Source organism: Amblyomma americanum, chromosome 8 (assembly GCF_052857255.1).
Source record: "Amblyomma americanum isolate KBUSLIRL-KWMA chromosome 8, ASM5285725v1, whole genome shotgun sequence".
NCBI classification, from domain to species: Eukaryota; Metazoa; Arthropoda; class Arachnida; order Ixodida; family Ixodidae; genus Amblyomma; species Amblyomma americanum.
Window position 1 is genome coordinate 162,874,783 of NC_135504.1, and position 142,316 is coordinate 163,017,098.

At 51.1% G+C, this 142,316-nt stretch overlaps 1 protein-coding gene across 2 annotated transcripts; it reads right to left on the reverse strand.

Moving 5' to 3' along the window:
• Positions 1-80,900: 80,900 nt before the first annotated feature.
• LOC144102140 (uncharacterized) lies at positions 80,901-83,044 on the reverse strand. Of its 2 annotated transcripts, none has more exons than XM_077635449.1 (3): positions 82,911-83,044; positions 81,820-82,221; positions 80,901-81,000 (listed from the first exon to the last, which is right to left on the reverse strand). In XM_077635449.1, the coding sequence occupies exons 1-2, from the start codon at positions 82,920-82,922 to the stop codon at positions 81,838-81,840; spliced, it is 396 nt and encodes a 131-aa protein (XP_077491575.1). In that variant the 5' UTR covers positions 82,923-83,044; the 3' UTR covers positions 80,901-81,000; positions 81,820-81,837. The 2 variants fall into 2 exon arrangements, with proteins under 2 accessions (XP_077491575.1, XP_077491576.1); XM_077635450.1 differs by having other exon boundaries at positions 80,901-81,017.
• Positions 83,045-142,316: the final 59,272 nt, after the last annotated feature.

Genomic DNA, 142,316 nt, shown 5'->3' on the forward strand with positions numbered 1-142,316 from the left:
TCCAATGTGTTCAGATCTAGCTCGTTTTGGTCTAAAACAGCTTGTTTCGTTGTATTAAGCACGAATACATGCTTTCCGCGCAGTTATGAGAGAAAAAGTGTTGACGCGTATCACATGAACACTTGTAAGACCGATGTGCTCAGATTTACCTAGTTTCGGTCTAAAACAGCTTGTCTCGTTGCATTAAGCACGAATACATGCTTTTCGCGCAGTTATGAGAGAAAAAGTTTTGACGCGTATCACATGGACACTTGTAAAACCGATGTGTTCAGATCTAGCTCGTTTTGGTCTAAAACAGCTTGTTACGTTGCATTAAGCACGAATACATGCTTTTCGTGCAGTTATGAGAGAAAACGTTTTAACGCGTATCACGCGGATACTTGTAAAACCGATGTGTTCAGATTTAACTCGTTTTGGTCTAAAACAGCTTTTTCGATGTATTAAGCACGAATACATGCTTTTCGCGCAGTTATGAGAGAAAACGTTTTGACGCGTATCACACGGACACTTGTAAAACCGATGTGTTCAGATTAATCTCGTTTCGGTCTAAAACGACTTGTTTCGTTGCATTAAGCAGGAATACATGCTTTTCGCGCAGTTATGAAAGAAAACGTTTGACGCCTATCACACGGACACTTGTAAAACCGATGAGTTCAGATTTAGCTCGTTTCGGTCTAACACGGCTTGTTTAGTTGCATTGAGCACGAATACAAGCTTTTCGCGCAGTTTTGAGAAAAAAAGTTTTGACGCGTATCACAAGGACACTTGTAAATCCGATATGTTCAGTTTTAACTCGTTTCGGTCTAAAACGGCTTGCTTAGTTGCATGAGCACGAATACAAGCTTTTCGCGCAGTTTTGAGAGACAAAGTTTTGACGCGTATCACACGGACACTTGTAAATCCGATGTGTTCAGATCTAGCTCGTTTTGGTCTAAAACAGCTTGTTTCTTTGTATTAAGCACGAATACATGCTTTTCGCGCAGTTATGAGAGAAAGCGTTTTGACGCATATCACACGGACACTTGAAGAACCTATGTGTAAAGATTTAGCTCGTTTCGGTTTAAAACAGCTTGTTTCGTTGTTTTAAGCACGAATACATAGTTTTCGCGCAGGTTTCAGAGAAAACGTTTTGACGCGTATCAAGTGGAAACGTAATACCGGTGTTCAGAATTAGCTCGTTTCGGTCTAAAACGGCTTGTTAAGCACGAATACATGCTTTCCGCGCAGTTTTGAGAGAAACAGTTTTGACGCGTAACACATGAACACATGTAAAACCAATGTGTTCAGATTTAGCTCGTTTCGGTCTCAAACGGCTTGTTTCGTTGCATTGAGCACGAATACAATCTTTTCGTGCAGTTTTGAGAGAAAAAGTTTTGACGCGTATCACACGGACACTTGTAAATCCGATGTGTTCAGATAGAGGTCGTTTTGGTCTAAAACAGCTTGTTTCTTTGTATTAAGCACGAATACATGCTTTTCGCGCAGTTATGAGAGAAAACGTTTTGACGCATATCACACGGACACTTTAGAACCTATGTGTAAAGATTTAGCTCGTTTCGGTCTAAAACGGCTTATTTCGTTGTTTTAAACAAGAATAGATGCTTTCCGCGCAATTTTGAGAGAAACAGTTTGGCGCGTAACACATGAACACTTGTAAAACCGATGTGTTCAGATTTAGCTCGTTTCGGTCTCACGGCTTGTTCCGTTGCATTGAGCACGAATACAAGCTTTTCGCGCAGTTTTGAGAGAAAAAATTTTGACGCGTATCACACGGACACTTGTAATACCGATGTGTTCAGATCTAGCTCGTTTTGGTCTAAAACAGCTTGTTTCGTTGTATTAGGCACGAATACATGCTTGTCGCGCAGTTATGAGAGAAAACGTTTTGACGCGTATCACACGGACACTTGTAAAACCGATGTGTTCAGATCTAGCTCATTTTGCTCTAAAACAGCTTGTTTCGTAGTTTTAAGCAAGAATAGATGCTTTCCGCGCAGTTATGAGAGCAAAAGTTTTGACGCGTATCACATGAAAACTTGTAAAACCGATGTGTTCAGATTTAGCTCGTTTCGGTCTCAAACGGCTTGTCTCGTTGCATTAAGCACGAATACATGCTTTTCGCGCAGTTTTGAGAGAAAAAGTTTTGACGCGTATCATACGGACACTTGTAAATCCGATGTTTTCAGATCTAGCTCGTTTTGCTCTAAAACAGCTTATTTCTTTGTTTTAAACAAGAATAGATGCTTTCCGCGCAGTTTTGAGAGAAAAAGTTTTGACGCATAACACATGAACACTTGTAAAACCGATGTGTTCAGATTTAGCTCGTTTCGGTCTAAAACAGCTTGTTTGGTTGTATTAAGCACGAATACATGCTTTTCGCGCAGTTTTGAGAGAAAGTTTTGACGCGTAACACGACACTTGTAAAACCTATGTGTTCAGAGCCAGCTCGTTAAGGTTTAAAACAGCTTGTCTCGTTGTTTTAAGCAAGAATAGATGCTTTCTGCGCAGTTATAAGAGAAAAAGTTTTGACGCGTATCACGTGAACACTTGTAAAACTGATGTGTTCAGATTTAGCTCGTTTCGGTCTAAAACAGCTTGTTTCGTTGTATTAAGCACGAATAGATGCTTTTCGCTCAGTTTTGAGAGAAAAAGTTTTGACGCGTGTCACACGGACACTTGTAAATCAGATGGGTTCAGATCAAGCTCGTTTTGGTCTAAAACAGCTTGTTTCTTTGTATTAAGCACGAATACATGCATTTAGGGCAATTTTGAGCGAACAATTTTTGACGTGTATCACATGGACACTTGTGAAACCAATGTGTTCAGATCTAGCTCGTTTTGGTCTAAAACAGCTCCTTTCGTTGTATTAGGCACGAATACATGCTTTTCGCGCAGTTACGAGAGAAAACGTTTTGACGCGTATCGCACGGACACTTGTAAAACCGATGTGTTCAGATCTAGCTCGTTTTGCTCTAAAACAGCTTGTTCCGTTGTTTTAAGCAAGAATAGATGCTTTTCGCGCAGTTTTGAGAGAAAAAGTTTTGACGCGTATCACACGGACACTTGTAAATCCGATGTGTTCAGATCAAGCTCGTTTTGGTCTAAAACAGCTTGTTTCTTTGTATTAAGCACGAATACATGCTTTTCGCGCAGTTATGAGAGAGAAAGTTTTGACGCGTATCACGACACTTGTAAAACCGATGTGTTCAGATCTAGCTCGTTTTGGTCTAAAACAGCTTGTTTCTTTGTTTTAAGCAAGACTACATGCTTTTCGAGCAGTTTTGAGGGAAAAAGTTTTGACGGGTATCACATGGACACTTGTAAAACCAATGTGTTCAGATCTAGCTCGTTTCGGTCTTAAACAGCTTGTTTCGTTGTATTAAGCACGAATAGATGCTTTTAGCGCAGTTTGAGAGAAAAAGTTTTGAGGGGTAAAACTGATGTATTCAGATCTAGCTCGTTTCGGCCTAAAACAGCTTGTTTCGTTGTTTTAAGCAAGAATAGATGCTTTCCGCGCAGTTATAAGACAAAAAGTTTTGACGCGTATCACGTGAACACTTGTAAAACCGATGTGTTCAGATTTAGCTCGTTTCGGTCTAAAACAGCTTGTTTTGTTGTTTTAAGCACGAATACATGCTTTTCGAGCAGTTTTGAGGGAAAAAGTTTTGACGGGTATCACATGGACACTTGTAAAAGCAATGTGTTCAGATCTAGCTCGTTTTGGTCTAAAACAGCTTGTTACGTTGCATTAAGCACGAATACATGCTTTTCGCGCAGTTATGAGAGAAAACGTTTTGACGCGTATCATACGGACACTTGTAAATCCGATGTTTTCAGATCTAGCTCGTTTTGGTCTAAAACAGCTTATTTCGTTGTTTTAAACAAGAATAGATGCTTTCCGCGCAGTTTTGAGAGAAACAGTTTTGACGCGGAACACATGAACACTTGTAAACCGATGTGTTCAGATTTAGCTCGTTTCGGTCTAAAACAGCTTGTTTCGTTGTATTAAGCACGAATACATGCTTTTCGCGCAGTTATGAAAAAGATTTCACGCGTATCACATGGACACTTGTAAATCCAACGTGTTCAGATCTAGCTCGTTTTGGTCTAAAACAGCTTGTTTCGTTGTATTAAGCACGAATACATGCTTTTCGCGCAGTTATGAGAGAAAACGTTTTGACGGGTATCACACGGACACTTGTAAAACCGATGTCTTCAGATTAAGCTCGTTTCGGTATAAAACGGCTTCTTTTGTTGCATAAAGCAGGAATGCATGCTTTTCGCGAAGTTTTGAGAGAAAAACTTTTGACGCGTATCACACGGACACTTGTGAAACCAATGTGTTCAGATCTAGCTCGTTTTGGTCTAAAACAGCTTCTTTCGTTGTATTAGGCACGAATACATGCTTTTCGCGCAGTTACGAGAGAAAACGTTTTGACGCGTATCACACGGACACTTGTGAAACCGATGTGTTCAGATCTAGCTCGTTTTGCTCTAAAACAGCTTGTTCCGTTGTTTTAAGCAAGAATAGATGCTTTTCGCGCAGTTTTGAGAGAAAAAGTTTTGACGCGTATCACACGGACACTTGTAAATACGATGTGTTCAGATCAAGCTCGTTTTGGTCTAAAACAGCTTGTTTCTTTGTATTAGGCACGAATACATGCTTTTCGCGCAGTTATGAGAGAGAAAGTTTTGACGCGTATCACGAGACTTGTAAAACCGATGTGTTCAGATTTAGCTCGTTTCGGTCTAAAACAGCTTGTTTCGTTGTATTAAGCACGAATAGATGCTTTTCGCGCAGTTTGAGAGAAAAAGTTTTGAGGGGTAAAACCGATGTATTCAGATCTAGCTCGTTTCGGTCTAAAACAGCTTGTTTCGTTGTTTTAAGCAAGAATAGATGCTTTCCGCGCAGTTATAAGACAAAAAGTTTTGACGCGTATCATACGGACACTTGTAAAACCGATGTGTTCAGATCTAGCTCCTTTTGCTCTAAAACAGCTTGTTTCGTTGTTTTAAGCAAGAATAGATGCTTTTCGCGCAGTTTTGAGAGAAAAAGTTTTGACGCGTATCACACGGACACTTGTAAATCCGATGTGTTCAGATCAAGCTCGTTTTGGTCTAAAACAGCTTGTTTCTTTGTATTAAGCACGAATACATGCTTTTCGCGCAGTTTTGAGAGAAAAAGTTTTGACGCATATCACACGGACACGTGTAAATCCGATATGTACAGATTTAACTCGTTTCGGTCTAAAACGGCTTGTTTAGTTGCATGAGCACGAATACAAGCTTTTCGCGGAGTTTTGAGAGACAAAGTTTTGATGCGTATCACACGGACACTTGTAAATCCGATGTGTTCAGATCTAGCTCGTTTTGGTCTAAAACAGCTTGTTTCTTTGTATTAAGCACGAATACATGCTTTTCGCGCAGTTATGAGAGAAAGCGTTTTGACGCATATCACACGGACACTTGAAGAACCTATGTGTAAAGATTTAGCTCGTTTCGGTTTAAAACAGCTTGTTTCGTTGTTTTAAGCACGAATACATGGTTTTCGCGCAGTTTTGAGAGAAAAAGTTTTGACGCGTATCACGTGGAAACGTAATACCGGTGTTCAGAATTAGCTCGTTTCGGTCTAAAACGGCTTGTTTCGTTGCATTAAGCACGAATACATGCTTTTCGCGCATTTATGAGAGAAAAAGTTTTGACGCGTATCACACGGACACTTTAGAACCTATGTGTAAAGATTTAGCTCGTTTAGGTCTAAAACGGCTTGTTTCGTTGTATTAAGCACGAATACATGCTTTTCGCGCAGTTTTGAGAGAAAAAGTTTTGACGCGTATCATACGGACACTTGCAAATCCGATGTTTTCAGATCTAGCTCGTTTTGGTCTAAAACAGCTTATTTCGTTGTTTTAAACAAGAATAGATGCTTTCCGCGCAGTTTTGAGAGAAACAGTTTTGACGCGTAACACATGAACACTTTAGAACCTATGTGTAAAGATTTAGCTCGTTTCGGTCTAAAACAGCTTGTTTCGTTGTATTAAGCACGAATACATGCTTTTCGCGCAGTTATGAAAAAGATTTGACGCGTACCACATGGACACTTGTAAATCCAATGTGTTCAGATCTAGCTCGTTTTGGTCTAAAACAGCTTGTTTCGTTGTATTAAGCACGAATACATGCTTTTCGCGCAGTTATGAGAGAAAACGTTTTGACGGGTATCACACGGACACTTGTAAAACCGATGTCTTCAGATTAAGCTCGTTTCGGTATAAAACGGCTTCTTTCGTTGCATTAAGCAGGAATACATGCTTTTCGCGAAGTTTTGAGAGAAAAAGTTTTGACGCGTATCACACGGACACTTGTAAATCCGATGTGTTCAGATTTAGCTCGTTTTGGTCTAAAACAGCTTGTTTCGTTGTATTAAGCACGAATACATGCTTTCCGCGCAGTTATGAGAGAAAAAGTGTTGACGCGTATCACATGAACACTTGTAAGACCGATGTGTTCAGATTTAGCTCGTTTCGGTTTAAAGCAGCTTGTTTCGTTGTTTTAAGCAAGAATAGATGCTTTCCACGCAGTTATGAGAGATAAAGTGTTGACGCGTATCACATGAACACTTGTAAGACCGATGTGCTCAGATTTAGCTAGTTTCGGTCTAAAACAGCTTGTCTCGTTGCATTAAGCACGAATACATGCTTTTCGCGCAGTTATGAGAGAAAAAGTTTTGACGGGTATCACATGGACACTTGTAAAACCGATGTGTTCAGATCTAGCTCGTTTTGGTCTAAAACAGCTTGTTTCTTTGTTTTAAGCAAGACTACATGCTTTTCGAGCAGTTTTGAGGGAAAAAGTTTTGACGGGTATCACATGGACACTTGTAAAACAAATGTGTTCAGATCTAGCTCGTTTTGGTCTAAAACAGATTGTTACGTTGTTTTAAGGAAGAATAGATGCTTTCCGCGCAGTTATGAGAGCAGAAGTTTTGACGCGTATCACATGAAAACTTGTGAAACCGATGTGTTCAGATTTAGCTCGTTTCGGTCTCAAACGGCTTGTTTCGTTCCATTAAGCAAGAATACATGGTTTTCGCGCAGTTTCGAGAGAAAAAGTTTTGACGCGTATCACATGGACACTTGTAAATCCAATGTTTTCAGATCTAGCTCGTTTTGGTCTAAAACAGCTTGTTTCTTTGTATTAAGCACGAATACATGCTTTTCGCGCAGTTATGAGAGAAAACGTTTTGACGCGTATCACGCGGACTCTTGTAAAACCGATGTGTTCAGATTTAGCTCGTTTCGGTCTCAAACGGCTTGTTTCGTTGCATTAAGCAAGAATACATGCTTTTCGCGCAGTTTTGAGAGAAAAAGTTTTGACGCGTATCACACGGACACTTGTAAATCCGATGTGTTCAGATCAAGCTCGTTTTGGTCTAAAACAGCTTGTTTCTTTGTATTAAAGCACGAATACATGCTTTTCGCGCAGTTATGAGAGAGAAAGTTTTGACGCGTATCACGACACTTGTAAAACCGATGTGTTCAGATTTAGCTCGTTTCGGTCTAAAACAGCTTGTTTCGTTGTATTAAGCACGAATAGATGCTTTTCGCGCAGTTATGAGAGAAAACGTTTTGAGGGGTAAAACCGATGTATTCAGATCTAGCTCGTTTCGGTCTAAAACAGCTTGTTTCGTTGTTTTAAGCAAGAATAGATGCTTTCCGCGCAGTTATAAGACAAAAAGTTTTGACGCGTATCACGTGAACACTTGTAAAACCGATGTGTTCAGATTTAGCTCGTTTCGGTCTAAAACAGCTTGTTTTGTTGTTTTAAGCACGAATACATGCTTTTCGCGCAGTTATGAGAGAAAACGTTTTGGCGCGTATCACTAGGACACTTGTAAAACCAATGTGTTCAGATTTAGCTCGTTTCGGTCTAAAACTGCTTGTTTAGTTGCATTGAGCACGAATACATGCTTTTCGCGCAGTTTTGAGAGAGAAAGTTTTGACGCGTATCACACGGACACTTGTAAATCCGATGTGTTCAGAATTAGCTCGTTTTGGTCTAAAACAGCTTGTCTCTTTGTATTAAGCACGAATACATGCTTTTCGCGCAGTTATGAGAGAAAACGTTTTGACGCATATCACACGGACACTTGTAGAACCTATGTGTAAAGATTTAGGTCGTTTCGGTCTAAAACAGCATGTTTCGTTGTTTTAAGCAACATCCACGGGAGATGGATACTGTCCCGGCTGTCTGCAGTTTGGCAGTGGCGAGCGACGGACACGCGCATATGCGGATTGCACGCCTCTGCACATTTTACAGGTCCTTTCCTGCTTTTGCCGTCGGGCTCTCACCTTGCATTGGCCTGGGAATGTACTGCCGTCTGCCTGGACTGTAAAACTTGGTTAAAAGAGTCGTTTCTCTTTGACATCTGTACGCATCGGCCGCCGTCAAGTTGTTCCAGCAACAGCGCGCTGCTTCTAACATCGACGGTAGCTGTACACGGTTCCGCTCTCGGCAGTTTGACACTGGCGAGCGGCGGACACGCGCTTATGCGGCTTGCACGGCTCTGCACATTTTACAGGTCCGTTCTTGTTTTTGCTGTCTGGCTGCCACCTTGCAGTGGCCTGGGAATCTACTGCCGTCTGCGTGAACTGTAAAACTTGGTTAAAAGAGTCGTTTCTCTTTGACACCTGTACGCATCGCCCGCCGTCAAATTGTTCAAGCAACAGTGCGCTGCTTCTAACATCGACGGTGGCTGGACACGGCCCCGGCTCTCGGAAGTTTGGCAAACGCGAGCGATGGACACGCGCATATACGGCTTGCACGTCTCTGCACATTTTTCAGGTCCGTTCCTGCTTTAACCGTCTGGCTGTCAGCTTGCACTGGCCTGGGATCCTACTGCCGTCTGCGTGGACTGTAGAACTTTGTTAAGAGTCGTTTCTATTTGATGCTTGTGCGCATCGTCCGCCGTCAAGTTGTTCCAGTGCTTCTAAAATCGACGACAGTTGGACACGAAACCCGCTCTCGGCAGTTTGGCAGTGGCGAGCGACGAACACGCGCATATACGGCTTGCACGTCTCTGCACAGTTTACTGGTCTTTTCCTGCTTTTGCCGTCTGGCTGTCACCTTGCACTGGCCCGGGAATCTACTGCCGTCTGCGTGGACTGTAAAACTGGGTAAAAGAGTCGTTTCACTTTGACACCTGTACGATAACTGGACACGCCACCCGCTCTTGGCAGTTTGGCAGTGGCGAGCGACGGACACGCGCCTATGTGGCTTTCACGCCTCTGCACATTTTACAGGTTCATTCCTGTTTTTGCCGCCTGGCTGCCACCTTGCATTGGCCTGGGAATCTACGGCTGTCTGCGTGAAATGTAAAACATGGTTAAAAGAATCGTTTCTCTTTGACACCTGTACGTGTCGGCCGAAGTCAAGTTGTTCCAGCAACATTGCGCTGCTTCTAACATCGACGACAGCTGGACACGGCCCCCGCTGTCGGCAGTTTGGCAGTGGCGAGCGACGAACACGCGCATATGCGACTTGCACGCGTCTGCAAATCTTACAGGTCCGTTCCTGCTTTTGCCCTCTGGCTGTCACCTTGCATTGGCCTCGGAATCTATTGCCGTCTGCATTAACTTTAAAATTTGGCTAAAAGAGTCGTTTCTCTCTGACACCTGTACGCACCGGCCGCCATCAAGTTGTTCCAGCAACAGTGCGGTGCTTCTAACATCGACGGTTGCTGGGGACGGCCCCCGCTCTCGGCAGTTTGGCAGTGGAGAGCGGCGGACACATGCTTATGCGGCTTGCGCGCCTCTGTATATTTGCAGGTTCATTCCTGCATTTGCCGTCTGGCTGTCACCTTGCATTGGTCCGGGAATCTACTGCCTTCTGCGTGAACTGTTTCAGATTCAGATTTATTTCAACAACACTTGGTTGCCGAGGAGGCGAAAAAAAAGGCAATCAAAAGTTGCCTGACGAAGCGTCCGCCCCCTTTACACTCTACCACTGAGCAGTGGGCAGGTTTAACAAAAGAAAAACATATCATAACACCAAAGAGACATTGCATATAACATTATACACGAAAACATCAAAAAAGAAAAAAAAACTGCACATATTCACTTAAGGTACACAATTAAGAAATGCTGTAAAAAGTATATTCGCGAGTCAACATTGTTGCACAGAATTGCACATAAAATACAAATATCGGTCTGACTGAACATAACAAAAGGCAAGAGCTTAACTAGGCCGGCCAAAGTAAGGTTTTCTTTTCTAATAAAAACATGGATTTTACTTCTTTTTTTTAATATAGGGCAGAAATGTGCAGAAAAAGTAAGCCACTGCTATGTCACAAAAAGAAATGGCTTATCTTTTTGCTAAATGCTTTCGTGGAACGACTGTTGTGAACGGTTTCTATAATACCCGGATACATATTTAGGAGATCAGCGATTTGATATTTTAGCGTTTGTGTACCGTAGTGTAAAACTTGTTTGAAAGAGCCGTTTTTCTTGGACACCTTTACGCATCGGCCGCCGTCAATTTGTTCCAGCAACAGTGCGCTGCTTCTAATATCGACGGTAGCTGGACACCGCCCCCGCTCTCGGCAGTTAGGCAATGGCGAGCGAGGGACACGCGCCTATGCGGCTTTCACGCCTCTGCAAATCTTACAGGTCCGTTTCTGCTTTTGCCGTGGGGCTGTCACCTTGCATTGGCCTGGGAATCTACTGCCGTCTTCGTGGACTGTAAAACTTGATTAAAAGAGTCGTTTCTCTTTGACAGCTTTACGCATCGGCCGCCGTCAAGTTGTTCCAGCAACAGTGCCCTGCTTCAAACATCGACGAAATCTGGACACGGCCCGGCTCTCTTCAGGTTGGCAGTGGCGAGCGACGAACTCGCTCATATGCGGCTTAACCGCCTCTTCACAATTTACAGGAACTCTCCTGCTTTTGACGTTGGGCTGTCACCTTGCATTGGCCTCTGAATGTACTGCCGTCTGCGTGGACTGTAAAACCGGGTAAAATAGTCGTTTCTCTTTGACACCTGTACGCATCGGCCGCCGCCAAGTTGTTCCAGAAACAGTGCGCTGCTTCAAACATCGACGGTAACTGGACACGGCCCCGGCTCTCGGCAGTTTGGCAGTGGTGAGCGCCGGACACGTGCATATGCAGCTTGCACGCCACTGCACATTTTACAGGTTCATTCCTGCTTTTGCCGTCTGGCTGTCACCTTGCATTGGCCTGGGAATCTACTGCCGTCTGCGTGGACTGTAAAACTTGGGTAAAAGAGTCGTTCCCCTTTGACAGCTTTACGTATCGGCCGCCGTCAAGTTGTTCCAGCAACAGTGCGCTGCCTCTAACATCGACGGTAGCTGGACACGGCCCCCGCTCTCGGCAGTTTGGCAGTGGCGAGCGCCGGACACGTGCATATGCGCCTTGCACGCCACTGCACATTTTACTGGTTCATTCCTGCTTTTGCCGTCTGGCTGTCACCTTGCATTGGCCTGGGAATCTACTGCCGTCTGCGTGAGCTGTAAAACTTGTTTAAAAGAGCCGTTTCTTTTGGACACCTGTACGCATCGGCCGCCATTTAAGTTGTTCCAGTAACAGTGCGCTGCTTGCAAAATCGACGACAGTGTGACACGAAACCCGCTCTCGGCTGTTTGGCAGTGGCGGGCGACGAACACGCGCATATACGGCTTGCACGTCTCTGCATATTTTACTGGTCTTTTCCTGCTTTTGCCGTCTGGCTGTCACCTTGCACTGGCCCGGGAACCTACTGCCGTCTGCTTGGATGGTACAACTTGGTTAAAAGAGTCCTTTGTCTTTGACAGCTGTACGCATCGGCCGCCGTCAAGTTGTTCTAGCAAGAGCGAATATGCGGCTTGCACGCCTCTGCTCAATTTAGAGGTCCGCTCCTGGTTTTGCCCTCTGGCTGTCACCTTGCATAAGCCTGGGAATCTACTGCCGTCTGCGTGGACTGCAAAACTGGGTAAAAGAGTCGTTTCTCTTTGACAGCGGTAAGCATCGGCCGCCGTCAAGTTGTTCCAGCAACAGTGCGCTGCTTCTAACATCGAGGACAGCTGTACACGGCCCCCGCTCTCGGCAGATTGGCAGAGGCGAACGACGGAGACGCGTATATGCGGCTTGCATGCCTCTGCAAATCTTACAGGTCCGTTCTTGCTTTTGCCCTCTTGCTGTCGCCCTGCATTGGCCAGGGAATCTACTACCGTCTGCGTTAACTCTAAAACTTGGCTAAAAGAGTCGTTTCTTTTTGACACCTGTACGCATCGGCCGCCATCAAAATGTGCCAGCAACATTGCGCTGCTTCTAACATCGACGACAGCTGTACACGGCCCCCGCTCTCAGCAGTTTGGCAGTGGCGAGCGACTAACACGCGCGTATGCGGCTTGCACGCCTCTGCAAATCTTCCTATTTGTTTCTGCTTTTCCCGTCTGGCTGTTACCTTGCATTGGCCTGGGAATCTACTGCCGTCCGCGTGGACTGTAAAACTTCGTTAAAAGAGTCGTTTCTCTTTGACAGCAGTACGCATCGGCCGCCGTCAAGTTGTTCCAGCAACAGTGCGCTGCTTCTAACATCAGCAAAATCTGGACACGGACCCGGCTAACGGCAAGTTGGCAGTGGCGAGCGACGGACACGCGCATATGCGGCTTCCGCGCCTCTGCATATTTGCAGGTTCATTCCTGCTTTTGCCGTCTGGCTGTCACCTTGCGTTGGCCTTTGAATCTACTGCCGTCTGCGTAGATTGTAAAACTTGGATAAAAGAGTAGTTTCTCTTTGACACCTCTACGCGTCGGCTGCCATCAAGTTGTTCCAGCAACAGTGCGGTGCTTCTTACATCGGCGGTAGCTGGACGCGGCCCCCGCTCTCGGCTGTTTGGCAATGGCGAGCGAGGGACACGCGCCTATGCGGCTTTCACGCCTCTGCAAATCTTACAGGTCCGTTTTTGCTTTTGCCGTGTGGCTGTCACCTTGCATTGGCCTGGGAATCTACTGCCGTCTTCGTGGACTGTAAAACTTGTTTGAAAGAGACGTTTCTCTTGGACACCTGTAAGCATCGGCCGCCGTCAAGTTGTTCCAGCAACAGTGCGCTGCTTCTAACATCGGCGGTAGCTGGACACGGCCCCCGCTCTCGGCAGTTTGGCAGAGGCGAAGACGGAGACGCGCATATGCGGCTTGCATGCCTCTGCAAATATCACAGGTCCGTTTCTGTTTTTGCTGTCTGGCTGTCACCGTGAATTGGCCTGGGATTCAACTGCCGTCAGCGTGGACTGTAAAACTTGGTTAAAAGAGTCGTTTTTCTTTAACGCTTGTGCGCATCGTCCGCCGGCAAGTTGTTCCAGTAACAGTGCGGTGCTTCTAACATCGACGGTAGCTGGACACGGTCCCAGCTCTCGGCAGTTTGGCAGTGGCGAGCGGCGGACACGCGCATATGCCGATTGCTCGCCTCTGCACATTTTACAGGTCCTTTCCTGCTTTTGCCGTCGGGCTGTCACCTTGCATTGGCCTGGGAAAGTACTGCCGTCTGCGTGGACTGTAAAACTTGGTTAGAAGAGTCGTTTCTCTTTGACACCTGTACGCATCAGCCGCCGTCAAGTTCTTCTAGCAACAGCGAATATGCGGCTTGCTCGCCTCTGCACATTTTTGAGGTCCGTTCCTTGTTTTGCCTTCTGGCTGTCACCTTGCAATTGGCTGGGATTATACTGCCGTCTGCGTAGGCTGTAAAACTTGGTTAAAAGAGTCGTTTCTCTTTGACACCTATACGCATCGGCCGCCGTCAAGTTGTTCCAGAAACAGTGCGCTGCTTCTAACATCGACGGTAGCTGGACACGGCCCCGGCTCTCGGCAGTTTGGCAGTGGCGAGCGACGGACACGCCCCTATGCGGCTTTCACGCCTTTGCATATTTTACACGTTCATTCCTGTTTTTGCCGTCTGGCTGCCACCATGCATTGGCCTGGAAATCTACTGCCGTCTGCGTGAAATGTAAAACTTCGTTAAAAGAGTCGTTTCTCTTTGACAGCGGTACGCATCGGCCGCGTCAAGTTGTTCCAGCAACAGTGCGCTGCTTCTAACATCGACGATAGCTGGACACGGCCGCGGGCTCTCGGCAAGCTGGCAGTGGCGAGCGACGGACACGCGCATATGCGGCTTGCGCGCCTCTGCATATTTGCAGGTCCTTTCCTCCTTTTGCCGTCGGGCTGTCACCTTGCATTGGCCTGGGAATCTACTGCCGTCCGCGTGGACTGTAAAACTTCGTTAAAAGAGTCGTTTCTCTTTGACAGCGGTACGCATCGGCCGCCGTCAAGTTGTTCCAGCACCCGTGCGCTGCTTCTAACATCAGCAAAATCTGGACACGGACCCGGCTCTCGGCAAGTTGGCAGTGGCGAGCGACCGACACGCGCATATGCGGCTTCCGCGCCTCTGCATATTTGCAGGTTCATTCCTGCTTTTGCCGTCTGGCTGTCACCTTGCATTGGCCTTTGAATCTACTGCCGTCTGCGTAGATTGTAAAACTTGGATAAAAGAGTAGTTTCTCTTTGACACCTGTAGGCATCGGCCGTCGTCAAGTTGTTCCAGCAACAGTGCGCTGCTTCTAACATCGACGGTAGCTGGACACGGCTCCGCTCTCGGCAGTTTGACAGCGGCGAGCGACGGACACGCGCATATGCGGATTGCACGCCTCTGCACATTTTACAGGTCCTTTCCTGCTTTTGCCGTCGGGCTGTCACCTTGCATTGGCCTGGGAATGTACTGCCGTGTGCGTGGACTGTAAAACTTGGTTAAAAGAGTCGTTTCTCTTTGACACCTGTACGCATCGGCCGCCGTCAAGTTGTTCCAGCAACAGTGCGCTGCTTCTAACATCGACGGTAGCTGGACACGGCTCAGCTCTCGGCAGTTTGACAGTGATGAGTGACGGACAGGCGCATATGCGGCTTGCACGCCTCTGCACATTTTACAGGTCTGGTCTTGTTTTTGCCTCTGGCTGCCACCTTGCAGTGGCCTGTGAATCTACTGCCGTCTGCGTGAACTGTAAAACTTGGTTAAAAGAGTCATTTCTCTTTGACACCTGTACGGATCGGCCGCCGTCAAATTGTTCCAGCAACAGTGCGCTGCTTCGAACATCGACGGTAGCTGGACACTGCCCCGGCTCTCGGCAGTTTGGAAACGCGAGCGATGGACACGCGCATATACGGCTTGCACGTCTCTGCACATTTTACAGGTCCGTTCCTGCTTTGGCCGTCTGGCTGTCAGCTTGCATTGGCCTGGGATCCTACTGCCATCTGCGTGGAGTGTAGAACTTGGTAAAAAGAGTCGTTTCTCTTTGACACCTGTATGCATCAGCCGCCGTCAAGTTGTTCCAGCAACATTGCTCTGCTTCTTACATCGACGACAGCTGGACACGGCCCCCGCTCTCGGCAGTTTGGCAGTGGCGAGCGACGGACACGCGCCTATGTGGCTTTCACGCCTCTGCACTATTTACAGGTTCATTCCTGTTTTTGCTGTCTGGCTGCCACCTTGCTTTGGCCTGGGAATCTACGGCCGTCTGCGTGAAATGTAAAACTTTGTTAAAAGAGTCGTTTCTCTATGAGGCTTGTGCGCATCGTCTGCCGTCAAGTTATTCCAGTAGCAGTGCGCTGCTTCTAAAATCGACGACAGTTGGACACGAAACCCGCTCTCGGCTGTTTGGCAGTGGCGAGCGACGAACACGCGCATATAAGGCTTGCACGTCTCTGCACATTTTACTGGTTCTTTCCTGCTTTTGCCGTCTGGCTGTCACCTTGCACTGGCCCGGGAACCTACTTTCGTCTTCTTGGACGGTGCAACTTGGTTAAAAGAGTCCTTTTTCTTTGAGAGCTGTACGCATCGGCCGCCGTCAAGTTGTTCTAGCAACCGCGAATATGCGCCTTGCACGCCTCTGCACAATTTAGAGGTCCGTTCATGGTTTTGCCGTCTGGCTGTCACCTTGCAATTGGCTGGGAATATACTGCCGTCTGCGCTCTCGGATGATTGGCAGTGGCGAGCGACGAAAACGCGCATATACGGCTTGCACGCCTCATTGCATTTTACGGGTCCGTTCCTCCTTTTTGCCGTCTGGCTGTCACCTTGCATTGGCCCGGGAATGTACTGCCGTCTGCGTGGACTGTAAAACTTGGTTAAAATAGTCGTTTCTCTTTGACACCTGTACTCATCGTCCGCCGTGAAGTTGTTCCAGCAACATTGCGCTGCTTTTAACATCGACGACAGCTGGACACGGCCCCCGCTCTCGGCAGTTTGGCAGTGGCGGGCGACGAACACGCTCATATGCGACTTGCACGCCTCTGCAAATCTTACAGGTCCGTTCCTGCTTTTGCCCTCTGGCTGTCACCTTGCAGTGGCCTGGGAATCTACTGCCGTCTGCGTTAACCTTAAAGCTTGGCTAAAAGAGTCGTTTCTCTTTGACACCTGTGCACATCGGCCGCCGTCAAGTTGTTCCAGCAACAGTGCGGTGCTTCTAACATCGACGTTTGCTGGAGACGGCCCCCGCTCTCGGCAGTTTGGCAGTGGCGAGCGTCGGACACGCGCCTATGCGGCTTTCACGCCTCTGCAAATCTTACAGGCCCGTTTCTGCTTTTGCCGTGTGGCTGTCAACTTGTATCGGCCCGGGAATCTACTGCCGTATGCGTGAACTGTAAAACTTGTTTGAAAGAGTCGTTTCTCTTTGACAGCGGTACGCATCGCCGCCAAAAAGTTGTTCCAGCAACAGTGCGCTGCTTCTAACATCGACGGTTGCTGGAGGCGGCCCCCGCTCTCGGTAGTTTGGCAGTGGCGAGCGACGGACACGCGCATATTCGGCTTGCAGGCCTCTGCAAATCTCACAGGTCCGTTTCTGCTTTTGCCGTCTGGTTGTCACCTTGCATTGGCCTGGGAATCTACTGCCGTCTGCGTGGACTGTAAAACGTGGTCAAAAGAGTCGTTTCACTTTGACAGCGTTACGCATCGGCCGCCGTCAAGTTGTGACAGCAACAGTGCGCTGCTTCTAACATCGACGAAATCTGGACACGGCCCATGCTCTCGGCAGGTTGGCAGTGGCGCGAGTGACGGACACGCGCATATGCGGCTTGCACGCCTGCACATTTTACAGGTCCGTTCCTGCTTTTGCCCTCTGGCTGTCACCTTGCATTGGCCTGGGAATCTACTGCCGTCTGCGTGGACTGTAAAACTTGGTTAAAAGAGTCATTTCTCTTTGACACCTGTACGCATCGGCCGCCGTCATGTTGTTCCAGCAAAAGTGCGCGGCCTCTAGCATCGATGGTAGCGGGACACACCCACCGCTCTCGGCAGTTTGGCAGCGGCGAGCGACGGACTCGCGCATATACGGCTTGCACAGCTCTGCACGTTTTACAGGTCCGTTCCTCCTTTTGCCGTCTGGCTGTCACCTTGCATTGGCCTGGAAATCTACCGCCGTCAGCGTGAAATGTAAAACTTGGTTAAAAGAGTCGTTTCTCTGTGACAGCGGTAGGCATCGGCCGCCGTCAAGTTGTTCCGGTCACAGTGCGCTGCTTCTAACATCGACGGTAGCTGGACACGGCTCCGCTCTCGGCAGTTTGGCAGTGGCGAGCGACGGACACGCGCCTATGTGGCTTTCACGCCTCTGCATATTTTACACTTTCATTCCTGTTTTTGCCGTCTGGCTGCCACGTTGCATTGGCCTGGGAATCTACTGCCGCCTGCGTGAAAGGTAAAACTTTGTTAAAAACGTCGTTTCTCTTTGGCACTTGTGCGCATCGGCTGCCATCAAGTTGTTCCAGAAACAGTGCGGTGCTTCGAACATCCACGGTGTCTGGAGACGGCCCCCGCTCTCGGCAGTTTGGCAGTTGCGAGCTACAGACACGCGCATATGCGGCTTGAGCGCCTCTGCATATTTGCAGGTTCATTCCTGCTTTTGCCGTCTGGCTGTCACCTTGCATTGGCCTGGGAATCAACTGCCGTCTGCGTGAACTGTAAAACTTGTTTATTTATTTATTTTTTATTTAGAAATACTGTCAACCCTCAGTTGAGGGTCATTACAGGGAGGGATGTTACATATACGTTCATACAAAAAAACAGCCAGATAGAAAATAAATATGCACATGCACTACAGCGCCCTAAGGATACAACTCAAGATACGATATACAGACTATGTATCCAAATGTTCACCCATCTTGCCGCACGCGCACAAACAGAAAAAAGAAAAAAGTGAGAAAAGAGAAAAGAAAAAGCACTTTTCAATATCCACGCGGTACAGTTTTAGTGAAGAACGTTGATTGCATTCGTAAACAATGCGCTATCAGAACTGCGACCAATTACTGTAGGCAGCTTGTTCCACAGCTCTATTGACTCTGGAAAGAACGAACAGCGAAAGGCATTGGTTCGGGACAAGTATGGTCGAATAGCTTCACTATGATTTAAGCGGGAGCTCAGTCTGCGTGGAGGTTTTAAACACAAGTCTTTATTAATTTTTAGTTCGCAGTTAGTTCTTTGAAATAACGTTTTTACTCTCTGTCTCTTGCACCGATCTTCCAATAATTCAAGACCGCAAGACTTTAACATCGCAGAAACTGAGTCTGTCCTTCTATATTTCGAGCAAATAAAGCGCGCCGCCCGGCGCTGCACCTTCTCTATTTTGGCCCACATTACCTTTTGATGGGGCTTCCATGCTACTAATGCATATTCTAGGGATGGTCGAATAAGAGATCTGTAAGCCAGCAGTTTAACATCTTTTGTTGCCCTCCCCAGTTTTGCTCTTAAAAAACTCAAATTCTTCTGTGCCGCTGAGCACACTCTTTCTACTTGATTGTGCCATTTTAAATCATGCGAAATAGAAACACCAAGATATTTGAAACAAGAAACATGAACTAGATTGCAGCCTTGAATATCGTACTGAAAAGTAAAGATATGCGTGTATGTGGTCTTATCAAAATTAATTTGCATTTCCCACTTATCACACCAACTCCCAAACGCCTGAAGGCTTCGGTTGAGCTTAATCTGATCCTCTAAACAAGATTTCGGCGCAAAAATCAAGCAGTCATCTGCAAAGAGTTTTATCTTAACAGAACTATCTAAAGCGGTTGCTACATCATTGATGTAAAGCAGAAAAAGTGCTGGCCCTAACACGGACCCCTGTGGCACTCCTGAGTATACATGTAGAAAACCAGACTCGGAACCATCAACGCGAACTGCCTGCTTGCGGTTAGTTAAATAATCTTCAATCCATTTTAGAACGTCGCCATTTATACCAGCTTTGTACAGTTTAAAAAGTAATTTACGATGAGGAACTTTATCAAAGGCTTTGGCAAAATCAACGCATATAACATCTGTTTGTTCACGGTTGCACACCTGTACGCATCGGCCGCCGTCAAGCTGTTCCAGCAACAGTGCGCTGCTTCTAACGTCGACGAAATCGGGACACGGCTCCGGCTCTAGACAGGTTGGGAGTGGCGATCGACGGACACGCGCATATGAGGCTTGCACGCCTCTGCACATTTTACCGGAACTTTCCTGCTTTTGCCGTCGGGCTGTCACCTTGCATTGGCCTGGGAATGTACTGCCGTCTGCGTGGACTGTAAAACTTGGTTAAAAGAGTCGTTTCTCTTTGACGCCTGTACGCATCTGCTGCCATCAAGTTGTTCCAGCAACAGTGCGCTGCTTCTAACATCGACGGTAACTGGACACGGCTCCGCTCTTGGCAGTTTGGCAGTGGCGAGCGACGGACATGCGCATATACGGCTTGCACGCCTCTGTGCATTTAAGGGGTCCGTTCCTCCTTTTGCCGTTTGGCTGTCACCTTGCATTGACCTTTGAATCTACTGCCGTCTGCGTAGACTGTAAAACATGGATAAAAGAGTCGTTTCTCTTTGACACCAGTACTCATCGTCCGCCGTGAAGTTGTTCCAGCAACAGAGCGGTGCTTCTAACATCGACGGTTGCTGGAGACGGCCCCCGCTGTCGGCAGTTTGGCAGTGGAGACCGACGGACACGCGCATATGGGGCTTGCGCGCCCCTGCATATTTGCAGGTTCATTCCTGCTTTTGTCGTCTTGCTGTCACATTGCATTGGCCCGGGAATCTACTGCCGTCTGCGTGAACTGTAAAACTTGTTTGAAAGAGCCGTTTGTCTAGGACACCTGTATGCATCGGCCGCCGTCAAGTTGTTCCATCAACGGTGCGCTGCTTCTAACTTCGACGGTAGCTGGACACGGCCCCGCTCTCGGCAGTTTGGCAAACGCGAGCGATGGACACGCGCATATGCGACTTGCACACCGCCGCAAATCTTACAGGTCCGTTTCTGCTTTTGCCGTCTGGGTGTCACCTTGCATTGGCCTGGGAATTTACTGCCGTCTGCGTGGACTCTAAAAATTGGTTAAAAGAGTCGTTTCTCTTTGACAGCGGTACGCATCGGCCGCCAAGTTGTTCCAGCAACAGTGCGCTGCTTCTAACATCAGCGAAATCTGGACACGGCACCGGCTCTCGGCAAGTTGGCAGTGGCGAGCGACGGACACGCGCATATGCGGCTTGCACGTCTCTGCACATTTTACAGGTCCATTCCTGCTTTTGCCCTCTGTCTGTCACCTTGCATTGGCCTGGGAATCTACTGCGGTCTGCGTGAACTCTAAAACTTGGTTAAAAGAGTCGTTTCTCTTGGATACCTGTATGCATCGGCCGCCGTCAAGTTGTTCCAGCAACAGTGCGCTGCTTCTAACATCGACTGTAGCTGAACACGGCCCCGGCTCTCGGCAGATTGGCAATGGCGAACGAGGGACACGCGCCTATGCAGCTTTCACGCCTCTCCAAATCTTACAGGTCAGTTTCTGCTTTTGCCGTGTGGCTGTCCCCTTGCATTGGCCTGGAATCTACTGCCGTCTTCGTCTACTGTAAAACGTGGTTAAAAGAGTCGTTTCTCTTTGACAGCGGTACGCATCGGCCGCCGTCAAGTTGTTCCAGAAACAGTGCGCTGCTTCTAACATCAACGGTTGCTGGAGACGGCTCCCGCATTCGGCAGTTAGGCAGTGGCGACCGACGGACAGCCGCATAAGCGGCTTGCACGCCTCTGCAAATCTCACAGGTTTGTTTCTGCTTTTAACGTCTGGCTGCCACCTTGCATTGGCCTGGGAATCTGCTGCCGTCTGCGTGGACTGTAAGACTTGGTTAAAAGAGTCGTCTCACTTTGACACCTGTGCGCATCGGCCGCCGTCAAGTTGTTCCAGCAACAGTGCGCTGCTTCTAACATCGACGGTAGCTTTACAAGTCCCCGGCTTTAGGCAGTTTGGCAGTGGCGAGCGACGGACTCACGCATATACGGCTTGCACAGCTCTGCACGTTTTACAGGTCCGTTCCTCCTTTTGCCGTCTGGCTGTCACCTTGCATTGGCTTGGGAATCTACTGCCGTCAGCGTGAACTGTAAAACTTGTTTAAAAGAGCCGTTTCTCTTGGACACCTGTACGCACCGGCCGCCGTCAAGTTGTTCCTGCAACAGTGCGCCGCTTCTAACATCGACGATAGCTGGACACTGCCCACGCTCTCGGCAGTTTGGCAGTGGCGAGCGACGGACGCGCGCATATGCGGCTTGCACGCCTCTGTGCATTTTACCGGTCCGTTCCTCCTTTTGCCGTCTGGCTGTCACCTTGCATTGGCCTTTGAATCTACTGCCGTCCGCGTAGACTGTAAAACTTGGATAAAAGAGTCGTTTCTCTTTGACACCTGTACGCATCGGCCGCCGTCAAGTTGCTCCAGCAAACGTGCGCTGCTTCTAACATCGACGATAGCTGGACACGCGACCCGCTCTCGGCAGTTTGGCAAACGCGAGCGATGGACACGCGCATATACGGCTTGCACGTCTATGCACATTTTACAGGTCCGTTCCTGCTTTAGCCGTCTGGCTGTCAGCTTCCATTTGCCTGGGAACCTACTGCCGTCTGCGTGGACTGTAGAACTTTGTAAAAAAATGGTTTCTCTTTGACGCTTGTGCGCATCGACCGCCGTTAAGTTGTTCCAGTAACAGTGCGCTGCTTCTAAAATCGACGACAGTTGGAGACGAAACCCGCTCTCGGCTGTTTGGCAGTGGCGAGCGACGAACACGCGCGTGTACGGCTTGCACGTCTCTGCGTATTTTACTGGTCATTTCCTGCTTTTGCCGTCTGGCTGTCACCTTGCACTGGCCCGGGAACCTACTGCTGTCTGCTTGGACGGTACAACTTGGTTAAAAGAGTCCTTTTTCTTTGACAGCTGTACACATCGGCAGCTGTCAAGTTAGTCTAGCAACAGCGAATATGCGGCTTGCATGCCTCTGCACAATTTAGAGGTCCGCTCCTGGTTTTGCCGTCTGGCTGTCACCTTGCAATTGGCTGGGAATCTACTGCCGTCTGCGTGGACTGCAAAAATGGGTAAAAGAGCCGTTTCTCCTTGACACCTCTACTCATCCGCCGCCGTCAAGCTGTTCCAGCAACAGTGCGCTGCTTCTAACATCGCCGATAGCTGCACACGCCACCCGCTCTCGGCAGTTTGGCAGTGTCGAGCAACGGACACGTGCATATACGGCTTGCACGTCTTTGCACATTTTACTGGTCCTTTCCTGCTTTTGCCGTCTGTCTGTCACCTCTCATTGTCCCGGGAACCTACTGCCGTCTGCGTGGGCTGTAAAACTTGGTTAAATGAGTCGTTTTTCCCTGACAGCTGTACGAATCGGCCGCCGTCATGTTGTTCCAGCAACGGTGCGCTGCTTTTAACATCGACGACAGCGGGACACGCCTCCCGCTCTCGGCAGGTTGGTAGTGGCGAGCTACGGACACGCACATATACGGCTTGCACGCCTCTGCATACACGTGCACTTATCTTTATCGGGCGACCACGTTTCCCCGCCTAACAAGTGTTATCCCACAGCGCGGGACGCGCCTGCAGCTATCCGAAGTTTTTGGCAAGTCATCGATGCTTCTATTCGCTGTCTGTTGTAGCCGAACCTTATGTTATCTGATTTCATCGCCTGACTCGAATGGTGTAGAACTTTGTGGAAGGCACGGGGGACCCAACGATTAGTCTGGAACATTCGACGACTCCTATATAACAGCCGACGCGCTTGACCCGCGGATCAGATTTTCGACGATCGCCGACCGTGTTCGCCGCTACCGTTGTGCTGTAAGTGTAGCCTCTTTTTGTGGGCACAGGATCGCCCAATAAAAGTTAGTTTTGTCTTCCACAGTATTGCTATTGTGTTCTTCAACGTCACCACCACGTTACATCTGGTGGAGGTGCTTCATTTTTTGTTCATGTACCGGACGCCCCCGACAAGCCTTGATCCAAGCCCGGACCGCAAAGAGAACACCAATGTAGTCCCGGACAATCGAGCAAGCCGCCGTCTTCAACAGCTGCCGCCGGAGCACGGACTTCTACCTAAGAAGACCAAGAAGATTGTGGTCGAGGCAACCTCAATGGCAGCCCCAGCGTCCCCCATCGTGCTGCAGCAGCCCAGGGAACCACCGACGTTCCGCCGTTCCACATTTGAGGACCCGGAAATCTGACTGGAAACGTAAGAGAGGGTCGCTAAGCTTAACAGCTGGGCAAGCGACGACAAGCTGCGACATGTCTATTTCGCATTGGAGGACGCCGCCAGGACGTGGTTCGAGAATCGATAAGCCACCTTGACTACGTGGGACCTGTTCCGAATCAGCTTCCTGCAAACAATTACAAGCCTCCTGCGAAAAGAACGAGCCCAAGCTCTACTGGAGACCAGAGCGCAGCTGCTGAATGAGACGATCGCAATCTTCACTGAGGAAATGAGCCGTCTGTTCTGCCACGCCGACCCGGAAATGTCCGAAGTGAAGAAAGTCCGCCTACTGATGCGTGGTGTAAAGGAGGAACTTTTCGGCGCAATGACACGAAGCCCACCGACGACCGTAGAAGAGTTCCTTCGCGAGGCCACCAGCATTGAGAAGACACTCGAAATCGGAGCCGACAATTCAGCCGCCGCACGAGCTCGACAAACTACGCCGGAGTTCAGTCACTGGCCACCGAAGACCTGCGCGAGACCAACAGGGCAGTCGTACAGAGGAGCTTCAAAGGATCTTCCCTTCATCGCAACCTCAACTGGCCTCAGTCGCCGAAATTGTCAAAGAAGAAGTCCAGCGATCGCTGGGAGTTCCCGAGGTACAACCACAATCATCGCAGCCCCAGCCAGAAGCGATGATCTACGCCGCCGTCGCCAGCCGTCAAGTTCCCCCTCCACGACAGCGCCAGGACCCTGTAACGCCGCAATTCCGTCGACCTCCGCCGCCGCCGCCAACACGCCCACCCGTCGCCCACCGCAGCTACCCGAGGAAGACCAACGTTTGGCGCTTTCTTACCACCGCCCGCTCTGCTACCACAGCGGGGAAGCCGGCCATGTGTACCGCCGATGCCCATACCGCGACCTGGGATTGCGAGGGCTCGCCGTGGACGCACCGCGCCTTCGGGGAGGCGAACGCCCTCGTGACATCGCCGACTACCTCGCCTCTACTCAGTGGAGCCCTCGACGGCCGTCCCAGTCGCCGTCACCAGGCCGCTACCTGTCGCCGCAGCGCCGTCCGTACACTGGCCCAGCACGGGGCCGCTCTGCGAGCCCATATCCGAAAAGCTAAAAGCAGAAACCGATGGAGGTGCGGTTGCTGTTCGTCGAACTGACGAAGATCCTCCGCCGCCGACGAAGACGACGCAGAGATCATCTCGACGACATAATAACGACACGCCGCCGTCCCGACGAAGTCAGGAAGCCAAGACTACACCGACGAAAGAGGACTTGACGACGCGACGTTCCAACTTCAGTTCAACATGACGCAGTCGTGATCCGGTGCCAAGACCTAACTGCAACGCCAGACAAAGAACCACCGCCCTCGACGTGCTTCTCGACGGCCACGCAGTTACCGCCTTAGTGGACACAGGGGCTGATTAGTCCGTAATGAGTGGACACATCGCCGCCCAGTTGAAGTTAAGACCGCATGGGAATGCCCTCAAATTCGGACGGCTGGAGGACACCTCATCACGCCGACTGGAACCTGCATGGCAAGAATAACCATTCATGACCGCACTTACCCTGCCACCTTCGTTATCCACCAACAGTGTTCACGAGACGTCATTCTCGGTATGGACTTCCTGAACCAACGCGGCGCAATCATCGACCTGAAGTCGAAGTCAATAACGCTGTCGGAAGATAAAGCGATTCCGCCGGAGAGCCCTCGTAGTCACCACGCCTTGAGTGTGCTCGAAGATCAAGTGAGCATCCCGCCTCGCTCCAGCATTGTTATTTCGGTCGGCACCGAAATACCCGCTGGCGTAGAAGGTGTCATCGAAGGCGACCAACGTCTACTGCTAGACCGTGTAATCTGCGTCGCAAGAGGGATCGCTCGACTGCATGGAGGCAAAACTGAAGTGTTGCTGACAAACTTCAGCCAGGAGTTCAAGCACATCAACAAGGGCACGACGATCGCGTACATCGAGGAAATTCTGGAAACCAGTAATGCGTTTGTCCTCTCGGATTCCGCCGCATCTACCCCGACGACCTTGGTTCCCGAAACAGACTACGACATTAATCCAAGTCTCCCCGTGATTAAGCAACAGCAGCTCAGAAGTCTGCTCCGACGATACAAAGGCTGCTTTTCGACGTCATCGAGGATTCGACAAACACCAGTCGCCAAGCATCTAATAATCACCGAGGAGTGCGCTCGACCACTCCGCCAGAGCCCTTACCGAATTTCGTCGCGAGAACGTGAAGCTATAATAGAACAAGTCGACGAAATGCTGCGCGACGACATCATCCAGCCGCCGAAAAGCCCGTGGGCATCCCCTGTTCTAATGGTATGCAAAACAGCGCGGACGGACGGGACGATCCGTCAGCGCTGTTTTGCATACCATTTCAACATGAACCAACCATCCCGACTCAGCCCTCTCCTTGAATCCCCTGTTTTCCTGGTGAAGAAAAAGGACGGAACCCTAAGTTTCTGCGTCGATTATCGTCGTCTGAACAAGATCCCGAAGAAGGACGTATACCCCCTCCCACGGATAGACGACGCATTGGATCGGCTCTCCAACGCAAAATACATCTCGTCGATGGACCTCAAGTCTGGCTATTGGCAAATAGAAGTCGACGAAAAAGGTCGCGAAAAGATCGCCTTCATCACCCCAGACGGCCTCTACGAGTTCAAGGTTATGCCATTTGGACTGTGCTCGGCGCCTGCAACGTTCCAGCGCGTGATGGACATGGTTTTAGCAGGACTGAAGCGGCAGACCTGTCTCGTTTACTTGGATGGCGTCGCTGTCTTCGCCGCAAATTTCTACGATCACCTTAGGCGACTTGGCACAGTACTAGAGGCCATCAAGTCATCAGGGCTCACTCTGAAGCCAGAAAAGTGCCGCTTCACTTACGATGAGATCTGTTCCTAGGCCAGATCATCAGCAAGTCTGGAGTCCGCCCTGACCCGCAGAAGGCAGCTGCCATCGCACAGTTCCCGCAGCCCATCGACTTGAAGGCAGTGCGTAGATTTCTTGGCATGTGTGCCTACTACAGGCGGTTTTTCCTGGAGTGCAAAAAATTCTTGTCTTATATGGTGTGGTAGAGTGTGTTTTTTGCCGAAATGTGTAAGCGAGAGATAACAGATTTCCGGGAAATTGTATCATGGCGGCAGTGGATCTCGTCTTCCAGCAATGCCAGGCAATGTGTCGAGTACGCCGAGATTTTCGCACATCTCTTCAAAACGCAAGAGCAGTGGCGTGGTACCTTGCGGTTTGTTGTGAAACAGTATTCTGGATGGGCACTTTGTGACTATTTGGTGACAGCTGTGTTTAGGTAGCGAATGGATTTTTAGGATGTAGGAACACGTGAGCGCCGTTCTTCTGTCTGTAAGTGATGTTTTGTTCGTTTCTACATACAGACTTTTTACTGGCGACGTCCTCTATGCGCCAGTGGAAAGACGCAAGCCTAAATTATGTACTGGATCTAGCCTTTTAAGGTACGATGGCCTCGCTGATCCATACACTATACATCCGTAATCCTTGGTGGAGCGGACTACAGAGCGGTAAATTTCTAAGAAACATGTCCTATCGGCTCCCCAGTGTTTTTTTAGACAGCACTTTGAGTATGTTTAGGGATGGAGAAGCTTTCTTTTTCAACGCACTTATGCGAGGTAGGAAAGTGAGCTTTCTGTCATATGTTATACCAAGAAAGTTATGATCATTTATCACTGGTAACTATTTCGTTCAGGTGTAGGCTGGGATCTGTATGTATGCCTCGTATAAGCGAGAACAGAATTGCCACCGATTTCTGTGGGCAAAACCGGAAACCATTTCTGTCCGCCCATGTTGCCAGTTTATTTATTTTTGTTTGTATTTGTCTTTCACACGTTGATGCATTGGAGGATGTACAAGCTATTTGAAGGTCGTCCACATAGACCGAGTAGATAACGGACCTTGGGACTATTTTCGTAAGAGAGTTCATTTTCACAACGAAGAGAGTTGTGCTTAAAATACACCCCTGAGGTACTCCGTTTTCCTGAATGAAATTTCTCGAAAGGGTTGTACCCAGGCGGACATGAAATGAACGGTTAGATAAGAAGTCTTTTAGGCAGTTCAACATTCTTCCTCAGATGCCTAGCTCGGCAAGGTCTTGAAGAATCCTGAACCGCCAGGCCGTATCGTATGCCCTTTCTAAATCGAAAAATACAGCGAGGCAGTGCTGCTTATGGAGGAAGGCTTCTCGAACAGTATTTTCAAGACGAACTAGGAGATCTGCTGTGCAGCATCCCTTTTTAAAACCACACTGATGGGCATCTAGAAGTTCACAGGATTCAAGAAAAAACGTTATTCTTATATTAAGGACACTTTCAAAGGTGTTTGCGAGGCAACTAGTCAGGGCTATGAGTTATAACTGCTAGGAGAGGCTTGGGGTTTTTCAGGTTTAAGGAAGGATACAATAATAGCTCTTTTCCAGGCTTCGGGTATTTTCCCTGCGATCCATACTTTGTTAAGAATCTTAATAGTGCCTCTACAGAAGGCTTTGAAAGATGGGCAAGCATTTCATGGTGTATTTGCTCGGGTCCTGGAGCAGTTTTATTACCGGCAGACAGTGCAGTGTTGATTTCTTGGAGTGCAATAAAATCATTATATCTTTTATTAGCACCTCCACTTGTTGGGAGCCTTTGTTTTTCGGCTATATTTCTGTATTTAAGAAATGACTGCGTATAGTGTTATGAACCGGAAACTGCAGCGAAGTGCTCCCTCAATATGTCTGCCTGTTCCCCTAAACTCGTTTGTGTACCAGGTGTTGTGAGAAGAGGGAGTATGAAAGGTGAGTAGCGGCCATTTAATTTTCGAACTTGTTCCCACATTCTTTTTATGTGGTTGAGCTGTTACAGAAGCGACATAGGTTTGTCATGATGTTTTCTCGGCCTTGTTGCCGGATACACCTCGCATGTGCTCTCGCCTTTTTGATAAAAAATAAGGTTCTCATGAGTTGGCTATCTGCGAAAGACTCCCCAGGCTTTATTCTGCAGTTTTTTTGCCTCCTTGTATTCTCGGGTTTACCAAATTTTGTGGTTCTGGCGCGCAACTCCTGTGGTTTAAGGAATTGATACATGTGCAGTAGAAAGAATGCATGTTGTGAACATTTCATTTATCTCATCTATGCTGTGGTTTTCTAAAATTATATCCTGTAAAGTGGCTTTTTTTAAACAATGCTCAATCAGGTAAGTGTAGTTTCCAACGCTGGGGTTTTATTAAAATAATTGTTGGTGAGGATGACAGACCTATTATAACAGGTAGGTGATCTCTTCCATATGGATTGTCTAAAACACTGCAGTTGATATCGCTAAAAACAGACGGTGAACTAAGAGACAAATCACAACACTCATTCTTCTCGAGGATGGGGAACAGTATGTTGTTTTACCCGAGTTTAGGGAACAGACATTAGTGGATAGAATAAAGTCCTCGATGGGCTGCCCTCTAGCGTCCGTTTTCTTGCGTCCCCAAAAAACGAGAATGTGCATTAAATTCACCAACTACCATGTATGGCTCCGGTAGCTGCTTTAAAAGACCCTCTAATTCAAGGAGTGTTATTTTAAGCTCTGACTCAATACATACAGAGCACACTGTAATCGTTTTATGTGCAAGCAGATTTGCTGCTACAGCCTCAAGTCATGTTTTTAGTTAAGGCTCACTAGCCGGGACACCGTTTTTCACTATAATTTTCACACCCCCTTACCGCCTGCTCGCCTGTTCTCAGTCGCAGCGGAAACAGTATAATTCTTAAGAAAATTATTGTTTTGAAGCCCTTAATTTGTCTCTTGTAGACATAACGTAACAGGAGCGTGTGCTCCTAGGACATCTTTTATGTAACTGTAGTTATTCATAAGTCCTCTACAGTTCCATTGCATTATGAAAGCCATCTTAATTTTGTTTTCCGACGTAGTTAAAACTAGATCAAGTTACTTATGGCCCCTTCATTCGGGGCGTGACATTTTTTTTGACCGATCCAGAGAGCTCCGCCGACCACCCGACGTGGATGGCACGGGGCTGCCCTGGGTCGTGTCCACCGCCTCTGCAGGGGCGCTGGACGACCGTACAGAGGGCACGTGGACGTTAGAGTTGGACCTCGACCTGTGGGTAAAGGTCTTGGGGGCCACGGACTCGGGGGTCTGTTTTTGCTATGAAGGAGAACCTGCTTGTTTGTGTGCATCGCCTTCTTGCTTCTTTGATCGAAATGTTTTCAGTAGTTTTGAGTGTGATTATCGCTTTTTCTTTCTTCCAGTACGCACACGCCCTGGAGTATTCAGCATGGTCTCCCTCACAGTTTGCACAGCGTGGGGCGCCGTCGCAGTCATCAGAAGAGTGATCTTTTGAAGCACATTTTGCGCAAGTTTTACGACCGCGGCAACTCACTGAACCGTGGCCGAACCATTGGCAGTTAAACCATCGTCGATGATTAGGAATGTAGGGTCTGACATTTATTTTTAGCTAACCCACTTTAACTGAGCCTGTGAGAGTACTATGTGCAAACGTCAAGTCTATGTGCTTTGTTGGGATTTCTTTGCCCTCTTTTCTTATTTTTATCCTGTGGACATCAACGACGTTTTGTTCAGCAAGCCCTTCTTTGATTACTTCTCAGTGAGGGGGAGAAAATCATTCTCTGAAATTACACCACGGACTGTATTGAGAGATCGGTGGGCAGATATGGATACAGGGATGTCACCCATGGACACAATGTTGGAAAATTTTGAGTGTTGGATGCTACCTCGGAGTTCTAGTAAGAGGTCTCCACTGGCCATTTTTGTAACCTAGAAGCCAAAGCCCAAGACACCCGTCAAAGATTTTTCAACAATGAATGGGGAGATCATTCTAGCAGATTTTTCACTTTGCTCGCTATGAATAACCTGACACTTAGGAAAACTTTGTTTCTTTTTTTTCATGAAATTCTTAGTTACCTCGGTCCACCCTCTCTTGTGAGGGCAATCAGTTGCTGTGAGAAGGTTAGCCATATGATAAGTCTGTTTTTCGGCTACGGTTCCAGCCACCCACCATGAAACCCAACTTGGGGCGGGACAGGAACTTGCAAACAAGTCCTACCCACACCAGCTGTAAACCCCAACTATCACCCAATATGACGCAACTCAGGGTGGTTAGCCACACTAGGTTAACCCTCGCCGCAGGAAAAATGAAAGAAACTAGAAGTGAGTAGGAGAAAGGAGAGTTGTGAGAAAGGGGCAGGAAAGTGAAAGATAAAGGGGAGGGTAGGGAAAGTCGACTACCGATTACCCTCGGTCGGGTCAGGCCGGAGGTGCCGTCTACAGGAAGCTGCGGCCAAAGTGGTGTGCTGCCTCCGCCGAGGAGCCTTAAAGGTCCAAATGCTCGGCATCGGCTCAACCACCAGGATCCCCTTTTTCCCGAACACGGCAATGCCACGCACGGCTAGGCGTGAGTGCTCGGGTCCATGGTGATGCACTGTTCACCATCATCCCCCTGCGGGGATGTCCCTGCGGACGCCCGGGAACCCGTGGTGTCGCCACTCACCAACGCCTGCAAGCTGCAGACGCCCGCCTGCGGGGACACCCCCCTGCGTGGATCCTTTTGATCAGCGACTAATACCCCTACCACACGGCAAATTTAATGTCATTCCCATGGAATGACATTCGTTGAAATCGACATTAGTTTGCTGTACCACGAGAAAATATAATAACATTCGATGAAAAGACTTTAGGTATTGTTGCAAAGGGTTGCAAGCCCCAAGGGTAGCGTTGGCCTGGCGGCCTGGGGCAAAGCTGGAAACATCCGAAGGTCCCGGCAAAGGATGAGTCGACTGGCAACAGAACAACTTGTTTATTCTGGCATCGCAAAAGAGCAGCCGGTCAGGACGACCACGTTACTCGAAAGAAGAAATCGAAGTCCCCTTTGGCGTCCGGGGCAGCTCCTTTTTATACCCTCGGAGTCGAGGGCAAGAAGGAACGGCTTGGGATGAGTCGCACGAGACGGCGACGCACAGACATGTACAGACTGACGGGCGCGTCCGCCGGGCCGGCGCCGGTCAGACCTCCTCGCCTCCCAGTTGGGGAGCTCCTCTCCCCGGCTGCCGCGCTTTGACAAGCGTGGGCACCAACATGCGCACACACACACACGCACACACGACGACACGTGGCATTGAAACCTGCCTGGACGCGCTTGGCGGGAGGCGTTACGGCAGCACTGAACGGGCCCAAAATGACCGCCACTTTGAACGAAGCCGCGGCGTCCGTTGCATCCGCGCCGGCTATACCGCGCGTCTTAGGCGAAACGTAACAGACCGCCCCGCCGGGAGAAGGAGATCCCGATGGTCAGGGGACTGCATCCGCTGTCCGGAGGGATGTCGCTCGATGATGCTTGTAATCGAAACCGGTCGTCCCTCGACGTTGCTTGAGCGCAGCGCACAGAGAAGGCCTCGTTCTCAGGTTCAGGTTCACACAGGGCACTGCAAAGTGACTTCGGGAGAGTTGCCATTTTTGTGCTCGTTCCCAGCAAGCGTTAGAACTACGCCGAAACGCAACCGCTCAGTCAGCAAGCACGAGACAACCCTCACTAAGCTCTGCCAGGCTCTTTCCCCTGTTATACTACTGCCTAGTTCCTTACAGTAGTAAAGCAGCACTCAGAACGCGTCCACAAATTGGAAAATTGCACTAGAAAGCACATAATCACTTTGAAACACTAAACAAAAGCAATATGTTAGAAATCCTGCCTCAGGAAGAAAACATCAGTAACAAACAACTTTGAGGCGGATTCCTACGTTAGGGGCTTCGACTTAAGCCATCGGCGTTACCGTTGAGACTCCCCTTTTTGTAACGCACCTCAAAGGAATATTGTTGCAAAGCGAGGCTCCAGCGCAGGAGGCGGCCATTTTTGGGAGAGATGGTCTGCAGCCATTGGAGAGGGCAGTGATCCGTCTCAATGATAAACCTCGAGCCGGCTAGGTAGCATGACAATTTCTGAACGGCCCACACGAGACACGCACACTCTTTCTCGGTGGCGCTGTACGCCTGCTCACGACAGGTCAGCTTACGACTAGCATACAGGACGGGGTGTTCCGCTTCTCCATTTTCCCGTTGGCACAGTACAACGCCCATGCCTCGCTCACTAGCATCGCACTGAACAACGAACCCTTTTGTGTAGTCTGGCGATCGTAGCACAGGCTGGCTTGTTAGGGCGCTCTTTAAAGCGCTAAAAGCTATTTCCTTTGTCTCGCTCCAGACGACTGTTTGGGGCTCTGTTTTTCTTAGAGCATCCGCCAGGGGAGCCGCGATATCGGAGTACCTGGGGATGTACCTCTGATAGTAGCCGGCGACACCTAAGAACGACCGAATATCGGTCTTCGTGCGCGGTTGCGGGAAGTCTCGCACAGCGGCCACCTTTATTTCAGAGGGGCGGCGACGACCCTTTCCAATCACGTGACCGAGGTAGACAACCTCGGCTTGTGCTAATTGGCACTTGGGAGCCTTGACTGTCAAGCCCGCTTCGCGCAGGCGGGTTAGCACTGCCCACAAGTGTGCCATATGCTCAGACCAGGATGCGGAGAATATCGCTACGTCGTCTAAATACGGTAAAGCGAATTCTTCCTGTCCCCGCAACACTTTGTCCATGAGGCTTGAAAAGCAGTATGGCGCGTTCTTCAAACCAAAACTCAAAAATTAGGACGGAATGTTCCCATTGGTAAAATGAACGCCGCATACCTACTAGCCTCTTCTGTAAGTGGAACCTGCCAATAACCCCTGACAAGATCTAGGGTGGAAATAAACTGAGCGCTACTAACTTTCTCAAGGCGCTCCTCGATGTTAGGGATCGGATAAATTTGATCCTTAGTGATGGAATTAAGCCTGCGGTAGTCGACGCAAGGACGAGGTTCCTTGCCCGGTACCTCAACTAAAATCAAAGGGGAGGTATAATCACTCTCACCCGCCTCAATAACACCGAGCTGTAGCATTCTCTTTACCTCAGCCTCCATAATATCGCGCTGGCGGGGTGACACCCGGTACGCCTTGGATCGTACTGGCTCTGGGGAGGTAAGTTCTATATCATGAGTAAGGACAGAAGTCCTACCAGGCCTCTCAGAGAACTGACCTTGAAACTCTTGTAAGAGTTGGTGTAGTTCGGTTTTCTGCTCAGCCGACAGCGGTGCTTTAATGATTAAGTCACTAATGACCTGATCAGTGTCTTCCCTGTTCGTCACTGAGCCTAGTCCCGGAAGCTCGACCGGAAGCTCTTCTAACTTGCCCGTGTCGGGCATTTCCTCTCCAGTACCTGGTGCCTTCAACGCTACAGGCTCAATTTTATTCAGTTCGGACGTGCTCTGAATATTAGCTTGCTGCGCCTCCGACCCTTTTTCATTGTTCGACAACGTCGGCCCCGCAACTACCGCCTTTGCAGCGAGCTCCCGAACTCTCGATCTGGTTAAGGCCTGAACGCTAGCCTCACCAAACAAAAGCCCCTTCTCGCGCAGGAGATGATCGGACCTGTTCGAAAATAGGTACGGGTACTGGGGGGGGGGGGGGCAGCATAGATGACACTACGGCCTCCGTCTCAAGTGCTCCGAAAGGTCCTTCAATAAGCACTTTTGCTACGGGCAGACACACGCTATGAGCTTCCACTGCTTGCTTGATCCATGCGCACTCGCCCGTGAACATATCGGGTTCTACGTAAGAGGGGTGAACTACATCCATTGTAGCTGCGGAATCACGAAGCACTCGGCACTCTTTCCCGTTCACGAGGAAGTCTCGCATGTAAGGCTCGAGAAGCTTCATGTTCTCGTCAGTGCTACATAATGACAAACACACGACTTCTCTTTTTGTTTCTGGACACTGCGCCGAAAAGTGACCCGGCTTCTGGCACGTATAACACACGCGCGCTTGCCTCCTCTCGAACCGCTTTCTGCGTTCGGCTTCGGCTGCCGCCGTCTCCTTACGTTCGGTCGGACTGCTTTCACTCGCATCCGCACTACGTGTGTCCCCCCTTGCTCTCATGGGTGTGAACTTTGGCCTCTCAGACTTGGAGCCAAATTCACCCTTTTGACCGTCCTTAGCTCCGCGAGCCCGACGCGTCACAAACTCCTCGGCTAGCTCGGCGGCTTTAGCCACTGTACTAACGTCTGGCCTATCCAAGACCCAGTACCGCACGTTCTCAGGTAACCGACTATAAAACTGTTCTAGCCCGAAACACTGCAGAATTTTCTCGTGGTCACCAAACGCTTTCTCTTCTTTGAGCCACTCCTGCATGTTTGACATAAGCCTGTAGGCAAACTCTGTATATGACTCACTTCTGCATTTTTCATTTTCCCGAAGCTTCCGACGGAACGCCTCCGCTGACAGCCTGTACTTTTTTAGCAGACTCGATTTCACTTGGTCGAAATCCTCTGCCTCCTCTCTCTTCAAGCGAGCGACTACGTCGGCCGCCTCGGCGGGTAACAAAGTGAGCAAGCGCTGTGGCCACGTTTCCCGAGAGAACCCCTGCTTCTCGCACGTTCGCTCAAAGTTAACCAGGAACAAACCAATGTCCTCTCCAAGCTTAAACGGCCGCATCAGGTCAGTCATTTTGAACGATACCCGTTCTCCTGCACCGTGTGCCTGACTTCCATTACGAGCGCGTTCCATCTCTACCTCGAGACGCTTCATTTCCAAAGCGTGTTGACGGTCGCGCTCGTCTTTTTGCTCTTTACGTTCGCGCTCCTCTTTTTGCTCCCTCTCCTCAATGGTTTCAAGGCATTCCGACAGCTCGTCATCCTCAGCCTCCAACTCAAGAATAGCCCTTAGCAGTTCTGGTTTTCTGAGTTTGTCTGAGACATCCAGACCCAACTCTCTTGCAAGCTCCAGCAATTTCGGTTTGCGCAACGACTTCAAATCCATGGCTGCTCCGAATGCTGCTTTCTCTACTGCCTACTATTGTCTTGCCGCAAACTAACCCGGCAGCAACGACAACACAATTATCAGCTCTGTTTCTGACACTAACAAAAGCCTGGCAAAACTCAGAAGAAGAAAGTCCCGCACTCACCAAACCTCGCAGCCAAGAATTCAGCGCAGTCGTTCCGCTGCAGGCAACCAGTCATCACACAGGGCTCGTTGCACTGCTCCCGGATGGTCGTTGTGCTGCTCAGCATACAGGTGACCGCATATCTTCGCTGCTGGCCTCCGTTGTCGGGATCCCACCGCTGCCACCAGTTGTTGCAAAAGGGTTGCAAGCCCCAAGGGTAGCGTTGGCCTGGCGGCCTGGGGCAAAGCTGGAAACATCCGAAGGTCCCGGCAAAGGATGAGTCGACTGGCAACAGAACAACTTGTTTATTCTGGCATCGCAAAAGAGCAGCCGGTCAGGGCGACCACGTTACTCGAAGGAAGAAATCGAAGTCCCCTTTGGCGTCCGGGGCAGCTCCTTTTTATACCCTCGGAGTCGAGGGCAAGAAGGAACGGCTTGGGATGAGTCGCACGAGACGGCGACGCACAGACATGTACAGACGTGACGGGCGCGTCCGCCGGGCCGGCGCCGGTCAGACCTCCTCGCCTCCCAGTTGGGGAGCTCCTCTTCCCGGCTGCCGCGCTTTGACAAGCGTGGGCACCAACATGCACACACACACACACACGCACACACGACGACACGTGGCATTGAAACCTGCCTGGACGCGCTTGGCGGGAGGCGTTACGGCAGCACTGAACGGGCCCAAAATGACCGCCACTTTGAACGAAGCCGCGGCGTCCGTTGCATCCGCGCCGGCTATACCGCGCGTCTTAGGCGAAACGTAACAGTATGGAATGAATTTGCGGAACTCACTCGCCAGCAATGTCAGAGCTAATGTGTTATCTCGAACCAGAGACTCGGTGAGAGTATCCACTAAAAATTAATTATTAAAGTGTCTGAATCTTAATCTTATTTTTTCGCGTAACATTGTAGTTATTTATTTATTCGTGTTAAATATTATAAATAGCTTTGCAAAAATAAAACTACTACTCACGCTACCAGCTAACCAAGTGGTCGGGCGGCCATGTTTGTTGTTTTGGTAGCTGCAGTCCATGCTTTCAGATGCTGTAGGCGCTGTGACAGTTGTCGCATGTTTGCTGTAGCAGCACGGTGCCCAGCAGCTGTCCGCGAAATTTTGGATATTGTTTTAATTGTGGATGCGCGATGGCCGAAAGCAGCAGAAGTCGAGCTCAATGGACAGAGTCCGAGACTTTTGCTCTCATCAAAGTGTGGCAAGACCACCTCTGCAACCTCCGCCGCACAATGCGCAACGCCAAAGTGTATGCGGCCATGGATGAAGCCCTCCGTGCTGAGGGCATTGACAAGCCGCTGAAGGCCATCAAGATCAAGATAGAAAATGTGGGGAACAAATACAGGTAAGCACTGCGTCTTTTTCTGGATGTTTGGCCGCACACAACCGCGCACAAGCCTCGAGCTTTTTCTCACAATCAGCTCGTTGTCGATGTGGACTGAAATAGCCGCGTCTTTGGCGCAGTATTTTTTGTCATCGTAACCAAAAGTGCCGCCTTTATTGCGCCAGTCCTCCCCGCCGCGGTGGATAAGTTATTAGGGCGCTTGACTGCTGAGCCCGAGGATGCGGTTTTGATCCCGTCCAGAGGCGCTGTCCCGGCCGCGACAGCCGTGTTTCGATGGAGGCGAAACGCATGGAGCCCGCTGTGCGATGTCAGTGCACGTTAGAGAACCCCTGCTGGTCGAAAATAAACCGGAGCCCTTCACTATACGGCGTCCGTTATAGCCCATGTGGCTTTGAGACTTTAAACCTCAAATATCAAATATAGGGTTTCACCGTAAGGCGTCGGCAGGCGAGTGGAACTCGCGTAACCGCAGTCACGCTTGCCTTTTTCGTGCGTTTACTCACGTGGCCGTGTGCCGACTTGGTGTATTTCATATGTCAGAGCGGCTTATGCTCTTACGGCGCGCTGCTCATTTCCTTCAAAATTATACCATTCAACGCTAGTTTGCAAGCGACTTCCTGGTAAAAAAATCGGCACGCGAAGCACAGTAACCGTTTAGGCAGTGCTGTATGTATTGCAAAGCTCTAAAGCTTTTATTCCATGGAGCTGAGCTAGAAAAAAAAGAACAGGGCAGGGCGGGATAATGTGGAAATTCTACTGGGACATACACAAGTTCCTAGCAGCTCTGCCTGCTAATGACATCAGCCTGGCAGAAGAAGCAGGCTGTCTTCAGGAGGCCACTGCTGAAGAAGTAAGAAAAATACCCTTGTATTCACTAGGAATATTGTGAATTTTCACCATGCGTTTATGCTATTGAAATGGTACTGGTGCTACACATGACTTTTTTGTTTTGTTTGTAACGAAATATAGTGCAGCCTATATATCTCTTCCCTGTATGAGCATACTTATGAAGCTGTATCAATCTTTGCCAGTCTTTCATTTGAGGACGCAACGTGTTTAGTTAACATCACTTAATGCAGAAATAAATAATTGCACTTCGTGCTCAGCACATCAATACAGTCTGCTTTCGTTGTAATTGTGCTAGGTAATTGTACATAGTTTGCGTAATGTTATCACAATATTCTACATAGCTTACTAGATGTATGTCTGGCAAGCAAGATTGTCCTCATGCTGTTATGGTTATGCTCCATTTCACATGATGTGCACATTACGAGTGTGGCATGCACACTTAGCATCGTGCTTCTCAGCTCACGCACATTGTTTTATACTATGCATACTGATGTTTGTTACTGGTTTCATTGTTCAAGCTTTTCCATAATATGGTTCTTGGGCAAGAAGATTTGGCGGACGAGCCAGAGTACAGCAGTCCGTCACCACTGCAGCTGTCCAGCTCTGGGAGCCTTGAAATTGACACTGGAAGTTCATGTTCAAGGCCACCTTCGCCAAGTGATCAAGCAAGTCGCTCGCAAAGTTCCCGACGCTCTGCGAACACACGCCCAAGAAGGCCACAAGAGGTACTCCTCAGCCAAATGATTGAGGAGCAACGAAAGTTGCGTCTTGCATATGAGTCTTCAAAAAAGAAAGAATTAGAGCTCAGGGAGCGCGAAATAAAGACACAGGAAGCAGCCAATGTAAGGGAGGACAGGGCGGCCGAAAGGGAAGAGAAACTGATTTCTGTGCTGGCTGAACTGTGAACGAAATAAACGGATGTGAGGAGCACAACGAATCCTCAGGGGATTTTTGAGTGCGGTGTGTCGACAGCGCCCCCGCCGCGGTGGCTCAGTGGTTAGGGCGCTCGACTACTGATCCGGAGTTCCCGGGTTCGAACCCGACCGCGGCGGCTGCGTTTTTATGAGTAAAAACGCTAAGGCGCCCGTGTGCTGTGCGATGTCAGTGCACGTTAAAGATCCCCAGGTGGTCGAAATTATTCCGGAGCCCTCCACTACGGCACCTCTCTCTTCCTTTCTTCTTTCACTTCCTCCTTTACCCTTCCCTTACGGCGCGGTTCAGGTGGCCAACGATATATGAGACAGATTTTGCGCCATTTCCTTTCCCTTCAAAACCAATTATTATTATTAATATTATTGTCGACAGCGGAGCACTGTGCGTGCCATCCCAGCGTTTCGCGTGTGCACGTGCAACACTGGTATGGCACGCACAGCGCTATGCTGTCGGCACACCGCACTCAAAAATCCTCTGAGGATTCGTTGTGCACCTCACAAGAGAACAGTGGTTGCTACATTGCTTGTTTTAATATTGCATAATGGTTTCTTATTACAGAGTAAGAATTTGAGTTTCCTAAACAGTGCAGACAGTATTTTTGCACACACCACACCGCACACACCACTTCTGCCACTAGTGTGACCTTTACTAAACATGCTGGCTCCTCTTCCTGAAATAGGTAGCAAGAGCTGCCCTTACTTCATGTCCGTGGCCACTGGCTGCATCAGTGCTACGCACAGGCTGTTGGTGCAGCGCATCGAACTGATGTGCCTCTTGCACCGACTGCTGTTTCACGGGGTCCTTCAGAGCCTCGCAAGTGTTGTGAAGAGCACATGCGGCTCTCATTTCCCGCTTCGCTGTCGGCAGTTTGCATTCCATGCGCTTCACTGTGTACCTGAAGCGAGCTTTCAAGCGGCCAAATGCGTTCTCCCCAATCCTCCTTGTTCTTGACAAGTTGTAGTTGAACGCCGCTTGATGGGGCCCCGAGGCATCTATCTGCAAATGGCTTCAACAATTTGGCCGACAATGGGAACGCCTGGACACAAAGAACCACAGGTGGCACGTTCGTTCCCTCAATCACTGACACCGGTTACTGGAAGCTGTTGCTCTCGATGCGTTTGCACAGTTTTGACCGGCCATACAAAAGGCGTCGTGGCATCTTCCCGGGCTCCCAATGTTTATGTACATGAAGAGGTATCAGTGATCAACGATGGCCAGGAGTATGATGCTGTGCCTGCATGACAAAAAGAAAAAATGAAACACTGTGTGCAGCGACGAGGGGTATGCTTTATTTTTTCCATTGCTTAAACAGCGGGAATCGCTACAGTTATCATAACCTTCAATGAAACAAGTTGATCTCCTGTTTGAGCATTGTCGACTTTATCCACTGCAAAATCAAAAGTCGAGATGTCACAAGAGCTCTGACAAACGTCAATAGTTTTCTGTTTAGATGAAGTTTGAAATTAACAGAACAGTCATAAGATACTTACCATCCTTAAGAGTTGTAATAGTGAGCAGCGTGTTCTTGTGGCGGCGAAATTGGGATGTGGCATCCATCCAAGGCACCGATTGCCTGTGGGAAGCCACTTACAGCGTAAAACTCGCGGATATGATCATCCATTTTTTGACGGCTGACCATGCGGATCGAGCGCGCCTCCAGCACTTCAATCACTGCAGCAAAGAACTCTTTGCTAATAATGTTCACCGTGGAACACCCCACACCAAACTGATGCGCGATTGTCTGGTCCTCAGCGCTCGACCGTAGCTGGTAAAGGCCACCCTCCACACGTTTCTCCACCGGGATGGCCTCCCAAATGTTCGTGGTCGCACGTTCAAGCGCACACTGCAGCGCGTCGACAACGTAGCAGAATATGGCAGGTGTGACTCGGAGCGACTGGCGACTGGCGCTCGTTGTCCCTGAGAGCGAAATAGCTGTGGACGCGTCGAAAGCGCAGAAAAATACTGCAAGGAAGAGGAGGAACAGTCGAGACAAGAAAAGTCTAGCTGCGCTCGTTGTCCCTGAGAGCGAAAGAGCTGTGGACGCGTCGAAAGCGCGAAAAAATACTGCAAGGAAGAGGAGGAACAGTCGAGACAAGAAGTCTAGCTGCGCTCGTTGTTTCTGAGAGCGAAAGAGCTGTGGACGCGTCGAAAGCGCGGAAAAATTCTGCAAGGAAGAGGAGGAACAGTCGAGACAAGAAGTCTAGCTGCGCTCGTTGTTTCTGAGAGCGAAAGAGCTGTGGACGCGTCGAAAGCGCGGAAAAATTCTGCAAGGAAGAGGAGGAACAGTCGAGACAAGAAGTCTAGCTGCGCTCGTTGTTTCTGAGAGCGAAAGAGCTGTGGACGCGTCGAAAGCGCGGAAAAATTCTGCAAGGCAGAGGAGGAACAGTCGAGACAAGAAGTCTAGCTGCGCTCGTTGTCCCTGAGAGCGAAAGAGCTGTGGACGCGTCGAAAGCGCGGAAAAATTCTGCAAGGAAGAGGAGGAACAGTCGAGACAAGAAATCTAGCTGCGCTCGTTGTTTCTGAGAGCGAAAGAGCTGTGGACGCGTCGAAAGCGCGGAAAAATTCTGCAAGGAAGAGGAGGAACAGTCGAGACAAGAAGTCTAGCTGCGCTCGTTGTTTCTGAGAGCGAAAGAGCTGTGGACGCGTCGAAAGCGCGGAAAAATTCTGCAAGGCAGAGGAGGAACAGTCGAGACAAGAAGTCTAGCTGCGCTCGTTGTCCCTGAGAGCGAAACAGCTGTGGACGCATCGAAAGCGCGGAAAAATACTGCAAGGAAGAGGAGGAACAGTCGAGACAAGAAGTCTAGCTGCGCTCGTTTTTTCTGAGAGCGAAAGAGCTGTGGACGCGTCGAAAGCGCGGAAAAATTCTGCAAGGAAGAGGAGGAACAGTCGAGACAAGAAGTCTAGCTGCGCTCGTTGTTTCTGAGAGCGAAAGAGCTGTGGACGCGTCGAAAGCGCGGAAAAATACTGCAAGGAAGAGGAGGAACAGTCGAGACAAGAAAATTCTAGCTGCGCTCGTTGTCCCTGAGAGCGAAAGAGCTGCGGACGCGTCGAAAGCGCGGAAAAATACTGCAAGGAAGAGGAGGAGCGGTCGAGACAAGAAGTCTAGCTGCGCTCGTTGTTTCTGAGAGCGAAAGAGCTGTGGACGCGTCGAAAGCGCGGAAAAATTCTGCAAGGAAGAGGAGGAACAGTCGAGACAAGAAATCTAGCTGCGCTCGTTGTTTCTGAGAGCGAAAGAGCTGTGGACGCGTCGAAAGCGCGGAAAAATACTACAAGGAAGAGGAGGAACAGTCGAGACAAGAAGTCTAGCTGCGCTCGTTGTCCCTGAGAGCGAAAGAGCTGTGGACGCGTCGAAAGCGCGGAAAAATTCTGCAAGGAAGAGGAGGAACAGTCGAGACAAGAAGTCTAGCTGCGCTCGTTGTTTCTGAGAGCGAAAGAGCTGTGGACGCGTCGAAAGCGCGGAAAAATACTGCAAGGAAGAGGAGGAACAGTCGAGACAAGAAGTCTAGCTGCGCTCGTTGTCCCTGAGAGCGAAAGAGCTGTGGACGCGTCGAAAGCGCGGAAAAATTCTGCAAGGAAGAGGAGGAACAGTCGAGACAAGAAGTCTAGCTGCGCTCGTTGTTCCTGAGAGCGAAAGAGCTGTGGACGCGTCGAAAGCGCGGAAAAATTCTGCAAGGAAGAGGAGGAACAGTCGAGACAAGAAATCTAGCTGCGCTCGTTGTTCCTGAGAGCGAAAGAGCTGTGGACGCGTCGAAAGCGCGGAAAAATACTGCAAGGAAGAGGAGGAACAGTCGAGACAAGAAGTCTAGCTGCGCTCGTTGTCCCTGAGAGCGAAAGAGCTGTGGACGCGTCGAAAGCGCGGAAAAATTTTGCAAGGAAGAGGAGGAACAGTCGAGACAAGAAGTCTAGCTGCGCTCGTTGTTTCTGAGAGCGAAAGAGCTGTGGACGCGTCGAAAGCGCGGAAAAATTCTGCAAGGAAGAGGAGGAACAGTCGAGACAAGAAATCTAGCTGCGCTCGTTGTTTCTGAGAGCGAAAGAGCTGTGGACGCGTCGAAAGCGCGGAAAAATACTGCAAGGAAGAGGAGGAACAGTCGAGACAAGAAGTCTAGCTGCGCTCGTTGTTTCTGAGAGCGAAAGAGCTGTGGACGCGTCGAAAGCGCGGAAAAATACTGCAAGGAAGAGGAGGAACAGTCGAGACAAGAAGTCTAGCTGCGCTCGTTTCTGAGAGCGAAAGAGCTGTGGACGCGTCGAAAGCGCGGAAAAATTCTGCAAGGAAGAGGAGGAACAGTCGAGACAAGAAGTCTAGCTGCGCTCGTTGTTTCTGAGAGCGAAAGAGCTGTGGACGCGTCGAAAGCGCGGAAAAATTCTGCAAGGAAGAGGAGGAACAGTCGAGACAAGAAGTCTAGCTGCGCTCGTTGTTTCTGAGAGCGAAAGAGCTGTGGACGCGTCGAAAGCGCGGAAAAATTCTGCAAGGAAGAGGAGGAACAGTCGAGACAAGAAGTCTAGCTGCGCTCGTTTCTGAGAGCGAAAGAGCTGTGGACGCGTCGAAAGCGCGGAAAAATTCTGCAAGGAAGAGGAGGAACAGTCGAGACAAGAAATCTAGCTGCGCTCGTTGTTTCTGAGAGCGAAAGAGCTGTGGACGCGTCGAAAGCGCGGAAAAATACTGCAAGGAAGAGGAGGAACAGTCGAGACAAGAAGTCTAGCTGCGCTCGTTGTTTCTGAGAGCGAAAGAGCTGTGGACGCGTCGAAAGCGCGGAAAAATAATGCAAGGAAGAGGAGGAACAGTCGAGACAAGAAGTCTAGCTGCGCTCGTTTCTGAGAGCGAAAGAGCTGTGGACGCGTCGAAAGTGCGGAAAAATACTGCAAGGAAGAGGAGGAACAGTCGAGACAAGAAGTCTAGCTGCGCTCGTTGTTTCTGAGAGCGAAAGAGCTGTGGACGCGTCGAAAGCGCGGAAAAATACTGCAAGGAAGAGGAGGAACAGTCGAGACAAGAAGTCTAGCTGCGCTCGTTGTTTCTGAGAGCGAAAGAGCTGTGGACGCGTCGAAAGCGCGGAAAAATACTGCAAGGAAGAGGAGGAACAGTCGAGACAAGAAATCTAGCTGCGTTCGTTGTTTCTGAGAGCGAAAGAGCTGTGGACGCGTCGAAAGCGCGGAAAAATTCTGCAAGGAAGAGGAGGAACAGTCGAGACAAGAAGTCTAGCTGCGCTCGTTGTTTCTGAGAGCGAAAGAGCTGTGGACGCGTCGAAAGCGCGGAAAAATTCTGCAAGGAAGAGGAGGAACAGTCGAGACAAGAAATCTAGCTGCGCTCGTTGTTTCTGAGAGCGAAAGAGCTGTGGACGCGTCGAAAGCGCGGAAAAATACTGCAAGGAAGAGGAGGAACAGTCGAGACAAGAAGTCTAGCTGCGCTCGTTGTTTCTGAGAGCGAAAGAGCTGTGGACGCGTCGAAAGCGCGGAAAAATTCTGCAAGGAAGAGGAGGAACAGTCGAGACAAGAAGTCTAGCTGCGCTCGTTTCTGAGAGCGAAAGAGCTGTGGACGCGTCGAAAGCGCGGAAAAATACTGCAAGGAAGAGGAAGAACAGTCGAGACAAGAAATTTCTAGCTGCGTTCGTTGTCCCTGCGAGCGAAAGAGTTGTCGACGCCACGAAAGCGAGATAAAATAATGCAAGGAAGAGGAGGAACAGTCGAGACAAGAAAAGTCTAGCTGCGCTCGTTGTCCCTGAGAGCGAAAAAGCTGTGGACGCGTCGAAAGCGCGGAAAAATACTGCAAGGAAGAGGAGGAACAGTCGAGACAAGAAAAGTCTAGCTGCGCTCGTTTTCCCTGAGAGCGAAAGAGCTGTGGACGCGTCGAAAGCGCGGAAAAATACTGCAAGGAAGAGCAGGAACAGTCGAGACAAGAAAATTCTAGCTGCGCTCGTTGTCCCTGAGAGCGAAAGAGCTGTGGACGCGTCGAAAGCGCGGAAAAATACTGCAAGGAAGAGGAGGAGCAGTCGAGACAAGATAGGATAGGATAGGAAAACTTTTATTGAATCATAAGTATTTAGGCGATCAGAAGTCTTCTTGCTTGCTTCGCGTGTCGCTGTCTTCACGCTGCGCTGCAGGGAAGGCTTCTTCAGCAAAGGGTGGTCCCTCAGGCCAGGGCTCCACTGAGTTTGGCTGCATCCCGTGCGTGCTCTACCATCCTCTTTTGGACGGCGAGCTCGCAGCTGACGAGCCGGCTCTCCCAGTGCTCCGCACTCGGGGGTTTGTGTTCTCGGAATGCGTTGTTTCGTTCGCATTCCTATGTTATGTGAAATAGTGTGGGTGTGGCCCCGCACCACGGGCATGTGCCCCTATATTCCGTTGGGAACATCTTGTTGTATATAAAGAGGTTGGGGAAGGAACCTGTTTGTAATCTACGCCAATCTGTTGCCTCCTCCTTGGTTAGTGCTTTATGCGGGGGCGGATAATTATATCTCACCCCTCTGTGATGTTGGAGTAGTTCTGAATAGCTCTCCCCGAGGATCATGGCGCTCAGACCACGGCTCTCCTGCTGCTGTCCGACTCGGAAACAAAAAGCTCGAGCTAGACCATCCGCCGCCTCATTGCCCCTTATGCCCTCGTGCGCAGGTATCCAGATTAAATTATGTTGGACTGTTATGCTCTCTGAGAGGATAGTCGAGACAAGAAAATTGTAGCTGCGCTCGTTGTCCCTGAGAGCGAAAGAGCTGCGGACGCGTCGAAAGCGCGGAAAAATACTGCAAGGAAGAGGAGGAACAGTCGAGACAAGAAAATTCTAGCTGCGCTCGTTGTCCCTGAGAGCGAAAGAGCTGTGGACGCGTCGAAAGCGCGGAAAAATACTGCAAGGAAGAGGAGGAGCAGTCGAGACAAGAAAATTCTAGCTGCGCTCGTTGTCCCTGAGAGCGAAAGAGCTGTGGACGCGTCGAAAGCGCGGAAAAATACTGCAAGGAAGAGGAGGAACAGTCGAGACAAGAAAATTCTAGCTGCGCTCGTTGTCCCTGAGAGCGAAAGAGCTGTGGACGCGTCGAAAGCGCGGAAAAATTCTGCAAGGAAGAGGAGGAACAGTCGAGACAAGAAATCTAGCTGCGCTCGTTGTTTCTGAGAGCGAAAGAGCTGTGGACGCGTCGAAAGCGCGGAAAAATTCTGCAAGGAAGAGGAGGAACAGTCGAGACAAGAAGTCTAGCTGCGCTCGTTGTTTCTGAGAGCGAAAGAGCTGTGGACGCGTCGAAAGCGCGGAAAAATACTGCAAGGAAGAGGAGGAACAGTCGAGACAAGAAATCTAGCTGCGCTCGTTGTTTCTGAGAGCGAAAGAGCTGTGGACGCGTCGAAAGCGCGGAAAAATTCTGCAAGGAAGAGGAGGAACAGTCGAGACAAGAAATCTAGCTGCGCTCGTTGTTTCTGAGAGCGAAAGAGCTGTGGACGCGTCGAAAGCGCGGAAAAATTCTGCAAGGAAGAGGAGGAACAGTCGAGACAAGAAGTCTAGCTGCGCTCGTTGTTTCTGAGAGCGAAAGAGCTGTGGACGCGTCGAAAGCGCGGAAAAATTCTGCAAGGAAGAGGAGGAACAGTCGAGACAAGAAATCTAGCTGCGCTCGTTGTTTCTGAGAGCGAAAGAGCTGTGGACGCGTCGAAAGCGCGGAAAAATACTGCAAGGAAGAGGAGGAACAGTCGAGACAAGAAAATTCTAGCTGCGCTCGTTGTCCCTGAGAGCGAAAGAGCTGTGGACGCGTCGAAAGCGCGGAAAAATACTGCAAGGAAGAGGAGGAACAGTCGAGACAAGAAGTCTAGCTGCGCTCGTTGTTTCTGAGAGCGAAAGAGCTGTGGACGCGTCGAAAGCGCGGAAAAATTCTGCAAGGAAGAGGAGGAACAGTCGAGACAAGAAGTCTAGCTGCGCTCGTTTCTGAGAGCGAAAGAGCTGTGGACGCGTCTAAAGCGCGGAAAAATACTGCAAGGAAGAGGAAGAACAGTCGAGACAAGAAATTTCTAGCTGCGTTCGTTGTCCCTGCGAGCGAAAGAGTTGTCGACGCCACGAAAGCGAGATAAAATAATGCAAGGAAGAGGAGGAACAGTCGAGACAAGAAAAGTCTAGCTGCGCTCGTTGTCCCTGAGAGCGAAAAAGCTGTGGACGCGTCGAAAGCGCGGAAAAATACTGCAAGGAAGAGGAGGAACAGTCGAGACAAGAAAAGTCTAGCTGCGCTCGTTTTCCCTGAGAGCGAAAGAGCTGTGGACGCGTCGAAAGCGCGGAAAAATACTGCAAGGAAGAGGAGGAGCAGTCGAGACAAGAAAATTCTAGCTGCGCTCGTTGTCCCTGAGAGCGAAAGAGCTGTGGACGCGTCGAAAGCGCGGAAAAATACTGCAAGGAAGAGGAGGAACAGTCGAGACAAGAAAATTCTAGCTGCGCTCGTTGTCCCTGAGAGCGAAAGAGCTGTGGACGCGTCGAAAGCGCGGAAAAATACTGCAAGGAAGAGGAGGAGCAGTCGAGACAAGAAAATTCTAGCTGCGCTCGTTGTCCCTGAGAGCGAAAGAGCTGTGGACGCGTCGAAAGCGCGGAAAAATACTGCAAGGAAGAGGAGGAACAGTCGAGACAAGAAAATTCTAGCTGCGCTCGTTGTCCCTGAGAGCGAAAGAGCTGTGGACGCGTCGAAAGCGCGGAAAAATACTGCAAGGAAGAGGAGGAGCAGTCGAGACAAGAAAATTCTAGCTGCGCTCGTTGTCCCTGAGAGCGAAAGAGCTGCGGACGCGTCGAAAGCGCGGAAAAATACTGCAAGGAAGAGGAGGAACAGTCGAGACAAGAAAATTCTAGCTGCGCTCGTTGTCCCTGAGAGCGAAAGAGCTGTGGACGCGTCGAAAGCGCGGAAAAATACTGCAAGGAAGAGGAGGAGCAGTCGAGACAAGAAAATTCTAGCTGCGCTCGTTGTCCCTGAGAGCGAAAGAGCTGTGGACGCGTCGAAAGCGCGGAAAAATACTGCAAGAAAGAGGAGGAACAGTCGAGACAAGAAAATTCTAGCTGCGCTCGTTGTCCCTGAGAGCGAAAGAGCTGTGGACGCGTCGAAAGCGCGGAAAAATACTGCAAGGAAGAGGAGGAGCGGTCGAGACAAGAAAATTCTAGCTGCGCTCGTTGTCCCTGAGAGCGAAAGAGCTGTGGACGCGTCGAAAGCGCGGAAAAATACTGCAAGGAAGAGGAAGAACAGTCGAGACAAGAAAATTCTAGCTGCGCTCGTTGTCCCTGAGAGCGAAAGAGCTGTGGACGCGTCGAAAGCGCGGAAAAATACTGCAAGGAAGAGGAGGAACAGTCGAGACAAGAAAATTCTAGCTGCGCTCGTTGTCCCTGAGAGCGAAAGAGCTGTGGACGCGTCGAAAGCGCGGAAAAATACTGCAAGGAAGAGGAGGAGCGGTCGAGACAAGAAAATTCTAGCTGCGCTCGTTGTCCCTGAGAGCGAAAGAGCTGTGGACGCGTCTTAAGCGCGGAAAAATACTGCAAGGAAGAGGAGGAGCAGTCGAGACAAGAAAATTCTAGCTGCGCTCGTTGTCCCTGAGAGCGAAAGAGCTGTGGACGCGTCGAAAGCGCGGAAAAATACTGCAAGGAAGAGGAGGAGCAGTCGAGACAAGAAAATTCTAGCTGCGCTCGTTGTCCCTGAGAGCGAAAGAGCTGTGGACGCGTCGAAAGCGCGGAAAAATACTGCAAGGAAGAGGAGGAGCAGTCGAGACAAGAAAATTCTAGCTGCGCTCGTTGTCCCTGAGAGCGAAAGAGCTGTGGACGCGTCGAAAGCGCGGAAAAATACTGCAAGGAAGAGGAGGAGCAGTCGAGACAAGAAAATTCTAGCTGCGCTCGTTGTCCCTGAGAGCGAAAGAGCTGTGGACGCGTCGAAAGCGCGGAAAAATACTGCAAGGAAGAGGAGGAACAGTCGAGACAAGAAAATTCTAGCTGCGCTCGTTGTCCCTGAGAGCGAAAGAGCTGTGGACGCGTCGAAAGCGCGGAAAAATACTGCAAGGAAGAGGAGGAGCTGTCGAGACAAGAAAATTCTAGCTGCGCTCGTTGTCCCTGAGAGCGAAAGAGCTGTGGACGCGTCGAAAGCGCGGAAAAATACTGCAAGGAAGAGGAGGAGCAGTCGAGACAAGAAAATTCTAGCTGCGCTCGTTGTCCCTGAGAGCGAAAGAGCTGTGGACGCGTCGAAAGCGCGGAAAAATACTGCAAGGAAGAGGAGGAGCAGTCGAGACAAGAAAATTCTAGCTGCGCTCGTTGTCCCTGAGAGCGAAAGAGCTGTGGACGCGTCGAAAGCGCGGAAAAATACTGCAAGGAAGAGGAGGAGCAGTCGAGACAAGAAAATTCTAGCTGCGCTCGTTGTCCCTGAGAGCGAAAGAGCTGTGGACGCGTCGAAAGCGCGGAAAAATACTGCAAGGAAGAGGAGGAGCTGTCGAGACAAGAAAATTCTAGCTGCGCTCGTTGTCCCTGAGAGCGAAAGAGCTGTGGACGCGTCGAAAGCGCGGAAAAATACTGCAAGGAAGAGGAGGAGCAGTCGAGACAAGAAAATTCTAGCTGCGCTCGTTGTCCCTGAGAGCGAAAGAGCTGTGGACGCGTCGAAAGCGCGGAAAAATACTGCAAGGAAGAGGAGGAGCAGTCGAGACAAGAAAATTCTAGCTGCGCTCGTTGTCCCTGAGAGCGAAAGAGCTGTGGACGCGTCGAAAGCGCGGAAAAATACTGCAAGGAAGAGGAGGAACAGTCGAGACAAGAAAATTCTAGCTGCGCTCGTTGTCCCTGAGAGCGAAAGAGCTGTGGACGCGTCGAAAGCGCGGAAAAATACTGCAAGGAAGAGGAGGAGCTGTCGAGACAAGAAAATTCTAGCTGCGCTCGTTTGTCCCTGAGAGCGAAAGAGCTGTGGACGCGTCGAAAGCGCGGAAAAAATACTGCAAGGAAGAGGAGGAGCAGTCGAGACAAGAAAATTCTAGCTGCGCTCGTTGTCCCTGAGAGCGAAAGAGCTGTGGACGCGTCGAAAGCGCGGAAAAATACTGCAAGGAAGAGGAGGAGCAGTCGAGACAAGAAAAATTCTAGCTGCGCTCGTTGTCCCTGAGAGCGAAAGAGCTGTGGACGCGTCGAAAGCGCGGAAAAATACTGCAAGGAAGAGGAGGAGCTGTCGAGACAAGAAAATTCTAGCTGCGCTCGTTGTCCCTGAGAGCGAAAGAGCTGTGGACGCGTCGAAAGCGCGGAAAAATACTGCAAGGAAGAGGAGGAGCAGTCGAGACAAGAAAATTCTAGCTGCGCTCGTTGTCCCTGAGAGCGAAAGAGCTGTGGACGCGTCGAAAGCGCGGAAAAATACTGCAAGGAAGAGGAGGAGCAGTCGAGGACAAGAAAATTCTAGCTGCGCTCGTTGTCCCTGAGAGCGAAAGAGCTGTGGACGCGTCGAAAGCGCGGAAAAAATACTGCAAGGAAGAGGAGGAACAGTCGAGACAAGAAAATTCTAGCTGCGCTCGTTGTCCCTGAGAGCGAAAGAGCTGTGGGACGCGTCGAAAGCGCGGAAAAATACTGCAAGGAAGAGGAGGAGCAGTCGAGACAAGAAAATTCTAGCTGCGCTCGTTGTCCCTGAGAGCGAAAGAGCTGTGGACGCGTCGAAAGCGCGGAAAAATACTGCAAGGAAGAGGAGGAACAGTCGAGACAAGAAAAATTCTAGCTGCGCTCGTTGTCCCTGAGAGCGAAAGAGCTGTGGACGCGTCGAAAGCGCGGAAAAATACTGCAAGGAAGAGGAGGAGCTGTCGAGACAAGAAAATTCTAGCTGCGCTCGTTGTCCCTGAGAGCGAAAGAGCTGTGGACGCGTCGAAAGCGCGGAAAAATACTGCAAGGAAGAGGAGGAGCAGTCGAGACAAGAAAATTCTAGCTGCGCTCGTTGTCCCTGAGAGCGAAAGAGCTGTGGACGCGTCGAAAGCGCGGAAAAAATACTGCAAGGAAGAGGAGGAGCAGTCGAGACAAGAAAATTCTAGCTGCGCTCGTTGTCCCTGAGAGCGAAAGAGCTGTGGACGCGTCGAAAGCGCGGAAAAATACTGCAAGGAAGAGGAGGAGCAGTCGAGACAAGAAAATTCTAGCTGCGCTCGTTGTCCCTGAGAGCGAAAGAGCTGTGGACGCGTCGAAAGCGCGGAAAAATACTGCAAGGAAGAGGAGGAGCTGTCGAGACAAGAAAATTCTAGCTGCGCTCGTTGTCCCTGAGAGCGAAAGAGCTGTGGACGCGTCGAAAGCGCGGAAAAATACTGCAAGGAAGAGGAGGAGCAGTCGAGACAAGAAAATTCTAGCTGCGCTCGTTGTCCCAGAGAGCGAAAGAGCTGTGGACGCGTCGAAAGCGCGGAAAAATACTGCAAGGAAGAGGAGGAGCAGTCGAGACAAGAAAATTCTAGCTGCGCTCGTTGTCCCTGAGAGCGAAAGAGCTGTGGACGCGTCGAAAGCGCGGAAAAATACTGCAAGGAAGAGGAGGAGCAGTCGAGACAAGAAAATTCTAGCTGCGCTCGTTGTCCCTGAGAGCGAAAGAGCTGTGGACGCGTCGAAAGCGCGGAAAAAATACTGCAAGGAAGAGGAGGAGCTGTCGAGACAAGAAAATTCTAGCTGCGCTCGTTGTCCCCTGAGAGCGAAAGAGCTGTGGACGCGTCCGAAAGCGCGGAAAAATACTGCAAGGAAGAGGAGGAGCAGTCGAGACAAGGAAAATTCTAGCTGCGCTCGTTGTCCCTGAGAGCGAAAGAGCTGTGGACGCGTCGAAAGCGCGGAAAAATACTGCAAGGAAGAGGAGGAGCAGTCGAGACAAGAAAATTCTAGCTGCGCTCGTTGTCCCTGAGAGCGAAAGAGCTGTGGACGCGTCGAAAGCGCGGAAAAATACTGCAAGGAAGAGGAGGAACAGTCGAGACAAGAAAAATTCTAGCTGCGCTCGTTGTCCCTGAGAGCGAAAGAGCTGTGGACGCGTCGAAAGCGCGGAAAAATACTGCAAGGAAGAGGAGGAGCTGTCGAGACAAGAAAATTCTAGCTGCGCTCGTTGTCCCTGAGAGCGAAAGAGCTGTGGACGCGTCGAAAGCGCGGAAAAATACTGCAAGGAAGAGGAGGAGCAGTCGAGACAAGAAAATTCTAGCTGCGCTCGTTGTCCCTGAGAGCGAAAGAGCTGTGGACGCGTCGAAAGCGCGGAAAAATACTGCAAGGAAGAGGAGGAGCAGTCGAGACAAGAAAATTCTAGCTGCGCTCGTTGTCCCTGAGAGCGAAAGAGCTGTGGACGCGTCGAAAGCGCGGAAAAATACTGCAAGGAAGAGGAGGAGCAGTCGAGACAAGAAAATTCTAGCTGCGCTCGTTGTCCCTGAGAGCGAAAGAGCTGTGGACGCGTCGAAAGCGCGGAAAAATACTGCAAGGAAGAGGAGGAGCAGTCGAGACAAGAAAATTCTAGCTGCGCTCGTTGTCCCTGAAAGCGAAAGAGCTGTGGACGCGTCGAAAGCGCGGAAAAATACTGCAAGGAAGAGGAGGAGCAGTCGAGACAAGAAAATTCTAGCTGCGCTCGTTGTCCCTGAGAGCGAAAGAGCTGTGGACGCGTCGAAAGCGCGGAAAAATACTGCAAGGAAGAGGAGGAGCAGTCGAGACAAGAAAATTCTAGCTGCGCTCGTTGTCCCTGAGAGCGAAAGAGCTGTGGACGCGTCGAAAGCGCGGAAAAATACTGCAAGGAAGAGGAGGAGCAGTCGAGACAAGAAAATTCTAGCTGCGCTCGTTGTCCCTGAGAGCGAAAGAGCTGTGGACGCGTCGAAAGCGCGGAAAAATACTGCAAGGAAGAGGAGGAACAGTCGAGACAAGATAATTCTATCTGCGCTCGTTGTCCCTGAGAGCGAAAGAGCTGTGGACGCGTCGAAAGCGCGGAAAATACTGCAAGGAAGAGGAGGAGCAGTCGAGACAAGAAAATTCTAGCTGCGCTCGTTGTCCCTGAGAGCGAAAGAGCTGTGGACGCGTCGAAAGCGCGGAAAAATACTGCAAGGAAGAGGAGGAACAGTCGAGACAAGAAAATTCTAGCTGCGCTCGTTGTCCCTGAGAGCGAAAGAGCTGTGGACGCGTCGAAAGCGCGGAAAAATACTGCAAGGAAGAGGAGGAGCAGTCGAGACAAGAAAATTCTAGCTGCGCTCGTTGTCCCTGAGAGCGAAAGAGCTGTGGACGCGTCGAAAGCGCGGAAAAATACTGCAAGGAAGAGGAGGAGCAGTCGAGACAAGAAAATTCTAGCTGCGCTCGTTGTCCCTGAGAGCGAAAGAGCTGTGGACGCGTCGAAAGCGCGGAAAAATACTGCAAGGAAGAGGAGGAGCAGTCGAGACAAGAAAATTCTAGCTGCGCTCGTTGTCCCTGAGAGCGAAAGAGCTGTGGACGCGTCGAAAGCGCGGAAAAATACTGCAAGGAAGAGGAGGAACAGTCGAGACAAGATAATTCTATCTGCGCTCGTTGTCCCTGAGAGCGAAAGAGCTGTGGACGCGTCGAAAGCGCGGAAAATACTGCAAGGAAGAGGAGGAGCAGTCGAGACAAGAAAATTCTAGCTGCGCTCGTTGTCCCTGAGAGCGAAAGAGCTGTGGACGCGTCGAAAGCGCGGAAAAATACTGCAAGGAAGAGGAGGAGCAGTCGAGACAAGAAAATTCTAGCTGCGCTCGTTGTCCCTGAGAGCGAAAGAGCTGTGGACGCGTCGAAAGCGCGGAAAAATACTGCAAGGAAGAGGAGGAGCAGTCGAGACAAGAAAATTCTAGCTGCGCTCGTTGTCCCTGAGAGCGAAAGAGCTGTGGACGCGTCGAAAGCGCGGAAAAATACTGCAAGGAAGAGGAGGAGCTGTCGAGACAAGAAAATTCTAGCTGCGCTCGTTGTCCCTGAGAGCGAAAGAGCTGTGGACGCGTCGAAAGCGCGGAAAAATACTGCAAGGAAGAGGAGGAGCAGTCGAGACAAGAAAATTCTAGCTGCGCTCGTTGTCCCAGAGAGCGAAAGAGCTGTGGACGCGTCGAAAGCGCGGAAAAATACTGCAAGGAAGAGGAGGAGCAGTCGAGACAAGAAAATTCTAGCTGCGCTCGTTGTCCCTGAGAGCGAAAGAGCTGTGGACGCGTCGAAAGCGCGGAAAAATACTGCAAGGAAGAGGAGGAGCAGTCGAGACAAGAAAATTCTAGCTGCGCTCGTTGTCCCTGAGAGCGAAAGAGCTGTGGACGCGTCGAAAGCGCGGAAAAATACTGCAAGGAAGAGGAGGAGCTGTCGAGACAAGAAAATTCTAGCTGCGCTCGTTGTCCCTGAGAGCGAAAGAGCTGTGGACGCGTCGAAAGCGCGGAAAAATACTGCAAGGAAGAGGAGGAGCAGTCGAGACAAGAAAATTCTAGCTGCGCTCGTTGTCCCTGAGAGCGAAAGAGCTGTGGACGCGTCGAAAGCGCGGAAAAATACTGCAAGGAAGAGGAGGAGCAGTCGAGACAAGAAAATTCTAGCTGCGCTCGTTGTCCCTGAGAGCGAAAGAGCTGTGGACGCGTCGAAAGCGCGGAAAAATACTGCAAGGAAGAGGAGGAACAGTCGAGACAAGAAAATTCTAGCTGCGCTCGTTGTCCCTGAGAGCGAAAGAGCTGTGGACGCGTCGAAAGCGCGGAAAAATACTGCAAGGAAGAGGAGGAGCTGTCGAGACAAGAAAATTCTAGCTGCGCTCGTTGTCCCTGAGAGCGAAAGAGCTGTGGACGCGTCGAAAGCGCGGAAAAATACTGCAAGGAAGAGGAGGAGCAGTCGAGACAAGAAAATTCTAGCTGCGCTCGTTGTCCCTGAGAGCGAAAGAGCTGTGGACGCGTCGAAAGCGCGGAAAAATACTGCAAGGAAGAGGAGGAGCAGTCGAGACAAGAAAATTCTAGCTGCGCTCGTTGTCCCTGAGAGCGAAAGAGCTGTGGACGCGTCGAAAGCGCGGAAAAATACTGCAAGGAAGAGGAGGAGCAGTCGAGACAAGAAAATTCTAGCTGCGCTCGTTGTCCCTGAGAGCGAAAGAGCTGTGGACGCGTCGAAAGCGCGGAAAAATACTGCAAGGAAGAGGAGGAGCAGTCGAGACAAGAAAATTCTAGCTGCGCTCGTTGTCCCTGAAAGCGAAAGAGCTGTGGACGCGTCGAAAGCGCGGAAAAATACTGCAAGGAAGAGGAGGAGCAGTCGAGACAAGAAAATTCTAGCTGCGCTCGTTGTCCCTGAGAGCGAAAGAGCTGTGGACGCGTCGAAAGCGCGGAAAAATACTGCAAGGAAGAGGAGGAGCAGTCGAGACAAGAAAATTCTAGCTGCGCTCGTTGTCCCTGAGAGCGAAAGAGCTGTGGACGCGTCGAAAGCGCGGAAAAATACTGCAAGGAAGAGGAGGAGCAGTCGAGACAAGAAAATTCTAGCTGCGCTCGTTGTCCCTGAGAGCGAAAGAGCTGTGGACGCGTCGAAAGCGCGGAAAAATACTGCAAGGAAGAGGAGGAACAGTCGAGACAAGATAATTCTATCTGCGCTCGTTGTCCCTGAGAGCGAAAGAGCTGTGGACGCGTCGAAAGCGCGGAAAATACTGCAAGGAAGAGGAGGAGCAGTCGAGACAAGAAAATTCTAGCTGCGCTCGTTGTCCCTGAGAGCGAAAGAGCTGTGGACGCGTCGAAAGCGCGGAAAAATACTGCAAGGAAGAGGAGGAACAGTCGAGACAAGAAAATTCTAGCTGCGCTCGTTGTCCCTGAGAGCGAAAGAGCTGTGGACGCGTCGAAAGCGCGGAAAAATACTGCAAGGAAGAGGAGGAACAGTCGAGACAAGAAAATTCTAGCTGCGCTCGTTGTCCCTGAGAGCGAAAGAGCTGTGGACGCGTCGAAAGCGCGGAAAAATACTGCAAGGAAGAGGAGGAGCAGTCGAGACAAGAAAAGTTTTTGAGTCGTCGTTGTCGTCCTCGTCATCATCATATTCGTGTTCTTTGATGATGACGAGGAAGACAACGACGACTCAAAAACTTGTTTTCCCCTTTACAAGGAATGCTGTGTATTAGGTAAGAACCGCGACTCGCTAACTAGGGAAATAATAGAAGCCCACCTGATAGCTAGGACTTCAGATCAGTGTATCAGCACTCCCTCTGTAGCCTTGTCGGATAAGGAAACCCGCTACCTTGATTGTGAATGAAAACTTGTGCCTGCTGTAGGGGTGATATTTTGCACTGATGACTCTTGTATGTTGACACGTGCCTGATGAACTGGCGATGTTTTGATATCAGGCAAGTCAAGCATGCTTGTATTTTTCCCGGCCACCAGGCCAGTATTTATACTGGCTGGCAGCCAATAAACGTTTTAGTTGTGAGTCAGCGCTGTGTGTTGTGTCTCCTCTTCTTTGTCCCGTCTGTCGCGCTGTTATGGATCATCGTCAGCACCAACTCGCCACACAACTGGTTTTGTCATTTCCCTTGCTTGACAAGCTAATCGACGTTTTGATCACACATCCATCGCCCTTTCTGAGTATGTGGAATGCCTCAGCGATCTCTCTTCCACATTCTCAGAAAGGGCAATGGATCAGCTGTTCACAATTGGCAGTGAGCGCCTGGAAGTGGTAAAGGAATTCGTCTACTTAGGACAGGTAGTGACAGCTGATCCGGATCATGAGAGGCAAATAACTAGAAGGATAAGTATGGTGTGGAGCGCATATGGCAGGTTCTTTCAGATCATGAAGGCAGGTTACCAATTTCCCTCAAGAGAAAAGTGTACAACAGCTTTATCTTACCGGTACTCACCTACGGGGAAGAAGCGTGGCGGCTAACGAAAAGAATTCAGCTTAGGTTAAGGACAATACGCAGCGAGCCATCGAAAGAAAAATGATAGATGTAACGTTAAGAGACCGGAGGCGGGCAGAGTGGGTGAGGGAACAAGCACGGGTTAATGACATCCTAGTCGAAATCAAGAGGAAGAAATGGGCTTGGCCAGGGCATGTATTGGGAAGGCAAGATAACCGCTGGTCCTTAAGGGTAACGGAGTGGATTCCAAGAGAAGGTAAGCGTAGCAGGGGGCGGCAGAAGGTTAGGTGGGGGGATGAGATTAAGAAGTTTGCAGGCAAATGGTGGATAACATTGGCAAAAGTCAGGGTTAATTGGAGAGACATGAGAGAGGCCTTTGCCCTGCAGTGGGCGTAATAAGACTGATGATGATCATGATGACTGTGCGAGCAACTGTCGGGTACAAAGTAGCGCACTGCGCCAAATTACGCCTCTTATAAATACGTGGCAAGTGCTGTAATGGATACAATTTGGATTCAAATGTTGTAGTTTCTCAGTGTCAAAATATTTCTGTTGTTTCTTGAGCATGTGTGCTGCAATTATGTGGTTTCATGATTATACATACTATGACCAACCGTTGCACTAGTGCAATCAATGGTGTCCCTGTTTCAGTGCACCTGGCAGTAGGAGGGATGCAAAGGCGCGCAAGGACGGTCGCTCCTGGCAGTGAAATTCAACCTGGCTTCTTCAAAACTGTGCAAGTAGTCGAAACTAGATTTTGTGGTATGTATTTTATTATGTAATTATGATATTGTAGCAAGTTAATAATTGCTTGATGTCCATCAATGAACATAGTATACTATGTTTTGCATCTACACCTAATATATTACACAGATTTTGGAGCAGTTTAATGTTTTGGAGTACATTGTAGTGAAGGAATTTTTGAATAATGGTTTGAACAGTTGTGATCTAATCTTGTTGTGTGAAGTATCAATGCAGTTTTTTTGTGCGCAGAAGTAGGCTAGACTTCAGCAAAGGTTTCATATTATATTAGTTTGAGAGGCGCTGCCTGCAATTCATGTGTAGGAAATGTCAGAAAAAAAATGACATGCAGCTGTAGTAATTATTTCAGGCTGGCATGCCACCAAGCTAGCACCATTTATGCATGTAAAGCTAAATGTGATGTGCCGCTGTGTGATACTGTTAATCTTCCTTGTACTTTGCACACTTCCTTTTTCAGCAAGAAGGTGATGTTCACTGATGTAAATAATTCCCAATAGATGACATGAACACATATTAGTTTTTGCATTCTCACAGTAGAGTGAACTTAATATTTGATTAAGCTCAGGTGGCCTGCACGTGACAGCAAATATGGAAGGTAACTGTTTTAATTGCCCAACTTTCATGTTTTCAGTCAGTATTTACAATTCATTATGGTAAGCACCTGAAAAATTGTGATATTCTACTTTCCCGGCAAAATGTAATTCAGGAGAATTACTGCTGCGGCAGTTGATGCATGCATTAGATGAAACAGCAGTATGTATATAAAAACGGGAGGTTTTGTAATTTACTCAAGCAAAAATAGTGCTTTAGAAGGAGATTATTTTATGCTGCTTGTGTAGTTAAAGTAGTCTTTCAGTGAAGGCTGGTCGAATAACCAATGTTTTTTGCACAGGCAGCATGTTGAGGTGTAGTGTAAAAGATGCTATGAACCTGAACTAAACATTCCTTTATTATAATGGTCCGTATAATTTTGTGTGTATGACGTCACCTCATTCCCACATGAGTGGACACTTCTCTTCAGGTGTGTAAGTTGGCATTGCTATTATTTCACGTTTAGCCCGAAATTTTTCCTTGTTTTCCAGGAGCGGTGCCCTAAAATACAAATACAGATGCCTTAATTTCAACATCGGGTAGTGTTAGGAGGTGCACCCCAAAAGATTTAGATTGGCTTGAGAAAGGAGTGCACACCCTTCATTTTTATTATTTATAGTGCATAGCCTCTTCGTCATGTCCAAGCCTTTCTCCGGGAATTTAAGCTGTTTAAAAAGGCAGTGACAATGCGATGCACCCAGAAATGCCATCACAGGTAGAAGATTCCTGCTGTTCACTAATAGCAATTGAATTCACATGTAATGTATGCAGGGAAAGCAGAACATACTGAACAAACAGCTGGCAATATCACTCACTGACACTTTGATATTCACCTACACTACCCTTTTAATTCACACCATTGACTACAAAATATATAGTGGCATCAGAGACCAGAGCCATATTGTTACCAAGAGCTGCATCAAACCTTAGCCACTCTAAAAATCGGACCACTGGGAAGGCAAATTTTCAAATCTGAAATGCAAATCCGTAGATGATGGAATAGAAAAGCAGCAAACAAGAGCTGAGGTGCAGGTGGGGGAACAAGACCTAAATAACCATGAGAGCGAATCTTGGCAGCAGCAGCGTGTTACATATATTAAGGAGCCTAAATTAAATTTTAAAGGAAAGAGGTGTGAAGAAGACGACGTGGATTATCCGAAGAATAAAGAAGAGGAAGAAGAATTCGGTGAGGTGGAGAGAGATGATTGGTGGAGAAGCATGCGGTAAGGTGCAGAGAGATGATTGGTGGAGAAGAGAAAAAGACGACGACAATGCTTACGTGGACTCACACCGAGGCTATAAAAGGGCGAGTGAGAGCGAGGCACGGAGGGGAACAGCAGAGAAGCAGAGGCACCGGCAGGTCAGGGACACTTTGGCTGGAAGAGAGCGACGCCGGCTACTGCTCCGGTGAGCTCGCGTTCTACGACTTCGCATCGTGGACTTCCTGCCGTGCCTGAGCCCGTTCCGGGGAGTCAACGCAGGACGCTACCACTTGCTACGGCCAGGGGTGTCTCCAGCGCTGTTGCCACCCATCCGAGTGGTGCCCCCAACGCCAACAACACCGGCATCACCTCCACGGGCGCTTGGACCGGGAGTTTATACGACGCAGCCAGCGATGCCGCCAGCAACGCCAGCCCAAGCACGTCGAACGCCGCCTCGACGCCGCCTACTGGATCCATACAACGCTGCAGCCGCACCGAACCAACCGTGAGCACGAACGCCGACCGCTGATAGTAGAACGCTAGTTGTAGACGCTGGTAGCAGTGTGCTCGGGTCTTGTGTATTTATAGTATTTGCGTTTTGTTTCAGTTTTGTTAGTTTTGAGTTCTAGTGCGTGTGTAACGTAGGGTGTATTAAATGTGCGTTTGTGTGGGTACACCCGTCGCCTAGTCAATTCTTTCAGTCCGAGTGTTTTCCGGAGAGATCCGTGACAAAGATAAGTGGCGAGTCTGTGCCAGGATTAATTTCTTTTTTCTTTTTGCTTTGTCTCGGATCTTTCCGATCTCTCGACGGCAGAAAGGATGGATTTGGCAAGAACGTTAGAATTGGCGCTCAAGCTTGGGTTAAGCAAGGAAGAGGCGATGCATCTCTATGAGGAGGAGCGAAAGAGGCAGAGAGAGGAAAGGGCGCAAGCACGCGCAGACGCTCGTGAAGCAGAATAGAGCAAGGCGAAAAGAGGTCGCGAGGCAGAAGAGCGAGAAGAGGAAAGAGCTCGCGAGGCCGAGAGAAGAGCTCGTGAGGCGGAAGAGCGAGAAGAGAAAAGAGTCGCGAGGTAGAGAGAAGAGTTCGCGAGGCAGAAGAACAGGAGAAGAGAAGGATAGAACGGGATAAGGAGGGATAAGGAGGGATAAGGAGGATTAGGATTTTGTGGAAACAGGTGCATGTCGCGGGAGGATATGAGGAGATCACGGACAATGATCAGCGTTCCTTAGAGGGTACAGAATCTCCTAGACCGTCCAGAGTTTGCCCAAGGAAGCTGATGACTCATTTTGATGACAAGAGAGATGATTTGGATGCATATCTGCAGCGATTCAAGCGGATAGCTTTGGGGCAAGGCTGGGAGCGCAGTGAATTGGCCACGGAATTAAGTATGTGTTTAGTCGAAGAGGCGCTGAATGTGTTTGGAAGCATGCCTGCTGCTGATTCCATGGACTACGAGAAAGTCAAATAGGCACTCCTCCAAAAATTCAGGCTTACGGCAGAAGGTTTTCGTGACAGATTTCGCACCGCAAAACGTGAGGATTCGGAAACCGCTAAGCAGTTTTCCTGCAGGCTGACCAACTATTTTGATAGCTGGCTTGATATGTCAAACACACAAAAGAGGTTTGAAGGGGTGCGTGACAAGCTGGTCACAAAGCAATTTTTAGCATGTTGCAACTCGAAGCTAGCGCTATTCCTGAAAGAAAAAAAGTTGTGTTCATTGGAAGAGTTCGCCGACACTGAAGACCAATTCCTCGAGGCTTAAGGGCTAAGAAATTTGAGTAAGGCAAAGGACGAAACCCAAAAGACCCTGGAGACCGATGCGGCAAAACCAAGAGTATATGGCGGTGCATCTAAGGCGCCAGTAAGGGGTTTTCTCTGCGGCAAGGTGGGCCACCGTATAGCTGAATGTCGGACTAGTAGCGCGGCCCAAAAAACAGATTGTGTGTCAAGGTTGTAAGAGGAGGGGTCATGAGTGCCGATTGGTGCCATTAAGGATGATATAAGCGAAGTTCGGGAGCTTGCGGAACAGAATGCGGGTGAAATATCGAACATTATGTGTAAGCTGGCCGACTCCGATGACAGGGCACGCCGATACAATTTATTGTTTTTTGGCTTACAAGACGCTAACCAAGAAACCTGGGCTGAATCTGAAAAGATTGTCACTGAGGTATGCAAAGAAAAACTAGACGTCACAATCAACCCAACAGACATTGAAAGAGCTCACAGACTGCGAAAGTTTGATGCTAACAAAATCAGACCGATTATTGTTAATTGTGCTCACTATAAAACAAAAGAAAAAATTCTTTCTTGTGCTAGCAAACTAAAGGACAGTAGCTATAGTGTTTCTGAGGACTACTCTAAAACTACTCTCTTGCAAGGAAGCAGCTACTTGCATTGCAGAGCAATTCCGTAATGAGATCCTGAAGATAAAGGAAGTATTACAAAAAGAACTGGAGACTTCACTTGAAACTAGGGAACACGGCCTGCGGAATGAAATGCGGGAGGTAAAAAAGGAACAAACGAAGCTGACCAGCAGCATTGAGTATACACAGAATGACTTTGAGGAATTGCAGAAAAAGATGGAGCTTAAAATGGTGAAAAACTCGAAGCTAATGAGCGAAAATCAGGAGCTCAGTTCCCGATGTGCTGCCTTGGAAAAAAAAATCTTGGGCCCTTGAGATACGACTAGTGCAAACTGAACAATACTCTCGAAACATGAGCATTGAAATCAAAGGTGTCCCAGGAATAGAAGATGAAAATATCGATTTGATCCCGTCCACACTTGAGAATGCAGTTAGGGAACCAATAACTAGCTTGGATGTTGAAGCCGCGCACCGTGTTCCCACTCCCAGCTCGGGCAAATCTAACGTTGTGGTGAGATTCAAGTCCAAAACAAAACGTGATGTCATGTTGCAAAAAGCGAAAAAAATACGACTGACTGTTGAGGACGTGGAACTTGAAGGCATGGATTCAATATATGGCATGGATTCAGAAAACAAAAAACTGCTTGGAGCCGCATGTGCAAAGAAAAAGGTGATAGCCTGGAAACACGTGTGGACGATTAATGGTGCTATCTACGCACGCCAGACCGATGAATCCAAAGGGATCCGGCTATATCTACAGGATGATTTGTCAAAAATGATGTAGTGAATGCCATCGATCATCACACGCACTTTTACTCGATTCTTTCGCTTGTATGGAAGAGACGCCACTCCTCGCCAACGTGTGAATTTAACTACTATCTAAGAAAAAACGACCGCGGTAAATGCTTACAAGTCCTACAGCACATGCAGACATGCAGTCTGCTCTAAATAAGGCAGATGAACTAACTAATCTTTTGGCAAGTCTTGCGTGTTCATTTGACGTAATCATGCTCTCTGAAACATGGTATCGTTTCGATACCGATGTTATTCAGATTCCCGGATACGATACATTCTTTCTTAATCGCAGCTCGAAACAAGGTGGGAGCGTTGCTCTTCTAGCAAAGGAAAAGTACTCGTGCCAGGTCCTATCAAACGACGGTGTGAATGACAAAAATATCGAGATGCTTACAGTCCAATCGGCCCAACAAATCTTTAGCATTGTCTATACCCCACCACAAGACAATTTATTCGAATTCTTTCGCATCATTAATAGGGAAATAACATTTATTTCTAATCATTGCCTGTCCTGTATAGGAGGCGATTTTAATATAGACATGAGCACTAATTATCCTGTACAACAAGAATTAACGACCATAATGCAAGCCGCTGGCTTCCAAAATGTCATTATTATACCTACACGCATAACACCCAAATCTTCTTCCACTATCGACCTTTTCGTTATGAATTACAGTGTGCCTTTTAATTCGGGTCGTCTTGCGGTAGGCATTCGTGACCAGCTCCCTATATTCTTGCGCATTCAGAAGCAACCTCTTCCAACAAATACCCCAAATTATAGCCGGCAGTTCATTTCACAAAAGAACCTCGAAACGTTTAAAAGTCGCATACAACTAGTGGATTGGGGTCCTGTTTTCGCTAGCGCTGACTCCGATACTGCTTATAATAATTTCTTGAGGCATATTTGAAAAATTACAGCGCCATAAACGGGGGCTTCAAGGGTAGAAAACTCACGACAAGCTTTGAATTTCAACTCAAGTATAGTGACAGCAAACAGGCAAATATAATCGAACAGACAACAACCAAACATTAAAACGACAAGGCCCTTGCACTATGTTATGTCAAGACAGGAAACCTCACTGTCACGCAGGAGCAGGGATGGTTTGCTGACGCACAATCTTGATTTCTTTCTCATCTTGTATGCTTCTACGATTTCTCTGGTCAATCGATCGGGGTGTTTGTACAATATGTCACTGTAATACAAGGCAGGAAAACATGATTTACACTCTCGGCAATGATCAACTAATTTCGTGGAGCGGTTAGAATCTAATGAGTTTCGATGTTCTTTCAGACGTGTGTTAATACACCGTCCTGTTAATACACAGGACAGCGGTATTTTGTACACCACGCCCTCAGAGCACGGCAAAAATTTCTTATCATGCTTAATGGCACAGGACGCTACTGATTGGTTTGGATTGCGAGCCTTAATTTCAAAGATTGAAGAAATTTTATTGAGCTTAATTGGTTCCGAAAAAAACTATGTCAACTTCATACCTATGGGCGACATTTTTAAGACCATGAGACAGGTGGTGTACATAGGGGAGGACTGCGAACGTTTTCTGTTTCTGTTCATTCTGTGAAGATTCTGTGAAGCCGAGGTTTTCAGCTTTTTAACTATTTCATTTCAACCCAAAGCGATGAGCTCATCTGGATAACCTGCATCCCTAAGCCTTTTAGCCTGATCATCGAAGCTTTGCTTCACAGCATGGTGACAGGATTTGGACAACGCCGGTGACAAAGATGAAACAACAATTCCGCTTTTTACTACCTTTGAATGATGCGATTTATAATTCAGCAACGGTTTCTTTGCCCGTGATGAGTACTTCCAGCACATGTGTCCTTCCTCTATAGTCAAACACAAATCTAAAAACTTTATCATGTTATTAACCGGAACCTCACTGGTGAACTGCAAACCACATGCATTAGCTTGGAATACTGCTAACACGCCAGATATGCGTCCAAGGAATTTTGTTTTTTTCATTAAGAACCAAAAAATCATCGACGTATCTGAAAATACGTGACGTCTTCCCACACAAAGCTTTCTGGATACCTCGATCCACGAATGACCGAAAAATATCACTAAGAGAAGGAGCAACTCTAGAACCTATACACACGCCCGCTTTTGAGTATAACGTGCACCTTCCCATTCAATGAAGGTAGACTCAACATAAAAAGACAACAGCTTAAGGAACCCAGCTACTGAAATGTCACATCTTTTCACAAATTCTTCTTCATCATTTTTCGAAGTAATACAATAAAATACAGCCGTCATCAGTTCCTTGTGCGGAAGAGAGTAGAACAAATCTACCACATGTATGCTAAAGGCTGTACACAAACCTGGGTTTTGCTGCTGTAAAAATGTAACGACAAACTCAGAGATAAGAATCAGAAAAGGATCATTAACAGATAATGCTGCCAAATGCTTCTGTAAATAGCCGGAAACTTCATACTGCCGGGTGTTCTTCTCTGTCACAATGGCCCGGAACGGTATTCCCGTTTTATGTGTCTTAGCAGAGAAGAAAATCTTTAAACAGTTGGTTTTTGCCTTATTCCCGCTGCTTTTAAGACGTTCCAGATTCAAATTTTCAAGCAATTGCATAGCCATGCCTTTTACCTTGTTTGTGTTTGCCGAGACCGGTCGAAAACTCTTCTGAATGGCTAACATCGCCTTCTCCGAAAACAACGTTTCTGGAAAGACGACAAAACAACCCTCTTCATCAGCAGTTACCAATCGCAAATTATTCGAAACAAGGAAGTTAATCAGTGACTCAAATTTCTTCCCACGTTTAACCGCCTTAGAAGACATAGCTAAAACCGCTGTGCACTCCTTAACGCACCTGGGACGAGGCTCCTCCGGTACTACGCGAGAAATCGAACGCGCCAGGGTCACCTTTTCTTCCTTACGTAGGTGCGGCTCTGTGTTCTCTGCGTTGGTAGTGGGCGCTCTTTCTGTCTAAGTGTCTTCTTGTGTTCGTTCCCTTGCGCCATACAACTTTAGCATGTGGATTGCAGTTCACCACTGAGGTTCCGGTTAATAACATGATAAAGTTTTTAGATTTGCGTTTGACTATAGAGGAAGGACACATGTGTTTGAAGTACTCACCACGGGCCGAGAAACCGTTGCTGAATTATAAATCGCATCATTAAAAGGTAGTAAAAAGCAGAATTGTTGTTTCATCTTTGTCAACGGCGTTGTCAAAATCTTCTCACCATGCTATGAAGCAAAGCTTCGATGATCAGGCTAAAAGGCTTAGGGATGCAGGTTACCCAGATGAGCTGATCACTTTGGGTTGCAATAAAATAGTTAAAAAGCTGAAAACTTCGGCTTTGCTGCTATCTTGACAGAATTAACAGAAACAGAAAAATTTCGCAGTCCTTCCCTATGTACACCGCCTGTCTCATGGTCTTAAAGATGTGGCCCATAGGTATGAAGTTGATATAGTTTTTTCGGCCCGAAATAAGTTCAATAAAATCTGTTCAATTTTTGAAAATAAGGCTCGCAATCCTAACAAATCTGTAGCATCGTGTGGCATTAAGCATGATAAGAAATTTTTGCCGTGCTCTGAGGGTGTGGTGCACAAAATACCGCTGTCCTGTGGTCAAATTTACATTGATCAAACAGGACGGTGTAATAACACAGATTTGAGAGAACATCTAAACTCATTAGATACTAACCGCTCCACGAATTTCGTTGATCATTGCCGAGAATGTAAATCATGTTTTCCTGCCTTGTATTACAGTGACACATTGTACAAACACCCCGATCAATTGACCAGAGAAATCGTAGAAGCATACAAAATGAGAAAGAAATCAAGATTGTGCGTCAGCAAACCATCCCTGCTCCTGCGTGACTGTGAGGTTGCCTATCTTGACCCAACATAGTGCGTGTGCTTTATGGTTTTAATGTTTGGGTGTTGCCTGTTCGCTTATATTTGCCTGTTTGCTGTGATTAAACTTTAGCTGGGAGTCAGCGCTTGTCCTGTGTTTTCTACTCTGAAAGTCCCCGTTGTCCGCGCTGTAATTTTTCAAATATGTATGACCGACTCGCCCGCCTTGCTATCGTATTGAATTTCTTGAGACATTTTTTTACCCGTGTATCAAGAATCTTTTCCTGTCACTTAAGTAAAGATGCCAATAAAGGCTCGCAAACCTTGGATGTCCGCACGACTTGTACGACTCGTTAAAAAGAAACACAGGATGTTCGCTAAATTAATTAGAACTAAGGATACCACACTTTTGGCTCAATTTAAAGCATTGCGCAATCGTTTCAACAACGAAATTAGGTCAGGTAGGACTGCTTACTACAATAACCTATTTGATAGGGAACTCTCCAGTAATCCCAAAGAAAAATGGAAACGTCTTAATCTGCCGTTGAACAGAATTACTCGTCCACACAAAATTGCAACCCTGAAAGTTGAAGGTACCGAACTAAGTGAATCGTGCTATTCTTTACCTCAGTTGGGACTCGATTTCACAACCCTGCCTGTTCGAGATATTTGGGTAACAAAATTTCACAATCCTTGGTTTTTGAACCGACTAATGAAAATGAGGTGTACATTAATCTAAAAACCCTGAAGGACCATGGCAAGCCTAGACTCTTGCAATATCCAAACCCGTCCAATAAAATATGTCTTACGTGAAATCGTGCCGTTCCTAAGGCATATATTTATTTATTTATTTATTTATATATTTAGTTACATTACCCCTCAGGGCCAGTGGCATTACAGAGGGGGAGTGGTAAATATACAAAAACAGTGAGAAAAAAATGTTGGTTACAAGAATATTTAAAAAGCATCTGAATATACAATGTTAGCTATTGCTACGCGGAACTACTCATAATTTACAATGCCAACAACTTCTGCGGGAAGGTGGTTCCAGTCACGTTAGGTTGTACTTTGTACGTGAGGTTGTGCTTTGTACTATGTAACATTGTACTTTCTACCGGCAGTTTTCCTGTGAAACTTGCTAGGGTGGCCGTAATTTTTAAAAAGGGAGACAGAAATAATGTAAGTAATTATAGGCCAATATCCGTTTTTCCTTTGTTCTCTAACGGACTTGAAAGTGTAATTCATTTCCGTGTTCATAATTTCCTACAAAAACACTCTGTTATAAATTACTGCCAGCACGCGTTCACCAAACATAGATCAACACAACAGGCATTGCTTGATGAAAGGAAGTATATATTAAGCAATATTGAATCCCTGAAGCTTACATTAGGAATTTTTGTAGACTTTAGTAAGGCTTTTGATACGCTTAATTATAATACTCTCTTTGTAAAGCTTGAACATTACTGTATACGCGGTCATGGCCTTAATCTTTTCAAATCATATATGTGCTCACGATCACAGTATGTTTCCATCAATAATTGCCATTCTGAAGTTCTACAAATTTCAAACGGTGTGCCCCAGGGCAGTATTCTGGGTCCTGTACATTTTAATATATATATATACATATAAACGACGTAATCAACATAAACAAAAAGATAAAATATATTATTTATGCTGACGACATCAGTTTATTCTGCTCCTCCTCAGATATGAAACAACTGACAGACACCGCGAACACAGCGCTGGATATCTTGAGGTAATGGTCTTCCTTGAATTCATTATTAGTAAACCGAGAGAAAACAAAGGCAATTACATTTCATTCCAAGGGCAAGGTAGTCGCGATACCTCTACCAGTCATTTTTAGCGGCACAGAACTACAATACGTCGAGGCATTCACCTCTCTTGGCATAGATTTTACTCCCACAATGTCACGGAATACTCACATTAGCAAGATATGCATCACCCTGTCGGAATTCATAGGTACCATCGCTCGTAATAAATATATATTGCCCTTGAAAACGGAGCTCTAACTTTACTACGCTTTTTTTACTTCTCATATATAGGTTATTGTTACTTGGTATGGGGAAATACTACTGTGTCAAATATACAAAAACTTTTTACACTGCAGAAAAACACTACGGATCATTACAAATGCTTCCTTTGACGCCCCGACTCGCCCCATAAGACAAAAGTATAAAATTATTCAGATTAATAAGGTATTTGATTAGAGGTATCTCTGCTTTTATAAAAAAAAATTACGGCACCAAATCACCCTTTCTTGAGCCGCATTGTTTATTTATATTATTTATTTACAACATACTGCTAGCCTCGTTGTGAAGGCTTTCGCAGGACAGAGATAAATTACATACACACATAAAAAAAACGATCATGGTCAGTTTAGTGCAGGAATGAAAATAGTAATAACTCCTTGCAAAATAACTTGAAAAAAGAAACGCAATGCAATAGAATCCGATAAACCATGTGGACAGAAAACAAAATAAAAACATTTCCAAAACAGTGCACTTAATCCGAATCAAGATTTTATAATCCTTCCAAAAAAGCATCAAACGAATTACAGGTGACCACATCATTCGGCAACGCATTCGAATCTCGGACGGCTTGTGGAAAGAACCACGACTGGAATGTGTCGCTATGAAATCTGTACTCGGTAATTTGCTAAGTATGCGTTTTTCTCGAGTTTAATGATTTGGAAAATGACAAGTACTTATGTTTGTCTATTTTGAAAGCATCATTTAGAAGTAGAAAAACAAACTTTAGCCGCAAGAGTTTGGCCCCATTTTGTATTGTTGGTAGGTCAGCTTTGCGTAACAGGGCTGTAGGGAAATCGTTACGGCGGTACTTGTTATAGATGAACCTAATGGCCTTTCGCTGAACGCTTTCTAATTGGTCAATGGAGTGGTTAGTCGACGAAAACCAACAAATAATGCTATATTCTAGTACTGAACGAACAAGTGAGGTAAACGCTAATAATTTGGTGTCAGGTGCAGCAGATGTTAAAAAACGCTTCAACGAATACAGCATTTCAACTTTATTTAGTTTCTGGTTCTCTTGTACCATATGCCACAGCCTATGCAACTAGAGACCATGGAATGTTTGCAATACCCAGATGCAGAACAAACTACGGTTGTGGAATGTCAAAATATATTCTTCCGAAATGTGTGAACACCCCTCCCTATAGCAATTTAACGAAAATGGCTTCTTCTGCACTTAGGGAACTGTTCAGTGACTAGGTTGTATTTTGTTACTGTGTTGAAATGTTTTTACCTGTCATTTCTCTTTTTTTCTTCTTTCTCTAACAATTTATAATGATTCTCCTGTGTAACTGTCTCTGCTAATGCTGCCGACTTCTACGGGTGATGAAGCTTGTCAAGTGGTCATTGCGTACCGCTTTTTTTTCGTCACCTACGGTTTTTGTACGACAAAAGCTGAAATAAACTTGACTTGACTTGCAAATATGGAGAACTAAACGAATGAGAATGAAGGGCAGGATTTGTTTAATTGCATTTTATTTTCTTACCTTTCACTGGTTTCCATTTCATACACGTGTTTTTCTTTTCCTTAACACGATTCTCCCAGTAGTCCGGCATTCGTGATGCCCACAGTTTTACCCTGGAGCTGGGAACCATACTCTGAATTTTTCTGCTTTCTTAGTTTTTTGTTTTGTTGGCCACAGTGTGAAATTTTTCCTGAGAAGCCAGTGTGCTTGCGATCATGTCAGCGTATGTGAACGATTAAGTAGCTGACATTTGGGACATGTTTTGTTTTTTCTGCATGACTTTCTGATTTTGGTGCTCTTTAATAAGGTGTTAGTAGCCTGCACTTGTGGCTCCTTTTATTCCTGCCTTTTGCGCAGTTTACATTTTTAGATATGAACTAAGCCCATGGCTAAGTCGTACTGATATTTGTAGTTAGAAGGGCCGCCGCGGTGACTGAGTGGTTACGGCGCTCGGCTGCTGGCCTGAAAGACGCGGGTTCGATCCCGGCCGCGGCGGTCGAATTTCGATGGAGGCGAAATTCTAGAGGCCTGTGTACTTTGCGATGTCAGTGCACGTTAAAGAACCCCAGGTGGTCGAAATTTCCGGAGCCCTTCACTACGGCGTCCCTCATAGCCTGAGTCGCTTTGGGACGTTAAACCCCCAGAAAAAAAAAATTTGTAGTTAGAAAGTTTATTGCAAGTTTTCTTCTCTGTGCACGTCAAATACATGGTGCATACTACCCCCACCTGTATGGAGAAGACTGCCCAGGCCATTGCTGTAATATGGATATGGCAAAATAAATATGACGGTATATTTTTTCTCCAATTGTTTGATGAATCATTTGTGTGCATTCTGCAGTAGTAGCTGCACCTGAACACAGTATGACACAGCCCATCTCATATGAAAGATTTGTCTCAACATTTCGACACTGCCTGCACTTCCAGAAAGACTGCGGCTTGCACCATATGGGTCAACCTTAGTCCTGCATTCAGTGGGCAGTAAGTACTCTTGTGTGGACAGTATCTATATACCACAGGATAGTGCATAGATACTCTTTGCAAAAGGGCATTACCTTTTACCCCTAGAAGGGTAACATTATCCACCATGTGAGGGTATACACTTGCACCATTTGGGTGCAAAGTTTGCTCTATTTATGTCGGTGTAAGTTTAGTCTTTGACAAAGTAACTTTGTACTTCCAGAGGTAGCATAAATTTACCTGCTAAAGGTGCAAACTTGCACCTTTCATGCTAGGATATCAAACTCTTTTCGCTAAATTAGAGCACTACGGTTTTCGTGGCATTGTCCTTGCTCTCCTAAGATCTTATTTAGAAAACAGAAAACAATGCGTTTCTATCGGAGAAGAGCAGTCCACATTACGAAGCACAACATGCGGAGTACCACAGGGCAGTGTCCTCGGACCGGTACTCTTCAATATATACATTAATGATATAACACGGGTATCCCCAGAAGCCTCTTTGGTAATTTATGCAGATGACACGAGCTTTTTCATTCAATGTGACGATACGACGGAACTCGAGAAGTTAGGAAATATTACCCTGAATAAATTGTCAGAATGGAGCAAAATTAATTCTTTAGCAATAAACAATAAAAAAACAAAGGCTGTCATTTTCTCGCCATCACAAAAATTTGTTGACCGTTATCTTAATCTCTATTTAGGATCTGAGAAGATAGAAATAACAAAAGAAGTGAAAACGCTCGGTGTCACCTTTCACGAGAACTTGATCTGGGATATCCATGTAGACTGTGTGATTAAATGTCTGGCCAGGGCTTGCGGGATACTTTGCCGATTTAGACAAGTTCCTGCACTCAAAATAAAGCTGCTACTTTATAATGCTATTTTCAATCCTCACCTAAACTATTGTAATCTTGTATGGGGAGCTACATCACTAACGAACATCAACAAACTCCTTCTTTTACAAAAAAGAGCTCTCCGTCACATAGCAGATGCTCCATACGACGCTCACACAACTGACCTGTTCCCCTTACTTGGTGTTGTTCCTGTGACACATATGTACGAGCTGAATGCCCTATTAAAATACAAATATTCCCTGAAATTTAATCGGATGCCTTTTCTACGATTATGCAATTTAACAAAACCACCCGAGGTACCGTACAATATAAGAACAAGAGAAGTATGGTTGGTGCCGTTTTCCCGCACGAATCATGGTCAGAACAGACTACAATACATTATGCCTACTTTACTTAACAACTATCATAATTCAAACACGGACATCCACACACTATCGAAACAACACCTTAAGCGTTTGTTCACTTACAATTTAGGAAGGTAACATCAATGTTTTGAAATCTTGTTTTATTATTGCAGCCTTTTGTACACGTATTTTCAATGGTGGCTGCATTACAGCTGTGTGTCGTAAAACTGTGGTCTGCGCTTCTATGCCTGCAAATGTAGCAGGAAATGTTTGTAGTCCTGTATAGCCATATGTCAATTTCGCCGTTAGATGTTCTTCAGTGTGCAAAATATTGGTGATTAAGTATTAGTATTCGTCTTATTGAATCCATGTCTATCAGTTACATTGAAGCGGTATTATTACTTTTTACTAATATGCGGCATTTTGTGTTTGGAATTACTATGTATATTATGTATTTTGTGTTTCTATATATTTTGTGTTTACAGTTTCTATGTATACTGCATGATCTTGTCTTCGTACAATTTTTAATCGCAGCTTTGTATTATTTCTGCTGTTATCCGTTGTCAAGAGAAAACAAGGGGTAAGAACCGTTGTCAAGCTGCTCGAGAAGCAGCTTTTTGTTCTTATCCTCGCATTTATTTCTGTATTGAAAGAAATGCTAAATAAATTGATTGATTGATTGATTGATTGATTGATTGAGATCTGCAGATCAACTTTGGTCAACCTGATTACAATCTGTGTTACAAGTACAACCCACGCACGAGAAAAAGTCTGCTTCCTTATGAAAGCGCCCATTCTAAATTGATACAACGTGGGATTGTAGGAACACTTCTTCAAACAGCGCTCAACAAAAGCTGCCCGCACTTTATGGACGACAGTTTTGGAAACCAAAATGCCCGTCCCGAGAAAGCACGGTACCCCACTGACCTCATCAGCAGTGTCACAGTCAGTCTTCTACAGAAGGTAAAAGAAGGCAACAAGAAGACTTCTAGCCCCCCAATCCCTAGTCAGAGCATGAAGGTCATACCATATATCCATAGAATTTCCTACAACTTGAAGAATATAGGCCATAGATATGAAGTAAAGGTTCTTTTTTCCGCCCCCCGTAAGCTTTCTAGTATTTGTACTGTCCTTTCTGAGAAGCGAGAGTCATGTGAAAAGAAGAACGATAATCATTACGTCCAATGCGCCACCAACGTCGTATATCGAATTCTGTTAACCTGTGTTGCGTATATATCGGACAAACGGGAAAGTGCGTCAACGAGAGACTGCGGTAGCACGAGAGGACAATAAAAAACAATGAAAGACGCCGCCTACCAGAGCATACTGTGGATCATGGATGCAAGCCCAATACCACGATTCTGGCCCATGCTAAGACTAAACTTCGGAGAGAAATAATTGAGGCTTTTCATATTGCTAACACCGGTGACGAATGCGTTAGTACTGCTTCAGTTGTTCTGCTCGACAAAGCGATAACATTCTTAGATGGACATGTGTAAATTCGATGTCCTCTAGGTTGCTTTACGACGGTGAAACTCGGTGCTGTTATCTCTGTGGCTTATTGTTTTTAAGCGTTTCACACTCGCTTTATTGACACTGCTTTTGCAACCAGGATAGTTTACCCGTTGACAGGTATCACTTTCATGTTTGACCGCTTTTGTTATGGCATTTTTGACACTGCTTTGCTAAGATATGTCATATTCCCCGCGTTCATTGTTCACCTCATGAATCTTCAGTTTCTCTTGTTTGGTTTTATTTTTGCTTGTTATGTTTGGAGTATCATATCAGTTGGACAGAATGATATCTGGTTGTACCCTTGGCGGCGGCATGCTGGTATGAACTGCGCATGTGGCTTATCTTTCTTTTGGTTTTGTAATCTTTCTGTTCGCCAACACTGGTATATATTCAAGTTGCCTGCTCTTAATAAACTAGTTGGAAGTTGCGCTCTGTTCTTGTCGTATGTGTAACTTTGTAGTGTCCTGTGTTCTTTGCGCAAGTACATACTCTGTTAGATATGTTTATGCTGTCTTCATACTAACACTGACGCCTCTTAGAAAGGCATACTGTTATGCCTAGCTTGCTTAAAGTTACTCTTGTTATTGAAATCTAAAGATCGACGAAAACTCGTCTGGTCAGGTAGAAGACTCATGTATAAAGAAAGGAACGCCGACCAATGGTTGTCAAAAAGAAGACGCTTTGGCTTCCATCGGAAGCCTTGTCCAAGAAAGCCTTGACCAAGAACCCTTGATCATGGAAGCCTTGATCAAGAAATGCCATGCATATGTGTGTGCGCGTATCATTCTGGCCTGACTGTGATTAAACAGTCGGTTTCAGCTCATCGCTTGTGTTTGCGCTTTCTGCTTCCGTCGTCTTCCTGCGCTGCACTTTTTTCCGAGATGCTATATGAGCCTGATGAAATATCGGTATTGCACATGTGAATATTACTCCTCGTTATGCAGCAAAGTGTGTATCTGTTTGTTATAAAGATGTCATGTAATGACACAGACGTGCTGATGATTTTGGTACAAGAACTGATTATATTTGTGCTTCCAAAAGGCAGAATGAGCGGCTCCATTTCTTTTTCTTTTGACATTGGTAAGCTTGTTGATGTTGAAATATCCGCCAATTATTATATAATCCCGACAAAGCTGGCAAACACTACAGAAAGCGGACACTTTGCGTACATCTCCCATTGAGGCTCAGTAAATCCTGGCAGTGGCCCAAACATCGGTGCTTTTGCATAGTATTTCTTCTACACTGGGCTCTTTCCTATCCCACCAAACCATGCAGAGTCCTATTGTCACGTGTGTGAATTTAATCGCAGTGACCACATGCATCAAGCAAGGCGTTGTTCCCCTCGAAGTTCAAGCACTGCTGGGACTTGTGTCGCCGTCTCTGGGACATGCAAGAAGACTCTGTAAGATAATGAAGTCTGAAGGATGGCGTCAAGTTCGACTTTACGAGGATTGGCTTCGTGTGCTCACCCAAGAAGGAAAAGATCCATGCGGAGCGGTAAGATTGTTCCGTGACTACAAGAAATTGGCTGCATAGAGTACGGAGTTCTTGTGGCATCGGGTCCGCCATTCCCTTCCGGCAAGGAGGAAAAAACAGACGGTACCTATCAAGGCCGACGTCGTAGGTGACGTGGAGCTCTCGGATGAAGTTCGCGGAATCCTTTAGAAAGGTCCAAAATTCTGCTTTGAGCCGAATGCCGGAAAGCCAGAACTACTGGCTATGGTGCGGCATATAGCCGGAAGAACCAAGGAGCGAGACAAAGACAAAGCCATTTCTGATGGAGCTCGATCCGTGGCAAACAACGTGAGTCGAACTTCAAAGCGCGTTCCTCAACAGAAAAAGGTTGTCAGCTACCTAAAACGACACCGCTTAATGACAGTACAGTCTGACAAAGAGGGTGGTTTTGTTGTGCTTCCCAAAGGAACGTATGAAGAGAAAGCTATTCAAGCAATCGAGAAAAATTTCAAGAAGTCCAAATTTAAGAAGAGAATACAGAAGGCTACAGCGCTCAAGTTGCTGTAGGATCTTCACCTGTAATCACTTGCGAGTAGTGTCAAAGATTCTTATATTTGCACCCTGAAAGCATTCTTCTCATACAAAACACACAAGCCCGATTTCCTATTTAGGGCTATAGTTTCAGAAAAGGGTAGCTGGCAGTCAGCTATAGGAAAGTACCTCCAGAAGTAGCTGGCGACATTGACGATTGAAGACCCCTTCCTTGTTAGAAGCTCTCACAAGTTAGCCGAAGAACTGAAGCAAGGGCTCAGCATGACTTCACCAGCCACCTTCGGGTTCTCCATTGACATAGAAGATCTTTATTACTCCATACCCCACAAAGAACGGTTTAAGGCGGTTAGATCCGTAATTGAGGATTCGGGAGAAGTGCCTTTTCAAAACAGGGCGGGTATCAACATCGACTGTTTTTTAGCCCTTTTAGAGTTTTATCTACAGTCAACTGCCATTAATTTTAACAACCGGTTTTACACACAAAAAGCAGGAATATGCATCGGGTCGTGCGTAGCTCCCGTTCTTTCTGACATTTTTCTTTCCTGCATCGACAAAAGCTTGCATAGCTTACTTCCTAACCTACGCATTTTTAGATATGTTGACGATTATTTGGTGATAATGGACAAGCCGCATGTTTTATCTATTGACGAAGCTGTTGCTGATGTTCTCGCATCGTTCAAAACGGTTGCAAAAGGCTTAAAGTTTACCTTTGAACTCCCTAGTGGAAACTGTATACAGTTCCTTGACCTGAGAATTCATTTCTTGGAAGGGCATATATGCTGGATGTACAATCCTAGGTCACAAAAGGCACTTCTCCCTTACAGTAGTGCTCATTTAAAATAATCAAAAGAGCAATAACCATGAATTGCCTCAATTCCGCTTTGAAAAAGTCATGTCCTCATCAAATGTTTGAAAGTGTCCAAATGCAAACTGAGCGATTGCTCATGTCAGGCTTTCCTCCAGATTTATTGTCAGCTGTTGCAGAGACGCTGCTACAAAAGAAAAAGTGCATCAAAAAGACGGATAAGCAAGTCCAGAAGCTGCCAACTCAAGTAATTCCATATCTTCACAGAGTTTCTCATAATCTTAAGAAAGTTGGAAACAGATACGGTGTTAACGTGCTCTTCTCCGCCCCAAGCAAGCTATCAAAAGTTTGCCCAATGGGGATGAGTAAGAAAAGGCCGATTTGCACTATAAACCACCAACTTGTTTTCACCCGTTGCACTACTAAGGTAGTGTACAGCCTTCCGCTTACTTGCCATAGAGTGTACATTGGTCAAACGGGACGCTGTTTTAATGAGAGAGCTAGGGAGCATTATAATCTGGTGAAAGTAGGGAAAAGTGGCCATCTTGCTATCCACTGCCGGGATTGTAAGTGTAAACCCATATTTCGGAAAGCTAAAATTATTGGGCGTGGAAGCGATCGGATGGAAAGAGAGATTATTGAAGCATATCACATCAGAAAAGCAGGTGGTCAGTGTGTCAGCATCGCTTCCTTGTCTCTTCTTGATAATGAAATGGCGTTTTTGAATCATTGCGGTTGATTGCCACGAGGCGATAGTAGCGCTGTACTTAAGCTTTGGTATTCTCAATAAAAATCAGTTGGAAGTGCAGCATTCGTCCTGTCGTATGAGTGTCTTTTTCGTCCCCGTTTTTTCGTGCTGCTTCGTTTTCTCAAGATGGATCATTACCAACTGGCCCAAACTTGGGTGCTTTTGGCAGTAATAGCGCCGTCTAACTTTATTGGGAATTTCATTTTCTGGGTGGATGCATGAGTAGATGGGCAAGATTTCCCACGAAAACTGCTCTTTTTTTGTAAGCATTGCTACACACCCCGCGCGGTCTCTAGTTCTGTTTAGCTAAAAAGTACTGCTCTGAATCAAGTCCATGGCAGGTAAGGGGGGGGGGGGGGGGGGGAGTTGGTTCTTGAAAAGCACAAAGTGAGCAAGGCAAGGGTGCCCGGAGGAAGACAAGTCCTCTTATCGAAAGGCTGGCGAGCACCCTGAGGCGTTCCTCTCCCTTGTTCACGTTGTTATCCACTGATTCGAGTTCGAATAGGCAGCAATAGGCAGGAATAGGCAGGATAGACATCTGCGGTTACTGCAATCAGACAAGGAAGGAGGGTTTGTCGTGGTGCCGCCCGGGATCTACAGAGAAAAGACCCGCTCTGCGGTGGAAAAGAACTTCACTCAGACGAGCCTCAAGCCGAGTAAAGTGAAATCGCGAGCTGTCGCCCTCTGCAATATCTTGGAACTGGTGCAGTTGGCAAACACTATAAGTGCAGAGAAAAGACTCTTAGCATGTTTTTTTCTGCAAAGACTCACAAAGAGGAGATTCCGTTCCGGTGTATTGTTGGTGAGCGCTACACTTACCTAAGGCTTATTAGCCAATACCTGTTAAGGCATTTAAACTCGCTTGTCGTTGATGATCCCTTCGGTACAAGAACTCGACGGAAATTTTAGCTTTCTTTCAATCCTGCAAAGGCATTGGAAACATGTTTTCGGTAGATGCCAAGGACGTTTTCTATTCCATTCCACACAAAGAGTTGTTCTCAGCTGTTCATTCCTGCATTAAAAAGAAAGGTGTGTTGTTTCAAAATTCAGCGGGTATCTCAATGGAGAGTTTTCTTTCTCTGTTGGAATTCTACCTTAGTGCTACTGTGGTCGAGTTTGACAATCAGGTGTACATACAGAAGAAAGGAATTTGTATGGGGTCCTGTGTAGCGCCAGTGTTGAGTAATGTTTTTCTCGCAGCAGTTGACAAAAATCTGGACGATAGGTTCGACAAGAGCAAAGTTTTAAAGGTTTTCAGGTATGTCGACGATTTTTTAGTTGTGTTAGCCAAGCAAGACGCACCTGCTTATAGAGCCACTGTAAATGAAATTCTAGATACATTTAATGAACTGAGCCATGGTTTGGAATTCACTTGTGAATTTCCTCAGAACAACAAGTTACAGTTTTTGGACTTGGAACTATCCTTGGTACGAGATGGATACTGTTGGATGTACAAGCCTCGAAGTCAAAAAGAGCTGTTGTCCTACGAGTCAGCTCACTCAAAAACAGTTAAACAAGCCATAGCCACATCCGGATTAGGATCTGCACTAATAAAATCATGCGAGCATTGCATGCAAGAGAGCTTCCAACTGCAGACCGCACGGTTACTGCAGGCAGGTTTTCCGCAGACTGTGATTTCGGCAGTGACTGAAACTCTGCTTCAAAAAGTTAAAGGCAAGGAGAAGAAAGTTACTCAGGAAAACAATAGGAGGGTGAGGCCAGCCGTTATCCCGTATTCCCACCGGGTAGCACATAATTTGAAAAAGGTTGCGAATAAATATGAGATTCCCGTAGTCTTTTCTGCCCCTTGCAAGCTAGCTACGTTGTGTCACAGGATAAATAACGAAAAGCCGAGACAGCAAACCTGTGGCGTAAAGCATGCCAACATGTTCGTCAGGTGTAGGGTAGGGGTGATTTACCAGATACCGCTTACATGCGACAAAGTTTATATTGGACAAACTGGAAGGTGCTTGAACGAACGTTTAAGGGAACATGAGCGCTCACTTGAAAAAGGCACTGGCTCTAATCTAGCGCTACATTGCAAGGAGTGTAAATGCATGCCTCGTTTACGCGAAACTGTAGTTCTTGATAGGAGTAGAGACAGTGTAGCCCGGGAATTGAAGGAAGCTTCTTTATAAAAAGAAAGGGCTTGAAATGTGTCAGTGACGCGTCTAAATCCTTGTACGGAAGTGAACTTGCCTTTTTGGAACAACATTGCTAAAATTTTTATTGTTAACTACGCGTGTTTCGATCGTTGAGTGTCACTGTTGCATCGTTTTTTTGTTAAGGTCTGTGAATTTTTTAGCCTTACGTTGCTACATTCTGTCAATTTTTATTCTTTCCACAATTCCATTTCTTCAGTTTTTTTCGGTTTTTTCTTATTTTCTGCTATGGATGTTTTATCGGTTTTTATGGCTCTTTACACCTTGTGACATTAACTGTTTAAGTCAACATATAGTTTTTGTTACCATCCCTTTGAGTTTCTGTGAACTTTTAGCCCTTTCACCCTGTTGTGGTTTTATCGCTTTTATGGCTCTTTACACCATGTGACATTAACTGTGTATAGTCATTGAGTGTAGTTTCCTTTCTGTTACCACCCCTTTTGAGATTCAGTTCACTGTTGGCTTTATCACCTTGTTTTGTTTTTTATCGCTTTTTGGCTCTTTGCATCATGTGACGTTGACTGCATCTGACTATCTTTGCCACTGCCTTCCTATATATTGCGCGAGTTTCGCTCAATAAATTCAGTTGTCAGTCAGGGCTCTTTCCTGTCACTTCCTCGTTTCGCCTTCCGGCTTCTTCTTTAGCGCTGTTTTCACTATTGTCAGAATGGAGCAACTAGCCCAGCAAAAAGTTCTACTAGCATATCGTGTGCATCGAAATTCGACCGCCGTGGCCGGGTTCGAACCCACGTCTTTCGGGTCAGCAGCCGAGCGCCATAACCCCTCACCCAGAGCTGTCAGGTGAGCTGCACAGTGGGCTTCAGTCCTGGTCTTGAGCCTTTGACCAGCCCGTTCTGCAAGTAGGGCAGCACCATGCCTTCTTCATATACGCCCTGTGAGTTATTTGTGTTTTCAGCTGCACTGAAAGAATTTCTAAAGGAATATTGGTAATAATATTTTGTGCAAAGTAAGCCCTCTCTGTCCGGCGGGTGTTCGTCGCAACCCAAGCATATATGTTTCCGAGAGGGGCATGCGGCAGCTATGGCGCATGCGCAGTTCTCCTGTGCGGTCGCAGTGGCGCCGCCGTTCTCTTGCTGCACGGTGAAGTACTTGCTGTTACAGAGGTTGAACGGCGCAGCTGCGCGTTCATGGAAATCGCCTTGGTTATCCCTCATTGGATGTAATGCAAGATCACAATATTGTTTTCAAGGATTTAGCAATAGGCGGAAAGCTGCACCTCCGCTTCGAATCAGCAGCAAGAGGTCTTTTTGTGCAGATTTCCACGCGTGTGGAAGGCCGACAACTAACTTTTAACTTTATTGCGAGGTATAGAAGAGATTTTCTTCCCATAGCTATGCCGTGGCGCAGCAGCCCGCTCATTCTTCGGCTCATAACTGCTGATGAACATCGTCCGACGTTCTCGTGTGTAGGCTTCGTCTCGCGTCGTGCAGTACTTTAATGCTGAGCAGCTAGGTGTGCCGGCTCTGGTCTCTTTTCTATAGCAGTGTCATGTTCACCTATGAACTTAGCTTTATCGACCGCACCCATTTTCACAACTTGTGCTCTTCCCACTATTCTTAAACGCTATGCCTTAATATGGCGTGGTGAAAGACAGCTTAGAGTGGAGCGCTGATTGTTCAATTTCCCGCCGAGTCATCCTTACATATTGTCATTTAGCGATGTGTACACATCAAAGGTACTGCTATGAGGCTTTATTGACGTCATCAAATGCGTCATTATTAGCCATTCATTTCGCTGAGAAAAAAAAAGCTGCTGTGATGGCCAAGCGGCATTTAGAAACAATGCCCCTTTGTGCCTGCGTTGGTTAAAACGATCAAGTGCTCGGGCCAGAAAGTTTCTGGAATATTTACGAATGGTTCGGCGCCATGCTGGCCTTCGTGTTCCACCTCATGTGCAGTCCTACTCTCATCGCTGTTTTCAATATATTCGTCTGAGTTGGGCAGAAAGGCAGCGGTAAGCATTTATTTCGGAGAAACCGTGCCATTTCTCGTGATAGCAGTGTTCTTGTCGTCCAATATCGCGCCAAAGTGTTGGAATCGATAAAAGGTACCGCAATGCCATCATTTTTGATAGCGTCTGCTTTTATTTCTCCTTTACGACGACAAAGCCTTGTCCCACGAGGCGCCTGGTGCCAATTTGAAGATCCTACTTCCCAGTCTCCTGAAGAAAGAAGGAAACTGAACACGTGAACATCAGCAAAACTTGAATACGAAAGAACAAAGAAGCCAAGAAGTTATCAGTAGTTGTCAATGGATATTCGAAGATGCCTGGTGCGAACAGCGCACTAATTTTTATGAGTGAATGAGGCTGCGCAATCGCATGGCCACTACTTGCAGTCTCGAAAGCTTTCATATGCATTGCAAAGAGACCAAAGCTACAAGCGCGACAACAGTAGTTCAGCTCTCAACATCTTTTCTTTGGATACGTGCCGCTTCTAGCCGCATGTAACCGCGCTGCTCCAGTGTATCCCCAAGTAGCGATTGAAAGCCAGCTGCTGTAACAGGTAGAGGAAAGGAATGAAATCACTCCATCATCCTTTCCTAGTGTCTCTCTGGGAGCTGCTGTAAAAGCAGTGCTCTCTGGTCAAGCATTGAACGCAAGCTCGAGGCCATTGGAGTGAAAAGCGAAAATATATTCTTTATCATTGGTTTCCTGGTAGAGCAGAATAGCGGTGGAGAACTCATAAATTAAACTAGCCCCTCCCCCCCCCCCAAAAAAAAAAAAACGCACACAGGAAAACTGAGAAGAGGAGGAATATTAGGAAAGAGCTTCTTTCCAATCTCCCCTTCTTCTTCTTAGTTTTTTTGTGCGCGTGTTTTGGCGGGTTTAATTTCTTAATTCACTGCACCAAATAGCCCCAACAATGTGTTTTAGAGGTGGAATGTCGACATGGCGCTAAATTCACAGGATCCTTGGGACTAGTTCTACAAAACATCAGCCAAAACAGCACGTCAAAGAAGTCCACTCTTGAATTCTTACCGTTAAAATAAATAACGCTTAACCATGATAGCCGTAGCCATGGCCGAAACCGTATCCATGACCGTAGCCAAGACCGTAGCCAACGGCGACACCCTTGAGAGCCACACCGTAGCCGTGACCGTAGCCGCCGTAGCCGTGACCGTAGCCGCCGTAGCCGTGACCGTATCCGTGACCGACAGCGTGCACGGAACCGTAGTGAGCTCCGCCGCTGTAGCTAGGAGCGGCGTAGGTCTTGGTGACAGCAGCAACGGGAGCGGCAACAGCGACTCCATGGCCATAGCCGCCGTAGCCCAGGCCGTAGCCGAGGCCGTAGCCGTGGCCGTAGCCGTGGCCGTATCCACCATAACCGCCGACGAAACCGGCGTAGGCAGCGGCGACGAGGCCGACGAAGGCAACGACGGTCTGAAAGAAATCAGAGCGACTAAGTTTCCGTAACGCAGCATTAGAGCTTCACAGGCTAGATTTGTCTGACGTTTGAGTGTAATGCTCATTTTAGAAGACTCCCCTTCCCAGTAACTGTTGTGAGAATACGTTTGCATGTACGACCACATCGTTCGTACCAAAGGTGCGTCAGAAAATCAGTCATATGGCGTATGTCAATAAACAGCAAATAAATAATGTTACAGGCGCTTTTCTTACAAAAATTATTCCATCGGCGGTGCAAATTGAAGCCATTTGCGTTGGTCTATGTGCCAGTGTAATAAGCAATACTGGTATCGGTTAGCGGAAATATACGCGCATGTTATGCAAAGTGATGATATAAGAAGCATACTGGTGACCAAGTAGTGTCTTTCATTTTGAAAATTTACAAGGGATAAGTTTGAGAACCACAGGAAGAATCGAGAAAAGCACAGCGCTGTGCTTTTCTGGGATTGATTCTTAGGGCGAAAGCTCCAACTTTTCTTACTGATCGTTTTCTTTTCGCACCAGAATTACATCTTTCAAGCTACTCAGTTTTTTTTTTACACTACGTGAAGACTTGGTAACTGCAGGTACTTTTATAAACTATCGTCCCTGGATCCAAAGACTTGGCGCCAGCGGAACACTCCCGGCATCAACTTGTTTCCCTTGCACGCTTTTCTCCAACTTACAAGAGTGTTCATGATGTTAGCGCTTGGAAGTGGATTCCCAACTGCCAGAAGCACTTCACAGGACACCGGTTATATAGCGGTCGCTTCAAACCATGCAGGGTGGGGCGCCCATCGGGACCCGCCTTCGCGCCGCTTACTCCGTTTCTCTTCCCCCACGCCGACGCCTACTTTCGGGTGGCGGAAAACAACCTTCCTCTCACTCTCTCGTGCATGGTGCCGTGGCAGGAGTGTGACGTCACAGCCACTGGCTTTCGGCCATCCGGCCTCCTCACCCTCCAGGGTCAGCTCTGGAAGGCACCTGGCTGCCGCCGGTGCACAATCGCGCGCTTGTTTTCGCTCGGGGCGCCCAAAGAAGAAAAAAAGTGCCGCGCCAGTTTCGGTCGTTCGAAATAAAGGCGAAGGTATGCGTAGCAGCAGCTCTCGGTTCGTTTACGCTTTCTGGGCCGCCTTTGTGTGAGGCCCTGAAAGGTGCGCGTCATGAGGCCCACTTTGCACCTGCTTCAGGGCGTTGGCTCGCGACAGCATCGAGACAGCGTGCGAGGCCGACGAAGGTCACGCGATATTGCGCAGCGTTGCGAGGCAACAGTCACCAAGTTTATTGAGTCCAAGGAAAAAAAGTGCACATCTCAGAGATTTTTTCAAGGTTCCAAGAGGGAGGAATAAGGTGGTGGAAACGCTTTAGGATTTCACCTCTGAGAAGCGTTCACAGTTCTATTCACTTCGCACCGCGCGCAGCAAATATTGGAAAAAACTGACTGCCTTAGAGAATCCGGGCCCGATAGCTTATAATTGAAACTTCACGTTACTATCACACGGGTTCCGGCATTTTCACATTCTGAAGCTAAGAGCACGAAAGCATGAACGCTCTGCTTGCCCCGCATTGCGTTGACGCGATCGTATCTTCAGAAAAATCCCAAGACAGTATAGCAGAACGTTCGGCCAGTTGGTGTAGAGACATATTCAGGGAAACATTGCGCAAAGTTTTCCTGAATATGTCTGAAGACAGTGCATAGTTACCTCCTGAGAGAGCACTGATAGAAAAATAGTCGCAGCATAATTGAATTGTTTTGCCTTTATTTCCATAAACATGCAATTATGGGGGATTAAAGGAAAAAGTTGCTCACCGCAACTTGAAGGGCCTTAAACCCAGTCTATTGGAAGCAGCAGCAGCAGGTACAGGCACTGATTCGTAACTGAAAAAACAATACATAAACAAAAAGCTATAACGCGGCAGAATGTTGAAAGAGCGTTTTGACAGGTCCAGTGTTTGTCGCATTTTTAGGTTTGTGGACGACTTCTTCGTGTTTTCAGACTGTGACAACCTCGATTTCGAGCAGCAATTGCATGACGGTTTTTCGGTGTTCTCAGAGTGCCTTAATCCATTGATTTCAACACACGAAGTACCAGTGAATGATTTTATTAGGTTTTTAGATCTTTCGCTTCATTTCACTTCATCCCATGTTTGCTGGGCTTTTGAGCCCCGTGCAGCAAAGCCAATCTTGCCTTTTTCATCAGCTCATTCAAAGCTGGTGAAGAGAGCCATCGCTTATTCTGTGATTTATAACGCTGTCAAGAAATCATGTGTGCACAATTTGGAGCACAGCTTCTGTAACCAACTTTTCCGCCTGACAAAGGCTGGGTACCATGCAGACGTTTTAAGTTCCGTAGCAGAAAAACTGAAGAAAAAGCTCGGATTTAAAAGGATAGGTGAAGCGAGACAGAAGGAAAAGAAAAGGATTGCCGTGGTACCATATCTCCACCAAGTCTCGCACAACTTGAAAAGGATTGGAAAACATGCTGGCGTTCAAGTGGTCATCTCGGCGCCTAAGCGACTGTCTAGTATGGTGAGAAAAGTAAATGCAGTCGAAAGAATACCATGCACCTGCTTGATAGGGCACGCGAAACAATTCGAGCCTTGCCAGGAAGGAGTTGTTTATTCTCTGCCTTTGTCATGTGGCAAGTGTTGCATCGGCCAAACTGGCCGATGTGTTAACGAAAGATTGAAGGAGCACTAATACAATGTCTCTCGTGTCGCCACCACAGGCCGCGCAGCAAAACACTGCAGACACTGCAAAGATGACGAAGACAAGGAAGACGATGACGACTCAAAAGCCTGTATTCCACTCTACAATGAATGTTCTGTGATAGCAAAGAACTGTGACCCGCTAGCTAGAGAAATAATACAAGCCCACCTTATAGCTAGGACCTCAGACCAATGTATCAGTACACCCTCTGTAGCACTGTCAGATAAGGAAAACTGTTACCTTGATTGTGAATGCTAACTTGTGAATGCAAATTTTATGCCTGCTGTAGCGGTGATATCTCCCACGTATGACTCTTACCTTTTGACACGTGCTTGATGTACTGGCGTTTTTGAATGTCACGCAAGTCAAGCGTGCTTCTTTCCTTCCCGGCCACCAGGGTAGTATTTATACTCGCTGGCGGCCAATAAAGGTTTTAGTTGTGAGTCAGCGCTGTGTTGTGTCCTCTCTTCTCTCTCCCGCCTGTCGCGCTTTTATGGATTAAAGTGGGTAGACTACGAAACTCTTACTAGGAACCATTCTTTGTCTTCATACTTTTATTAATTATTTACTACTAATGACCTATATCAGTACGTCGCTGAGGCTACACGGGAAATTGAGCACTCATGTTCAGTGTTAGATTTACTGTTCTGCATCTTGCCTCCAGTAGTGCGGGACACTGTGATCATACCAGGAATAAGCGATCACAATTGTGTTGTCGCTAATGTTCGACATTTTCCATATCTAATTCAGAGAGGTCGACCTCGAAAGTTTTTCTTTTTTAATAAGGGCGACTATGCATCAATGGTGGACGAACTTGCCTCTTTCCTTCCTGAATTTAATAATCTTAGCCACAATTTAGATTCCAGTTCCCTTTGGGAAATTTTCAAAAATAAGCTGGAGTGCCTGATTGATCAGTATATTCCATCCAAAACTTTTTCTGGACCGCGCCGCCACGACAAACCGTGGATCACGCGGCAGACCAGACGGCTTATCAGAAACATCGCCTTCTAGAATCATACAAAAAAAAACGGTACCCTTCAGTATAGCAGTCGATTCGTGCTCCTGGAAGTGCACTAAAATTTGAAATTAAAGCTCTTCAGGATAGGTTTTTGAATGGCTTGGGACTAAAACTGCATAATAATCCTAAGGAATTGTGGACGTTTTGAAGCTCAACGGACGTGAACCAGTCGGAATCCTGAATATATGGTGAAGTTTTTACTAATGATGGTGATAAGGCATTATGCTTTAATGCTTTTTTTCAATCTGCTTTTGCGCCAAGGTGCATCGGAGAACTTCCGTTAATTCGTGAATCTGTCACTGAAACCATGTCTGAATTGGTTTTTACTCACCAGTGCGTGCTAAAATTGCTTAGTGATATCAATTAACCTTCTGCCGGCGGTCCTGATGGTGTTCCTTACTCTGTTTTATAATCGTGCACGAATGAAATCTCATTACTTAGTGATCTTGTTCCGAGCATCTCTTAAGTTGGCGTATCTGCCAAATGACTGGAAAGATGCTAATGTGGTACCAGTGCATAAAAGTGGTTCATAAAGCTGCGTTGTTAATTATCAACCGATTTCTTTAACCAGTCTGTGCTGTAAAACGTTGAGCACATAAATGGCAATCCTACAGAGAAACATATGAAAGAAAACAGTGTACACTTGACAGGACTTCTCATTGGACGGAATGAAGATTTTCATTGATAATACGGCATCTAAGACATCATCAATAAGGTTTGGAGGGCTTTATTGTTTTTTGGAATAGTGTGAGTAGTAAATTATTATTGTAATAGTCAGAAAGTATAAAACCGGCGCAAAAGCACCGGTGAAAACATGCGTTTATATTCACAGAAACATTTCGCGGATAGCCTTGAAGGAAAGTGAGAAAGCTTGACCACTATAAAATGTGTGCTAGTTTAGTATAATGGGAAGTCTGAAGCGAAGCATCTAGTGGCCATAGTTAGTACGGCAGACAGTAACGTGCCAGCGTTCGGGATTCCGGGTGCTGTAAGCAGTCGCATTTTTTTGAAGCGCTGCTAGTAGCATTAGTGTGTTGTCTTTTTTCATAATGCCTTGCTTATAAAGTACGGAAACCCTATAGTTATACAACGATGTTAAGTTAATGATTTTGAAGTGCCTAAATAATGGTCCTCTATGTGCGAGGTAAGAAGCTTTAGTAATTAGTCTGATGGCTCTTTTTTGAAGCAATAATAACTTTGTCATGTTTTCTCCGGTTGTCGTTGCCCACACTAATGAGCAATAGTTTAGAATAGAGGAAAAAAAGTGAATTGTAAAGCAGAATATTTACTGAAACTGGAAATAGTGAACAATATCGGCGTATGGAACAAATTACGCGTGATAGCTTGGTTGCTAAATATTCAGCATGAGCATCCCACGCCATGTGCTCTGAAAAATAGACGCCTAAAGTTTTCACAGATTTAATGACTTCTATCCGAGTGTCGCTGAGCACCAGAGGAGGAAGCTCGAATGTTTTGTTTCTGGGCCGGAAGAGTACGGCATTACTTTTATTTATATTTAGTTTTAGATTGTTTTTGTTTGCCCAGTGTTCAATTTTGACCAACGTTGTGTTATCATGGCTAGATATTTGAATGCCTGAGTAACCACTGAAAAACAGACTGCTGTCGTCCGCATAAATAATCCATTTGGCGGACGGATCTAAGCTGACAATATCATTTATGTACAAAATGAAAAGAAGGGGACCTAAGAGGCTACATTGTGGAACTCCCGATGTGACGGGCTTGACTGCGGAGGAAGCACCATTTATTTCTGCAAACTGCGTTCGGTTGGCTATGTAAGAGCATATTAATGAGTAGGCTGCACCACGTATGCCATATCGGTCTAGTTTATGGAGTAATGTTTTATGATTAATGCGGTCGAAAGCTTTCGAGAAATCTAAAAATATACCTCAGACTAGTTTCTTTTCCTCAAAATTATCTAAAATGTATTCTTCTTGCGTGAGAAGGGCAAGCTCCGCAGATCTGTTTTTCCTGAACCCAAATTGAGCGGAATTTAAAATATTGTGTTGGTCGATGAAGCATGTAAGACGCGTTAAAATTAATTTTTCAAATCCTTTTGAGAAGCAAGGTAAGATAGAAATTGGGCGATAGTTTGAAAAGTCAGTTTTATCACCTTTTTTAAATAACACTATGACGTTTGCTGTCTGCATGTGGCTTGGAAATAGGTCTTGTAATAAACACAAGTTAAAAATATGGGTCAAAATATAGGATATATTATAAATAACATATTTTATTGGCTTTATCTGAACTCCCGTGCTGTCTACAGATTTGATATTATCAAGGTTGTGGAAAGCAGCGACCACCTCGTCTTCTGTAACAGTAATTAAAAAAAATTGTAGAGCTATTACGAGAAAAACTGAGTGCAAAGTCCTCGCAAGAAGACGAAGATCCAGCTATGAAAATAAAAAAGTCATTAAATGCGTTAGCTAGTTCAGGTCCCTCAAGTTCTATTCCATCAAGATTAATTTTGCTGATCGGTTCCGGCATACGTCCTATGATTGAGTTTAGTTTCTTCTAGGTTTTCTCAGAACTATTGCTGCAGGAGACAAAAAGATTCTAATAGTACTACTTTTTGGCCGCGCGAAGCTTTTTTGTGACTTTGTTTCTGAACGATTAGAAAGCTTTAAAGGCTTCCAGACTTTTAGTTTGCAAAAAGAGGTTAAATATTTGGTCACGATTTTTTTATGCAACCAAGTAATTGACTATTTAGCCACGGTTTGCGAGCTTGGCGTGGACGACTGTGTACTATGTAAGGAAAGCACGTAAAATAAATTTGACTACCTTTTGCAATAAATTTGTCATAGGCTGCTTAAGGGTTTGCTTCACTTAAAACTGCACTCCAATCCGCGCTTACTATGTGCCGACGAAAGAAAAAGAGCGTATCAGATTTAAGGTCCCTATAAGAAGATTGTTTTGACCGCCTTTTAAGATTAAGCATATGGTTCACTGATAGAAAAATAGGTAGCTGATCGCTACTCTGCAGCGAGATTACACGGATGTTAGGTGGTCTGGATCATGATTTGTAATAAAAACATCTAATAATGTTTGATTCTTCTGTTACTCTCGTTGGCGCAATTACAGCATTCAAACAGCAGTGAACTTTTAGCATTGTATCTATTTCTCGCTTCACAATGCTGTTTGATAAGATATTAATATATAGGTCCCCACCGAGTACAATATTGTACTTATGTTGGTTCACAAATTCAAGAAGAGAATATAGGAAGGAAAGGAACACACTCATATCGCCAGAGAGAGGACGATAGAACACTGTGAATACATATGACCGGATTTTGAGCGTAAGTACCTCGTAATGGGCGTTAGCACAACAAAAGTCGTCCAGCAGTTCACATCCACATCTTCTAAGATCAACAGCCATACGCCACCCCCTCGTTTACCCTGACGGTTCCATCATAACTCTTATATGTTGGAATGTTAAATCCATCGTCATCTGTGCAAAACCACGTTTCGGGAACATCACAACATGAATTGGCAGCTTCACTTCAGCAAGAAAACACTCGATATCATCCTGCTTCCTTCTGCCTGAGCGCAGATTGAAATGAACAAAGTTTTAGCATTGAGGTAAATTGTTATAGACAAAAGAAATCTCCGAAGTACAGACCAGGCGTTGCTGGTATTAGACATTGAAAAAAAAACAGATCATCAGTGGAAGATCCGAGAGATTAAATGTAGGACAAAGCTGCGTACTTTCCTCGGAGGATCACTGAGTGGAACAGGCTGCCGGCCGGCGTCACGGGTGCTGCACGGAAGGTCAATTGCGCGCAATGTTATCTGATGTGTGACGTGGCGCGCAGTTCTTTTGCGCGTGTCTTTTCATTTTATTAGTGTTTTTTTGGAGCGCCGTTGCTCTCCATCAGTGCATGCTTTTCCTCATGTATTTTAGTTGTATTTTGTATTTGTATTGTATTTTTCTTATCCTCTATTTTTGGCCAAACAAGCAGAAGTCACTGTTTCCCCCTTTTCAATAATGCCTCCAGGCTCTGCAGGTATCTGTAATAAATAAAATAATGAAGCAGCAGCGGCGCCAGCAGCGATGGCAGCAGCGGCGGCAGCAGCAGCACCAGCAGTAGTGGCGGCAGCAAGCAGCAGCAGCAGCGGCGGCAGCGGTGGCAGCAGCGGCAAGGCAGCAAGTAGCAGCAGCGGCGGCGGGAGCTGGAGAAGCAGAAGCAGCGCGGCGGCAGCAAGCAGCAAGAGCAGCAGCAGCGGCGGCGGCAGCAAGAGCAGCAGCGGCAGCGGGAGCAAGCAGCAGCAGCGGCGGCAGCAAGCAGCAATTGCAGCAGCGGTGGCGGCAGCAGCAGCAGCAGTGGCGGCAGCAGCAGCAGCAGTGGCGGCAGCAAGCAGCAGCAGCGGCTGCGGCAGCAGAAGCAGAAGCAGCAGGAGCAGTGGCGGCAAGCAGCAGCAGCAACGGCGGAAGCAAGCAGCAGCAGCAGACACGGCGGCAGCAAGCAGAAGCAGCGGCGGCAAGAGCAGCAGCAGGAGCGGCGGTGGCGACAGCAGCAGGAGCAGCAGCAGCGGCGGCTACAGGAGCAGCAGCACCAGCGGCAGCAGCTGAAGCTGGAGCAGCAGCAATGGCGGCGGCGGTGGCAGCGGCAGCAGCAGAAGCAGCAGCGGCAGCAGGCAGCAGCAGAACTGTCAGAATTGTCTTTCGTCTTGGAAATACTTCGAAGCTTCTAGGTGCAGCCTGCTAAGGATAGTAGACGCAGTTTAAGCGTGTTGTCCAGTGTCGTCCACTGCTGCTGCATGCGAGTGCCAGCTGCCTACTGACGCCCTCATTTTAAATGCTGCGCTTGAGGGCGTGGCCCGCACAGACCACTCGATGCGCAGAATCCCTGGAGATGATCAGGCCGGCCCACTTGTCTTTCGGCTTGGAAATACTTCGGAGCTTCGAGGAGCAGCCTGCGAAGGATAGTAGACACAGTTTAAGCGTGTTGTCCAGTGCCGTCCACTGCTGCTGCGTGCGAGTGCCAGCGGACCACTGACGTGCTCGTTTTAAATGCTGCGCTTGGGGGCGTGGCCCACGCAGTCCACTCGATGCGCAGAATCCCTCTGAGATGTTCAGTCCGGCGCACTTGCCTTTCGGCTTGGAAATAGTTCGTAGGTTCCAGGTGCAGCCTGCGAAGGATAATAGACGCAGTGTAAGCGTGTTGTCCAGTGTCGTCCACTGCTGCTGCGTGCGAGTGCCAGCGAACCACTGATGCGCTCATTTGACGCGCTGTGCTTGGGTGCGTTGCCCGCGCAGACCACTCGATGCGCAGAATCCCTGGGAGATGATCAGGCCGGCGCACTTGTCATTCGGATTGGAAATACTTCGGAGCTTCTAGGTGCAGGCTGCGAAGGATAGTGCACGCAGGTTAAGCGTGTTGTCCATTGTCGTCCACTGCTACTGCGTGCGAGTGCCAGCGAACCACTGACGCGCTCCTTTGAAGTGCGGTCCTTGGGGGAGTGGCCCACGCAGACCACTCGATGCGCAGGATCCCTGGGAGATGATCAGGCCGGCGCACGTGTCTTTCGGCTTGGAAATACTTAGGAGCTTCTAGGTGCCGCCTGCGAAGGATAGTAGACGCAGTTTGAACCTGTTGTCCAGTGTCGTCGACTGCTGCTGCGTGCGAGTGCCAGCGGACCGCTGGCGCGCTCCTTTAAAATGCTGCGCTTGGGGGCGTGGCCCACGCACACCACTCGATGCAAGGAATCCCTGGGAGATGATCAAGCCGGCACGCTAGTCTTACGGCTTGGAAATACTTCGGAGCTTCTAGGTGCAGCCTGCGAAGCATAGCAGACTCAGTTTAAGCGTGCTGTCCAGTGTCGTCCACTGGTGCTGCGTGCGAGTGCCAGTGGACCACTGACGCCCTCCTTGGAAGTGTTGCGCTTGGGGGCGTGGCCCACGCACACCACACGATGCGCAGAATCCCTGGGTGGTGATCAGGCCGGCGCACTTGTCTTTCGGCTTGGAAATACTTCGGAGCTTCTAGGTGGAGCCTGCGAAGGATAGTAGACGCAGCTTAAGCGTGCTGTCCAGTGTCGTCCACTGCTGCTGCGTGCGAGTGCCAGCGACCACTGGCGCGCTCCTTTGAAGTGCTGCGCTTGGGGGTGTGGCCCGCGCAGACCACTCGATGCGCAGGATCGCTGGGAGATTATCAGGCCGGCCACCTTGTATTTCGGCTTGGAAATACTTCGGAGCTTCTAGGTGCAGCCTGTGAAGGATAGTAGGCGCAGTTTGAACGTGTTGTCCAGTGTCGTCCACTGCTGCTGCGTGCGAGTGCCAACGGACCACTGGCGCGCTCCTTTAAAATGCTACCATTGGGGGCGTGGCCCGCGCAGTCCACTCGATGCGCAAAATCCCTGGGAGATGATCAGGCCGGCGCACTTGTCTTTCGGCTTGGAAATAGTTCGGGGCTTCTAGGTGCAGCCCGCGAAGGATAGTAGACGCAGTTTAAGCGTTTTGTCCAGTGTCGTCCACTGCTGCTGCGTGGAAGTGCCAGTGGACCACTGACGCGCTCCTTTGAATTGCTGCGCTTGGGGGCATGGCCTGCGCAGACCACTCGATGCGCAGAAGCCCCGGGAGAAGATCAGGCCGGCGCACTTGTCTTTTGGCTTGGAAATACTTTGGAGGTTCTAGGTGCAATCTGCGAAGGATAGTGCACGCAGTCTAAGCGTGTTGTCCATTTTCGTCTACTGCTGCTGCGTGCGAGTGCCAGCGAACCACTGCCTTGTTCCTTTGAAGTGCTGTGCTTGGGGGCGTGGCCCGCGCAGACCACTCGATGCGCAGGATCCCTGGGAGATGATCAGGCCGGCGCACTTGTCTTTCGGCTTGGAAATACTTCGGAGCTTCTAGGTGCCGCCTGCGAAGGATAGTAGACGCAGTTTGAACCTGTTGTCCAGTGTCGTCGACTGCTGCTGCGTGCGAGTGCCAGCGGACCGCTGGCGCGCTCCTTTAAAATGCTGCGCTTGGGGGCGTGGCCCACGCACACCACTCGATGCAAGGAATCCCTGGGAGATGATCAAGCCGGCACACTAGTCTTACGGCTTGGAAATACTTCGGAGCTTCTAGGTGCAGCCTGCGAAGCATAGCAGACTCAGTTTAAGCGTGCTGTCCAGTGTCGTCCACTGGTGCTGCGTGCGAGTGCCAGTGGACTACTGACGCCCTCCTTGGAAGTGTTGCGTTTGGGGGCGTGACCCACGCACACCACACGATGCGCAGAATCCCTGGGTGGTGATCAGGCCGGCGCACTTGTCTTTCGGCTTGGAAATACTTCGGAGCTTCTAGGTGGAGCCTGCGAAGGATAGTAGACGCAGCTTAAGCGTGCTGTCCAGTGTCGTCCACTGCTGCTGCGTGCGAGTGCCAGCGACCACTGGCGCGCTCCTTTGAAGTGCTGCGCTTGGGGGTGTGGCCCGCGCAGACCACTCGATGCGCAGGATCGCTGGGAGATTATCAGGCCGGCCACCTTGTATTTCGGCTTGGAAATACTTCGGAGCTTCTAGGTGCAGCCTGTGAAGGATAGTAGGCGCAGTTTGAACGTGTTGTCCAGTGTCGTCCACTGCTGCTGCGTGCGAGTGCCAACGGACCACTGGCGCGCTCCTTTAAAATGCTACCATTGGGGGCGTGGCCCGCGCAGTCCACTCGATGCGTAAAATCCCTGGGAGATGATCAGGCCGGCGCACTTGTCTTTCGGCTTGGAAATAGTTCGGGGCTTCTAGGTGCAGCCCGCGAAGGATAGTAGACGCAGTTTAAGCGTTTTGTCCAGTGTCGTCCACTGCTGCTGCGTGGAAGTGCCAGCGGACCACTGACGCGCTCCTTTGAATTGCTGCGCTTGGGGGCATGGCCTGCGCAGACCACTCGATGCGCAGAAGCCCCGGGAGAAGATCAGGCCGGCGCACTTGTCTTTTGGCTTGGAAATACTTTGGAGGTTCTAGGTGCAATCTGCGAAGGATAGTGCACGCAGTCTAAGCGTGTTGTCCATTTTCGTCTACTGCTGCTGCGTGCGAGTGCCAGCGAACCACTGCCTTGTTCCTTTGAAGTGCTGTGCTTGGGGGCGTGGCCCGCGCAGACCACTCAATGCGCAGATTCCCAGGGAGATGACCAGGCCAGCGCACTTGTCTTTCGGCTTGGAAATACTTCTGAGGTTCTAGGTGCAGCCTGCGAAGGAGAGTAGAACCAGTTTAAGCGTGTTATCCAGTGTCGTCCACTGCTGCTGCATGCGAGTGCCTGCGAACCACTGACGCTCTCCTTCGAAGTGCTGTGCTTGTGGGCGTGGCCCGCGCAGACCACTCGATGCGCAGGATCCCTGGGAGATGATCAGGCCGGCGCACTTGTCTTTCGGCTTGGAAATACTTCGGAGGTCCTAGGTGGAGCCTGCGAGAGATAGTAGACGCAGTGGAAACTTAATGTCCAGTGTCGTCCACTGCTGCTGCGTGCGAGTGCCTGTGGACCCCTAACGCGCTCCTTTGAAGTGATGCGCTTAGGGGCGTGGCCCGCGCAGACCACTCGATGCGCAGAATCCCTGGGAGATGATCAGGCCGGCGGACTTGTCTTTCGGCTTGGAAACACATCAGAGGTCCTAGGTGGAGCCTGCGAAAGATAGTAGACGCAGTGGAAACTTAATGTCCAGTGTCGTCCACTGCTGCTGCGTGCGAGTGCCTGTGGACCACTAACGCGCTCCTTTGAAGTGCTGCGCTTGGGGAAGGCCCGCGCAGACCACTCGATGCGCAGAATCCCTGGGAGATGATCAGACCGGCGCACTTGTCTTTCGGCTTGGAAATACTTCGGAGCTTCTAGGTGCAGCCTGCGAGGGATAGTAGACGCAGTTTGAACGTTTTGTCCAGTGTCGTCCACTGCTACTGCGTGAGAGTGCCAGCGAACCACTGACGCGCTCCTTTGAAGTGCTGTCCTTGGGGGAGTGGCCCGCGCAGACCACTCAATGCGCAGACTCCCTGGGAGATGTTTAGGCCGGCGCACTTGTCATTCGGCTTGGAAATACTTCCGAGGTTCTAGGTGCAGCCTGCGAAGGATAGTAGACACAGTTTAAGCGTGGTGTCCAGTGTCGTCCACTGCTACTGCGTGCGAGTGCCAGCGGACCACTGACGCGCACCTTTGAAGTAATGCGCTTAAGGGCGTGGCCTGCGCAGACCACTCGATGCGCAGGATCCCTGGGAGATGATCAGGGCGGCGGACTTGTCTTTCGGGTTGGAAATACTTCGGAGCTTCTAGGTGCAGCCTGAGAAGGATAGTAGACGCAGTTTGAACGTGTTGTCCAGGGTCGTCCACAGCTGCTGCGTGCGAGTTCCAGCGGACCGCAGGCGCGCTCCTTTAAAATGCTGCGCGTGGGGGCGTAGCCCACGCACACCACTCGATGCAAGGAATCCCTGGGAGATGATCAGGCCGGCGCACTTGTCTTTCGGCTCGGAAATACTTCGGAGCTTCTAGGTGGAGCATGCGAAGGATAGTAGACGCAGTTTAAGCGTGTTGTCCAGTGTCATCCACTGCTTCTGCGTACGAGTGCCAGCGACCACTGGCGCGCTCCTTTGAAGTGCAGCGCTTGGGGGTGTGGCCCGCGCAGACCACTCGAAGCGCAGAATTCCTGGGAGATGATCAGGCCGGCGCACTTGTCTTTCGGCTTGGAAATATTTCGGGGTTTCTAGGTGCAGCCTGCGAAGGATAGTAGACGCAGTTTAAGCGTTTTGTCCAGTGTCGTTCACTCCTGCTGGGTGCGAGTGCCAGCGGACCACTATCGCGCTCCTCTGAAGTGCTTCGCTTTTGGGCGCGGCGCACAAAGACCACTCGACGCGCAGAATACCTGGAAGATAATCAGGCGGGAGCGCTTGTCTTTTGGCTTGGAAATACTTCGGAGGTTCCTGTCGCAGCCTGCGAACGATAGTAGACGCAGTTTAAGCGTGTTGTCCATTGTCGTCCTGTGCTGCTGCGTGCGAGTGCCAGTGGACCACTGACGCGCTCCTTTGAAATGCTGCGCTTGGGGGCGTGGCCCGCGAGACCACTCGATGCGCAGAATCCCTGGGATATGATCAGGCCGGCGCACTTGTCTTTCGGCTTGAAAATACTTCGGAGCTTCTAGGTGCAGCCTGCGAAGGATAGTACACGCAGTCTAAGCGTGTTGTCCATTTTCGTCTACTGCTGCTGCGTGCGAGTGCCAGCGAACCATTGACGCATTCCTTTGAAGTTCTGTGCTTAGGGGCGTGGCCCGCGCAGACCACTCAATGCGCAGATTCCCAGGGAGATGACCAGGCCGGCGCACTTGTCTTTCGGCTTGGAAATACTTCTGAGGTTCTAGGTGCAGCCTGCGAAGGATAGTAGACGCAGTTTAAGCGTGTTGTCCATTGTCGTCCTGTGCTGCTACGCGAGAGTGCCAGCGAGCCACTGACGCGCTCCTTTGAAGTGCTGTTCTTGGGGGAGTAGCCCGAGCAGACAAATTCAATGTGCAGATTCCCTGTGAGGTGACCAGGCCGGCGCACTTGTCTTTCGGCTTGGAAATACTTCGGAGCTTTTAGGTGCAGCCTGCGACGGATAGTAGGCGCAGTTTGAACGTGTTGTCCAGTGTCGTCCACTGCTGCTGCGTGCGAGTGACAACGGACCACTGGCGCGCTCCTTTAAAATGCTACTATTCGGGGCGTGGCCCGCGCAGTCCACTCGGTGCGCAAAATCCCTGGGAGATGATCTGGCCGGCGCACTTGTCTTTCAGCTTGGAAATAGTTCGGGGCTTCTAGGTGCAGCCTGCGAAGGATAGTAGACGCAGTTTAAGCGTTTTGTCCAGTGTCGTCCACTCCTGCTGAGTGCGAGTGCCAGCGGACCACCGCGCTCCTTTGAAGTGCTGCGCTTTTGGGCGCGGCGCACAAAGACCACTCGACGCGCAGAATACCTGGAAGATAATCAGGCCGGCACACTTGTCTTTCGGCTTGGAAATACTTCGGAGGTTCTAGGTGCAGCCTGCGAAGGATAGCAGAAGCAGTTTAAGCGTGTTGTCCAGTGTCGTCCACTGCTTCTGCGTGCGAGTGCCAGCGAACCACTGACGCGCTCCTTTGAAGTGCTGAGCTTGTGGTCGTGGCCCGCACAGACCAGTCAATGCGCAGATTCTCAGGGAGATGATCAGGCCGACGCACTTGTCTTTGGGCTTGGAAATACTTCTGAGGATATAAGTGCAGCCTGCGAAGGATAGTACACGCAGTCTAAGCGTGTTCTCCATTCTCGTCCACTGCTGCTGCGTGGAAGTCCCAGCGAACCACTGACGCGCTCCTTTGAAACGCTGTGCTTGGGGGAGTAGCCCGCGCAGACAACCTCAAAGTGCAGATTCCCTGGGAGGTGACCAGGCCGGCGCACTTGTCTTTCGGCTTGGAAATACTTCGGAGGTTCTAGGTGCAGCCTGCGAAGGATAGTAGGCACAGTTTAAGCGTGTAGTCCAGTGTCGTCCACCGCTGCTGCGTGCGAGTGCCAGCGGACCACTGACGCGCTCCTTTGAAGTAATGCGCTTAAGGGCGTGGCCTGCGCAGACCACTCGATGCGCAGGATCCCTGGAAGATGATCAGGCTGGCGCACTTGTCATTCGGCTTGGAAATACTTCGGAGCTTCTAGGTGCAGCCTGCGAAGGATAGTAGACGCAGTTTGAACGTGTTGTCCAGTGTCGTCCACTGCGGCTGCGTGCGAGTGCCAGCGGACCGCTGGCGCGCTCCCTTAAAATGTTGCGCTTGGGGCGTGGCCCACGCACACCACTCGATGCGCAGAATTCTTGGGAGATCATCAGGCCGGCGCACTTGTCTTTCGGCTTGAAAATACTTCGGAGCTTCTAGGTGGAGCCTGCGAAGCATAGCAGACTCAGTTTAAGCGTGTTGTCCAGTGTCGTCCACTGCTGCTGCGTGCGAGTGCCAGTGGACCACTGACGCGCTCCTTTGAAGTGCTGCGCTTGTGGGCGAGGCCCACGCACACCACACGATGCGCAGAATCCCTGGGAGATGATCAGGCCGGCGCACTTGTCTTTCGGCTTGGAAATACTTCGGAGGTCCTAGGTGGAGCCTGCGAAAGATAGTAGACGCAATTTAAGCTTTATGTTCAGTGTCGTCCACTGCTGCTGCGTGCGAGTGCCAGCGGACCACAGACGCGCTCGTTTGAAGTAATGCGCTTAAGGGCGTGGCCCGCGCTCACTCTATGCGCAGAATCCCTGGGAGATGATCACGCCGGCGCACTTGTCTTTCGGCTTGGAAATACTTCTTAGGTCCTAGGTGGAGCCTGCGAAAGATAGTAGACGCAATTTAAGCTTCATGTTCAGTGTCGTCCACTGCAGCTGCGTGCGAGTGCCAGTGGACCACTGACGCGCTCCTTTGAAGTGCTGCGCTTGGGGGCGTGGCCCGCGCAGATCACTCGATGCGCAGAATCCCTGGGAGATGATCAGGCCGGCGCACTTGTCTTTCGGGTTGGAAATACTTCGGAGCTTCTAGGTGCAGCCTGAGAAGGATAGTAGACGCAGTTTGAACGTGTTGTCCAGGGTCGTCCACAGCTGCTGCGTGCGAGTTCCAGCGGACCGCAGGCGCGCTCCTTTAAAATGCTGCGCGTGGGGGCGTAGCCCACGCACACCACTCGATGCAAGGAATCCCTGGGAGATGATCAGGCCGGCGCACTTGTCTTTCGGCTCGGAAATACTTCGGAGCTTCTAGGTGGAGCATGCGAAGGATAGTAGACGCAGTTTAAGCGTGTTGTCCAGTGTCATCCACTGCTTCTGCGTACGAGTGCCAGCGACCACTGGCGCGCTCCTTTGAAGTGCAGCGCTTGGGGGTGTGGCCCGCGCAGACCACTCGAAGCGCAGAATTCCTGGGAGATGATCAGGCCGGCGCACTTGTCTTTCGGCTTGGAAATATTTCGGGGTTTCTAGGTGCAGCCTGCGAAGGATAGTAGACGCAGTTTAAGCGTTTTGTCCAGTGTCGTTCACTCCTGCTGGGTGCGAGTGCCAGCGGACCACTATCGCGCTCCTCTGAAGTGCTTCGCTTTTGGGCGCGGCGCACAAAGACCACTCGACGCGCAGAATACCTGGAAGATAATCAGGCGGGAGCGCTTGTCTTTTGGCTTGGAAATACTTCGGAGGTTCCTGTCGCAGCCTGCGAACGATAGTAGACGCAGTTTAAGCGTGTTGTCCATTGTCGTCCTGTGCTGCTGCGTGCGAGTGCCAGTGGACCACTGACGCGCTCCTTTGAAATGCTGCGCTTGGGGGCGTGGCCCGCGAGACCACTCGATGCGCAGAATCCCTGGGATATGATCAGGCCGGCGCACTTGTCTTTCGGCTTGAAAATACTTCGGAGCTTCTAGGTGCAGCCTGCGAAGGATAGTACACGCAGTCTAAGCGTGTTGTCCATTTTCGTCTACTGCTGCTGCGTGCGAGTGCCAGCGAACCATTGACGCATTCCTTTGAAGTTCTGTGCTTAGGGGCGTGGCCCGCGCAGACCACTCAATGCGCAGATTCCCAGGGAGATGACCAGGCCGGCGCACTTGTCTTTCGGCTTGGAAATACTTCTGAGGTTCTAGGTGCAGCCTGCGAAGGATAGTAGACGCAGTTTAAGCGTGTTGTCCATTGTCGTCCTGTGCTGCTACGCGAGAGTGCCAGCGAGCCACTGACGCGCTCCTTTGAAGTGCTGTTCTTGGGGGAGTAGCCCGCGCAGACAAATTCAATGTGCAGATTCCCTGTGAGGTGACCAGGCCGGCGCACTTGTCTTTCGGCTTGGAAATACTTCGGAGCTTTTAGGTGCAGCCTGCGACGGATAGTAGGCGCAGTTTGAACGTGTTGTCCAGTGTCGTCCACTGCTGCTGCGTGCGAGTGACAACGGACCACTGGCGCGCTCCTTTAAAATGCTACTATTCGGGGCGTGGCCCGCGCAGTCCACTCGGTGCGCAAAATCCCTGGGAGATGATCTGGCCGGCGCACTTGTCTTTCAGCTTGGAAATAGTTCGGGGCTTCTAGGTGCAGCCTGCGAAGGATAGTAGACGCAGTTTAAGCGTTTTGTCCAGTGTCGTCCACTCCTGCTGAGTGCGAGTGCCAGCGGACCACCGCGCTCCTTTGAAGTGCTGCGCTTTTGGGCGCGGCGCACAAAGACCACTCGACGCGCAGAATACCTGGAAGATAATCAGGCCGGCACACTTGTCTTTCGGCTTGGAAATACTTCGGAGGTTCTAGGTGCAGCCTGCGAAGGATAGCAGAAGCAGTTTAAGCGTGTTGTCCAGTGTCGTCCACTGCTTCTGCGTGCGAGTGCCAGCGAACCACTGACGCGCTCCTTTGAAGTGCTGAGCTTGTGGTCGTGGCCCGCACAGACCAGTCAATGCGCAGATTCTCAGGGAGATGATCAGGCCGACGCACTTGTCTTTGGGCTTGGAAATACTTCTGAGGATATAAGTGCAGCCTGCGAAGGATAGTACACGCAGTCTAAGCGTGTTCTCCATTCTCGTCCACTGCTGCTGCGTGGAAGTCCCAGCGAACCACTGACGCGCTCCTTTGAAACGCTGTGCTTGGGGGAGTAGCCCGCGCAGACAACCTCAAAGTGCAGATTCCCTGGGAGGTGACCAGGCCGGCGCACTTGTCTTTCGGCTTGGAAATACTTCGGAGGTTCTAGGTGCAGCCTGCGAAGGATAGTAGGCACAGTTTAAGCGTGTAGTCCAGTGTCGTCCACCGCTGCTGCGTGCGAGTGCCAGCGGACCACTGACGCGCTCCTTTGAAGTAATGCGCTTAAGGGCGTGGCCTGCGCAGACCACTCGATGCGCAGGATCCCTGGAAGATGATCAGGCTGGCGCACTTGTCATTCGGCTTGGAAATACTTCGGAGCTTCTAGGTGCAGCCTGCGAAGGATAGTAGACGCAGTTTGAACGTGTTGTCCAGTGTCGTCCACTGCGGCTGCGTGCGAGTGCCAGCGGACCGCTGGCGCGCTCCCTTAAAATGTTGCGCTTGGGGCGTGGCCCACGCACACCACTCGATGCGCAGAATTCTTGGGAGATCATCAGGCCGGCGCACTTGTCTTTCGGCTTGAAAATACTTCGGAGCTTCTAGGTGGAGCCTGCGAAGCATAGCAGACTCAGTTTAAGCGTGTTGTCCAGTGTCGTCCACTGCTGCTGCGTGCGAGTGCCAGTGGACCACTGACGCGCTCCTTTGAAGTGCTGCGCTTGTGGGCGAGGCCCACGCACACCACACGATGCGCAGAATCCCTGGGAGATGATCAGGCCGGCGCACTTGTCTTTCGGCTTGGAAATACTTCGGAGGTCCTAGGTGGAGCCTGCGAAAGATAGTAGACGCAATTTAAGCTTTATGTTCAGTGTCGTCCACTGCTGCTGCGTGCGAGTGCCAGCGGACCACAGACGCGCTCGTTTGAAGTAATGCGCTTAAGGGCGTGGCCCGCGCTCACTCTATGCGCAGAATCCCTGGGAGATGATCAGGCCGGCGCACTTGTCTTTCGGCTTGGAAATACTTCTTAGGTCCTAGGTGGAGCCTGCGAAAGATAGTAGACGCAATTTAAGCTTCATGTTCAGTGTCGTCCACTGCAGCTGCGTGCGAGTGCCAGTGGACCACTGACGCGCTCCTTTGAAGTGCTGCGCTTGGGGGCGTGGCCCGCGCAGATCACTCGATGCGCAGAATCCCTGGGAGATGATCAGGCCGGCGCACTTGTCTTTCGGCTTGGAAATTCTTCGGAGCTTCTAGGTGCAGCCTGCGAAGGATAGTAGACGCAGTTTGAGCGTGTTGTGCAGTGTCGTCCACTGGTGCGGCGTGCGAGTGACAGTGGACAACTGACGCGCTCCTTTCAAGTGCTGCGCTTGAGGGCGTGTCCCGCGCAGAATCCCTGGGAGATGATCAGGCCGGCGCACTTGTCTTTCGGCTTGAAATACTTCAGAGCTTCTAGGTGCAGCCTGCGAAGGATAGTAGACGCAAATTAAGCGTGTTGTCCAGTGTCGTCCACTGCTGCTGTGTGCGAGGGCCACCGAACCCCTGACGGGCTCCTTTGAAGTGCTGCGCTTGGAGGCGTGGCCCGCGAAGACCACTCGATGCGCAGAACCCCTGGGACATGATCAGGCCGGCGCACTTTTCTTTCGGCTTGGAAATACTTCGAAGCTTCTAGGTGCAGCCTGCGAAGGATAGTAGACGCAGTTTAAGCGTGTTGTCCAGTGTCGTCCACTGCTGCTGAGTGCGAGTGCCAGCGGACCACTGACGCGCTCATTTGAAGTGCTGCGCTTGGGGGCGTGGCCCGCGCAGACCACTCGATGCGCAGAATCCCTGGGAGATGATCAGGCCGGCGCACTTGTCTTTCGGCTTGGAAATACTTCGGAGGTTCCAGGTGCAGCCTGCGAAGGATAGTAGACGCAGTGTAAGCGTGTTGTCCAATGTCGTCCACTGCTTCTGCGTGCGAGTGCCAGCGAACCACTGACGCGCTCCTTTGAAGTGCTGCGCTTGGGGCCAAGCATGGCCCGCGAAGACCACTCGACGTGCAGAATCCCTGGGAGATGATCAGGCCGGCGCACTTGTCTTTCGGCTTGGAAATACTTTGGAGGTTCTAGGTGCAGTCTGCGAAGGATAGTAGTCGCAGTTTAAGCGAGTTGTCCGGTGTCGTCCAGTGCCGCGTGCGAGTGCCAGCGGACCAATGACGCGCTCCTTTCAAATGCTGCGCTTGGGGGCGTGGTTTGCGCAGACCACTCGCTGCGCCGAATCCCTGGGAGATGATCAGGCCGGCGCACTTGTCTTTCGGCTTGGAAATACTTAGGAGGTTCCAGGTGCAGCCTGCGAAGGATAGTAGACGCAGTGTAAGCGTGTTGTCCAATGTCGTCCACTGCTGCTGCGTGCGAGTGCCAGCGAACCACTGATGCGCTCATTTGACGCGCTGAGCTTGGGTGCGTTGCCCGCGCAGACCACTCTATGCGCAGAATCCCTGGGAGATGATAAGGCCGGCGCACTTGTCATTCGGCTTGGAAATACTTCTGTGCTTCTAGGTGCAGCCTGCGAAGGATAGTAGACGCAGTGTAAGTGTGTTTTCCAGTGTCGTCCACTGTTGCGTGCGAGTGCCAGCGGACCACTGACGCGCTCCTTTAAAGTGCTGCGCTTGGGGGCGTGGCTCGCGCAGACCACTCGATGCGCAGAATCCCTGGGAGATGATCAGGCCGGCGCAATTGTCTTACGGCTTGGAAATACTTCGGAGCATCTAGGTGCAGCCTGCGAAGGATAGTAGACGCAGTGTAAGCGTGTTGTCCAGTGTCGTGCACTGCTGCGTGCGAGTGCCAGCGGAACACTGACGCACTCAATTTAAATGCTGCGTTTGGGGGCGTGGCCCGCGCAAACCACTCCATGCGCAGAAAACCCTGGAGATTATCAGGCCTTCGCACTTTTCTTTCGGCTTGGAAATACTTCGGAACTTCTAGGTGCAGCCTGCGAAGTATAGTAGACACAGTTTAAGCGTGTTGTCCAGTGTCGTCCACTGCTGCTGCGTGCGAGTGCCAGCGGACCACTGACGCGCTCCTTTGAAGTGCTGCGCTTGGGGGCGTGGCCCGCGCAGACCACTCGATGCGCAGATTCCCAGGTTGATGATCAGTCCGGCGCACTTGTCTTTCGGCTTGGAAATACTTCGGAGGTTCACGGTGCAGCCTGCGAAGGATAGTAGACGCAGAGTAAGCGTGTTGTAAAATGTCGTCCACTGCTGCGTGCGAGTGTCAGCGGACCACTGACGCGGTCCTTCTGAATGCTGAGATTGGGGGCGTGGCCTGCGACGACAACTCGATGCGCAGATTCCCTGGGAGATGATCAGGCCGGCGCACTTGTCTTTGGGCTCGGAAATACTTCGGAGCTTTAAGGCGAAGCCTGCGAAGGATAGTAGACGCAGTATAAGCATGTTGTCCAGTGTCGTCAACTGCTGCTCCGTGCGAGTGCCAGCGGACCACTGACGTGCTCGATTTAAATGCTGCGCTTGGGGGCGTGGCCCACGCAGTCCACTCGATGCGCAGAATCCCTGGGAGATGCTCAGGCCGGCTCACTTGTCTTTTGGCGTAGAAAATACATCGGAGGTTTTATGTGCAATCTGCGAAGGATATTAGTCGTAGTTTAAGCGGGTTGTCCGGTGTCGTACACTGCTGCGTGCGAGTGCCAGCGGACCAATGACGCGCTCATTTTAATTGCTGCGCTTGAGGGCGTGGCCCGCGCAGACCACTCGACGCGCAGAATCCCTGGGTGATGATCAGGCCGGCGCAATTGTCGTTCGGCTTGGAAATACTTCGGAGGTTCTTGGTGCAGCCTGCGAAGGATAGTAGACGCAGTGTAAGCGTGTTTTCCAGTGTCGTCCACTGCTGCGTTCGAGTGCCAGCGGACCACTGACGCGCTCCTTTGAAGTGCTGCGCTTGGGGGCGAGGCCCGCGCAGACCACTCGATGCGCAGAATCCCTGGGAGATGATCAGACCGGCGCACTTGTCTTTTGGCTTGGAAATACTTCGGAGCTTCTAGGTGCAGCCTGCGAAGGATAGTAGACGCAGTTTGAGCGTATTGTCCAGTGTCGTCCACTGGTGCTGCGTGCGAGTGCCAGTGGACCTCTGACGCGCTCTTTTGAAGTGCTGCGCTTGGGGGCGTGTCCCGCGCAGAATCCCTGGGAGATGATCAGGCCGGCGCACTTGTCTTTCGCCTTGGAAATACTTCGGAGCTTCTAGGTGCAGCCTGGGAAGGATAGTGCACGCAGGTTAAGCGTGTTCCATTGTTGTCCACTGCTACTGCGTGCGAGTGCCAGCGAACCACTGACGCGCTCCTTTGAAGTGCTGTGCTTGGGGGAGTGGCCCACGCAGACCACTCAATCCGGAGATTCCCTGGGAGATGATCAGGCCGGCGCACTTGTCTTTCGGCTTGGAAATATTTCCGAGGTTCTAGGTGGAGCCTGCGAAAGATAGTAGACGCAGTTTAAGCGTGATGTCCGGTGTCGTCCACAGCTGCTGCATGCGAGTGCGACGGGACCACTGACGCGCGCCATTGAAGTGCTGCGCTTGGGGGCGTGGCCCGCGCAGACCACTCGATGCGCAGAATCCCGGGAGATGATCAGGGCGGCGCACTTGTCTTTCGGCTTGGAAATACTTCGGAGGTTCTAGGTGCAGCCTGCGAAGTATAGTAGACGCAGTTTGAGCGTGTTGTCTAGTGTCGTCCACTGGTGCTGCGTGCGAGTGCCAGCGAACCTGCCTTGTTCCTTTGAAGTGCTATGCTTGGGTGCGTGCCCCGCGCAGACCACTCAATGCGCAGATTCCCAGGGAGATGACCAGGCCGGCGCACTTGTCTTTCGGCTTGGAAATACTTCTGAGGTTCTAGGTGCAGCCTGCGAAGGATAGTAGACGCAGTTTAAGCGTGTTGTCCATTGTCGTCCTGTGCTGCTACGTGAGAGTGCCAGCGAGCCTCTGACGCGCTCCATTGAAGTGCTGTGCTTGGGGGAGTAGCCCGCGCAGACAAACTCAATGTGCAGATTCCCTGGGAGGTGACCAGGCCGGCGCACTTGTCTTTCGGCTTGGAAATACTTCGGAGGTTCTAGGTGCAGCCTGCGAAGGATAGTAGAAGCAGTTTAAGCGTGTTATCCAGTGTCGTCCACTGCTGCTGCATGCGAGTGTCTGCGAACCACTGACGCTCTCCTTCGAAGTGCTGTGCTTGTGGGCGTGGCCCGCGCAGACCACTCGATACGCAGAATCCCTGGGAGATGATCAGGCCGGCGCACTTGTCTTTCGGCTTGGAAATACTTCGGAGGTCCTAGGTGCAGCCTGCGAAGGATAGTAGACACAGTTTAAGCGTGGTGTCCAGTGTCGTCCACTGCTGCTGCGTGCGAGTGCCAGCGGACCACTGACGCGCACCTTTGAAGTAATGCGCTTAAGGGCGTGGCCTGCGCAGACCACTCGAAGCGCAGATTTCCTGGGAGATGATCAGGCCGGCGCACTTGTCTTTCGATTTGGAAGTAGTTCGGGGCTTCTAGGTGCAGCCTGCGAAGGCTAGTAGACGCAGTTTAAGCGTTTTGTCCAGTGTCGTCCACTCCTGCTGGGTGCGAGTGCCAGCGGACCACTATCGCGCTCCTTTGAAGTGCTGCGCTTTTGGGCGCGGCGCACAAAGACCACTCGTCGCGCAGAATACCTGGAAGATAATCAGGCGGGCGCGCTTGTCTTTTGGCTTGAAAATACTTCGGTGGTTCCTGTCGCAGCCTGCGAACGATAGTAGACGCAGTTTAAGCGTGTTGTCCATTGTCGTCCTGTGCTGCTGCGTGCGAGTGCCAGTGGACCACTGACGCGCTCCTTTGAAATGCTGCGCTTGGGGGCGTGGCCCGCGCAGACCACTCGATGCGCAGAATCCCTGGGAGATGATCAGGCCGGCGCACTTGTCTTTCGGCTTGAAATACTTCAGAGCTTCTAGGTGCAGCCTGCGAAGGATAGTAGGCGCACTTTGAACGTGTTGTCCAGTGTCGTCCACTTCTGCTGCGTGCGAGTGCCAACGGACCACTGGCGCGCTCCTTTAAAATGCTGCGCTTGGGGGCGTGGCCCACGCAGACCACTCGATGCGCAGAATACCTGGAAGATGCTCAGGCCGGCGCACTTGTCTTTCGTCTTGGAAATACATCGAAGCTTCTAGGCGCTGCCTGCGAAGGATTGTAGACGCAGTGTAAGCGTGTTGTCCAGTGTCGTCAACGGCTGCTGCGTGCGAGTGCCAGCGGACAACGGACGCGCTCCTCTTAAATGCTGCGCTTGGGGGCGTGGCCCGTGTAGGCGACTCAATGCGCCGAATACCTGGGAGATGACCAGGCCGGCGCACTTGTCTTTGGGCTTGTAAATACCTCGGAGTTTTTAGGCGCAGCTTACGAAGGATAGTAGACGCAATGTAAGCGTGTTGTCCAGTGTCAACTGCTGCAGCGTGCGAGTTCTAGCGGACCACTGACGCGCTCATTTTAAATGCTGCGCATGAGGGCGTAACCCGCGCAGACCACTGGATGCGCCGAATCCCTGGGAGATGACCACGCCGGCGCACTTCTCTTTGGGCTTGGAAATACTTCGGAGCTTCTAGGTGCATCCTGAGAAGTTTAGCAGACGCAGTGTAAGCCTGTTGTCCAGTGTCGTCAACTGCTGCTGCCTGCGAGTGCCAGCGGACAACTGACGCGCTCCTTTTAAATGCTGCGCTTGGGGGCGTGGCCCGCGCAGACCACTCAATGCGCAGATTCCCAGGGAGACGACCAGGCCGGCGCTCTTGTCTTTCGGCTTGGAAATACTTCTGAGGTTCTAGGTGCAGCCTGCGAAGGATAGTACACGCAGTCTAAGCGAGTTGTCCATTTTCGTCTACTGCTGCTGCGTGCGAGTGCCAGCGAACCACTGCCTTGTACCTTTGAAGTGCTGTGCTTGGGGGCGTGGCCCGCGCAGACCACTCAATGCGCAGATTCCCAGGGAGATGAACAGGCCGGCGCACTTGTCTTTCGGCTTGGAAATACTTCGGAGGTTCCTGTCGCAGCCTGCGAACGATAGTAGACGCAGTTTAAGCGTGTTGTCCATTGTCGTCCTGTGCTGCTGCGTGCGAGTGCCAGTGGACCACTGACGCGCTCCTTTGAAATGCTGCGCTTGGGGGCGTGGCCCGCGAGACCACTCGATGCGCAGAATCCCTGGGATATGATCAGGCCGGCGCACTTGTCTTTCGGCTTGAAAATACTTCGGAGCTTCTAGGTGCAGCCTGCGAAGGATAGTACACGCAGTCTAAGCGTGTTGTCCATTTTCGTCTACTGCTGCTGCGTGCGAGTGCCAGCGAACCATTGACGCATTCCTTTGAAGTTCTGTGCTTAGGGGCGTGGCCCGCGCAGACCACTCAATGCGCAGATTCCCAGGGAGATGACCAGGCCGGCGCACTTGTCTTTCGGCTTGGAAATACTTCTGAGGTTCTAGGTGCAGCCTGCGAAGGATAGTAGACGCAGTTTAAGCGTGTTGTCCATTGTCGTCCTGTGCTGCTACGCGAGAGTGCCAGCGAGCCACTGACGCGCTCCTTTGAAGTGCTGTTCTTGGGGGAGTAGCCCGCGCAGACAAATTCAATGTGCAGATTCCCTGTGAGGTGACCAGGCCGGCGCACTTGTCTTTCGGCTTGGAAATACTTCGGAGCTTTTAGGTGCAGCCTGCGACGGATAGTAGGCGCAGTTTGAACGTGTTGTCCAGTGTCGTCCACTGCTGCTGCGTGCGAGTGACAACGGACCACTGGCGCGCTCCTTTAAAATGCTACTATTCGGGGCGTGGCCCGCGCAGTCCACTCGGTGCGCAAAATCCCTGGGAGATGATCTGGCCGGCGCACTTGTCTTTCAGCTTGGAAATAGTTCGGGGCTTCTAGGTGCAGCCTGCGAAGGATAGTAGACGCAGTTTAAGCGTTTTGTCCAGTGTCTTCCACTCCTGCTGAGTGCGAGTGCCAGCGGACCACCGCGCTCCTTTGAAGTGCTGCGCTTTTGGGCGCGGCGCACAAAGACCACTCGACGCGCAGAATACCTGGAAGATAATCAGGCCGGCACACTTGTCTTTCGGCTTGGAAATACTTCGGAGGTTCTAGGTGCAGCCTGCGAAGGATAGCAGAAGCAGTTTAAGCGTGTTGTCCAGTGTCGTCCACTGCTTCTGCGTGCGAGTGCCAGCGAACCACTGACGCGCTCCTTTGAAGTGCTGAGCTTGTGGTCGTGGCCCGCACAGACCAGTCAATGCGCAGATTCTCAGGGAGATGATCAGGCCGACGCACTTGTCTTTGGGCTTGGAAATACTTCTGAGGATATAAGTGCAGCCTGCGAAGGATAGTACACGCAGTCTAAGCGTGTTCTCCATTCTCGTCCACTGCTGCTGCGTGGAAGTCCCAGCGAACCACTGACGCGCTCCTTTGAAACGCTGTGCTTGGGGGAGTAGCCCGCGCAGACAACCTCAAAGTGCAGATTCCCTGGGAGGTGACCAGGCCGGCGCACTTGTCTTTCGGCTTGGAAATACTTCGGAGGTTCTAGGTGCAGCCTGCGAAGGATAGTAGGCACAGTTTAAGCGTGTAGTCCAGTGTCGTCCACCGCTGCTGCGTGCGAGTGCCAGCGGACCACTGACGCGCTCCTTTGAAGTAATGCGCTTAAGGGCGTGGCCTGCGCAGACCACTCGATGCGCAGGATCCCTGGAAGATGATCAGGCTGGCGCACTTGTCATTCGGCTTGGAAATACTTCGGAGCTTCTAGGTGCAGCCTGCGAAGGATAGTAGACGCAGTTTGAACGTGTTGTCCAGTGTCGTCCACTGCGGCTGCGTGCGAGTGCCAGCGGACCGCTGGCGCGCTCCCTTAAAATGTTGCGCTTGGGGCGTGGCCCACGCACACCACTCGATGCGCAGAATTCTTGGGAGATCATCAGGCCGGCGCACTTGTCTTTCGGCTTGAAAATACTTCGGAGCTTCTAGGTGGAGCCTGCGAAGCATAGCAGACTCAGTTTAAGCGTGTTGTCCAGTGTCGTCCACTGCTGCTGCGTGCGAGTGCCAGTGGACCACTGACGCGCTCCTTTGAAGTGCTGCGCTTGTGGGCGAGGCCCACGCACACCACACGATGCGCAGAATCCCTGGGAGATGATCAGGCCGGCGCACTTGTCTTTCGGCTTGGAAATACTTCGGAGGTCCTAGGTGGAGCCTGCGAAAGATAGTAGACGCAATTTAAGCTTTATGTTCAGTGTCGTCCACTGCTGCTGCGTGCGAGTGCCAGCGGACCACAGACGCGCTCGTTTGAAGTAATGCGCTTAAGGGCGTGGCCCGCGCTCACTCTATGCGCAGAATCCCTGGGAGATGATCAGGCCGGCGCACTTGTCTTTCGGCTTGGAAATACTTCTTAGGTCCTAGGTGGAGCCTGCGAAAGATAGTAGACGCAATTTAAGCTTCATGTTCAGTGTCGTCCACTGCAGCTGCGTGCGAGTGCCAGTGGACCACTGACGCGCTCCTTTGAAGTGCTGCGCTTGGGGGCGTGGCCCGCGCAGATCACTCGATGCGCAGAATCCCTGGGAGATGATCAGGCCGGCGCACTTGTCTTTCGGCTTGGAAATTCTTCGGAGCTTCTAGGTGCAGCCTGCGAAGGATAGTAGACGCAGTTTGAGCGTGTTGTGCAGTGTCGTCCACTGGTGCGGCGTGCGAGTGACAGTGGACAACTGACGCGCTCCTTTCAAGTGCTGCGCTTGAGGGCGTGTCCCGCGCAGAATCCCTGGGAGATGATCAGGCCGGCGCACTTGTCTTTCGGCTTGAAATACTTCAGAGCTTCTAGGTGCAGCCTGCGAAGGATAGTAGACGCAAATTAAGCGTGTTGTCCAGTGTCGTCCACTGCTGCTGTGTGCGAGGGCCACCGAACCCCTGACGGGCTCCTTTGAAGTGCTGCGCTTGGAGGCGTGGCCCGCGAAGACCACTCGATGCGCAGAACCCCTGGGACATGATCAGGCCGGCGCACTTTTCTTTCGGCTTGGAAATACTTCGAAGCTTCTAGGTGCAGCCTGCGAAGGATAGTAGACGCAGTTTAAGCGTGTTGTCCAGTGTCGTCCACTGCTGCTGAGTGCGAGTGCCAGCGGACCACTGACGCGCTCATTTGAAGTGCTGCGCTTGGGGGCGTGGCCCGCGCAGACCACTCGATGCGCAGAATCCCTGGGAGATGATCAGGCCGGCGCACTTGTCTTTCGGCTTGGAAATACTTCGGAGGTTCCAGGTGCAGCCTGCGAAGGATAGTAGACGCAGTGTAAGCGTGTTGTCCAATGTCGTCCACTGCTTCTGCGTGCGAGTGCCAGCGAACCACTGACGCGCTCCTTTGAAGTGCTGCGCTTGGGGCCAAGCATGGCCCGCGAAGACCACTCGACGTGCAGAATCCCTGGGAGATGATCAGGCCGGCGCACTTGTCTTTCGGCTTGGAAATACTTTGGAGGTTCTAGGTGCAGTCTGCGAAGGATAGTAGTCGCAGTTTAAGCGAGTTGTCCGGTGTCGTCCAGTGCCGCGTGCGAGTGCCAGCGGACCAATGACGCGCTCCTTTCAAATGCTGCGCTTGGGGGCGTGGTTTGCGCAGACCACTCGCTGCGCCGAATCCCTGGGAGATGATCAGGCCGGCGCACTTGTCTTTCGGCTTGGAAATACTTAGGAGGTTCCAGGTGCAGCCTGCGAAGGATAGTAGACGCAGTTTAAGCGTGTTGTCCATTGTCGTCCTGTGCTGCTACGCGAGAGTGCCAGCGAGCCACTGACGCGCTCCTTTGAAGTGCTGTTCTTGGGGGAGTAGCCCGCGCAGACAAATTCAATGTGCAGATTCCCTGTGAGGTGACCAGGCCGGCGCACTTGTCTTTCGGCTTGGAAATACTTCGGAGCTTTTAGGTGCAGCCTGCGACGGATAGTAGGCGCAGTTTGAACGTGTTGTCCAGTGTCGTCCACTGCTGCTGCGTGCGAGTGACAACGGACCACTGGCGCGCTCCTTTAAAATGCTACTATTCGGGGCGTGGCCCGCGCAGTCCACTCGGTGCGCAAAATCCCTGGGAGATGATCTGGCCGGCGCACTTGTCTTTCAGCTTGGAAATAGTTCGGGGCTTCTAGGTGCAGCCTGCGAAGGATAGTAGACGCAGTTTAAGCGTTTTGTCCAGTGTCGTCCACTCCTGCTGAGTGCGAGTGCCAGCGGACCACCGCGCTCCTTTGAAGTGCTGCGCTTTTGGGCGCGGCGCACAAAGACCACTCGACGCGCAGAATACCTGGAAGATAATCAGGCCGGCACACTTGTCTTTCGGCTTGGAAATACTTCGGAGGTTCTAGGTGCAGCCTGCGAAGGATAGCAGAAGCAGTTTAAGCGTGTTGTCCAGTGTCGTCCACTGCTTCTGCGTGCGAGTGCCAGCGAACCACTGACGCGCTCCTTTGAAGTGCTGAGCTTGTGGTCGTGGCCCGCACAGACCAGTCAATGCGCAGATTCTCAGGGAGATGATCAGGCCGACGCACTTGTCTTTGGGCTTGGAAATACTTCTGAGGATATAAGTGCAGCCTGCGAAGGATAGTACACGCAGTCTAAGCGTGTTCTCCATTCTCGTCCACTGCTGCTGCGTGGAAGTCCCAGCGAACCACTGACGCGCTCCTTTGAAACGCTGTGCTTGGGGGAGTAGCCCGCGCAGACAACCTCAAAGTGCAGATTCCCTGGGAGGTGACCAGGCCGGCGCACTTGTCTTTCGGCTTGGAAATACTTCGGAGGTTCTAGGTGCAGCCTGCGAAGGATAGTAGGCACAGTTTAAGCGTGTAGTCCAGTGTCGTCCACCGCTGCTGCGTGCGAGTGCCAGCGGACCACTGACGCGCTCCTTTGAAGTAATGCGCTTAAGGGCGTGGCCTGCGCAGACCACTCGATGCGCAGGATCCCTGGAAGATGATCAGGCTGGCGCACTTGTCATTCGGCTTGGAAATACTTCGGAGCTTCTAGGTGCAGCCTGCGAAGGATAGTAGACGCAGTTTGAACGTGTTGTCCAGTGTCGTCCACTGCGGCTGCGTGCGAGTGCCAGCGGACCGCTGGCGCGCTCCCTTAAAATGTTGCGCTTGGGGCGTGGCCCACGCACACCACTCGATGCGCAGAATTCTTGGGAGATCATCAGGCCGGCGCACTTGTCTTTCGGCTTGAAAATACTTCGGAGCTTCTAGGTGGAGCCTGCGAAGCATAGCAGACTCAGTTTAAGCGTGTTGTCCAGTGTCGTCCACTGCTGCTGCGTGCGAGTGCCAGTGGACCACTGACGCGCTCCTTTGAAGTGCTGCGCTTGTGGGCGAGGCCCACGCACACCACACGATGCGCAGAATCCCTGGGAGATGATCAGGCCGGCGCACTTGTCTTTCGGCTTGGAAATACTTCGGAGGTCCTAGGTGGAGCCTGCGAAAGATAGTAGACGCAATTTAAGCTTTATGTTCAGTGTCGTCCACTGCTGCTGCGTGCGAGTGCCAGCGGACCACAGACGCGCTCGTTTGAAGTAATGCGCTTAAGGGCGTGGCCCGCGCTCACTCTATGCGCAGAATCCCTGGGAGATGATCAGGCCGGCGCACTTGTCTTTCGGCTTGGAAATACTTCTTAGGTCCTAGGTGGAGCCTGCGAAAGATAGTAGACGCAATTTAAGCTTCATGTTCAGTGTCGTCCACTGCAGCTGCGTGCGAGTGCCAGTGGACCACTGACGCGCTCCTTTGAAGTGCTGCGCTTGGGGGCGTGGCCCGCGCAGATCACTCGATGCGCAGAATCCCTGGGAGATGATCAGGCCGGCGCACTTGTCTTTCGGCTTGGAAATTCTTCGGAGCTTCTAGGTGCAGCCTGCGAAGGATAGTAGACGCAGTTTGAGCGTGTTGTGCAGTGTCGTCCACTGGTGCGGCGTGCGAGTGACAGTGGACAACTGACGCGCTCCTTTCAAGTGCTGCGCTTGAGGGCGTGTCCCGCGCAGAATCCCTGGGAGATGATCAGGCCGGCGCACTTGTCTTTCGGCTTGAAATACTTCAGAGCTTCTAGGTGCAGCCTGCGAAGGATAGTAGACGCAAATTAAGCGTGTTGTCCAGTGTCGTCCACTGCTGCTGTGTGCGAGGGCCACCGAACCCCTGACGGGCTCCTTTGAAGTGCTGCGCTTGGAGGCGTGGCCCGCGAAGACCACTCGATGCGCAGAACCCCTGGGACATGATCAGGCCGGCGCACTTTTCTTTCGGCTTGGAAATACTTCGAAGCTTCTAGGTGCAGCCTGCGAAGGATAGTAGACGCAGTTTAAGCGTGTTGTCCAGTGTCGTCCACTGCTGCTGAGTGCGAGTGCCAGCGGACCACTGACGCGCTCATTTGAAGTGCTGCGCTTGGGGGCGTGGCCCGCGCAGACCACTCGATGCGCAGAATCCCTGGGAGATGATCAGGCCGGCGCACTTGTCTTTCGGCTTGGAAATACTTCGGAGGTTCCAGGTGCAGCCTGCGAAGGATAGTAGACGCAGTGTAAGCGTGTTGTCCAATGTCGTCCACTGCTTCTGCGTGCGAGTGCCAGCGAACCACTGACGCGCTCCTTTGAAGTGCTGCGCTTGGGGCCAAGCATGGCCCGCGAAGACCACTCGACGTGCAGAATCCCTGGGAGATGATCAGGCCGGCGCACTTGTCTTTCGGCTTGGAAATACTTTGGAGGTTCTAGGTGCAGTCTGCGAAGGATAGTAGTCGCAGTTTAAGCGAGTTGTCCGGTGTCGTCCAGTGCCGCGTGCGAGTGCCAGCGGACCAATGACGCGCTCCTTTCAAATGCTGCGCTTGGGGGCGTGGTTTGCGCAGACCACTCGCTGCGCCGAATCCCTGGGAGATGATCAGGCCGGCGCACTTGTCTTTCGGCTTGGAAATACTTAGGAGGTTCCAGGTGCAGCCTGCGAAGGATAGTAGACGCAGTGTAAGCGTGTTGTCCAATGTCGTCCACTGCTGCTGCGTGCGAGTGCCAGCGAACCACTGATGCGCTCATTTGACGCGCTGAGCTTGGGTGCGTTGCCCGCGCAGACCACTCTATGCGCAGAATCCCTGGGAGATGATAAGGCCGGCGCACTTGTCATTCGGCTTGGAAATACTTCTGTGCTTCTAGGTGCAGCCTGCGAAGGATAGTAGACGCAGTGTAAGTGTGTTTTCCAGTGTCGTCCACTGTTGCGTGCGAGTGCCAGCGGACCACTGACGCGCTCCTTTAAAGTGCTGCGCTTGGGGGCGTGGCTCGCGCAGACCACTCGATGCGCAGAATCCCTGGGAGATGATCAGGCCGGCGCAATTGTCTTACGGCTTGGAAATACTTCGGAGCATCTAGGTGCAGCCTGCGAAGGATAGTAGACGCAGTGTAAGCGTGTTGTCCAGTGTCGTGCACTGCTGCGTGCGAGTGCCAGCGGAACACTGACGCACTCAATTTAAATGCTGCGTTTGGGGGCGTGGCCCGCGCAAACCACTCCATGCGCAGAAAACCCTGGAGATTATCAGGCCTTCGCACTTTTCTTTCGGCTTGGAAATACTTCGGAACTTCTAGGTGCAGCCTGCGAAGTATAGTAGACACAGTTTAAGCGTGTTGTCCAGTGTCGTCCACTGCTGCTGCGTGCGAGTGCCAGCGGACCACTGACGCGCTCCTTTGAAGTGCTGCGCTTGGGGGCGTGGCCCGCGCAGACCACTCGATGCGCAGATTCCCAGGTTGATGATCAGTCCGGCGCACTTGTCTTTCGGCTTGGAAATACTTCGGAGGTTCACGGTGCAGCCTGCGAAGGATAGTAGACGCAGAGTAAGCGTGTTGTAAAATGTCGTCCACTGCTGCGTGCGAGTGTCAGCGGACCACTGACGCGGTCCTTCTGAATGCTGAGATTGGGGGCGTGGCCTGCGACGACAACTCGATGCGCAGATTCCCTGGGAGATGATCAGGCCGGCGCACTTGTCTTTGGGCTCGGAAATACTTCGGAGCTTTAAGGCGAAGCCTGCGAAGGATAGTAGACGCAGTATAAGCATGTTGTCCAGTGTCGTCAACTGCTGCTCCGTGCGAGTGCCAGCGGACCACTGACGTGCTCGATTTAAATGCTGCGCTTGGGGGCGTGGCCCACGCAGTCCACTCGATGCGCAGAATCCCTGGGAGATGCTCAGGCCGGCTCACTTGTCTTTTGGCGTAGAAAATACATCGGAGGTTTTATGTGCAATCTGCGAAGGATATTAGTCGTAGTTTAAGCGGGTTGTCCGGTGTCGTACACTGCTGCGTGCGAGTGCCAGCGGACCAATGACGCGCTCATTTTAATTGCTGCGCTTGAGGGCGTGGCCCGCGCAGACCACTCGACGCGCAGAATCCCTGGGTGATGATCAGGCCGGCGCAATTGTCGTTCGGCTTGGAAATACTTCGGAGGTTCTTGGTGCAGCCTGCGAAGGATAGTAGACGCAGTGTAAGCGTGTTTTCCAGTGTCGTCCACTGCTGCGTTCGAGTGCCAGCGGACCACTGACGCGCTCCTTTGAAGTGCTGCGCTTGGGGGCGAGGCCCGCGCAGACCACTCGATGCGCAGAATCCCTGGGAGATGATCAGACCGGCGCACTTGTCTTTTGGCTTGGAAATACTTCGGAGCTTCTAGGTGCAGCCTGCGAAGGATAGTAGACGCAGTTTGAGCGTATTGTCCAGTGTCGTCCACTGGTGCTGCGTGCGAGTGCCAGTGGACCTCTGACGCGCTCTTTTGAAGTGCTGCGCTTGGGGGCGTGTCCCGCGCAGAATCCCTGGGAGATGATCAGGCCGGCGCACTTGTCTTTCGCCTTGGAAATACTTCGGAGCTTCTAGGTGCAGCCTGGGAAGGATAGTGCACGCAGGTTAAGCGTGTTCCATTGTTGTCCACTGCTACTGCGTGCGAGTGCCAGCGAACCACTGACGCGCTCCTTTGAAGTGCTGTGCTTGGGGGAGTGGCCCACGCAGACCACTCAATCCGGAGATTCCCTGGGAGATGATCAGGCCGGCGCACTTGTCTTTCGGCTTGGAAATATTTCCGAGGTTCTAGGTGGAGCCTGCGAAAGATAGTAGACGCAGTTTAAGCGTGATGTCCGGTGTCGTCCACAGCTGCTGCATTCGAGTGCGACGGGACCACTGACGCGCGCCATTGAAGTGCTGCGCTTGGGGGCGTGGCCCGCGCAGACCACTCGATGCGCAGAATCCCGGGAGATGATCAGGGCGGCGCACTTGTCTTTCGGCTTGGAAATACTTCGGAGGTTCTAGGTGCAGCCTGCGAAGTATAGTAGACGCAGTTTGAGCGTGTTGTCTAGTGTCGTCCACTGGTGCTGCGTGCGAGTGCCAGCGAACCTGCCTTGTTCCTTTGAAGTGCTATGCTTGGGTGCGTGCCCCGCGCAGACCACTCAATGCGCAGATTCCCAGGGAGATGACCAGGCCGGCGCACTTGTCTTTCGGCTTGGAAATACTTCTGAGGTTCTAGGTGCAGCCTGCGAAGGATAGTAGACGCAGTTTAAGCGTGTTGTCCATTGTCGTCCTGTGCTGCTACGTGAGAGTGCCAGCGAGCCTCTGACGCGCTCCATTGAAGTGCTGTGCTTGGGGGAGTAGCCCGCGCAGACAAACTCAATGTGCAGATTCCCTGGGAGGTGACCAGGCCGGCGCACTTGTCTTTCGGCTTGGAAATACTTCGGAGGTTCTAGGTGCAGCCTGCGAAGGATAGTAGAAGCAGTTTAAGCGTGTTATCCAGTGTCGTCCACTGCTGCTGCATGCGAGTGTCTGCGAACCACTGACGCTCTCCTTCGAAGTGCTGTGCTTGTGGGCGTGGCCCGCGCAGACCACTCGATACGCAGAATCCCTGGGAGATGATCAGGCCGGCGCACTTGTCTTTCGGCTTGGAAATACTTCGGAGGTCCTAGGTGCAGCCTGCGAAGGATAGTAGACACAGTTTAAGCGTGGTGTCCAGTGTCGTCCACTGCTGCTGCGTGCGAGTGCCAGCGGACCACTGACGCGCACCTTTGAAGTAATGCGCTTAAGGGCGTGGCCTGCGCAGACCACTCGAAGCGCAGATTTCCTGGGAGATGATCAGGCCGGCGCACTTGTCTTTCGATTTGGAAGTAGTTCGGGGCTTCTAGGTGCAGCCTGCGAAGGCTAGTAGACGCAGTTTAAGCGTTTTGTCCAGTGTCGTCCACTCCTGCTGGGTGCGAGTGCCAGCGGACCACTATCGCGCTCCTTTGAAGTGCTGCGCTTTTGGGCGCGGCGCACAAAGACCACTCGTCGCGCAGAATACCTGGAAGATAATCAGGCGGGCGCGCTTGTCTTTTGGCTTGAAAATACTTCGGTGGTTCCTGTCGCAGCCTGCGAACGATAGTAGACGCAGTTTAAGCGTGTTGTCCATTGTCGTCCTGTGCTGCTGCGTGCGAGTGCCAGTGGACCACTGACGCGCTCCTTTGAAATGCTGCGCTTGGGGGCGTGGCCCGCGCAGACCACTCGATGCGCAGAATCCCTGGGAGATGATCAGGCCGGCGCACTTGTCTTTCGGCTTGAAATACTTCAGAGCTTCTAGGTGCAGCCTGCGAAGGATAGTAGGCGCACTTTGAACGTGTTGTCCAGTGTCGTCCACTTCTGCTGCGTGCGAGTGCCAACGGACCACTGGCGCGCTCCTTTAAAATGCTGCGCTTGGGGGCGTGGCCCACGCAGACCACTCGATGCGCAGAATACCTGGAAGATGCTCAGGCCGGCGCACTTGTCTTTCGTCTTGGAAATACATCGAAGCTTCTAGGCGCTGCCTGCGAAGGATTGTAGACGCAGTGTAAGCGTGTTGTCCAGTGTCGTCAACGGCTGCTGCGTGCGAGTGCCAGCGGACAACGGACGCGCTCCTCTTAAATGCTGCGCTTGGGGGCGTGGCCCGTGTAGGCGACTCAATGCGCCGAATACCTGGGAGATGACCAGGCCGGCGCACTTGTCTTTGGGCTTGTAAATACCTCGGAGTTTTTAGGCGCAGCTTACGAAGGATAGTAGACGCAATGTAAGCGTGTTGTCCAGTGTCAACTGCTGCAGCGTGCGAGTTCTAGCGGACCACTGACGCGCTCATTTTAAATGCTGCGCATGAGGGCGTAACCCGCGCAGACCACTGGATGCGCCGAATCCCTGGGAGATGACCACGCCGGCGCACTTCTCTTTGGGCTTGGAAATACTTCGGAGCTTCTAGGTGCATCCTGAGAAGTTTAGCAGACGCAGTGTAAGCCTGTTGTCCAGTGTCGTCAACTGCTGCTGCCTGCGAGTGCCAGCGGACAACTGACGCGCTCCTTTTAAATGCTGCGCTTGGGGGCGTGGCCCGCGCAGACCACTCAATGCGCAGATTCCCAGGGAGACGACCAGGCCGGCGCTCTTGTCTTTCGGCTTGGAAATACTTCTGAGGTTCTAGGTGCAGCCTGCGAAGGATAGTACACGCAGTCTAAGCGAGTTGTCCATTTTCGTCTACTGCTGCTGCGTGCGAGTGCCAGCGAACCACTGCCTTGTACCTTTGAAGTGCTGTGCTTGGGGGCGTGGCCCGCGCAGACCACTCAATGCGCAGATTCCCAGGGAGATGAACAGGCCGGCGCACTTGTCTTTCGGCTTGGAAATACTTCTGAGGTTCTAGGTGCTGCCTGCGAAGGATAGTAGACGCAGTTTAAGCGTGTTGGCCATTGTCGTCCTGTGCTGCTACGTGAGAGTGCCAGCGAGCCACTGACGCGCTCCTTTGAAGAGCTGTGCTTGTAAGCGTGGCCCGAGCAGACCACTCGATGCGCAGAATCCCTGTGAGATGATTAGGCCAGCGCACTTGTCTTTCGGCTTGGAAATACTTCGGAGCTTCTAGGTGCAGCCTGCAAAGGATAGTACACGCAGTTCAAGGGTGTTGTCCATTGTCGTCCACTGCTACTGCGTGCGAGTACCAGCGAACCACTGACGCGCTCCTTCGAAGTGTTGTGCTTGGGGGCGTGGCCCGCGCAGACCACTCAATGCGCAGATTGCCTGGGAAATGATCAGGCCAGCGCACTTGTCTTTCGGCTTGGAAATACATCGGAGGTTGTAGGTGGAGCCTGCGAAAGATAGTACACGCAGTTTAAGCGTGATATCCTGTGTCGTCCACTGCTGCTGCGTGCGAGTGACAGTGGACCACTGACGCGTTCCTTTGAAGTGCTGTGCTTGGGGGCGTGGCCCGCGCAGACCACTCACTGCGCAGATTGCCAGGGAGATGACCAGGCCGGCGCACTTGTCTTTAGGCTTGGAAATACTTCTGAGGTGCTAGGTGCAGCCTGCAAAGGATAGTAGACGCAGTTTAAGCGTGTTGTCCATTGTCGTCCTGTGCTGCTACGTGAGAGTGCGAGCTAGCCACTGACGCGCTCTTTTGAAGTGCTCTGCCTGGGGGAGTAGCCCGCGTAGACAAACTCAATGTGCAGATTCCCTGGGAGGTGACCAGGCCGGCGCACTTGTCTTTCGGCTTGAAAATACTTCGGAGGTTCTAGGTGCAGCCTGCGAAGGATAGTAGAAGCAGTTTAAGCGTGTTGTCCAGTGTCGTCCACTGCTGCTGCATGCGAGTGCCAGTGGACCACTGACGCGCTAGTTTGAAGTGCTGCGCTTGGGGGCGTAGCCCGCGCAGACCACTCGATGCGCAGAATCCCTGGGAGATGATTAGACCGGCGCACTTGTCTTTCGGCTTGGAAATACTTTGGAGCTTCTAGGTGCAGCCTGCCAAGGATAGTAGACGCAGTTTGAGCGTGTTGTCCAGTGTCATCCACTGGTGCTGCGTGCGAGTGCCAGTGGACCACTGACGCGCTCTTTCGAAGTGCTGCGCTTGGGGTCGTGTCCCGCGCAGAATCCCTGGGAGATGATCAGGCCGGCGCACTTGTCTTTCGCCTTGGAAATACTTCGGAGCTTCTAGGTGCAGCCTGCGAAGGATAGTACACGCAGGTTAAGCGTGTTGTCCATTGTCGTCCACTGCTACTGCGTGCGAGTGCCAGCGAACCACTGACGCGATCCTTTGAAGTGCTGTCCTTGGGGGAGTGGCCCGCGTAGGCCAATCAATGCGCAGATTCCCTAGGAGATGATCAGGCCGGCGCACTTGTCATTCGGCTTGGAAATACTTCGGAGGTTCTAGGTGAAGCCTGCGAAGGATAGTAGACACAGTTTGAGCGTGTTGTCCAGTGTCGTCCACTGCTGCTGCGTGCGAGTGCCAGCGGACCGCTGGCGCGCTCCTTTAAAATGCTGCGCTTGGGGGCGTGGCCCACGCACACCACTCGATGCAAGGAATCCCTGGGAGATGATCAAGCCGGCACACTTGTCTTTCGGCTTGGAAATACTTCGGAGCTTCTAGGTGCAGCCTGCGAAGCATAGCAGACTCAGATTAAGTGTGCTGTCCAGTGTGGTCCACTGCTGCTGCGTGCGAGTGCCAGCGACCACTGGCGCGCTCCTTTGAAGTGCAGCGCTTGGGGGTGTGGCCCGCGCAGACCACTCGATGCGCAGAATCCCTGGGAGATTATCAGGCCGGCGACCTTATATTTCGGCTTCGAAATAATTCTGAGGTTCTAGCTGCAGCCTGCGAAGGATAGTACACGCAGTCTAAGCGAGTTGTCCATTTTCATCTACTGCTGCTGCGTGCGAGTGCCAGCGAACCACTGCCTTGTACCTTTGAAGTGCGGTGCTTGGGGGCGTGGCCCGCGCAGACCACTCAATGCGCATATTCCCAGGGAGATGAACAGGCCGGCGCACTTGTCTTTCGGCTTGGAAATACTTCTGAGGTTCTAGGTGCTGCCTGCGAAGGATAATAGACGCAGTTTAAGCGTGTTGTCCATTGTCGTCCTGTGCTGCTACGTGAGAGTGCCAGCGAGCCACTGACGCGCTCCTTTGAAGAGCTGTGCTTGTGGGCGTGCCCGCGCAGACCACTCGATGCGCAGAATCCCTGGGAGATTATTAGGCCAGCCCACTTGTCTTTCGGCTTGGAAATACTTCGGAGCTTCTAGGTGCAGCCTGCAAAGGATAGTACACGCAGTTTAAGCGTGTTGTCCATTGTCGTCCACTGCAACTGCGTGCGAGTGCCAGCGAACCACTGACGCGCTCCTTTGAAGTGCGGTCCTTGGGGGAGTGGTCCGCGCAGACCACTCAATGCGGAGATTCCCTGGGAGATGCTCAGGCCGGCGCACTTGTCATTCGGCTTGGAAATACTTCGGAGGTTCTAGGTGCAGGCTGCGAAGGATAGTAGACACAGTTTAAGCGTGTTGTCCAGTGTCGTCCACTGCTGCTGCGTGGGAGTGCCAGCGGACCACTGACGCGCTCCTTTAAAATGCTGCGCTTGGGGGCGTGGCCCACGCACACCACTCGATGCAAGGAATCCCTGGGAGATGGTCAAGCCGACACACTTGTCTTTCGGCTTGGAAATACTTCGGAGCTTCTAGGTGCAGCCTGCGAAGTATAGCAGACTCAGTTTAAGCGTGTTGTCCAGTGTCGTCCACTGCTGCTGCGTGCGAGTGCCAGTGGACCACTGACGCGCTCCTTTGAAGTGTTGCGCTTGGGGCGTGGCCCACGCACACCACACAATGCGCAGAATCCATGGGAGATGATCAGGCCGGCGCACTTGTCTTTCGGCTTGGAAATACTTCGGAGCTTCTAGGTGGAGCCTGCGAAGGATAGACGCAGTTTAAGCGTGTTCTCCACTGTCATCCACTGCTGCTGCGTGCGAGTGCCAGCGACCACTGGCGCGCTCCTTTGAAGTGCAGCGCTTGGGGGTGTGGCCCGCGCAGACCACTCGATGCGCAGAATCCCTGGGAGATTATCAGGCCGGCGACCTTGTATTTCGGCTTGGAAGTACTTCGGAGCTTTTAGGTGCAGCCTGCGAAGGATAGTAGACGCAATGTAAGCGTGTTGTCCAGTGTCGTCAACTGCTGCAGCGTGCGAGTTCCAGCGGACCACTGACGCGCTTATTTTAAATACTGCGCATGAGGGCGTAACCCGCGCAGACCACTGGATGCGCCGAATCCCTGGGAGATGACCACGCCGGCGCACTTGTCTTTGGGCTTGGAAATACTTCGGAGCTTCTAGGTGCATCCTGAGAAGTTTAGCAGACGCAGTGTAAGCCTGTTGTCCAGTGTCGTCATCTGCTGCTGCCTGCTAGTGCCAGCGGACAACTGAAGCGCTCCTTTTAAATGCTGCGCTTGGGGGCGTGGCCCGCGCAGACCACTCGATGCGCAGAATCCCTGGGAGATGATCAGGCCGGCGCACTTGTCTTTCGGCTTCGAAATACGTCGGAGGTTCTAGGTGCAGCTTGCGAAGGATAGTGCACGCAGGTTAAGCGTGTTGTCCATTGTCGTCCACTGCTACTGCGTGCGAGTGCCAGCGAACCACTGACGCGCTCCTTTGAAGTGCTGTCCTTGGGGAGTGGCCTGCGCAGACCACTCGATACGCAGGATCCCTGGGAGATGATCAGGCCGGCGCACTTGTCTTTCGGCTTGGAAATACTTCGGAGCTTCTAGGTGCAGCCTGCGAAGGATAGTAGACGCAGTTTGAACGTGTTGTCCAGTGTCGTCCACAGCTGCTGCGTGCGAGTGCCAGCGGACCGCTCGCGCGCTCCTTTAAAATGCTGCGCGTGGGGGCGTAGCCCACGCACATCACTCGATGCAAGGAATCCCTGGGAGATGATCATTCCGGCGCACTTGTCTTTCGGCTTGGAAATAGTTCGGGGCTTCTAGGTGCAGCCTGCGAAGGATAGTAGACGCAATTTAAGCGTGCTGTCCAATGTCGTCAGCGGCGTCTGCGTGCGAGTGCCAGCGGATAACTGACGATCTCCTTTTAAATGCGGCGCTAGGGGGCGTGGCCCACGCAGACCACTCGATGCGCAGAATACCTGGAAGATGCTCAGGCCGGCGACCTTGTGTTTCGGCTTGGAAATACTTCGGAGCTTCTAGGTGCAGCCTGCGACGGATAGTAGGCGCAGTTTGAACGTGTTGTCCAGTGTCGTCCACTGCTGCTGCGTGCGAGTGCCAACGGACCACTGGCGCGCTCCTTTAAAATGCTGCGCTTGGGGGCATGGCCTGCGCAGTCCGCTCGATGCGCAGAAGGCCTGGGAGAAGATCAGTCCGGCGCACTTGTCTTTCGTCTTGGAAATACTTCGAAGCTTCTAGGCGCTGCCTGCGAAGGATAGTAGACGCAGAGTAAGCGTGTTGTCCAGTGTCGTCAACGGCTGCTGCGTGCGAGTGCCAGCGGACAACTGACGCGCTCCTTTTAAATGCTGCGCTTGGGGGCGTGGCCCGTGTAGGCGACTCAATGCGCCGAATACCTGGGAGATGACCAGGCCGGCGCACTTGTCTTTGGGCTTGTAAATACCTCGGAGTTTTTAGGCGCAGCTTACGAAGGACAGTAGACGCAATGTAAGCGTGTTGTCCACTGTCGTCAACTGCTGCAGCGTGCGAGTTCCAGCGGACCACTGACGCGCTCATTTTAAATGCTGCGCATGAGGGCCGTGGCCCGCGCAGACCACACGATGCGCAGAATCCCTGGGAGATGATCAGGCCGGCGCACTTGTCTTTCGGCTTGGAAATACTTCGGGGCTTCTATGTGGAGCCTGCGAAAGATAGTAGACGCAGTTTAAGCGTGTTGTCCATTGTCGTCCTGTGCTGCTACGTGAGAGTGCCAGCGAGCCACTGACGCGCTCCTTTGAAGAGCTGTGCTTGTGGGCGTGGCCCGCGCACACCACTCGATGCGCAGAATCCCTGGGAGATGATTAGGCCAGCCCACTTGTCTTTCGGCTTGGAAATACTTCGGAGCTTCTAGGTGCAGCCTGCAAAGGATAGTACACGCAGTTTAAGCGTGTTGTCCATTGTCGTCCACTGCAACTGCGTGCGAGTGCCAGCGAACCACTGACGCGCTCCTTTGAAGTGCGGTCCTTGGGGGAGTGGTCCGCGCAGACCACTCAATGCGGAGATTCCCTGGGAGATGCTCAGGCCGGCGCACTTGTCATTCGGCTTGGAAATACTTCGGAGGTTCTAGGTGCATGCTGCGAAGGATAGTAGACACAGTTTAAGCGTGTTGTCCAGTGTCGTCCACTGCTGCTGCGTGGGAGTGCCAGCGGACCACTGACGCGCTCCTTTAAAATGCTGCGCTTGGGGGCGTGGCCCACGCACACCACTCGATGCAAGGAATCCCTGGGAGATGGTCAAGCCGGCACACTTGTCTTTCGGCTTGGAAATACTTCGGAGCTTCTAGGTGCAGCCTGCGAAGCATAGCAGACTCAGTTTAAGCGTGTTGTCCAGTGTCGTCCACTGCTGCTGCGTGCGAGTGCCAGTGGACCACTGACGCGCTCCTTTGAAGTGTTGCGCTTGGGGCGTGGCCCACGCACACCACACAATGCGCAGAATCCATGGGAGATGATCAGGCCGGCGCACTTGTCTTTCGGCTTGGAAATACTTCGGAGCTTCTAGGTGGAGCCTGCGAAGGATAGACGCAGTTTAAGCGTGTTCTCCACTGTCATCCACTGCTGCTGCGTGCGAGTGCCAGCGACCACTGGCGCGCTCCTTTGAAGTGCAGCGCTTGGGGGTGTGGCCCGCGCAGACCACTCGATGCGCAGAATCCCTGGGAGTTTATCAGGCCGGCGACCTTGTATTTCGGCTTGGAAGTACTTCGGAGCTTTTAGGTGCAGCCTGCGAAGGATAGTAGACGCAATGTAAGCGTGTTGTCCAGTGTCGTCAACTGCTGCAGCGTGCGAGTTCCAGCGGACCACTGACGCGCTTATTTTAAATGCTGCGCATGAGGGCGTAACCCGCGCAGACCACTGGATGCGCCGAATCCCTGGGAGATGACCACGCCGGCGCACTTGTCTTTGGGCTTGGAAATACTTCGGAGCTTTTAGGTGCATCCTGAGAAGTTTAGCAGACGCAGTGTAAGCCTGTTGTCCAGTGTCGTCAACTGCTGCTGCCTGCTAGTGCCAGCGGACAACTGAAGCGCTCCTTTTAAATGCTGCGCTTGGGGGCGTGGCCCGCGCAGACCACTCGATGCGCAGAATCCCTGGGAGATGATCAGGCCGGCGCACTTGTCTTTCGGCTTGGAAATACGTCGGAGGTTCTAGGTGCAGCTTGCGAAGGATAGTAGACGCAGTTTAAGCGTGTTGTCCAGTGTCGTCCACTGCTGCTGCGTGCGAGTCCCAGCGACCACTGGCGCGCTCCTTTGAAGTGCAGCGCTTGGGGGTGTGGCCCACGCAGACCACTCGATGCGCAGAATCCCTGGGAGATAATCAGGCCGGCGACCTTGTATTTCGGCTTGGAAATAATTCTGAGGTTCTAGGTGCAGCCTGCGAAGGATAGTGCACGCAGGTTAAGCGTGTTGTCCATTGTCGTCCACTGCTACTGCGTGCGAGTGCCAGCGAACCACTGACGCGCTCCTTTGAAGTGCTGTCCTTGGGGAGTGGCCTGCGCAGACCACTCGATACGCAGGATCCCTGGGAGATGATCAGGCCGGCGCACTTGTCTTTCGGCTTGGAAATACTTCGGAGCTTCTAGGTGCAGCCTGCGAAGGATAGTAGACGCAGTTTGAACGTGTTGTCCAGTGTCGTCCACAGCTGCTGCGTGCGAGTGCCAGCGGACCGCTCGCGCGCTCCTTTAAAATGCTGCGCGTGGGGGCGTAGCCCACGCACATCACTCGATGCAAGGAATCCCTGGGAGATGATCATTCCGGCGCACTTGTCTTTCGGCTTGGAAATAGTTCGGGGCTTCTAGGGGCAGCCTGCGAAGGATAGTAGACGCAATTTAAGCGTGCTGTCCAATGTCGTCAGCGGCGTCTGCGTGCGAGTGCCAGCGGATAACTGACGATCTCCTTTTAAATGCGGCGCTAGGGGGCGTGGCCCACGCAGACCACTCGATGCGCAGAATACCTGGAAGATGCTCAGGCCGGCGACCTTGTGTTTCGGCTTGGAAATACTTCGGAGCTTCTAGGTGCAGCCTGCGACGGATAGTAGGCGCAGTTTGAACGTGTTGTCCAGTGTCGTCCACTGCTGCTGCGTGCGAGTGCCAACGGACCACTGGCGCGCTCCTTTAAAATGCTGCGCTTGGGGGCATGGCCTGCGCAGTCCGCTCGATGCGCAGAAGGCCTGGGAGAAGATCAGGCCGGCGCACTTGTCTTTCGTCTTGGAAATACTTCGAAGCTTCTAGGCGCTGCCTGCGAAGGATAGTAGACGCAGAGTAAGCGTGTTGTCCAGTGTCGTCAACGGCTGCTGCGTGCGAGTGCCAGCGGACAACTGACGCGCTCCTTTTAAATGCTGCGCTTGGGGGCGTGGCCCGTGTAGGCGACTCAATGCGCCGAATACCTGGGAGATGACCAGGCCGGCGCACTTGTCTTTGGGCTTGTAAATACCTCGGAGTTTTTAGGCGCAGCTTACGAAGGACAGTAGACGCAATGTAAGCGTGTTGTCCACTGTCGTCAACTGCTGCAGCGTGCGAGTTCCAGCGGACCACTGACGCGCTCATTTTAAATGCTGCGCATGAGGGCCGTGGCCCGCGCAGACCACACGATGCGCAGAATCCGTGGGAGATGATCAGGCCGGCGCACTTGTCTTTCGGCTTGGAAATACTTCGGGGCTTCTATGTGGAGCCTGCGAAAGATAGTAGACGCAGTTTAAGCGTGTTGTCCATTGTCGTCCTGTGCTGCTACGTGAGAGTGCCAGCGAGCCACTGACGCGCTCCTTTGAAGAGCTGTGCTTGTGGGCGTGGCCCGCGCACACCACTCGATGCGCAGAATCCCTGGGAGATGATTAGGCCAGCCCACTTGTCTTTCGGCTTGGAAATACTTCGGAGCTTCTAGGTGCAGCCTGCAAAGGATAGTACACGCAGTTTAAGCGTGTTGTCCATTGTCGTCCACTGCAACTGCGTGCGAGTGCCAGCGAACCACTGACGCGCTCCTTTGAAGTGCGGTCCTTGGGGGAGTGGTCCGCGCAGACCACTCAATGCGGAGATTCCCTGGGAGATGCTCAGGCCGGCGCACTTGTCATTCGGCTTGGAAATACTTCGGAGGTTCTAGGTGCATGCTGCGAAGGATAGTAGACACAGTTTAAGCGTGTTGTCCAGTGTCGTCCACTGCTGCTGCGTGGGAGTGCCAGCGGACCACTGACGCGCTCCTTTAAAATGCTGCGCTTGGGGGCGTGGCCCACGCACACCACTCGATGCAAGGAATCCCTGGGAGATGGTCAAGCCGGCACACTTGTCTTTCGGCTTGGAAATACTTCGGAGCTTCTAGGTGCAGCCTGCGAAGCATAGCAGACTCAGTTTAAGCGTGTTGTCCAGTGTCGTCCACTGCTGCTGCGTGCGAGTGCCAGTGGACCACTGACGCGCTCCTTTGAAGTGTTGCGCTTGGGGCGTGGCCCACGCACACCACACAATGCGCAGAATCCATGGGAGATGATCAGGCCGGCGCACTTGTCTTTCGGCTTGGAAATACTTCGGAGCTTCTAGGTGGAGCCTGCGAAGGATAGACGCAGTTTAAGCGTGTTCTCCACTGTCATCCACTGCTGCTGCGTGCGAGTGCCAGCGACCACTGGCGCGCTCCTTTGAAGTGCAGCGCTTGGGGGTGTGGCCCGCGCAGACCACTCGATGCCCAGAATCCCTGGGAGTTTATCAGGCCGGCGACCTTGTATTTCGGCTTGGAAGTACTTCGGAGCTTTTAGGTGCAGCCTGCGAAGGATAGTAGACGCAATGTAAGCGTGTTGTCCAGTGTCGTCAACTGCTGCAGCGTGCGAGTTCCAGCGGACCACTGACGCGCTTATTTTAAATGCTGCGCATGAGGGCGTAACCCGCGCAGACCACTGGATGCGCCGAATCCCTGGGAGATGACCACGCCGGCGCACTTGTCTTTGGGCTTGGAAATACTTCGGAGCTTCTAGGTGCATCCTGAGAAGTTTAGCAGACGCAGTGTAAGCCTGTTGTCCAGTGTCGTCAACTGCTGCTGCCTGCTAGTGCCAGCGGACAACTGAAGCGCTCCTTTTAAATGCTGCGCTTGGGGGCGTGGCCCGCGCAGACCACTCGATGCGCAGAATCCCTGGGAGATGATCAGGCCGGCGCACTTGTCTTTCGGCTTGGAAATACGTCGGAGGTTCTAGGTGCAGCTTGCGAAGGATAGTAGACGCAGTTTAAGCGTGTTGTCCAGTGTCGTCCACTGCTGCTGCGTGCGAGTCCCAGCGACCACTGGCGCGCTCCTTTGAAGTGCAGCGCTTGGGGGTGTGGCCCACGCAGACCACTCGATGCGCAGAATCCCTGGGAGATAATCAGGCCGGCGACCTTGTATTTCGGCTTGGAAATAATTCTGAGGTTCTAGGTGCAGCCTGCGAAGGATAGTGCACGCAGGTTAAGCGTGTTGTCCATTGTCGTCCACTGCTACTGCGTGCGAGTGCCAGCGAACCACTGACGCGCTCCTTTGAAGTGCTGTCCTTGGGGAGTGGCCTGCGCAGACCACTCGATACGCAGGATCCCTGGGAGATGATCAGGCCGGCGCACTTGTCTTTCGGCTTGGAAATACTTCGGAGCTTCTAGGTGCAGCCTGCGAAGGATAGTAGACGCAGTTTGAACGTGTTGTCCAGTGTCGTCCACAGCTGCTGCGTGCGAGTGCCAGCGGACCGCTCGCGCGCTCCTTTAAAATGCTGCGCGTGGGGGCGTAGCCCACGCACATCACTCGATGCAAGGAATCCCTGGGAGATGATCATTCCGGCGCACTTGTCTTTCGGCTTGGAAATAGTTCGGGGCTTCTAGGGGCAGCCTGCGAAGGATAGTAGACGCAATTTAAGCGTGCTGTCCAATGTCGTCAGCGGCGTCTGCGTGCGAGTGCCAGCGGATAACTGACGATCTCCTTTTAAATGCGGCGCTAGGGGGCGTGGCCCACGCAGACCACTCGATGCGCAGAATACCTGGAAGATGCTCAGGCCGGCGACCTTGTGTTTCGGCTTGGAAATACTTCGGAGCTTCTAGGTGCAGCCTGCGACGGATAGTAGGCGCAGTTTGAACGTGTTGTCCAGTGTCGTCCACTGCTGCTGCGTGCGAGTGCCAACGGACCACTGGCGCGCTCCTTTAAAATGCTGCGCTTGGGGGCATGGCCTGCGCAGTCCGCTCGATGCGCAGAAGGCCTGGGAGAAGATCAGGCCGGCGCACTTGTCTTTCGTCTTGGAAATACTTCGAAGCTTCTAGGCGCTGCCTGCGAAGGATAGTAGACGCAGAGTAAGCGTGTTGTCCAGTGTCGTCAACGGCTGCTGCGTGCGAGTGCCAGCGGACAACTGACGCGCTCCTTTTAAATGCTGCGCTTGGGGGCGTGGCCCGTGTAGGCGACTCAATGCGCCGAATACCTGGGAGATGACCAGGCCGGCGCACTTGTCTTTGGGCTTGTAAATACCTCGGAGTTTTTAGGCGCAGCTTACGAAGGACAGTAGACGCAATGTAAGCGTGTTGTCCACTGTCGTCAACTGCTGCAGCGTGCGAGTTCCAGCGGACCACTGACGCGCTCATTTTAAATGCTGCGCATGAGGGCCGTGGCCCGCGCAGACCACACGATGCGCAGAATCCCTGGGAGATGATCAGGCCGGCGCACTTGTCTTTTGGCTTGGAAATACTTCGGGGCTTCTAGGTGGAGCCTGCGAAAGATAGTAGACGCAGTTTAAGCGTGTTGCCCAGTGTCGTCCACTGCTGCTGCGTGCGGGTGCCAGCGACCACTGGCGCGCTCCTTTGAAGTGCAGCGCTTGGGGGTGTGGCCCACGCAGACCACTCGATGCGCAGAATCCCTGGGAGATTATCAGGCCGCCGACCTTATATATCGGCTTGGAAATAATTCTGAGGTTCTAGGTGCAGCCTGCGAAGGATAGTACACGCAGTCTAAGCGAGTTGTCCATTTTCGTCTACTGCTGCTGCGTGCGAGTGCCAGCGAACCACTGCCTTGTACCTTTGAAGTGCTGTGCTTGGGGGCGTGGCCCGCGCAGACCACTCAATGCGCAGATTCCCAGGGAGATGAACAGGCCGGCGCACTTGTCTTTCGGCTTGGAAATACTTCTGAGGTTCTAGGTGCTGCCTGCGAAGGATAGTAGACGCAGTTTAAGCGTGTTGTCCATTGTCGTCCTGTGCTGCTACGTGAGAGTGCCAGCGAGCCACTGACGCGCTCCTTTGAAGAGCTGTGCTTGTGGGCGTGGCCCGCGCAGACCACTCGATGCGCAGAATCCCTGGGAGATGATTAGGCCAGCCCACTTGTCTTTCGGCTTGGAAATACTTCGGAGCTTCTAGGTGCAGCCTGCAAAGGATAGTACACGCAGTTTAAGCGTGTTGTCCATTGTCGTCCACTGCCACTGCGTGCGAGTACCAGCGAACCACTGACGCGCTCCTTCGAAGTGTTGTGCTTGGGGGCGTAGCCCGCGCAGACCACTCAATGCGCAGATTGCCTGGGAAATGATCAGGCCGGCTTACTTGTCTTTCGGCTTGGAAATACATCGGAGGTTGTAGGTGGAGCCTGCGAAAGATAGTACACGCAGTTTAAGCGTGATATCCTGTGTCGTCCACTGCTGCTGCGTGCGAGTGACAGTGGACCACTGACGCGTTCCTTTGAAGTGCTGTGCTTGGGGGCCTGGCCCGCGCAGACCACTCAATGCGCAGATTGCCAGGGAGATGACCAAGCCGGCGCACTTGTCTTTAGGCTTGGAAATACTTCTGAGGTGCTAGGTGCAGCCTGCAAAGGATAGTAGACGCAGTTTAAGCGTGTTGTGCATTGTCGTCCTGTGCTGCTACGTGAGAGTGCGAGCGAGCCACTGACGCGCTCTTTTGAAGTGCTGTGCCTGGGGGAGTAGCCCGCGCAGACAAACTCAATGTGCAGATTCCCTGGGAGGTGACCAGGCCGGCGCACTTGTCTTTCGGCTTGAAAATACTTCGGTGGTTCTAGGTGCAGCCTGCGAAGGATAGTAGAAGCAGTTTAAGCGTGTTGTCCAGTGTCGTCCACTGCTGCTGCATGCGAGTGCCAGTGCACCACTGACGCGCTCCTTTGAAGTGCTGCGCTTGGGGGCGTGGCCCGCGCAGACCACTCGATGCGCAGAATCCCTGGGAGATGATCAGACCGGCGCACTTGTCTTTCGGCTTGGAAATTCTTCGGAGCTTCTAGGTGCAGCCTGCGAAGGATAGTAGACGCAGTTTGAGCGTGTTGTCCAGTGTCATCCACTGGTGTTGCGTGCGAGTGCCAGTGGACCACTGACGCGCTCTTTCGAAGTGCTGCGCTTGGGGGCGTGTTCCGCGCAGAATCCCTGGGAGATGATCAGGCCGGCGATCTTGTCTCTCGCCTTGAAAATACTTCGTAGCTTCTAGGTGCAGCCTGCGAAGGATAGTACACGCAGGTTAAGCGTGTTGTCCATTGTCGTCCACTGCAACTGCGTGCGAGTGCCAGCGAACCACTGACGCGCTCCTTTGAAGTGCGGTCCTTGGGGGAGTGGTCCGCGCAGACCACTCAATGCGGAGATTCCCTGGGAGATGCTCAGGCCGGCGCACTTGTCATTCGGCTTGGAAATACTTCGGAGGTTCTAGGTGCAGGCTGCGAAGGATAGTAGACAGAGTTTAAGCGTGTTGTCCAGTGTCGTCCACTGCTGCTGCGTGGGAGTGCCAGCGGACCACTGACGCGCTCCTTTGAAGTGTTGCGCTTGGGGGCGTGGCCCACGCACACCACACAATGCGCAGAATCCCTGGGAGATGATCAGGCCGGCGCACTTGTCTTTCGGCTTGGAAATACTTCGGAGCTTCTAGGTGGAGCCTGCGAAGGATAGACGCAGTTTAAGCGTGTTCTCCACTGTCATCCACTGCTGCTGCGTGCGAGTGCCAGCGACCACTGGTGCGCTCCTTTGAAGTGCAGCGCTTGGGGGTGTGGCCCGCGCAGACCACTCGATGCGCAGAATCCCTGGGAGATTATCAGGCCGGCGACCTTGTATTTCGGCTTGGGAATACTTCGGAGCTTCTAGGTGCAGCCTGTGAAGGATAGTAGGCGCAGTTTGAACGTGTTGTCCAGTGTCGTCCACTGCTGCTGCGTGCGAGTGCCAACGGACCACTGGAGCGCTCCTTTAAAATGCTAGCATTGGGGGCGTGGCCCGCGCAGTCCAGTCGATGCGCAAAATCCCTGGGAGATGATCATGCCGGCGCACTTGTCTTTCGGCTTGGAAATACTTCTGAGGTCCTATTTGGAGCCTGCGAAGGATAGTGCACGCAGGTTAAGCGTGTTGTCCATTTTCGTCTACTGCTGCTGCGTGCGAGGGCCAGCGAACCGCTGCCTTGTTCATTTGAAGTGCTGTGCTTGGGTGCGTGGCCCGCGCAGACCACTCAATGCGCAGATTCCCAGGGAGATGGCCAGTCCGGCGCACTTGTCTTTCGGCTTGGAAATACTTCTGAGGTTCTAGGTGCAGCCTGCAAAGGATAGTAGACGCAGTTTAAGCGTGTTGTCCATTGTCGTCCTGTGCTGCTACGCGAGAGTGCCAGCGAGCCACTGACGCGCTCCTTTGAAGTGCTGTTCTTGGGCGAGTAGCCCGCGCAGACAAACTCAATGTGCAGATCCCCTGTGAGGTGACCAGGCCGGCGCAGTTGTCTTTCGGCTTGGAAGTACTTCGGAGCTTTTAGGTGCAGCCTGCGAAGGATAGTAGACGCAATGTAAGCGTTTTGTCCAGTGTCGTCAACTGCTGCAGCGTGCGAGTTCCAGCGGACCACTGACGCGCTTATATTAAATGCTGCGCATGAGGGCGTAACCCGCGCAGACCACTGGATGCGCCGAATCCCTGGGAGATGACCACGCCGGCGCACTTGTCTTTGGGCTTGGAAATACTTCGGAGCTTCTAGGTGCATCCCGAGAAGTTTAGCAGACGCAGTGTAAGCCTGTTGTCCAGTGTCTTCAACTGCTGCTGCCTGCTAGTGCCAGCGGACAACTGAAGCGCTCCTTTCAAATGCTGCGCTTGGGGGCGTGGCCCGCGCAGACCACTCGATACGCAGAATCCCTGGGAGATGATCAGGCCGGCGCACTTGTCTTTCGGCTTCGAAATACGTCGGAGGTTCTAGGTGCAGCTTGCGAAGGATAGTAGACGCAGTTTAAGCGTGTTGTCCAGTGTCGTCCACTGCTGCTGCGTGCGAGTGCCAGCGGACAACTGAAGCGCTCCTTTTAAATGCTGCGCTTGGGGGCGTGGCCCGCGCAGACCACTCGATGCGCAGAATCCCTGGGAGATGATCAGGCCGGCGCACTTGTCTTTCGGCTTGGAAATACGTCGGAGGTTCTAGGTGCAGCTTGCGAAGGATAGTAGACGCAGTTTAAGCGTGTTGTCCAGTGTCGTCCACTGCTGCTGCGTGCGAGTGCCAGCGACCACTGGCGCGCTCCTTTGAAGTGCAGCGCTTGGGGGTGTGGCCCACGCAGACCACTCGATAGGCAGAATCCCTGGGAGATAATCAGGCCGGCGACCTTGTATTTCGGCTTGGAAATAATTCTGAGGTTCTAGGTGCAGCCTGCGAAGGATAGTAGACGCAGTTTGAACGTGTTGTCCAGTGTCGTCCACAGCTGCTGCGTGCGAGTGCCAGCGGACCGCTCGCGCGCTCCTTTAAAATGCTGCGCGTGGGGGGCGTAGCCCACGCACATCACTCGATGCAAGGAATCCCTGGGAGATGATCATTCCGGCGCACTTGTCTTTCGGCTTGGAAATAGTTCGGGGCTTCTAGGTGCAGCCTGCGAAGGATAGTAGACGCAATTTAAGCGTGCTGTCCAATGTCGTCAGCGGCGTCTGCGTGCGAGTGCCAGCGGATAACTGACGCGCTCATTTTAAATGCTGCGCATGAGGGCCGTGGCCCGCGCAGACCACACGATGCGCAGAATCCCTGGGAGATGATCAGGCCGGCGCACTTGTCTTTCGGCTTGGAAATACTTCGGGGCTTCTAGGTGGAGCCTGCGAAAGATAGTAGACGCAGTTTAAGCGTGTTGCCCAGTGTCGTCCACTGCTGCTGCGTGCGGGTTCCAGCGACCACTCGCGCTCCTTTGAAGTGCAGCGCTTGGGGGTGTGGCCCACGCAGACCACTCGATGCGCAGAATCCCTGGGAGATTATCAGGCCGCCGACCTTATATATCGGCTTGGAAATACTTCTGAGGTTCTAGGTGCTGCCTGCGAAGGATAGTAGACGCAGTTTAAGCGTGTTGTCCATTGTCGTCCTGTGCTGCTACGTGAGAGTGCCAGCGAGCCACTGACGCGCTCCTTTGAAGAGCTGTGCTTGTGGGCGTGGCCCGCGCAGACCACTCGATGCGCAGAATCCCTGGGAGATGATTAGGCCAGCCCACTTGTCTTTCGGCTTGGAAATACTTCGGAGCTTCTAGGTGCAGCCTGCAAAGGATAGTACACGCAGTTTAAGCGTGTTGTCCATTGTCGTCCACTGCCACTGCGTGCGAGTACCAGCGAACCACTGACGCGCTCCTTCGAAGTGTTGTGCTTGGGGGCGTAGCCCGCGCAGACCACTCAATGCGCAGATTGCCTGGGAAATGATCAGGCCGGCTTACTTGTCTTTCGGCTTGGAAATACATCGGAGGTTGTAGGTGGAGCCTGCGAAAGATAGTACACGCAGTTTAAGCGTGATATCCTGTGTCGTCCACTGCTGCTGCGTGCGAGTGCCAGCGAACCACTGACGCGCTCTTTTGAAGTGCTGTGCCTGGGGGAGTAGCCCGCGCAGACAAACTCAATGTGCAGATTCCCTGGGAGGTGACCAGGCCGGCGCACTTGTCTTTCGGCTTGAAAATACTTCGGAGGTTCTAGGTGCAGCCTGCGAAGGATAGTAGAAGCAGTTTAAGCGTGTTGTCCAGTGTCGTCCACTGCTGCTGCATGCGAGTGCCAGTGCACCACTGACGCGCTCCTTTGAAGTGCTGCGCTTGGGGGCGTGGCCCGCGCAGACCACTCGATGCGCAGAATCCCTGGGAGATGATCAGACCGGCGCACTTGTCTTTCGGCTTGGAAATTCTTCGGAGCTTCTAGGTGCAGCCTGCGAAGGATAGTAGACGCAGTTTGAGCGTGTTGTCCAGTGTCATCCACTGGTGTTGCGTGCGAGTGCCAGTGGACCACTGACGCGCTCTTTCGAAGTGCTGCGCTTGGGGGCGTGTCCCGCGCAGAATCCCTGGGAGATGATCAGGCCGGCGATCTTGTCTCTCGCCTTGGAAATACTTCGGAGCTTCTAGGTGCAGCCTGCGACGGATAGTAGGCGCAGTTTGAACGTGTTGTCCAGTGTCGTCCACTGCTGCTGCGTGCGAGTGACAACGGACCACTGGCGCTCCTTTAAAATGCTACTATTGGGGGCGTGGCCCGCGCAGTCCACTCGGTGCGCAAAATCCCTGGGAGATGATCTGGCCGGCGCACTTGTCTTTCGGCTTGGAAATAGTTCGGGGCTTCTAGGTGCAGCCTGCGAAGAATAGTAGACGCAGTTTAAGCGTTTAGTCCAGTGTCGTCCACTCCTGCTGGGTGCGAGTGCCAGCGGACCACCGCGCTCCTTTGAAGTGCTGCGCTTTTGGGCGCAGCGCACAAAGACCACTCGACGCGCAGAATACCTGGAAGATAATCAGGCGGGCGCGCTTGTCTTTTGGCTTGGAAATACTTCGGAGGTTCTAGTCACAGCCTGCGAAGGATAGTAGACGCAGTTTAAGCGTGTTGTCCATTGTCGTCCTGTGCTGCTGCGTGCGAGTGCCAGCGAACCACTGACGCGCTCCTTTGAATTGCTGTGCCTGGGGGCGTGGCCCGCGCAGACCACTCAATGCGCAGATTCCCAGGGAGATGACCAGGCCGGCGCACTTGTCTTTCGGCTTGGAAATACTTCTGAGGTTCTAGGTGCAGCCTGCGAAGGATAGTTGACACAGTTTAAGCGTGTTGTCCATTGTCGTCCTGTGCTGCTACGTGAGAGTGCCAGCGAGCCACTCACGAGCTCCTTTGAAGTAATGCGCTTAAGGGCGTGGCCTGCGCAGACCACTCGATGCGCAGGATCCCTGGAAGATGATCAGGCCTGCGCACTTGTCATTCAGCTTGGAAATACTTCGGAGCTTCTAGGAGCAGCCTGCGAAGGATAGTAGACGCAGTTTGAACGTGTTGTCCAGTGTCGTCCACTGCGGCTGCGTGCGAGTGCCAGCGGACCGCTGGCGCGCTCCCTTAAAATGTTGCGCTTGGGGCGTGGCCCACGCACACCACTCGATCCGCAGAATTCTTGGGAGATGATCAGGCCGGCGCACTTGTCTTTCGGCTTGAAAATACTTCGGAGCTTCTAGGTGCAGCCTGCGAAGCATAGCAGACTCAGTTTAAGCGTGTTCAGTGTCGTCCACTGCTGCTGCGTGCGAGTGCCAGTGGACCACTGACGCGCTCCTTTGAAGTGCTGCGCTTGGGGGCGTGGCCCGCGCAGACCACTCGTTACGCAGAATCCCTGGGAGATGATCAGGCCGGCGCACTTGTCTTTCGGCTTGGAAATTCTTCGGAGCTTCTAGGTGCAGCCTGCGAAGGATAGTAGACGCAGATTGAGCGTGTTGTCCAGTGTCGTCCACTGGCGCGGCGTGCGAGTGCCAGTGGACAACTGACGCGCTCCTTTGAAGTGATGCGCTTGGGGGCGTGTCCCGCGCCGAATCCCTGGGAGATGATCAGATCGGCGCAATTGTCTTTCGGCTTGAAATACTTCAGAGCTTCTAGGTGCAGCCTGCCAAGGTTAGTAGGCGCAGTTTGAACGTGTTGTCCAGTGTCGTCCACTGCTACTGCGTGCGAGTGCCAACGGGCCACTGGCGCGCTCCTTTAAAATGCTGCGCTTGGGGGAGTGGCCCGTGTAGGCGACTCAATGCGCCGAATCCCTGGGAGATGATCAGGCCGGCGCACTTGTCTTTCGGCTTGGAAATACGTCGGAGGTTCTAGGTGCAGCATGCGAAGGATAGTAGACGCAGTTTAAGCGTGTTGTCCAGTGTCGTCCACTGCTGCTGCGTGCGAGTGCCAGCGAACCACTAACGCGCTCCTTTGAAGTGCTGCGCTTGGGGGCGTGGCCCGCGCAGACCACACGATGCGCAGAATCCCTGGGAGATGATCAGGCCGGCGCACTTCTCTTTCGGCTTGGAAATACTTCGGGGCTTCTAGGTGGAGCCTGCGAAAGATAGTAGACGAAGTTTAAGCGTGTTGCCCAGTGTCGTCCACTGCTGCTGCGTGCGAGTGCCAACGGGCCACTGGCGCGCTCCTTTAAAATGCTGCGCTTGGGGGAGTGGCCCGTGTAGGCGACTCAATGCGCCGAATCCCTGGGAGATTATCAGGCCGGCGACCTTGTATTTCGGCTTGGAAATAATTCTGAGGTTCTAGGTGCAGCCTGCGAAGGATAGTACACGCAGTCTAAGCGTGTTGTCCATTGTCGTTCACTGCTACTGCGTGCGAGTGCCAGTGGACCACTGACGCGCTCCTTTGAAGTGCTGCGCTTGGGGGCGTGGGCCGCGCAGACCACTCGATGCGCAGAATCCCTGGGAGATGATGAGACCGGCGCGCTTGTCTTTTGTCTTGGAAATACTTCGGAGCTTCTAGGTGCAGCCTGCGAAGGATAGTAGACTCAGTTTGAGCGTGTTGTCCAGTGTCATCCACTGGTGCTTCGTGCGAGTGCCAGTGGACCACTGACGCGGTCTTTCGAAGTGCTGCGCTTGGGGGCGTGGCCCGCGCAGACCACTCGATGCGCAGAATTCCTCGGAGATGATCAGGCCGGCGCACTTGTCTTTCACCTTGGAAATACTTCGGAGCTTCTAGGTGCAGCCTGCGAAGGATAGTACACGCAGGTTAAGCGTGTTGTCCATTGTCGTCCACTGCTACTGCGTGCGAGTGCCAGCGAACCACTGACGCAATCCTTTGAAGTGCTTTTCTTGGGGGAGCGGCCCGCGTAGACCAATCAATGCACAGGATCCCTGGGAGATGATCAGACCGGCGCACTTGTCTTTCGGCTTGGAAATTCTTCGGAGCTTCTAGGTGCAGCCTGCGAAGGATAGTAGACGCAGTTTGAGCGTGTTGTCCAGTGTCATCCACTGGTGTTGCGTGCGAGTGCCAGTGGACCACTGACGCGCTCTTTCGAAGTGCTGCGCTTGGGGGCGTGTCCCGCGCAGAATCCCTGGGAGATGATCAGGCCGGCGATCTTGTCTCTCGCCTTGGAAATACTTCGGAGCTTCTAGGTGCAGCCTGCGACGGATAGTAGGCGCAGTTTGAACGTGTTGTCCAGTGTCGTCCACTGCTGCTGCGTGCGAGTGACAACGGACCACTGGCGCTCCTTTAAAATGCTACTATTGGGGGCGTGGCCCGCGCAGTCCACTCGGTGCGCAAAATCCCTGGGAGATGATCTGGCCGGCGCACTTGTCTTTCGGCTTGGAAATAGTTCGGGGCTTCTAGGTGCAGCCTGCGAAGAATAGTAGACGCAGTTTAAGCGTTTAGTCCAGTGTCGTCCACTCCTGCTGGGTGCGAGTGCCAGCGGACCACCGCGCTCCTTTGAAGTGCTGCGCTTTTGGGCGCAGCGCACAAAGACCACTCGACGCGCAGAATACCTGGAAGATAATCAGGCGGGCGCGCTTGTCTTTTGGCTTGGAAATACTTCGGAGGTTCTAGTCACAGCCTGCGAAGGATAGTAGACGCAGTTTAAGCGTGTTGTCCATTGTCGTCCTGTGCTGCTGCGTGCGAGTGCCAGCGAACCACTGACGCGCTCCTTTGAATTGCTGTGCCTGGGGGCGTGGCCCGCGCAGACCACTCAATGCGCAGATTCCCAGGGAGATGACCAGGCCGGCGCACTTGTCTTTCGGCTTGGAAATACTTCTGAGGTTCTAGGTGCAGCCTGCGAAGGATAGTTGACACAGTTTAAGCGTGTTGTCCATTGTCGTCCTGTGCTGCTACGTGAGAGTGCCAGCGAGCCACTCACGCGCTCCTTTGAAGTAATGCGCTTAAGGGCGTGGCCTGCGCAGACCACTCGATGCGCAGGATCCCTGGAAGATGATCAGGCCTGCGCACTTGTCATTCAGCTTGGAAATACTTCGGAGCTTCTAGGAGCAGCCTGCGAAGGATAGTAGACGCAGTTTGAACGTGTTGTCCAGTGTCGTCCACTGCGGCTGCGTGCGAGTGCCAGCGGACCGCTGGCGCGCTCCCTTAAAATGTTGCGCTTGGGGCGTGGCCCACGCACACCACTCGATCCGCAGAATTCTTGGGAGATGATCAGGCCGGCGCACTTGTCTTTCGGCTTGAAAATACTTCGGAGCTTCTAGGTGCAGCCTGCGAAGCATAGCAGACTCAGTTTAAGCGTGTTCAGTGTCGTCCACTGCTGCTGCGTGCGAGTGCCAGTGGACCACTGACGCGCTCCTTTGAAGTGCTGCGCTTGGGGGCGTGGCCCGCGCAGACCACTCGTTACGCAGAATCCCTGGGAGATGATCAGGCCGGCGCACTTGTCTTTCGGCTTGGAAATTCTTCGGAGCTTCTAGGTGCAGCCTGCGAAGGATAGTAGACGCAGATTGAGCGTGTTGTCCAGTGTCGTCCACTGGCGCGGCGTGCGAGTGCCAGTGGACAACTGACGCGCTCCTTTGAAGTGATGCGCTTGGGGGCGTGTCCCGCGCCGAATCCCTGGGAGATGATCAGATCGGCGCAATTGTCTTTCGGCTTGAAATACTTCAGAGCTTCTAGGTGCAGCCTGCCAAGGTTAGTAGGCGCAGTTTGAACGTGTTGTCCAGTGTCGTCCACTGCTACTGCGTGCGAGTGCCAACGGGCCACTGGCGCGCTCCTTTAAAATGCTGCGCTTGGGGGAGTGGCCCGTGTAGGCGACTCAATGCGCCGAATCCCTGGGAGATGATCAGGCCGGCGCACTTGTCTTTCGGCTTGGAAATACGTCGGAGGTTCTAGGTGCAGCATGCGAAGGATAGTAGACGCAGTTTAAGCGTGTTGTCCAGTGTCGTCCACTGCTGCTGCGTGCGAGTGCCAGCGAACCACTAACGCGCTCCTTTGAAGTGCTGCGCTTGGGGGCGTGGCCCGCGCAGACCACACGATGCGCAGAATCCCTGGGAGATGATCAGGCCGGCGCACTTCTCTTTCGGCTTGGAAATACTTCGGGGCTTCTAGGTGGAGCCTGCGAAAGATAGTAGACGAATTTTAAGCGTGTTGCCCAGTGTCGTCCACTGCTGCTGCGTGCGAGTGCCAACGGGCCACTGGCGCGCTCCTTTAAAATGCTGCGCTTGGGGGAGTGGCCCGTGTAGGCGACTCAATGCGCCGAATCCCTGGGAGATTATCAGGCCCTCGACCTTGTATTTCGGCTTGGAAATAATTCTGAGGTTCTAGGTGCAGCCTGCGAAGGATAGTACACGCAGTCTAAGCGTGTTGTCCATTGTCGTTCACTGCTACTGCGTGCGAGTGCCAGTGGACCACTGACGCGCTCCTTTGAAGTGCTGCGCTTGGGGGCGTGGCCCGCGCAGACCACTCGATGCGCAGAATCCCTGGGAGATGATGAGACCGGCGCGCTTGTCTTTTGTCTTGGAAATACTTCGGAGCTTCTAGGTGCAGCCTGCGAAGGATAGTAGACTCAGTTTGAGCGTGTTGTCCAGTGTCATCCACTGGTGCTTCGTGCGAGTGCCAGTGGACCACTGACGCGGTCTTTCGAAGTGCTGCGCTTGGGGGCGTGGCCCGCGCAGACCACTCGATGCGCAGAATTCCTCGGAGATGATCAGGCCGGCGCACTTGTCTTTCACCTTGGAAATACTTCGGAGCTTCTAGGTGCAGCCTGCGAAGGATAGTACACGCAGGTTAAGCGTGTTGTCCATTGTCGTCCACTGCTACTGCGTGCGAGTGCCAGCGAACCACTGACGCAATCCTTTGAAGTGCTTTTCTTGGGGGAGCGGCCCGCGTAGACCAATCAATGCACAGGATCCCTGGGAGATGATCAGGCCGGCGCACTTGTCTTTCGGCTTGGAAATACTTCGCAGCTTCTAGGTGCAGCCTGCGAAGGAGTAGTAGACGCAGTTTGAACGTGTTGTCCAGTTTCGTCCTTTGCAGCTGCGTGCAAGTGCCAGCGGACCGCTGGCGCGCTCCTTTAAAATGCTGCGCTTGGGGGTGTGCCCCGCGAAGACCACTCGATGCGCAGAATTCCTGGAAGATTATCAGGCCGGCGACCTTGTGTTTCGGCTTGGAAAATACTTCGGAGCTTCTAGGTGCAGCCTGCGAAGGAGAGTAGACGCAGTTTGAGCGTGTTGTCTAGTGTCGTCCACTGGTGCTGCGTGCGAGTGCCAGCGGACTGACACGCTCCTTTGAAGTAATGCGCTTAAGGGCGTGGCCTGCGCAGACCTCTCGATGCGCAGGATCCCTGGGAGATGATCAGGCCGGCGCACTTGTCTTTCGGCTTGGAAATACTTCGCAGCTTCTAGGTGCAGCCTGCGAAGGAGTAGTAGACGCAGTTTGAACGGGTTGTCCAGTTTCGTCCTTTGCAGCTGCGTGCGAGTGCCAGCGGACCGCTGGCGCGCTCCTTTAAAATGCTGCGCTTGGGAATGTGCCCCGCGCAGACCACTTGATGCGCAGAATACCTGGAAGATTATCAGGCCGGCGACCGTGTGTTTCGGCTTGGAAATACTTCGGAGCTTCTAGGTGCAGCCTGCGACGGATGGTAGGCGCAGTTTGAACGTGTTGTCCAGTGTCGTCCACTGCTGCTGCGTGCGAGTGACAACGTACCACTGGCGCGCTCCTTTAAAATGCTACTATTAGGGGCGTGGCCCGCGCAGTCCACTCGGTGCGCAAAATCCCTGGGAGATGATCAGGCCGGCGTACTTGTCTTTCGGCTTGGAAATACTTCGGAGCTTCTAGGTGCAGCCTGCGAAGGATAGTAGACGCAGTTTGAACGTGTTGTCCAGTGTCGTCCACTGCTGCTGCGTGCGAGTGCCAGTGGACCACTGACGCGCTCTTTTGAAGT